The sequence below is a fragment of the Talpa occidentalis genome, unplaced genomic scaffold (genome assembly GCF_014898055.3).
Source record: "Talpa occidentalis isolate TD23 unplaced genomic scaffold, MPIMG_talOcc4v2.1 talOcc4.2, whole genome shotgun sequence".
NCBI lineage: Eukaryota > Metazoa > Chordata > Mammalia > Eulipotyphla > Talpidae > Talpa > Talpa occidentalis.
This window is the reverse complement of record NW_023602073.1, coordinates 69768507-69912685: the sequence shown is the minus strand read 5'-3', so window position 1 is coordinate 69912685 and position 144179 is coordinate 69768507. Positions and strand designations below refer to the sequence as shown.

Here is a 144179-nt window from a genome sequence, read left to right as displayed (position 1 = left end):
GTAATCCTAATCTTTTACTTAGTCCCACCGGAAAGGGGTGGGGGACAGATGTGATGGAGTGAGGAATCATTTCCACTTGACCCATACAAAAAAAAGGATGAGTTAAATAATGTAGAAAGCAGTTGGATCCAGGAAATTAGGAAGACTTGCAGATGGCTCCAATTTTGCTACTAACTAGCACTTTTGCAAGTCACCCAACCTTCGGGTTCTCAGTTTTTTCTTCCGTGAAATGAAAATATTGTACTATTTACTCCCTAAAATCCCTTCTAGTTCTAACAGACCTGGATTCTTTCTAAAGAGCGTAAGTATTCATTTAAGTGGCCAGAGGAAGAATAACTATCAATCAAGTCCTTCATAAACCATCAGTTATCACTTTTAGGCAACATGATTAGTACAACTTGATATGAAGCAACTAGGAAGATCATAAACTCCATAACACTGAGAAAGAAAGAGGAATCAAAATACTCAATTTCTGAAACAAATTGAAAACATGAAGTGTCTACTGCGTAATAAGGTTAAAAACTAAGCCCCCACTCCTGGCCCAGCAGACAAGTTTGGGAGGAATGAATAGATAAGGAAGTGATAAGGTTGCCTTGGAGACTAGGTCACAAGACTGATCACCAAGACCAGAAAAACCAGCCCAGCTCCAGGAATGCAGAAGCAGAGCCCAGGGCATGTTTCTGTGTCAAAAGACAGCACCCAAGACCATACATCCTAGCAAATGTCTGGTGCAAACTGGTGCCCCAAATTAGAAAGCCCATGAAAACCATAAGAGCCTCAAATCCTCTTTTATGCACAGACCTCTCCAGACTCGCCTACTGCTCCCTTGCGGGGTATTCCAGAAAGGTATTTCCTGTTCTCCACTCTGTCTTTGGTGACTCCTTCACCCCAACACCTCTGGCCTCACCCTGATTTTATCCCCATTACAAAAAGGTGCATGTGTGTTTGAAAATGTCTCAAGGGGACCACCAGCTAGTGTTGCTTAACTGGAAAAGATAAATCACTCATCAATTTCAACAGATTTAATCTTGTTGCAACTGGTAATGACATATTTTTCCAAAACCTGTTTAATCTTATTTTCTACTGAATAGAAAGTCATGTCTATAGTTGATCCATTTCGTTTCTATAACTTTTCCTCTCTTTTCCCCTTTTAAAGGAAAACCCCCAAATAGCTATATTTTCTTTCCATTTTCCCCAGGCCCTAACAGGATGTTGAGATCATGTACTAAAGTATTTTAATGCAAATCAAGATTTTTAATGCAAATCAGGACTCTACATAAAAGCAAGAGTGAATGAGCTCAAGTCCTAAATGTTATAAGTGTGTAAACACTCTGTAAACTCTAAGAGGTACCTCATGATTAGGGAGAGAAGAATTTTTGTTCATCATGCCTAGACCTGTTCCATAGATGCAACTAAACAAGTCTGTCTGGCTCTTGCAGACTGGGTCTCACTGGGTGGCCGGATTTGGGGTAGATTCCATGTTTGAGTGCAGTCCATGTGCGTGCAGGTTTAGCAACACTTCACAACTGACACAGGGGAAGCTGGCAGGGCCAAGTCTGAAGGCCCACTCATGAGAGTAAAATTTATTCTTCTCACAGAGCAGCTAAAATACCTTGTCCAAAAGTCAAGACTATTTACTCACATGGACTCAGAATACTAAAGTGCATCAGTTTTCTTAGTAAGCAAAATACAAGGAAAAATTAATAATCTTTAGGGAGATTTCAACAGTAATGATAGCCTAACTCTAATAAGGCTCTTTATTTTTTTAGCAGCAGTGTTTCTCAAGTCTATTTTGTCATGAACTGTTGCGACAAGAAATTTGTTGCTGCTTTGTGGCAGGAACGCAGCAGTCATGTAGCAAGTTTGCAAGTCAAGACTCTGCTATTTGAGCAGAAGTTCTTGTGCCAATTATTGAAATCATATAGGCTAGTGAAGCTGATCATGCGACAATGGTATGAGGAATGAAGTCCAGAGGGTGGGATTGCAATGGGGGACAAAGTTTTACGTGGAACAGAGAAGGGGACATTTGCATCAGCAAAATATTTTATGTTATCACAGGCAGAGTTATCCAGAGGCCACCATGGAGATAGTCACATAATGAGGTCAACAGCGGTCTGGGCATCCCCAGGCCTGTTTCATGACACGGGCTATACTCCATAGATAGTCAAGGAATGCTCTGCTGTGATTTGCAGATAGCAAATAGGTCACAGTTGCCCAAAAGTGGCCAGCTGGTAGCCAGCTCATAGGAACCCACAATGTTCAGGTTCATTAAAATTCTTTTTAAGACCATAGGAAGGATCATGGCAAAATTCTGGTAAAATTAATGTGGCTTGCAAAAGAAGAAAATAAAATAATAAATATATATTAAATATTCAACCTCACCAGTAATCAAAGAAATTCAAATTAAACAAGTTACCAGTTTTTCAGTTAACAAATTGATAAAGATTAAATGGCTATCAATACTGAGTAGTAGCTAAAGTAGAGAAATAAGTATATAAATTGTACAATTTACTCTTTGGAAAAGCTCTTAAGAATATATAACCTTCTACTAATAACCTCATGTCTAGTTAGGTTTTATTTTCGTGGAATTACTGGACAAGTTCACAAGCACATTCATTAAAAATGTGTTCTCACAGCATTTTAATAAAACATTGGAAGCAACCTAAACATTCAACCTATAAAATTATTATTACTGTACATCTGCATAGTGTTATACCCTTAGCAATTAAAATTGTGATCCAAATCTACATTTACTGACATAAAAGGCATAAGATTTAATAGGAATATTGATACTGTAGCATTTTTATGAAAATACATGTTTATATTTTACGTTTTTACATTTCATACTGATAGGATTTGAGAGAAATTAATCTTTCTCCCTTCTTTTTTTTTAACTAGTGGTTTCTAATATTTTTCCATGTCTCATGTGTTACTTGCACATTTTTTTTTATACAGTAGAAAAATTTAAGCCCTTCAAATAAAGAAATCTGGTTTTAGTGCATTCTTTCCCTTGGATGATGAGGATGAAATCACCAGCAGACTTGTTTTCTAATTCTTTCTTTCCTGCAATCATTCATTCAGTCTTTCAGCAAATATTTATTAATTTCCTACGAGTGAGACTTCAGCTAAGGACACTCCCACAATCCCTGCACACTTATAGCTCATGCAATACCCTTATACATTTTAATAACTTTTCTCCCTTTCTCCCATTCCAAAATTAAAAGGCACTTTTTTGCTCATTTCAGTTTAAGGTAACTACAAGTGCCTTGACATGTAGAGATATATTTTAATACCTTCAGTGAGTTGTTACTATAATATATACTAAAATTGATGTATACTAAAATTAACTTATTGAGTTTTGAGTTTTATCACAACTGTTTTTGGGGATGGGTTGAGAAGAAATGGCGGTGTATGTCACTCTATCCTGAATACCTAGAAGAGAAACTAACACAAAATGAGTTCTCAGTAAATATTTGTTGAACGAATCCGATATCTGATACCAAGATTTTAGAAAACACTCAACCCCTCTTAAAGAGGATCTTTTTTTAAACCATTGCTGAAGAAAAAAGTGTTTCTTGATTATAAGGGTTTTGGCTTGTTTTTTGGGGGGGAGGGTGCTTGGTTTTTTTGAATATTGCTTAAAACTCTCAAAGAAAGCAGAAACATGAAAGAGAAGTAAAATTTTAAGAAATGGTTGTTTGCTGTATGTAATGCTGCGCCCTGGTCTGAAGATGGCAGGCGTGCATGCTTTGAGGAGAGGAGTGCATCCTGGAAAAACAAGGTGATCCTTTTCTTTTGGTTTCCTAGGTATAAAGTGGCCATGCAGGCAGCCGCCCTAGGTTCTTCAATCGGAACAGCTATTGTTGGAGGGCTGATCACAGGTCAGGATAAAAAGCAAACATTTCCCTGTGCCATATGTTTTCAATATAATATATGATTAACTTACCTATCAGTAAATTTGAAAGCTATCTAAATATCTGGCAGTAAAGTAGCCAAGTAAACTCAAGAGAATGGCTGTTTATCAATAGTGTTTTAATTACTATGCCAGTAGATTTTTCCTATACAATTTCCTAACCTGCCATTTTCTCCCCACTTTCACAGGTTTAATTCTAAAGATACCCATCTGGGGGCAGCCATCTGACCAGACCTGCTACGATGATTCTGTTTATTGGGAGGTATGGTACCGTGTTCTCGGTAAGGATATGATAGCTTGTGGTAGGAGGCGAAAGCTTTCCTCACCTCCAGCCTGGATGTCTGTGTGGCATCCATTTGATGAAATTGGATGAACCCCTATTTACAGAGAGCTATTAAGACAATGTGTCCAGACAGATAGAATTAGAAACTAGAGGAAGAAAAGACAAAACTTAGCTGACAAATGTCCTTTTACTCCTCTGAGAACAAGAAAAGCTATTCATAAAAATAATAAAAATCTTGGGCAGGAGTGTGAGATCTTAAACCATAAATGTAAGTAGGCCAAATCATGTAGAACATGGAACTTTGAAGAATCTGTGAGTACCTACAAATGGTCCTGTGAATAACAAAGCATCAGTCTCTTTCTCCAGCTTATACCTCTTCATCTATTGAAATTTTCTCCCAAATTATTGCCTGAAAAATCTTTAAGAGTGAGAAGTGCTTGAGTGGTGCAATGGGACTTTCAGGGAGAATCGGTTTGGGAAGGAGAGAATGTAGTCAGGATGAGTTGGGTAAAATTTTTATTCTATTATTTTTCTACAACTCAGACCATTTTTGTTCCCAGTTCTTACCAAGCTTGGATAATAATTCTAGAAAGTACCTTTGTTTCAATACTAGCCTCTAACAGCCCAGTGCAAAGGATCAATAAAAAGCCCTAATCTTGATCTCTTTAAAGGTCCCGGTGCATAGAGAACATGACAGTGACCTCCGTTATTAACACGACAGTCACAACCAGCTGGAACCTGACATCTGAATACCATTCCTGGGCTTCAGCTTCCTTCCCCATTATGTAGAATCAAGTTTAAATAAACAAACAATCAGCATCCAAACAGAATAGGGCCCAGACAAGATCGAGCCTGAGCCCACAACATCCAGTGTGGAATCATCCTTATCTGACTCTTGATATCCAAAGATTGTTCAAATGAAGGACTGTGACTCACAAAATGTGGTAAAATGGATCTATTCAGGATTCCCAGATGATTCTTCTAATGGGTAGGTATATGGGGAATATTTCTTATACATCCTTGTATTTTTTCTCATAAAGACAGTTTTATAAAGAAATCAACATAATCTAATCATGTCAGTTTCTTAATGTGGATACTGCATAAAAGATGATAAAACAGAAGCTAATGAAAGAACAATCTGTAAGAAATCTGTATAAGTAAAATGCAAGAAATGTATGTATGTAAAGCAATAATGTGCTTGTTTTTGTTCATGTTTTTTTTTACTTTGAAAGTGGATATAGTTAGTAATGTTATCTTTGCATGAATATTCTAATGTTTAATTCCTTTTGCATGTTTACTATTTGCAATCAGAGTTGAATGCTATCTGACCAAAGTCTATTTTGTATAAAATTTCAGTGGATTAAATATTATTATAAAACAAAGCATTGGTTGGTTGCTCTCCTTTCTCTGGTGGTTGGAATTGATTTTAGTAACAAGCACACACATTTACACAGTCCCTACATCTAGGTCATACTCAGTCCAGATAAACAATCACAATTTATATGTACTATAAAAATATGAAGCAAATATTTTTATTTTATAGGATAAGTTTAAAAGAAGAGAGTTTTAGAAAAGGTTACAAACATAGTGGTATAAAACTGACGTAGTTGCATTCAAATAATTTTTTCTTCTCTGAAGTTTATTAAGGTTTTTTTCTATTCCTAGAATCCTAAAATATTGCCAGGGTGTGCCTAAGCACATTAGTCCTGCCACAATTAATAGAATTTCAGATCCTGAATGCTAGAATGTAAAAATTACAAGTAACAGAAAATCATATATTTTATATTTATATAATCATATAATAAAATAGTATAATTTATTGATAGATCTTAAATATTCTATCAACTAGATGAGCTCTTTCAAATGCACATCAATTTCTCTTTTAAGTCTGCTCATTTATAAACATATAATCCCTTATTGATCATCGATAAGAGTCATCTTCCCTACCAGAATATCCTGAGACTTCCTAATTCCCTGCTGATTCATAAGGCAAAACTTGGAGGATGCTGAGTAGTCTCAGATGTAAAATAAAGCCTTTAATTTTGTTGTGTTCAGGAACTGGGTTGCAATGGCCAGCAATACCTGCTTCTCTCCTGCTTTCGGTAAGACAGTTCCTAGGAAGAGTAGTCTTACTTTTTTCATTCTGTGTCTGGGCTCTTTTCTTCAAAATAATGTATGTCTCCTTTTTATTTTTTTTTATTTTTTTTTTAATAAAAAGCTACTTTATTTCAGTATATGTTAGTAAAGCAGACAGGAAGCATTTAGAATGTAATATAAGACTTTTTCAACACTCTAATGTACAGTTTAAAGTAATTATAGTCTCAAATATGAATTGTTTAACAGAACTTCAAAAACATAGTTATCAAAGTGTGCATGACATTGCTGTTATTTTTTTTAAATATAAAATTTCTCTTTTATTTTATTTTATTTTTAAATGTCATTCTTTTTTTTTTAAATAATAAATTTTATTTTTGTATTCCCCCATACAATTGCAAAAGCCCCATTCTGACCCCAATCCTTCCCTTCCCGCCCCCCACCCCCCAAAAAGTGTCTCTGGTTCATAGTTTTTTGTTGATTTTGATTTTCACTTTCTTATATTCATTTTCCTGGTCCCTTATTTAAGTTTTCTAGATTCCTGCTATGAGTGAGACCATCCGGTATTTTTCTTTTTCTTTTTGGCTTATTTCACTGAGCATGATCCCTTCCAGCGCCATCCATGTTGCTGCAAATTGCATGTGTTTATCTTTTTTGAATGCTGAGTAATATTCCATGGTATATATGTACCACATCTTCTTGATCCAGTCATCTATTTTTGGGCATTTGGGTTGTTTCCAAAGCTTAGCTATTGTAAACAGTGCTGCTATAAACATAGCGGTGCAGGTGTTCTTTGGAATTGATGTTTCTGTGTCCTTTGGGTAAATACCTAGGAGTGGAATTGCTGGATCATATGGAAGCTCTATGTTTAGTAGGTCCAGAAATCTCCACACAGCTCTCCATAGTGGTTGGACCAGTTTGCACTCCCACCAACAGTGCAGAAGAGTTCCTTTTTCTCCACACCCTCGCCAACATTTGTTGTTGCTAGTTTTTTTAATATGTGCCATTCTCACTGGTGTGAGATGGTATCTCATGGTAGTTTTGATTTGCATTTCCCTGATTACAAGTGATGTTGAACATTTTTTCATATGTCTGTTGGCCATTTGCATTTCCTCTTCAGAGAAGTTTCTTTTTAGCTCTTCTGCCCATTTTTTGACTGGATTATTTTCTTTGTTGTTGCTATGTCTCCTTTTTAAATATCTATCTTGTCTAGAATTTAATGAGGCATTTCAATCTGAAGATTTGATTATTCTTCTGCTCAGATAAACTTCAGTCTATATTTAAGAACTTTCTCTTCTCTTTTTCTCCTTTTGTGCTTCTATTATTCACATGGAAAATCTGCTGACAGATACAAACCTATTTTATCTTTCCCATTTTTTTCAATGTTTTTTGTTTTTTTCCCCAAATTATGTTTTTTGAGGTAAAGTAGGTTTACAAATTTGTATCTGGAGGTTATAGGTCCAAGGCTCTGCAACAGAGATTCTCTCTTTGCTCATTCAATTCATCTATTGATTTGTTTGCAATTATTATTTTATGTTTCATTTTTGTACAGCCAGCAAAGTTGTGTGTGCGTGTGTGTGTGTATGTGTATGCTATACTATTGTTTTTATGATTTTGTTTATTGGGGAAAAGAGTTCTATTTTTAAGTTTAAGTATAAAGTCTAACCCAATTCTGTCAACATTTAAGTGAATATTATTTATGCCTTACCATCTCCAAAAAACATTTAAGTTGTCAAATAATATATGTGTGTGTGTGTGTGTATATATACATATATATACACACACACACACATATATATAACTTGGCTAATTTATATAAATTGGATTATTTTAAGTTGTATTATTTATTTATTTTAAAGTTTTATTTATTTATTTATACAAGAACTGGGATACAGGCCAGATTCTTGGGAGGGTGAGAGGATTCATCTGAGACAGAGCAGGGAACAGAACAGGCAGACTGATGAAATACACTGCTGAGGGGAGTAGTGGCGAGACAGGAGAGGTCTGCGCACCATGTGGGACCCTCGCCGGCCGGCTGGGATCAAACCGGTGCTGCAGAGGCTACGGACAGCTTCACAGCGCTGCGCTCAACCACCTGCGCCACCAGGGGAGGCCCAGTTGTATTATTTAGATTATCAATTTCAGGAAGTTTTTGTTCTAGTCTAAATCTAAAAGACTGGCCTATAATTAACTGCAATTTTATACTGTTTGGTGAAAACTGAGCTACTTTGTAAGAGAGCTCTGCTGATCTGGAGCAGGAGCTGGGGTTGAGGCAGATGGTGGGGGTGGGATGGAAATACTTCTCCAACTGCTCTGTTTTGCTAGAAACCACTTGTTTTGTGTGTTTTCTCAATTCTCTTCACTCTGGATGCTGGGACCTGTTATGTGGGTTGTCTGTTATTAAGTTCCAGCTGCGGAAGTACTTTGGAAGGTAATATTCTTTTACTTGCAACTTTATTGAGATATAATTGGCATATGAAATTGTGTAAGTATACAACATGGTAATATAATACAGGTATATTTTGTGAAATGATTATCACAATAAAATTAGTTAACACATACATCATGTCACATAATTATCTTTTTGTTGTGCTGGTGGTAGTAGTAGTAGTGAGGGCATTTAAATTCTAATTTTTAAGCAACTTTCACTAAATACAGCAAAGCATCATTAAGCATAGTTACCATGCTGTACATCAAACCCTCAGAGCTTTGTTATTTTATAGCTGGCAGTTTACCATTTTATCAACATCTCCTTATTTCCCCTACTCCCTAGTCCCATCAACTATCACCATGCTCTATTTCTATGAATTCGGTTTTTAAGATTCCACGTATAAGTGAACTCATACAGCACTTGTCTTTGTCTGTCTGACTTATTTCACTTAGCATAATGCTCTCAAGAGTCATAAATACTGTTGCAAAAGGCAGGATTTCCTTTCCAATTGTACGTATATACCACAAGTTCCTTATCCATTCATACATCAACTGACATTTGGGTTGTTTCCACATCTTGACTATTGCGAATAATACTATAATAAATATGACAGTGAAGGTGTCACTTCAAGATGTTGATTCCATTTCCTTCATACATATATACATATACATATATACATATAGACTCAGAGACAGACAGACAGACAGGTAGGTAGGCAGATAGATAGATAAATAGATAGACACCCAAAAGTGGCACTGCTAAATCATATGGTAGTTCTACTTTTAATATTTTGGGGAACAGCCCTACTTTTTTCTATGGTGCTAGAACTAATTTACATTACCATAATAGTACACAGAGATATCTTTTCTACACATCCTCACCAGAATTTATCTTTTCTTTTTTTGTTAATAGCTATTTTAGCAACTGTGAAGTTGTGGTTGGATTTTCATTGCCCTGAATGACTAGCAATGTTAGACATCTTGTATTTGTTAGACATTTGGAAAAAATATTTATTCAGTTTCTCAGCTCATGTTCTAATCGTATTTTTTTTCTTGCCATTGAGTTGCATGAGTATCTTATATACTTTGGCTTTTAACCTCAGCAATAGCTGGCAGAATGGGTCAGAGATCTGCTTGATGCTAAAATATAATTCCCCTGGATTTATGACTGAATAAAATCTCTCTTCCTCAGTCTTCTCAGCTGGCAAAACCTAGAATAGAAGCCATAAGGGACTTAATACATACATGGACATATAATACAGCAAAGAAACCTGCTGCCACTCCAGAAACAATCACTTGGGAAGATAAATCACCACCCCTTAGGGATCCACAAATGTCTGTAGATCAATAGTTCCCAGATACTTCCACATGTGTTTCTGTTAACTGCTTCCAAACTCTCCTCCAACACAGAGGATGGATGTTTTTGATCATATTTGCCAGAGTCCAAAGTTCTAATTGACATCCCCCCACCCCTCACCCCCGCCAAGTCCTTGTCATTGCTCATGGGAGTTTTGTAGTTTGATTAGCATTGTGGGGTGTGGTGAGAAGGGACACATCTAAGCTCCCATCTTCCCAATTAAATAGCCAAAAAACTTTTACTCCATGTTTTTACAGCTTAATAATGTTTTCTTTTTGAAGACAAAAAATACGCATGATTGGTTACTGATTCTCTAGAAAGTATTTAAAAAAAGGGGGCCACTGGGGCCTTCCTGGTGGCACAAGGGGTTAAGTCTCACCTCTATGAAGCTAACCTAACTGCAGCCACTAAAGCATGAGTTAGATCCCGGCCAGAGAGCTAACCCACATGGCTCATAGACCTTTCCTGCCTCACTGTCTCTTCCCTTCAGCAGTGCATTTCAGTAGAGCTGTCTGTTCTGCTCCGTACTCTGTTTCTGGTGAATCCTCTCACCACCCCCCAGTTCTTGGATGCATAAATAAATAAATCTTTTAAAAAGGGGAGGAGGCTGACTGATTCATTTTCCCACCTAAAAATCCATAATCATCAATTTTCAAACTTTCTTCACTTGATGATTTCTTAAAATAATTGTTTTTGGCCCAGTCCAAAGATCTTTTTCCCAGATCAAAGGTCTTTGACCCTTTTTAAGGAGGTAAGTGTTGCAATTTCTTAGTAACTTCCCCTGTTCCATTTTAAAAAAGACTTCATGGGGCCTCCCTGGTGGCCCAAAGGGTTAAGACGCAACCCATGAAGTTATCCACAGCCTCTGCAGCACAAGTTCGATCCCCGGGCAGGGAGCTACCCACATGGTGCAGCAGACCTCTCTTGACTTGCCCGCTGCTCCCCTCAGCAGTGTATTTCAGTCAATCTGCCTGTTCTGTTCCCCACTCTGTGTCTGGTGAATCCTCTCACCTCCACACACATACCTCTGGCCTGTACCCCAGTTCTTGTATGCATAATAAAATAAATCTTTAAAAAAAAAGACTTCATGGGTGCCTTTTTTTTCCATAACTGTTTAAACAAGAAATATTAACAATGTACTTTGGGGTTAATAATATACAAAAAGTAAAATTTATTACAACTATAACAAAATGGCCAGGAAAGAAGAACTTGAAGTATGCTCTTGTATGCACACTATAGTATTTAAAAGTTATATAATATTACCAGAAGACATTCTGTGATAAATTCAAAGGGTGAGTATATCTAGAAACACTTGTCAGTTTGTTTTTGGTTATTAGCTATAATCAATTTCCAGATGAAAATCAGAACCAGATGTGTGAATCATCAGTACTGAGAATTATCAATATATCAAAGAGATTAAGAATTTTGGAATCAGGAAAACTTGAATTCTCTCAATTACCATATATGTGACCTTGGGCAGATGAGTTAACTGCTTAAAGCCTCAGTTTCCTCTTTTATAACATTGGGATAATAATAGCATCACTAGGATCTATTGCTTATTATATAAGAATATGAAAAAATTAAATAGAAATCATTTTAATTTCTGACACATCCACATTTGGTCTCATCAGACTAACTTTTTCTCCTCCTCTACCCATTGTTTATGAAAATGATCCTATTTGATGATAATACTGTAAAGTGTGGATGTCATTGAAAAAATGACTCTGAAACAGTCACTTTGCATACCAAGAAATACTGCTCTTTGTTTTATGCCTGCAGCTTAATCTTTTCCACTATTCAAGTGTTCAGAATTTGGCACAAGGTTTTCATTAGTGCCTGCCAATGACTCTAAGCCATGCCAAGAAAAGGAGGCAGGGAGTTGTGTACAAAACATTTAGTATTATGGCATTAAGCCATGTGGTATAAGGAGCGTTGAAGCAGGAACAGACATGAGTACTAAATGCTGCTCTGTCTGAAAGAAGCTGCCTGAACCTACCAAATCTAAACTGTCTAGTCTCAATTTCCTTACCTATAAAATATCAGAATTTGATACCTACAGTAACTTAGTTCTCATAAGTTCCACATTATCATAAAAGGCTCTCCAGAAATAAGATATTCTAAAGACTTAAATCATATATTTACTTGTTCATTTATTTATCAATTTATTTATTAAATCCATGAAGTGGGGCCTCCCCTGGTGGCGCAGGCAGTTGAGCGCAGCGCTGTGAAGCTGTCCGCAGCCTCTACAGCGCCGGTTGGATCCCAGCCGATCTCAGCCTGCCAGCGAGGGTCCCACATGTCGAGCAGACCTCTCCAGTTGCGCCCACTGCTCCCCTCAGCAGTGTATTTCAGTCAGTCTGCCTGTTCTGTTCCCTGCTCTGTCTCTGGTAAATCCTCTCACCCTCCCGCGCCTCTGGCCTGTACCCCAGTTCTTGTATAAATAAAAAAATAAATCTTAAAATAAATCAAATCAATAAATAAATAAATAAATCCATGAAGTGCCAGGCACTGTTTTAGACATTAAGGATTTCACATTGTGGTGCATATGGCTAGGAGCAGATGTGGTGTGGAAACAGAGTCCTTATTTAAAAATTTTAAAATTCATTGGAGAAGATAAATGATAAGCTAAAACATAAAAATATGATATGATAGCATCTAGTATATTCTTAAGGAAAGATTGTTATCAAGATGCCAATATATGTGAGATAGTTTGATTCAAATATCAATATTTCTTTCTTGAGCAAGTCATCTGGAATGAATTATTCTCATACAATGAAACTTGAACATTTTTTTTTAATTTAAATAATAAATTTTATTTTTATATTCCCCCATACAATTGCAAACGCCCCATTCTGACCCCAATCCCTCCCCTCCCGCCCCCACCCCCCCAAAAAGTGTCTCTGGTTCATAGTTTTTTGTTGATTTGATTTTCACTTTCTTATATTCATTTTCCTGGTCCCTTATTTAAGTTTTCTAGATTCCTGCTATGAGTGAGACCATCCGGTATTTTTCTTTTTCTTTTTGGCTTATTTCGCTGAGCATGATCCCTTCCAGTGCCATCCATGTTTCTGCAAATTGCATGTGTTTATCTTTTTTGAATGCTGAGTAATATTCTATCGTGTATATGTACCACATCTTCTTGATCCAGTCATCTATTTTTGGGCATTTGGGCTGTTTCCAAAGCTTAGCTATTGTAAATAGTGCTGCTATAAACATAGGGGTGCAGGTGCTCTTTGGAATTGATGTTTCTGTGTCCTTTGGGTAAATACCTAGGAGTGGAATTGCTGGATCATATGGAAGCTCTATGTTTAGTAGGTCCAGAAATCTCCACACAGCTCTCCATAGTGGTTGGACCAGTTTGCACTCCCACCAACAGTGCAGAAGAGTTCCTTTTTCTCCACACCCTCGCCAACATTTGTTGTTGCTAGTTTTTTTAATATGTGCCATTCTCACTGGTGTAAGATGGTATCTCATGGTAGTTTTGATTTGCATTTCCCTGATTACAAGTGATGTTGAACATTTTTTCATATGTCTGTTGGCCATTTGCATTTCCTCTTCAGAGAAGTTTCTTTTTAGCTCTTCTGCCCATTTTTTGACTGGATTATTTTCTTTGTTGTTGCTGAGTCTCATCAGCTCTTTGCAGATTTTTGTGATCAGTCCTTTATCATTAGTGTTGGGTGCAAAAATGTTCTCCCATTTGGTGGGGTTTCTCTTTGTTTTTGTTATTGTCTCTTTTGCTGTGCAGAAGCTCTTTAATTTGATGTAGTCCCAGCTGTTTATCTTTGCCTTCACTATCACTGCTTTGGGTGATGTGTCTGTAAAGATGTCTTTGATGTGGAGCAAAGACTATGCATTGGAGCAAAGAAAGTTTGTTCAATAAATGGTGCTGGGAAAACTGGGTCGCTACATGAAAAAGAATGAAGCTTGACCACTACCTCACACCATACACAAAAATCAACTCAAAATGGATTAAAGAACTAGACATAAGACCTGAAACCATAAAATACATAGAAGGAAATATAGGCGAAACTTGAACATTTTTTAAGAGAAAAAGAAGTTTAACAACATGAATACATCCTCCATACATATGAAGACTGAGTAACTTATCCACGTGATTCCAATCTCCATCTTAAATAAACTTTATCAAAGATAAGGGACATTGAAGAAAGGAAGAGAAATAGAGGGTTACCAGAAAAGGGACAGTAAACAAAGGAATGGCTGTTACACAGAATTGGAAGAACATTAATATTCTGGTGTGATATTGTTATTTGAAGAACCACACACAGACTATGCTGTACCTTAATAGACAATACAACTGATTGTATTGTGAAAGTGTAGATTTCACATTGATGATTAAACATGGTGTATTTCTCTAGAGTGTTAAGACTAATCCCTGGTTTACATGAAAAAAAAACCCCTCCGTTCCTTATTAGAGGAATAAGACAGATTATACTGAGAAATAAAAAGGAGGAAAGGGGAAAGGAACTTGAATAAGACAAGCATACATATAGGACTTAATTCATTCTAACTATAAATTAGACAGTGGACTATATATAGGTTAAAGCAAAATTATTAACAAGTGCCTTCATGTTTTTGATTTATATTTGAAGCTGCTGATTCTATTTGGTTGTAATCAAATATTTTTATTGCTTTAGAATTACTTCTACAGATGATAATGATGGGTTTTGATTATTTTGTCATACTTTCAATTCTTAGCTTGATTCTTATTTTAATTTTAAATATTAAATTCTTCATGACTAAAGCTCTCAAGCACCACTTTCCTCCAGGACCCAGACCTTTGCCAATCATTGGAAATCTGCACATCCTCAACCTGAAGAGGCCATATCAAACCATGCTAGAGGTAAAAAATAAATTATTATACATTTCATGCCTATTTATAACTAATTCCCTAGATTATGCTTACCTTCATGGGTTAATTAGCATGTATATATTTATAATTGATTCATATCTGTATAATTAGGTAACTACATAGGATTCAAAATTAATAGAGCTGCTTTAAACTCTAAGTTTCTTTCAACCTTGTGTATATATATGTTTTAAATATAATATATCTAAGAATATATATTACCTGGATTATTTATTACCTGTAACCTTTATCTTAACCATTTTGATCTACATATTTCATTTATAACCTACTACAAAGAAAATGAATTTTGATGTTATTCTAGCCTCTTAGTTACCAACTCAAAATTGTACAAAAGGCACAATCAAGAGTATGGCCTAATACATTAAGATGCAGAATTTTAGTTCTTGCTGCCATTAATTTGCTATTAATTTTGTTTATCCTCTTTATTACTTATGACCTAATCTGTGGGGTTTGTGTGCTCTGGGATGATGGAGTGGGTGAGAAGAGAGTGGGTGAGAAGTTGCTAGTGATACACTCAATAGGACATCCCTTAGTGTCCTTCCCATTCTAGACTAAGCCTCACAACAGACCCCAGAGAGGGTGTGCCCTCCCAGAGACACTCAGATGCCTAAATCAGATTCCTTTAATTCTTTTTTTATGGAAATTCCACGAGGGAAGGAAATGGATACTGTTGGGTTCACCGAGGAAAGTGTTCGTAATGTAATAAAACATTCATTGAAAAAAAAATTGTGCAAATTTATGTAAGAACTTAATCTTTGTCTCATCATCTGTAAAATTACAGGACTTAAGTTACCTACTGGACCAATTATCTCCAATTTCTACTTCAAAGATTATATATAATTAGAGAGAGAGAAAGAGGTAGAGAGAGAGAGGTGGAAGAAAAGGAGAAAGAGGGAGGGTGGGAGGAAATGAAGGAAAAAACAAAGAGAAAGAAAGTAAGATGCATCAGATAAGTGATTGAGAGATGGATGGATGGATGGATAAAAATAGATGATGTAATATTCATAATTGGCACCTAACCATAAAGTTCAATCTTCAAGTTTTGAAGGGCAGATATTTAAACTGAGTTTTGTTATATACCTGTAATTTTAAACACTAAAGAAGAATGTAATTTTACCTCAGTGAACAGCATCATAATATCACTGTATATTTTTATTTACAAAGTATTGCAGGATTTCACTTACTCCTCTCAACCACTCTGGGGAAAAAATAGACATGATGCTTTTAATTATAATTTTACAGGTTAGAATGACTCAAGTAGAATGACTTATTAGGTATTGAAAAAATCAGGACTTGAGTTTTCCGATCTTGGTGTCCTGAGTGGGCATTTTCTGTGATCAAACAAAATATAATGGGGAGAAACCATGGGTCAATTTTATGATGTCAGAGCATTATTTCTATGAAATCAAATACAAAATCAAGTTTAAGGACAATCAATTGATAATGATAATAATTATGGCTTAAATTGGTATAGCAATCACAGGAGTATATTTTGTGAATAAAATAATCCTAACATTGTCATTTCATAGGACCATAAAACTAGATTGTTGAAATTAACTAATTACCAAAGATAAGATCAAGTTCACCTTTTATAATAGCATGATGTTTTAGTACCTTCTCTTTTTCTTGTGCACCAAAGCTCTCCCAGAAATATGGCTCCATTTACAGTATCCATTTGGGACCAAGGAAGGTGGTAGTACTCTCTGGATATAAAACAGTAAAAGATGCCTTGGTTAATTATGGTGATAAATTTGGAGAACGACCACAAGTGCCTATATTTGAAAAAATGTTTGAAGGAAGAGGTAATGAATTTCAAACTTTAAACATATACCATGTGGCTAAAATCATTAAATCAGTTGCCCTAAATTCTCTTGCATAGTTCTAGTCATGCCTTAATATTTTCTTCATTAAGATATATTACACAAACTGGATTTACTTAGGAGGAAATGTGTTATCTATGGTTTTATTTTCATTGTACATGATAATCACCTGTATTAAACAATTAATGATTAACCAGCTTCTAGGGGAAAGTAAAATACCAGGGAAATACAAAGATAAAGGAAACTTAAACCACCGGCTTTAAGAGGTCACAGTCTAGTGGCTGACATAGCTCCATCAAACAATACATTGAACATTGTAAGCACACTGAATCACATTTTCTTTTCTTTAAAAAAAAAAAATAAGTTAGTTTATTTTTAAATGAAGTATTTTGTTTTACATCATTCTTAATTTTTGGACAGTATATTGATTTCTCCCATGAGGTATGGTCACCATAGTTGTCCCACCTCCAAAGCACTGATAGACCATTGCCATACTCCCATGTGCTCTTCCCCTTTCTTCCTAGATGCCTCATATCCATGGTCAATTTACAAGGTTTGTCTTTGTCTGACCCTTTGTTTGGTTTCTTTATATTCCACACATAAATAAAACCATCTGATATTTATCTTTTTTCTTCTGACTTATTTCCCTTAGCATAATTCCTTCCAGCTCCATCCATGTTGATGCAAATGGCATGAGTTTATCTTCTTTTATCACTTTTTTACCACCTTTTTATCACTTTTATAATATATATACACATATATATATATACTCTACACTTATATAGTATATATATCACTGAGTATAGTGTGTGTGTATATATACACACATTATACACACACACACACACACACACACTACATCTTCTTGATCAGTCTTCTGTTTTGGGACATTTAGGTTGGATAATATTTTCACCCGGATAAAGTTTTATCTTGTTCATGTGAATTTTTGCTAAATGCCTTGTAAAATCCTAATACTCAACATTTGTGGCAGTTCACTAAACTCTTTAAATTATCACATTAACTCTTTAACACTAATAAAAATCTCTAACTCATTAAGATTAACTTAATAACCTTTCAAAAATGGGAATTGTTTCATCCTGACATTATTTTTAGTAAACTAATATTGACTCCTAGTAAATACAACTTCACCATTTTAATTCTTCACAAACCTTTTTAAAAAGTATTTCCCACATTATTTTCCTCAGACTAATAGTTTCATGAGATGTTGCATGTTTTGTGTGAGAATAACAGTATCAGTGAGTTGAATTTGAGAAATGCTATATATCATAGACCTTTCTTTGGACTTTTGGGGCATCTATTAAGTATACCAAAGCCTTTGAGAAAATCAAGTCTGTTTAATTTAATTTAATCCAATTTTTCCATACCTATTAGTCCTTATTAGGGACATTTCTTTCTCTTAGAATTACCATTAATATTCCATGATGTCAGCACTGAGAAATAAGGGTAATTCAAGTACTCTGATCTGTTGTTTCTTCTTTTATTCTTTCTAGAAATTTGGGATACCTTCTTGTCACTGGCATTTCTGCTCTTTACCACAATATCTCAAAGATTACTGACTGATTTTATAAAATTATTTTAATTTTATTGCTATCAAATCTAATTTTCCCCCATAAGTCATTCATTTTAGAAATCATTTTTTAAGTAACTTAAGTGATCATAAGAATATTATTCGAAGAGGAAAAGGGCAAATTTCACCTCTCCCAGTCTACTAATCCAAAATCATTCAAATATATATGAGCATTATTTAGACTAATTTAGCATAAACAAAATAAAATTTTAATGCTTGATTACCATTACACTATTTTGGAATATTTGTTACTTCACCTTAATAAATTATTTGGTTGCATAACTTGTCCATAAGTCTGTATTTTTCCCTGGTCAGAAAAGACTTTTGTTTCCTATTGTTCAATAATCTCTTCACCAAAACTCAGAAATCCTTTTCCCCATAAAGATAATAAAAAAAATTATTTTCTTATTGAATAACCATTAAGCCTGAATGTGATGCACATTACAGACAATCCTCTAAAAGACTGCAAAGAAAGAAAGAAATCTTACCCTTTCATATAATCAAGTAGATACAACCCATTACAAACATATTCTCAAGATAAGCAATAACTTGTCATCAAGCGAAATAGACAGCATTATTTGTCAGGTATAGTTAGTTTATCTTACATTCACCTAATAATTGGAGTCACCATTGTGTTAACTGGTTTTACATGAAGGAAAATAAACTTTTCATTATATTATGACAGGTGATAGTTTTACAACTTGGAAAACTTTGCAACCCACCAAAATTAAGCTCCAACTTTTCTACAGAAACTGACAGATAGGGACACTCTCTACCTTGATGTTTACATTCCAAAGGTTTGTCTGTTTCCCAGGTTCCTAGGAAAGACATTCCTAGGTCCTAAACCCTATCTAGTTTTCAAAATGATATATACATGATTCAAAAAGAGGAGACAGTACTTATAAAGTTTTCTAAAGTAGATGTTGTATGAAAAAGAGTTTATGTCTCCTCACTTAACTTTCAACAGTGAAAATTATCTCTTTTTACTTTCACTTGTCCTTGCAAATTCAATCTTGAAAGTTTTAATGAAATAATTTTCCTCATTTTAAGGTATTGTCTTCTCTCATGGGGAAACTTGGAAAACTATGAGAAGATTCAGCTTGACCACCTTAAGGGACTTTGGCATGGGCAAATCGGTCATAGAAGACATAATTATCGAGGAATGTCAACATCTTATACAGAACTTTGAGTCTCACAGAGGTGCGTTGAACAAATAAAAACCACATCTTATTTTCTATGATAAAGAAGTTAGAAAAAGGCATACTTATTTATAATTTTTATTGACAACATTGCTGTGTTCAGCTGTGCATCTTAAGTCAATATCTGTATATACTACATTAAGAGTTTACCACTAAAAGTTCAATTTTATCCTTCCCCATAAAATTGACCGCTTTCATATTCCCCCTCCCTTCTGGTGACCACTAATTTGGTCATAAGATATAGTTGTTTATTATTTTGACATTTCAGACTTGTATGAAAATTCCAAGATATACAAATAATCCAAATACACTTTTATTCCTCGCTAAGATTCCCTGATATCAGCATTTTACAGTTGTGTTCTTTCTCTCCTAGAACTGTTTCAGGGTACTTTGCAGACACACTGTCTCATTGCGAAGTAGTCAGAATAATTCCCTGAAACAAAAACAAAAGCATTTTCTTTTGTTGTTTTTTTTTTTTTTTTGGCAAAAGTACAATTTCAAACAATCTAGATATTAACATTGACATGGTTTTAGAACTTATTCTGGTTTTGCTAGTGTATCATTAATATACTAAATAGCAAAATAAAATGTTGAATTATGCATTGCATTTTGTTGTCATGTATAGAAATCTGACTGCAAAATTGAGAATAACAGAGGGGGAAAAGAATGGTAAAGAGCAAAGAGTGGGGGGGAGTGCAATGAACTATAGTGGAGAACTATGGGTGCCTCAGAGGCGGATTTGTTGTGGCAACATACATTTAAAGATGTATGAACTTATATCTCTGAATCATACACAATGTTATAAACTAATGTTACCTCAATAAAAATAAATAAATTAGGGCATTCCCTGGTGGCACAGTGGTTGAGGACTGGGCTGCGAAGTTGCCCGCAGTCTCTGCAGCGCCGGTTCAATCCCCAGCCGCCGGCGAGGGTCCCACATGGCCTGGCAGACCTCTCCTGTCTCACCCTGTGTTTCCCTCAGCAGTGTATTTCATCAGTCTGCCTATTCTGTTCCCCACTCTGGCTCTGGTGAATTCTCTCACCCTCCTGAGCTTCTGACTGTACCCAATGCTCGTATAAATAAATCAATAAATCTTAAAATAAATAAATAAATAAATAAATTAAATATATTGATTATTCCTGAACTAAAAAAAGTAAATAAATGCTTTCCTGCTGATACATGTTTAATAATCTGAGTCATTATCAATGACGTAGTAGCATAAGAGACTGAAACAAAGAATTGTTCTGAAGTTCCTTAAAGTAGAATTGCTTTACATAGATGTCCTATTTTAAACTTTTAAACTTGAGTGTAGCTTACTAAGTTGAAATGATATTTTCCCAGATATTATGCATTAAAACCCCGATACACACACCCACCCACCCACACACACACACACACACACACTGAAATAGCTAAGCTGGCACGTTCAAATTCTAGGTCTTTTTCAGTACCCAGTCTAGTCTCCCCTCCATGGAAGACCTCTAATAATCCCTCTCTTCTATGAAATTCTATCACCATCTGTCCAAATTAGTATATAACTAGTTTAACACTGTACATGTAAATATTCCTAGTGTGATTAATAAATTTCTTGTAGGGAAGCCCTTTGGGATCAACACAGTAATGAATGCTTCTGTTGCTAACGTCATTGTGTCTGTGTTACTTGGAAAACGATTTGACTACCAGGACACCCAGTTTCTGAGACTCTTAAATTTGATTGGTGAAAATGTGAAACTCGTAGGCACTCCTGGAATTCTGGTAACTCTTTCTTATTCACTCAGTTTCTCTAAGATATACTTGATTGTTCAAAAAGGTATGAAAAAGTTTTTATTAAAGAACTGCCACTACAAAACTGTATACTTCATAGAAAATTCTGACAAACCTGCTTAACATGTGTTGTAATTTTCCCATCAAAAAATATTGCATTAAAATGATGCAAGTATTTTGTTAATCACACCAAGAGATCATTTATTATACTACTTCAGCAAAATGTTATAAACTTGGCTATTCATCTTTTACTGATGTCACTAATTATGCATGAAATGTTAGGTAAGTAATGAGTGAAAAAGGAGAAATTAGTAGAATTCATTTGGGAAAGTGAATTTTAACAACAGAGAAGTATCAAAAACCAAAAAAAAAAAAGTAGTTAGTAAAATCTCAATATGTATTAATCATGTAAATTCATAACAGTGCCACAATCTTTTTTTATATATTTGCAGGTGACAAATCGCAATTTTCTAGAATATAAAAAAAAAAGAGTTTTGTCAAATAGTTCTTCTTTTTGAAAACACCACTAACGATCAAACATATTATTTCACTTTACAAGAATTTGGATTCTGACATTATAAATGCAAGTATACTCTAAATACAGATGGATCAGGCAAATATAATGTCTAATTTGGGCATGACGTTTTATCTCTAATATTTATTAAGTCACTTGGAGAATTAGGAACTCCTTTGAGAATTTGAGAAATAAAGGAGAATTTATCTCTCAATAAATGAATACACTGACAAACACACAAATTTAGCAAACTGCGAAATCCTTCCGAAACTCTTTAAGTGTCAAAGAATATTAGATTCAATGATGTTGCTCTATGGGACCCAAAGACAGTAAGCCTATTATAAAATTAAAATATAATTATGCTGCTTCTACAGGAATTATTAGTGGTAAATTTAGTGTGTTACACGAAACTAAAATACTAGGTTGATTACCTGAAGTTATCTGGAATTTTCTGAAAAACATTTAGATTTACAAGCTCTGACCATAAATTTCACATTATTTTCATATCTCATGTAAGTACATCCACTACCAAAAACATAAAACACAAAATGAACTGAATACATAGATCTTACTTTAAGCCACATCAATAGTCTTGTAAGATACTTAATTCCTGTGAGATTTCCTTTTCTAATTTAGTCTGCACTGTTAATTGAGATAAAATTCAAATCTATATCAGATATTATTTCTATAATGTTTTCAAAAATAATGGTGTCATTCTTATAATTCATGCACCGTGTATGTATATTTAATTTACTTTGTTGGTTTTTCATTCTTTCAGTTTTTTAACACATTTCCTGCTTTGGGACTTTTCCTAAAAAGTCTTAAAACAGTACTCAGGAATAGAGATGAATTATTTTCTTTTGTAAGGATGACTTTCTTAGATTATCGTCATAAACTGGACAAAAATGATCCAAGAAGTTTCATTGATGCCTTTTTGGTGAAACAGCTGGAGGTAAGAGTTTTATTTCAGGGTTACTTTAGCCTATTGTTAATTACTTGGTGTAATCAATAGTATCTGATTGAAAATTATTCCTTTCAAAGAAGAAAGCTAGAATCATTTACGTTAATAATATTTATTTGTACACTACAATGATGTTACTTATTATAGTTCGCATTCTCGAGTATTTTCCACCACTTTTAAAATCACTGGGCTTTAGGGGGGAACAAAACATATACAGGATCTCAGATATGTCAGCAGCTTTTACAATTAATACTTCTTGTTTCAATATCAGTCAAAATACCCGAGAATTATTACTTAATCAGAAAAACATCATGTTTGGAATATTCTAGTCAATCTATTAAAAACTAATTCCTAATTTTTCTAAATGGCCAAGAACATTTTCCAGAGTTAAAATTATTTATCATTATTAGCATCTGTGATGTGCTTCACTCTAAAATTCTACACATTTCTCATTTAAAAAAAAATCCACTCCTTTGAGGGAAGAATACAACATTTGTTGTTGTAGTTGTTTTTAATTCATGCTACGTTATTTATTACGGTTGTCCACTATAAAATAATGTCATCACTAATGATATATCTCCCTTTTTTCAGGAGAAAAATACATCTACTAACTATTTCAGTGATGAAAATCTGGTGGCACTGGTTAGCAACCTGTTTGTGGCAGGAACGGAGACCACCGCCTCCACGCTGCGCTGGGCGATCCTGCTCATGATGCGCTATCCTGAGATCCAGAGTGAGTCTCCCAGGATTCAGAACGTCGCCTACAGGGGCGCAGTCACAAATGTCTTGCACTGAATGGTGAAGAATTCCACAGCCATTACTGGATACCTTCTGTTTGCACCCTTGGGGACAGTTTGTACCTTTTGTTTCCTTTCAGGATAAGCCAGTAGATGGTGCCCTCTATGTCTGAGATGATCTGAAAATGTCACTACAAACAGGTCCCAGAGGCGCATTAGGTTGGGTCTAGGGGTGGAAGCAGTGCAGGAAAAGGGTGAGCAGAATTCAGGGAACGCTTAGGTTTGACTTGCACAGGCAAAGAAAATGAGGAAGACTGTTGCCACAACCCCTCCCACCGCATTAACCACTTTAATTCCATTTGATACAGAAAAGGTCCATGATGAGATAAAGTCGGTTGTGGGGTCCGCGCAACCGCGAATCGCACACCGAACTCAACTGCCATACACAGATGCCGTCATTCATGAAGTGCAGAGATTTGCTAACATCCTGCCCACAGGCGTTCCTCATGCAACGACCACGAACGTCTTATTTAAAAATTATTTTATTCCAAAGGTAAGGGTTTAAGATGGGGAGATGTGGAGAGAGGGAAAGAACAGTGATTCAAAATCACAGAAGCATTAAGATAATCTATCACAGGGCCTCCCTGGTGGTGCAAGGGGTTGGGCACCGCACTATGAGGCAATCCGAAGCCTCTGCAGCATGAGTTCGATCCCTCGCCGGCCGGGGAGCAACACACCTGGCACAGAAGACCTCTCCTGTCTCACCCGCTGCTCCCCTCAGCAGTGTATTTCATTCAGTCTGCCTGTTCTGTTCCCCGCTCTGTCTCTGGTGAATCCTCTCATCCCTGCATCTCTGGTCTGTACCCCAGCTCTTGTATGCATAAATAAATACATCTTAAAAAAAAGATAATCTATCACAATCTCGACCTGTCTTTCTTCTCTCTCTCCCTTCCTTACCCCCCTCCCAACTTGTCTTCTCTCTCCCTACCATACAACAAAAGGTCTCTGTAAATGTAAGTAATAGGTGTCACTCAGTGTCCATCTCTGCATATATAAGTAATAGGTGATACTTATTCTGTGCAACTTTTCAAGGCATTATTATTTTTTATTTTATGATTGAAGAAAATGGGGTTCAGAGAGTTTAAACTAGGTTGGTGTATAAGGAAGCCAGGATTCCAGGAAAGGTGTGCCATCTTACACTTTCACCTTCTCCCACGGTACCGCCACACCTCACTCAGTCCTCACACAGAAACCTGCCCCTGGCCCTCTGCCTCCTAATATTAAGACATCTCAGTAAAGCTGATCATGTCCACTGGAAAGCTGAGGACACATGCATAGATCGTTCCTAAAACTGAACTGGAAGGAATTGTCATAAAGTCATGCTCCATTCACAGGTCTCAGCACTCACTCTTTTCCTTGGTAATTAGTTCACTGGTCCTGGACCCATCTCTGTGTGAACCCAGGGAAGCATGAGTTATGTGGACCCCACCCTACACTATCACTTCCTACACTGTGAATAAGCCTCAAAGCAAAGGGGCCACACCCATCTGCAGAGCTTCTGTTCTCAGCACACATTAAGCGCATTATTTGACTTAAGCAAATCTGCAACTGAAATGGAAAAACAAATGCAATCACTGTCAAAAAATAAAAAGGAAGCCAGCAAGGAAGCAATAATAATGGCAAGATTTTATATCCAGTTATAGACGAGGCTGTGAACTATTTTGAGCATTGTAACAGAAAGAACCTTGCAGTTATAGGGGATCTAGTTGACCTACCATGCCACTGGGTGTTAGTTTTTTAACGTCCTTGAATCCCAGCCTTCTCTTTTGTGAAATAAAAATCATGCTGTATGGTTGTTATGAAGAGAAGATTCCTGTAAAATGTACGGGAAACAAATAAACATTAACTGAATAAATAATTGTAAAAAAATACATTAAAGCAGTTGTTTCTTCTCATGACTAGAAAACAACAGATAAGAATAGCTAACTTCAGGGCCTCCCTGGTGGCACAAGGGGTTAAGCACAGCACAGAGTTTGATCCCTGGCTAGCCAGGGAGCTACCCACATGGCGCAGCAGACCTCTCCTGTCTTGCCTGCTGTTCCCTTCAGCAGTGTATTTCAGTGCATCTTCCTGTTCTGCTCCCCACTCTGTCTCTGGTGAATCCCCTCACCTCCCTGCACCTCTAGCCTATACCCCACTTCTTGTATGCATAAATAAATAAATCTTTTAAAAAAAATAGCTAACTTCAATGCTAATATTCCAAAGTTTTCTTCAAGAGGAAGTTGTGATAAACTAAAGTGAAGTGGCGGATATTGTCCTTCATTTAGGGGCAGGCTTTGTTTTATCATTTAATTTTACTCTCAGTATTTAGAATACTGTTTTCTGTATCACAATTAAAAATACTTCCTGGGCCTCCCTGGTGGCCTTGGGGTTAAAGTCTTAGAGCTATCACCATTATGGCCTGAGTTTGATCCCCAGCCAGGGAGCTAACCCACATGGTGCAGCAGATCTCTTCTATCTTGCTCCTCAGCAGAGTATTACAGTAGATCTACCTGTTCTGCTCCCCACTCTGTCTCTGGTGAATCCTTTCACCTCCTATACCTCTGGCCTACACCCCAGTTTGTCTATGCAAACAAATAAATAAAAATAAAAACACTCATTAACAACAACAACAAAATACTCCTTAGATGATCCTAAACTGTTTCTAACTATGTTGAGAGCCATGGAAGTGAATTGCTTGTTTTTGAGACTCTTGCATTGACGGACATGTTATATTTAATTGGTTCACTATCACAGTCCCTGGAGGTAAAAGAACAAACCTTCAATGAGCCACCAAATCTGCAGGGAACTGTGTAGATTGTTTCATACCTAAAGGCTCACTGTATCCAAATAAAGGCTACTTTACATCACACAAATTCGGAAACTGGGATTTATCAAGGTAAATAAAATGCCATTACCACATAGCAAAGGCATGACTAAGTTAGAATTTGTTCCAAGTTCTGGATCCAGTGCTTCTGGTTTTTAGTAGGAACTGAAGGAAAATTTGTTTCAGAAAATAAATATTCCATACTCTGTCTCAATCCCTACCTGCCTCTTTGCCACTCCTTCATGCCCACCTTCTATTTCCTCCTGGAGCATACTGTTTCTCAAAAACTGCTGCCCATGGGAGTCATCCATCTTTAAAGAGTCATATTTTTAGGAAGGAATTTAATCTTAGTCACTTCTAACATTTTTATACCAGGACACCGAAGTCATCACTTTACTGACCTCAGTACTTCGAGATCAAACACAGTGGGAGAAACCAGACACATTCAATCCAGAACATTTCCTCAGCTCTACTGGAAAGTTTATCAAGAAAGAAGCTTTCATGCCCTTTTCAATTGGTAAGATATGTTACTTGAGAAAAATAGTTTGAAAAGTCTGGAGAGAATTGGCCTTGACTTCGGACAGGACTAAGATTTTTATATTTTTCCATGTGACACAAAACTTTAGAAATTTGGAAGAGAGGAAAGATCAGGGATCTATCTTATGCTCTGTTGGCTTTCAATTGGCTGTGAGGCAGTTGGCACTCGAAGCCTGTCTTAAAGGATCCTTAAATAATCCTGTGGCTGAGATCCAGGTAGAGCCTCAGGAACTCCAGACAAAAGTTAAATTTGGGCAGCCTACTTCACTTCAGTAAGAAAAGTGTTGCTTAAATATGTGAAAATACCAGTGTTTTTCTCAGGATTCCTCAGGAAGGAAGTACTGTAATATTTGAAATTCAGGGAACTAAATGAACTGACTCTGTGATTGTCTGAATATCTAAGAACCTGAAATGAATTCTTCTTCATTCCTGGGGAAGAGTCTTAACAAAATTGTGCATTAGCCCCTCCACTTATACAAACAACCACTTAGCTTTAACTTTTGGAACCCCATTCAGAGATAGGGAAACACCAGCCACACTAAAGATTGACACCACTAATAACAGAGATGCACAAACCACATTCATTCTAATTTTTTATATACGCACATAGGATAATTAGAAGAAAATGCTACATGTATTAATAACTCCTATTTTAAAATTTAAAAAAGATTATATCTTGAACCAGAAAAGTTAAAGGAAATAAAACAATCTATATATAATTTGCAGTGTTGTGAAATCAATTTCTCTCAACACTTCCTTAAATTATAATTTTTGAGAGAGGGAGGGAGGGGTGGAGAGAAGGAGGAAGGAAAGGTAGACCAGCTAGAGTAAAATTAATACCTATTTTGGACAAATGTATTTTATAAATAATACTTTAAATTAACATGTAAAGAGGAGAGCTGGAGGGAGGAAGATCATTTTAGAAACTATTATAATCTAGTCTTGGAGTATGGTTATTTTCATTTAGGAATTAAGAGTGGGGAATTAGGAGGCCTCCCTGGTGGCACAAGGGGTTAAGCACCACACTATGAAGCAATCCGCAGCCTCTGCAGCACGAGTTCAATCCCCGGCCAGCCAGGGAGCAACCCACATGGTACAGCAGACCTCTCCTGTCTCGCCTGCTGCTCCCCTCAGCAGTGTATTTCAGTCAATCAGCCTGTTCTGTTCCCCACTCTGTCTCTGGTGAATCCTCTTCACCCCATCCTCTGCACCTCTGACCTACACCCCAGCTCTTGTATGCAAAAATAAATAAATCTTTAAAAAAATTAAAAAATAAAGCAAGAGGTTCCAGAGGCATAGCTGGAAGTGCTGTCCTCCATCAGATCTCTGGCCTGTACCCTAGCTCTTGTATGAATAAATAAATCTTTAAAAAAAATAATACCAACATCTCTCTTAAAAATCTTCAGCACAGTGTCAGTTCGATGGCTCCCTCAGAGTCAGGTCTGAGACTAGCTACCTCATACTCCATGCTCTAGCCAGAATCAAATTTCTTTCAGTCCTCAAATGCATCATAGCCCTTCCACATCTTCCCCCATTTAAGAAGGCTAATTTCTGCTCACACTTTGTACAAGAACATAGATATAAAGTTTTCACACATACAAAAAGCGAGTCCTCCCTGGCTCTTCATAGGTACCTTTCCTATGTGTTCTCATGACACATTTGGCTTTACCTGTCAATATTTTCACATTGAAATGGCAATGTTTAATTGCTTGCCTCCCTTATGGGAGCTTAAAGATAGAACTGACTTATATACTCAGTTTTGTGTTTCCCATACTTAACCTGGGAAACAGAGCCCCTTCAAAAGAGATGAAGTAACCGCTTTTTTTGGTAAGATTTATTTTTAGGGCCTCCCCTGGTGGCGCAGGCGGTTGAGCGCAGCGCTGTGAAGCTGTCCACAGCCTCTGCAGTGCCAGTTTGATCCCTGCCGGACGTGGAGCGACCCACATGAGCGGGCAGACCTCTCTTGTCTCGCCCGCTGCTTCCCTGAGCAGAGTATTTCTGTTGGTCTGCCTGTTCTGTTCCCTGCTCTGTCTCTGGTGAATCCTCTCACCCTCCCGCACATCTGGCCTGTACCCTGGTTCTTGTATAAATAAATAAATCTTTTAAAAAATTATTTTTATTTATTTATGCATACAAGAACTAGGGTGTAGGCCAGAGATGCAGCAAGTGAGAGTGAGGAGCAGAACAGGCAAATCTACTGAAATACACTGCTGAGGGGAACAGCAGGTAAGCCAGGAGAGGTCTGCTGCGCCATGTGGGTAGCTCCTGGAGGAGATCAAACTCATGCTGCAGTGAGTGGCCATAACTTGATAGTGCTGAGTGCTGAGACTTATCTCCTGTACCACCTCCCCAAAGTGACCACTTTTCACACATTCTAAAGTGGGAAAAATCATACCTGGATGGATTTTGTCTTTGTTGTGATTGTTTTTCAGATATGTTTACCTCTCCACCATGTTCACCTCTCCAGGTCGCCGGATGTGTGCTGGCGAGTCACTGGCCAAGATGGAACTTTTCCTTTTCTTCACCAGCCTCATGCAGAAGTTCACCTTTCAGCCATCCCCTGGGATCTCCCATCTGGACCTGGACCTAAGCCCAGACATTGGCTTCACCACTCGACCAATGCCTTACAAGATATGTGCTTTGTTCTAGATGTAGGCTCTGCATGAGAGCTGCAGCCCAGGTTTTTGGTGTTGTCTTGTGGCCCTAAGCATGGACTTTCATTTCTGGATTTCATTGCTCATTATATTCTGCTGAGCATTTCAGCATTATGTTAAGTAGTCAGCCACATATTTGCAGAGGGTTCTCATGGCAGATCACACTGAATCCCTGTGCTAGTCATTATACTAGAAACCTCCTACTGCCATTCCCTAAGACGAAGCAAATGAACAGAAATTTGATAAATAGAACCTTCACTTGGTGCTCTAGAGTTTTGACCCTCAAACTGAAACTATCCTTTTCTTCCAAGGCATATGAGATGGACCTAAGTATCATCCATCAATAGTTCTAATTGGTCAGGTTGGAGTGGAAGGGGGGGCACGTTTAATGTTGTGTCCTAGGATGTCCATGAACATCTTCAAAGCTGCATTGAAAAAAATTCAACACTTAAATAAAGATAACAGTAAATATAAGACTTTTTTTTTTATTCTGGGAATAGATAAAAAAGGATGTTTAATAGTAGATCGTTGCTTGTGAATACAGCTAGGTTACTGAGGTCAACAGTGAAGCTTCCTTCTCCTGACTTAATTGGAATTTGAAGACCTCACATCTGTGTTCAGTGCTCTGAAATACCAGTAAAGGTCTATGCAGGAATTCTGTCAGCAAAATAAAGAAATTGTTGTCAGTTCACCTGAAACTAGAGCATCCTTAGCCTTTATGAAGTAAAATGTATTTCATCATCAATATAAATACTATTCCTTTGCTCTTATCTGAACTTTGTTAAAGCAAAAATTACACTGGATAAAGTTAAACAGTCAAGAAAGACGTTATTTAAGGGTATTGCAACTGGGAAAAAAGGCCAGAATTTAATCTGAACTCAACTCTGTTGAAACAACATGAGGAAGTTTTTCAATGCTGAGGTGAGCTCATGGAAAAGCACTGGAGGATGTTAGCAGTGAGGTTGATCAGTGGCATATGTCCAGCTCTCTGAGTTACTTCTTAATTGTTTTTCCTCTGTGACTAGAGCACTTATCTGTGTTTGCTAATTAGTGTCCATTGCAGTGAGGCTCCATCCTCCCACAGAGACTTGGAGATAGGGGTGCTATCTTCTTTGATGACATTTCAAAAGGATGACTCCCAGGTTCCTGAGAAAGATAATCCTGGATTATAAAATTGATTTTTGTAAAATTGAATTATTGTAAAAGAGATTTTTTAAAAAGATTTACATTCTCAAAGGGTCAGAGAACACTTTATAACTGAAAGTTTTCTCAAGTAATTGCCTAAGGAAAGGGAGGTCATCCCTGGTGGTGCAGGGATTAAGTCTCAGCACTATCAAGCTATCTCCAACCACTGCAGCTTGAGTTTGATCCCTGGCCAGGGCCAGGGAGCTAACCCACATGGCGCAGCAGACCTCGCCTATCTTGCCCGCTGCTCCCCTCAGCAGTGTATTTCAGTAGATCCACCTGTTCTGCTCCCCACTCTGTCTCTGATGAATCCTCTCACTCACCCACCCCACACACGTATGGCCTACACCCTGGTTCTTGTATGCATAACTAAATCTAAGGAACTAGAAAAAGGAAAAGGGAGATCAGAACCTCTAGTAGGGAACAAACCTGTCTATATTTTAGTCAAACTGAGGGGAATCTTAGACCCTCTTGGTCATCCCCAATAAAGCATTTTCCACAAAACCTTTTTAGAACAAGTTAAATGGAGAATAATCAGGTTCCCTGACTATTAGGTTAAACTAAACAAAACCACATATGATAAAGAAATGGGACCTGTTTATTTTTATTTTAACTTACTAAGTGAACACATTCAAGAGGTAATTGTATTTCATGAGTTGCACTTTGTTCATAACTGGTGTTCAACAATATATTAGTTAATTCTAAATCCATGATTAATTAGTGGACTGCTTTCTCTCACACAGGAAATAATACAAACAGCTTTGCTTAGACATCAGGAAATCTGTCTTTTAATTCCAATTCTTCCAGTTCTCCATTTTTATGTCTTTATAGCTACATATTAGCAGTGACATACTTAGTAAATCTGATACCAGAAGCAAGAAATTTTTAATACCAATGTGACTAAATAACATTTGGTAATAGTCATAAGGTAAAACAAATAATAATTTTAATACTTTAGTTAGTTTGATATAATGATAACTTATGTAAGTCATTGTCAAGTAAATAAAAAAATTGTCAAGTAAACAACAAAACTGAAAATTCTATAAATGAAACAGGAAAACTACTAAATTATATTCTACTCTTGTAATGTTTTATTGTCTTGATTCACTCTTTAGTTTTGAAATGGACAATAACTTTCTTGTTAAATAAAATATTCAAATCCAATAAAATAACTCATGTGTAAATTACTTCTCAAACAAAAAATATTACATTTGCTCTTTTCCTATTTTTAAGTTTACACATAGTAAATCTCAGTCAGAAACTGAAGTACCTCAAGCTCTTTTTAAAAAAATCACTGCAAATTAAAAAAACTAGCAACAACAAATGTTGGCGAGGGTGTGGAGAAAAAGGAACTCTTCTGCACTGTTGGTGGGAGTGCAAACTGGTCCAACCACTATGGAGAGCTGTGTGGAGATTTCTTGACCTACTAAACATAGAGCTTCCATATGATCCAGCAATCCCACTCCTAGGTATTTACCCAAAGGACACAGAAACATCAATTCCAAAGAACACCTGCACCCCTATGTTTATAGCAGCACTATTTACAATAGCTAAGCTTTGGAAACAGCCCAAATGCCCAAAAATAGATGACTGGATCAAGAAGATGTGGTACAAATATACCATGGAATATTACTCAGCATTCAAAAAAGATAGACACATGCAATTTGCAGCAACATGGATGGCGCTGGAAGGGATCATGCCCAGCGAAATAAGTCAGAAAGAAAAAGAAAAATACCGGATGGTCTCACTCATAGCAGGAATCTAGAAAACTTAAACAAGGGACCAGGAAAATGAAGAACTATAAGAAAGTGAAAATCAAAATCAACAAAAAACTATGAACCAGAGACACTCTATGGGGGGTAGGGGGTGGGAGGGGAGGGCTTGGGGTCAAAATAAGGGGGTTGCAATTGTATGGGGAATATAAAAATAAAATTTATTATTAAAAATAAAATCACTGCAATTGTTATTATTTATCTTAAATCTACTCTTGAAATATAAAGAGTTTGTAGATATATTCCAAGAGTTTGAAAATATACTCCAAGAGTTTGAAAAATTTTGAATCTTTAGGGATTTAATCTCAAAATGAATGCATGTAACTAATTCTCTGTATGTGCCAATGTCCGTGTGTGAGAGAGAAAATATAGAGGTATTAAAGAAACACTTATTGTTTGTCTAAAGTTTTTAAAAATGACCTTCCACAGAAAATTTTAATGTACTATTTTGAAGGTTACAGATTTATTATTAAATTCAAACTGTAATCAAAATTTTTTTTTGAATTTTGATCAGTAATAGGTTTTGTTTCCAGAGCATGATTTTATCACTAAACAGACGTGATGATAAAAAAGCAGACAAATTTTTAGTTCCACTTTATCATTGTTTTAAAATCTCTAAATACACACTACTTATTGATCATCCCTGGGATGAATTCTGCCTTAGCATAGCACAGAATAGAAATCACAGAATCACCTCTCTTTACTTCAACATTTTGATGATAAGATTTCACTTATAAGTTTGTAGACTTTTTCATCCCGTTATGTTGGGATAGAGAAAAGGTATAGTGTGAAACTGACAACTCCAGTATCTGGGTTAATATTGAAGCTGGCTTGGGACATTTGTAGGCAGCATCCTGGCTTTTCTGAGTCATGGACACCTATTGTCAGAGAATCTTTACAGAATCCTTACAGAAGCAGAGAATCCTTCAAAATCCTCCCTGAAAGTGTTATAGGACAACCCTGATAAGAAATGGGTTGTCTGACTGTGGGCCCTTACCTGTGGCTCTTAAAAAGGACTTATAATAATACTCAACCGTGGGCACATGCAAAAAAATTAATAGAGGGTTTATTTATAAAAGAAGGGGAAATGAAGAAATGAATAACTCAGAGAGAAAAAGAGGGAGATAAATTTGTGAATGAGTCCTACCAGTTCTGCTGAGCTGGAATCCCAAATAGCACGTTGAGAGCTGGTGAAAAACCAAGAGACCCCCAAAGCCCACATGTCTGGTTTTATACCAAGCCTGACTGCTTAACTCTACCCTCAGGTCCCAGCAATCCTTCCTTCAGTGATGATGACATTATGGGATTTGTAGTTCTTGATGTCTTGGATATCTTTGGTCTGGAGTAGGGGTGGAGTTCATAAAACCTATTTGCGGAGTTAATTCAGGACATACTTTCCCTCAAACAAAAGTAGACTTGGTTTGGTAAAAATTATCTGGTGTCCTTATACCTACCTACTATATCTTTCCCAAGTAAGATGGATTCAGGATATTCAAACGTACTAACTTTTCTGTGAACCTAGTCAGCTTTCAAAATAAGCTTGAAGTCACAAGATAGTTCTAGAAGTAGGACATGTGCCTAAATATGATCTAGTAAACACAAGTCAGTTTCAGCACTCAGGGTTTTGAACCTGGGATAAATAGTCTAACAAACCAGTCTTAAGATTAGATTTATGTACCAAAAACTTCAGTAATCACTGGTTTACTGTGCCTAGGAGGACTCTACACTGTTCTATTTACTTTGTTAGGTGGAACCTATTCATTACATAGACTGTTGGTGTTGAAAGTCAGGAATGACCTATAAAGTATATTTCATCCCATAAAGAAACTACTAACAATGCTGTATTCTGTCTATTTCTAAGAAATAAATGTTACGTGATTTTTTTTTCAAAAAAAAAAAAAAAAGCCAACTGTTCCATAACTGGATGTTACAGAATTCTGTTGACTAGGTTATCTAGTTTCTAAGTCAGTCTTCTCAACTGTCCTAAAATTCATTAGAGGCTGAATATATAGATGGCCACTAGCTAGACCATGTGATAACATATGAAATATACATATATATATTTTTATGTCTTAGTAAAAATCACTGGTTTCAGCTTGATATCTGTTGTGTATCTTCTGCTTTTTATTAATGAAAGATTAGACTAAAGTCTGCTAGGATAAAGGGAACCAGACACTACAACACTAATAATAACAGTTAATTTCAAATATTTATTGCATGCCAGGCACTGTTCACAGTATTATTAACTTACTCATAGAAAAAAACCCTATGAAATTAGTACTACTTAGTCAGATTGTAGTAAACTCCGACCTATAATGTTTGGAACAACTAGCTGGGGAAAACAAACCACAGTCTCTGAGGCTGTCAGTCCAGCAAAAATAGGACTTGACCAAGGACTACTACCTTCACCATTTTTCTTTTTGCACCCTTTCAACTCAGGATGCACCAGAGGAAGCCCCAAACTAATTATATAAGTAGCCAATCTATGTAACCCTCCAGAAGCTTCCCCATACTGATTAGCTTCTTATCAGAGCTTACATACAAGAAGCCTTCTTTTTTTCATCAACCCATTTCACATTAGGGTTGCCCTGTAACATAGTTTCAAAGAAAAATTGACTTGACAGACTTAAATAGGCCAAGACTTTTACTAGTACAATAGGGGGAAAGGATTGAACTCAAAATTTTTTTTAAAGATTTATTTATTTATTTATCCAAGAACTGGGGTACAGGCCAGATGCGTGGGAGGGTGAAAGGATTCATCAGAGACAGAGCAGGGAACAGAACAGGCAGACTGACAAAATACACAGCTGAGGGGTGTAGCTGGCGAGACAGGAGAGGTCTGGCGTGCCATGTGGGACCCTCGCCGGCAGGCCGGGATCTAACTGGTGCTGCAGAGGCTGCGGATAGCTTCACAGCGCTGCGCTCAACCACCTGCACTACCATGGGAGGCCCTGATCTCAAATATTTTTAAGCAAAAGGCAAGAAAGGCTTTAAGCACTGGGGTGAGCTAATATAAGAGTACTGGAGGACATTAGCAGGGAGGTTTGGTCAAAATGATCAGGACAATTCTGTTTGCTAATTGACACTGAGATAGGGCCACTGTCTTTCTTAATGATTATATTTCCAAAGGTGGGAGCTTTACATTTCAAAGGGGCAGAGAAATAATATATAAGTTTTCTAAAGTTAAAGCTCTACGAAAAGGGAGGCCAGGAAGAAACCAATCTCAAGTTCAGAGAAGCTGAGGATAATGTTAAGGTCAACTTGGGCACTGTAAACCTTTCCCATTGCTTTGCCTGCTCTTGCTTTTCTACCAGGTACAAGAGATGCTGGCTGACTCCCTTCCTTTACCAAGGAAGGCTATTTTTGGGAAGGCTACAGTCTCGTGAAAGCACTAATTCTGTTTTACACTCAGAAATCTGAGTGTGAATTAATTTTTTCCTTGTTCAATATTTTTATTTATTTTTTTGTCACAGTTCTCAGAGCCTTTATTTATTTATTTATTTTTTTTTTCCTGGTTGCATCTGAATTTAAAGTTAATTCCTTACTTTTGAAAGTAACCACGTCTTATGTTTTGTTGATAACGATTAGCTCAGTAGTACCTAAGAACTTATTATCATTCCTTACTCTTTCCAAAGTAAACTGAACTATTTTTTCCCTTATCTTCATCTACAGAAAATTTACAAAGTTCACCCTCCCTAATTAAGGAGCAAAGTACTGACTTGAGTTGTAAAGATTTAGTGTTCAAGCATCACCACCCTTGTTTTCTTATCTGAATTGGTTGATTAAAATGCAGACTCCACCTTCCCCCACCCCCTCACAGTTCAGCACTAGGAGTAGACAAGTCCTAACTCAGTCTGCAAAGGTGTTACTATTGTGCTTTCTTTAATGACTTCCTGCCCTTCTTCCCTTAAGGGGTTTTAAATACAGATTGTTTCACATTCTTAGATGATAAAAGAATCACTGAATAGTATCTGAATAGTTTCTGAAATAGTTTGAACTCCAATAACCATTCGATATTTCATTAGGAAAAACTTCCGATAAAGCCTTTAAAAAAAAAAACCAAACCCTTTTCACAGATCTCTGCCAAATCACACATTATATCCACCATATTTCATTTTTCAGAATCTCTAAATATTTTCAAATGTCTACAAAATATTATCTCCACGCTATTGCTAACAATTAATCGATAATATAGAAAAAAATCTTTTCAGTTTTTGTAAATGACAAAGTAGGATACAGATCTCAATAAGGTGTATAAGGTCAACACTTCTCAACCTAAAAAGTCAAAATGCAAATTATCAAAAAAAATGCAAATTCTCACTCAGTAAATTCCAGTTGGGGCCTGAGAGACTCCCTATCTAAAACCTTGTAGATGGCTGCTGTTTCGCAAATCACACTTTGAATAACATCAGTAAGAGTTAATTTACATGAAGATGACATTCAGATTTTACACAGGCATGTTTTGCTCAACAACAGACCACATATACAACTGTGGTCCAAAACCCTTTGCCTAGTGAAGACATAGCCATCAAAACATGTGTTTTATAAGGGTTGGTGGGGGGCGGGGTGCTGCATCATACCTCTCACCTTTATCATTTTCATAACAGGATCACCTCCCCTTGTGTTTGATTTAATCTTGTATTTTGTTCATAGTGGCCCCTAAGCATACAAAGTCCACCGCCAATGTGTTCATACAAGGGAAAAATCACCTAACTACACATCTCAGAACTTATTTTGGTTGTTGAGCAGCGTATGACTATGCATAGTTTATGTGCAGAATACAGTATACATATATGTACATACATGCCCCAAAAGAAAAAAAATAAAACCAGACTTGAAACATACCATATATTAAAAGACACTTGGGGTCATAGGTTTTTTCTTTTATTCGGTTTTTCTTTTTCCTCACAAAATAGCATTTCCTCAAATGTGTCTGCAGTGAATGTAACTTTTTTCTTTCCATAGAAAGCCTTTTCTTTATTTCTCCTCCAGTGTCCTCCAAGGACACTGTGAATTGGAAAAAGATTCCCCAGTTTTCTCACACATGGGCTCTGCTTGAATCATAAACCTGTGAAGCAAATTCAACAGCACTTCAACTTATTTTCATACCAGGAGACTCATCTGTTTAAAAGAAATCTGTAAGCATCTTGTAGGCAGTTAATAGGGAGGATGGATACTTTCAAAATATTTTTTTTTTTACTGAAAAGAGATAAAATTAACCCAAAGATGTATTAAACTGACTTCAATACATACATTTTTGACAGGATGGAGATAAATGAAAACTAATAGTACCCCTTCTGCTTTTCTAAGATGACTCTCAGATTTAATATCCTTGAGGGAAAACAAACTAATCTGACAGGTCCTAAAGAAAGTACTCAAAGCTCTTATGTTCCAACATGAGAATTAGCAGTCCGTGGAACATCTTCAAAGACAGTCAAGTGAGGTACATGTTAGGCTTTTGAACCATAGTAAGAATCTTGATCACAATTCGTGGAGGTTATTTCTACGCAATTTAAAGGGTGTATTTACTGATCTATTAAATATTGGAAGATACCAGAAATAAATATTTCAGGAATGCAAAAAAAACGATAATTAAAAACTACTGATTTGGATTCTATAGGATTTGTGTTGTATGCCTTCAGTTGTTTTTTAATAAATTTAAGACTAAAGCCTGGTTAGGATGAAAAGTTAACAAAATAATAACACTAATAATACTAGCTAACTTTGCGCATCTGGTATATGCCAACCATTGTGCTAAGTGTTTTTCTCTTATCTTAATCCTAGGGGGAAAAAAACCCTATGAGGTTGATAGTACATATTATTCTTATTTAACAAAGAGCACAGAAGCATATAAAGATTAAGCGCTTCCTCAAAAGTCACAGAGTGGAGCTGGTTTTGAACCTAGGAGGATGAACTCTAGAGTTGCCTTCACAGACAGGCAACTGAAAGCTACTGATACAGTTAACAAGTTTGTCTTTTCCCCATTTCTTGCAATTCCCCCTTATCTAGCACGAACAGGATTAATAGCTTGTCTTTCCCATTTCTTGCAGCAACCCCCTCCCCTTGAGAAGAAAATCAAGCTGGCGCCCACCGGTTTCCGTGCAGACCCTTCCTCCTCCCCCTAAAGAAAACAAGCTGGGGATCACCTGTCTGTGTGCTGACACCTTCCCCTTCCCTTATGATGAATGAGTTGACACCCATCGGCCTCTGAAGACCCTTTCCCATCTCTTTGTTGACACTTTCCCCCTCCCCTTAATGAAAATCAGCTGGTACCCATCCATCTCCCTGTTGAGTTGGCGCCCACTTGTCTCCATGCGGACCCCTTTCCCCTCCCCTTCGCGAACCCCTGCCCATCTACCCCTAGCATAAATACCCCTGCCCACTGTCAGGACGGTGGTCTTTCGGACAGGAGTCTGCCGCCCTCCTCATTTGTGGACAAATAAAACTGCTTTCCTTTTCCTCAAACTCGGTTTCCTTTTATTGGCTGAGGGAAACGGAGGCGGCATGGCATTCCGTAACACTACAACTGTTTACCAACACTATTAAGTGCTTTTCTTGTTGACTGCATTCAGTGCTCAATCACCTGTGGAATGGGATGGTGCACAACTAAATGTATTGTCAGGTTTGCAACTGTGAAGAAGTTTGACCTCACATAGCAAAGCAAGACTTTTGAAAGAAAATGTAATTTATTTTATGGGGCCTATATTATAATCTTGCCTACCAGTTTTGAACAGAGCCGAGCTAAGGTGCTGAATTTCCTCTCACAGGCTTCAGAACTGCTAGTGGGGATTCTCCTGCCAATGGGCCGAGAAAGACTCAAAAGACATCAAGGTGAGTCTCAACTTTTCATAAACATTAGTTAGAAAACCTGGGATGCCCTCAGTCATCTTTTGATAGCAGAGACTAATTGCTTCTAAAGGTCATTCTTCAGAAGAATGATGATCATATGCCTATCAACTTAGTTACAATGTGCAATTACTACACAAAATGTGCAGTAAGTGGCAAGTATGACCTACATAAGCCACATGGCCTCTAGGCCTAGGTTGGTTTATTTGGAAAACAGGGACATACCTTACCTATCTTGTCTGCTAGGAGGCAAAAAGTGAATCAGAAGGCATTTGAGGGCATTTCAAATCTAACCTGAAAATATGAGGGAAAGAGAGGATAGGGGAGGGAGGGGGCACTTTTCAACAGCTGACTCCTCAGAACCCAGAGTCTCACTTGTTTGACAGTAACCAAATACTCCTTCAGCAGTGGCAGTCAAGTAGTTCACTTCTAGAGGGAGTGCTTTGCTCCAAACCAGGTCATGCTACTAAAGAGTTAATTAAAATGATGTCTAATAAAATAAGAAGAATAAATAAAATGAGTTGTTGAAGAGGGTACCAGATTTTTTTTAACAGGATTAGGAGAGATGTACTTTTATTCCATGCTGATCGCAAGTTTTTAATAAAGAACTGTAGACAAATATAAGATACCCATTATTTTTATGGAAAACTATCCATTTCTATCTATCTTTGGATCAAGACATATATGCAATATTTTAAGCATTAAGATAAACTAAAATTTTATATTAAAAGCTTTTTTATTGTACTAAATTAGATACTTTAGGGTAAAGCTCTTTTAAATCACATTTCACCTTCAAAACTCAGCTTGTTTCTCCTTTTCCTAGTTCCTCTCCTTTCTTCTTAACTCTCATATGGAAAAAGAAAAAATAAGCACATCAACAGAGCAAAAGGATGATACTTTGTTTACTTGCCACTTTATTTCAATAGTCTCCATTTCTTTTTCAGCTTTTAAAACAAGCCTCTCTATGTACACCTACCCCTTTTGCAGAGAGCAGATGTCAAACTTCACTTCTGCTTTCAGGTCTTAAAGAGAAAGGAGAGGCAGAAAAGAGAACACTAGGTATTGCAAAATGAGAATTAACAACAGTTTTCTAATTTCAAAAATTTCGACATTCTGCAATTTGAAAATACCTTTTCTTCTCTTCCTTTGATTTGACACAGGTCCCAGCCCATCACAGTATTAAGTCATAAAGGAGGTATTATGTTGCTTAGAGTTCCTCAGTTTGCATTGGGTACCATCTGCCCCCCAGAAGCACAGCGCCAGTTTCTTTAAAACTTCTTGCTTTTGGTTAATTACAGGTTGGAGTTCCCAGAACATTTTCATTCAGCAGCCTGGAATCTTCCCTCTGCTCCTATTTCTTGTTTAATATCCTCGGGGAATCAATTCCTTGGAGATGGTGAAACGCTTCCCCCTCCGTAGCGTGGAAGCCGAGTGTCACTCAGGGCCCAGAGCCCGGGGTTTTCCAGGGGTCCCCCGCGCCCCACAACCTGCGTCTCTACCTGTTGGTCCGAAAAGTGATGGCGGTCATGCAGCGCTCCTCGGTCCGTGTGGTCATGCGGCTGTTAGTCCACGCGGTCCGAAGCACCTCTTGTGTCACCTGATAATCCACGACCCGCACCAGCACGGACTTGGGTGCGGCTGCGGGGTCCTGCCCCGGGGCGCCAGGGGCAGCACCTCCTGGGCCACCACAAATTGGTTCTCTTCTTGCACAGAGAGGAGACCCGCACTGCGGTTCCCTAGCGTGTCCCTCCAACTGGGTCACGTCCTCCCCGCCGGCCACCTCTTCCCCAGGAGGGCCCGTTTTAGTGCCCAGCCACCTCTCCGGGTGCAGAAGAAAAAGCACTTTGTCTCTGACCCAGGAATCACGGTTCAGCTTCTTTCTGGCTCTGCAGTCGTCGTGGGCGTCACTCCAGCTTCTATCCCCCCTCGCCGCTGAAGAATTAGGGGCGTCTGGGGCCAGCGGAGCCCTGCGCCCCACCTCGCCCCTAAAGGACCGGGAACGCCCTAGGGATCGCCCTGGGCTGCGGGGGTAGTCCGTGAAATGAGCAGCCCGGTGGGCCCCCGGCCCCCCCATCCTGGGAGGAGGGTCATTCATTCGCGGATTCTTGCGTGGGTTCTGGCAGCAAACTCCGGCTGAGCTCGCGAAGCGCGCGCCGGGCGGGCCCGGGGTGTGGTCTCCCCGGCTGTCCCGCGCCGTCCCCGACTTCCCGCTGGCGAGAGCAGGAAACAGGCTCGCACCTGGCCAGGTTGGTGCTGAACCCCGCCTCCTCTCCCTGCGCGCTACTTTCCGCCTAGTCTAAGCCGCGGCTTTCTAGCCTTTTAAAGACAAAACGCCCGACATTTATCCCACCCCCAATCGTTGCTCTGATCCTTACCCCCGACACCAGCCCTCCTGCCTTAGGCGAATTTCTGATTCCTCCTCTTCCCAGCGCTGTTCTAGTTTCCACCCCATCTCCTGTTTTTCTCCAGAGCTCAGCCGCAAGGCTCCTTTGCACTTCGCCCTCGTGAAATAGCCAGGCAAAGTGTGTCTCTCTCCGAGCGCATTCCTCGCAATGGAGGAACAAGGAAGTTTGGTTGCCTTTTATTATTTTTATTATTATTATTTTTGGAGGCGGGGGTTCTTTTTTCAGTTAGCTAATGTAATCAAAATGTTATGAAAAGGGTTTTGTGGCCACTCTAAATTCACCCCCAACTTTGCCAGGGTTATCGAATGCAAGTCAAAGGATTAGATTGTCAATTTAAGTGTGAGAAAATGGTTTAGGCCTGATTGTTCTGCCTTGGAATGCCAGGAATTGTAGGGCCTTGGTGACACCTGTCTTCATTATGCTTATAATCTATGCTCATTCCAGTTTAGAGTTTTGTTTTTGTTTTTGTTTTAATTTAAAACAAGCCGTCCAGGGCCTCCCCTGGTGGCGCAGGCGGTTGAGCACAGTGCTGTGAAGCTGTCCGCAGCCTCTGCAGTGGTGGTGATACCGGAATTGTCAGGCCTAGTCTCCCAGCCAGGAACGGATTCCAGGCTGCAGGGCAGTGCTGAGCCCCAGCCACTAGACCCCCCATGGGTTGGTGTCCACGAAGCCGCAGCAGGAACTTCGCAGACGCTCAGGCAAGCAAGCGAGAAGAGGCAGTTTGTTTAGAAAAAGAAAAAGTTTATTGAGGAGAAAAAGAACAGAAATAAAGTGGGACTCCCAGGCCAGGGAACCAGGCCTGGGAGTGGCAAGGAAGCCAAAGTGGAATTGTGTTTCAGGGACTATATACCTTTTTTCCCTCATTATTCTAAAACTCCACCAGTCTCTCTGTGATTGGTTAGTTCTCGGCTGTCTTACTTAATTTGCTACTGAGTGGGGATCTTCACATTCCTTATCTAACAGCTTTCTCTTTTCCCATTTGTTGCATCTTTAAATTTATGGCCCAGTCTTCTGGATGGGCATCCCTGCATTGAAGTTAAACAGCTGCCCTTCTAATGTGACCATAAATTAAACCACTCTCCATTTCTCCAATCTCTGCCTCCCTTTACCACCTGAAGGAAACCAGGACCAGCATTAACAATGTTGTCCTTGGTCCTGGCATGTTTGTTTTTCCTAATGGAATTGGTTATATTTCTTTGGTTGTCCTTATCTCTGAAGCCTCCCTAAATTCTTCAGAGGTCCCCTCCTGCACTGTCCCTAAAACTGCCTAATAACCCTAGCTTGCCCTGTCTCATTGGTTTGATCCCAGCCGCTGGAGAGGGTCCCACATGGCACAGCAGACCTCTCCTGTCTCGCCCGCTGCTCCCCTCAGCAGTGTATTTCAGTCAGTCTGCCTGTTCTGCTCCCTGCTCTGTCTCTGGTGAATCCTTTCACCCTCCAGTGCATCTGGCCTGTACCCCAGTTCTTGTATAAATAAATAAATAAATAAATAAATAAATAAATAAATAAATAACAATTTTTTTTTAAAAAAAGAAAAAAAATAACAAGACTTCCAAAAACCAAACAAAACCAAACTGCTTAATGAGCTTCTTCAAGATTTAAAATTCTGTTTGTGTTTATAGTATTTAATTTTTTTTTCTTTCTGTTCTCCCTTGCCTCACCCCCGCTTTAACTCTAGAAGTTAAGGAAAATAATGCATCTCTGGGTAGACTCTGAATCTACACATAGCCATGTTCTCTGACACACTAATCTTTGCCTGAGGTTAATGGGAAAATCAGGCTAAAAAGAGGAACTTAGTTTGGGATTTTCAGTCCATCCTAGGAAATTAGTGTTGATGACAGCTTGTTTCCTGTCTGATTTAGAAAAATAGCTGTAATGGTGGAAGTTTCTGCCTGTATAGGAAATATAGTGAAAGAGGAATTTTGGAAAAAGAGGATCTTCTGATGTCTGCCAGGTCATACAACTAAAGAGTAGAAGGAGCGAGGAAACCTGGGTCAGATCTGGCTGATTCGATGCCTGATATTGCACTGGTTATTGCTAAATCACAATTTAACTAAAGTTTTGGAGCGTTTTAGACAAGAATGGTTCCAATTACCCTAGATGTTGAAACATTCATCACAACAAACCAAAGAATTAGTACTACTACTAGCGTCTCCACGGGAATTTTAAAGAACAGGGAGATTAACAGTTTCCCAAAGGTCGAGCACTGCTAAGCAGTGGAGCTGGAATTTTTATATGTTTAAATGCTTGTTCCTGTTTTTACTAAGCTTCCTATTGTAAGTGTGTGACTTCATGTTCCTTTCTGTTATTTTATTTAACCAGTAATTATTGAGTTTGTGCTGTCAACCATTGTTATAGGTGACGGGGACTTAAGAGGGAACATGCCAAAATGTTTGTCAATCTTGACGTTTTCATTCTTTATAGTGTAAGTCCTCACTTAACACTGACCACAGGTTCTTGGAAATTGCTACCATAAGGGGATCACTATATAAGGACAGCAGGTCCTCAACACTTTTTCATCCTTTGTTGGCGGGGACTTTTTTTTTTCCCTCATCAATGTTAAAATGAAGTGGTATTGAACAAAATGTTATACAAGAACTTGATGCATTATACATCAGTGATAAATTTAATGGACATGGAGATCACCTGCAGATGAATGCCATAGTGTGTTGACTATGAATTTTATCAAACCCCTCAGTAATTCTGATGCTAGGGGTTCATGGACAATATGAGAAACATCACCAAAAATATGCCTAGATAAACTCTAGCTCGTTTTTGGCATTCAAGTGGCAGTAAGAACACTACCTTCTTTACAGGAACATTGGGGGAATTCCAATGAAGGTATCTGTGTTCTGAAGGAAGCTTAATATAAACCACAAGATTCATTGCTTTCAAATAGTTTTCTTGCCACTAAGATTTGGGCAAGGAATTAGATGGGGCTGAGGATGGAAAAACTATTTGCTGACAAATGAGACAGTTTCACCCTAACAGAGACCTGAATTTCTAGATGTGAAGAAGTTGTCTATTGTGCATAAAAGAACATTAAGAGGAAACTTAAGTAGATAAAATTTCCAAGAGGTAAAGACTAAAAAGAATATAAACCAAAGAAAGAGATATCTTGCTCCTAGGCTAATGGTGTCTGCTGTGCTTTAATATCTCAAGTTGCCTAAAAGACTGATAAAGTGTCCTCAAGTGAACCCATTTACTTCCTCTCAGAATTGCCTGGTAGAGTTTCAGATATGTAAGCCAATGAAGGGTAGTAAAAAAAAAAAATTATATTTCTGGGGTCTGAAACATGAGGGCAGACACTATGCACTGCTAGGGTCAGCATCCCAGAAACCAAACCTCTCAAATAGTCTATTAGACTCAGAAGTTATTTTAAATACTTATGATTTAGTATCACTCTCAGTTGTTCTAGCACCTCTGCCTTTAGAATACACCTGAATGTAATTTATAACCATAATAATATAGCTTTCTTCTCCTATCAGATCTAGAATTCTTGAGTTGAAAAACTGGTCTGGTAAATAATTTTTTACCTGTGAGAAAGTAAAATATAGCCTCATTGTCAACCAGGCCCATGAATGGTCCCAGCTGAGCATAATCAACACTCACAGAATACAAGCATTGTCCATTCACAGAATATAAACAAGCATTGTCCATGTTTAGCACACAATGATCAGAGGTAAGACAACTTCAGGATCACAGAAAAGCCTAACAGTTTTCCTCAATGGCTAATATATGTGACTACCACTGATTTACTAATGAACCCTCTGTTCCTGTTTTAATTCTCTCATTTTCTAGATAACAATGGCCAAGTTACCCTTTCTCTAATTTGCCCCACTTCTTCACAACATCTAATCCAACAGAAGCTCCTGCTGCCTTAGAATCATCAAGGAACATAAACATTCTGTGGGCAGAAGCTTTAAAAGGTAATTGCCAGCTTGCCTCTGGGCATGATCCAGATAGGGCTGCTATCGCCACTGTGATTGGAGAATGAAGACAATCTGCAGATCTGCAGCAAGTGATTTGTATTCTGGGACAGAAACTTTTTTTATTGTAATTTTGGGGTTGTTTCTTACTGAAGTCTAATCTAGTAAAAAATATTTCTGTTCAACTTTTTATTGGAAATGACTTATGAACTTTCCACAATAACTCTGAACCTTAACTGCCTGAAAGATTAAACTCATTAATTATTTTTTTCAATATCTCCCCGTTCTGTGTGGCTTATTTCAAGATAAACATAATCTCAAGGATTAGCATGACTAGCAAGTGAGTGTGTGTATGTGTGCATGAGTGTGTGCATATATCATTTCCCCCCCTTTCTGCCCTTGCTGATCCCTGCAACTACAAAAATAAAGTCAGACTCATAGACATGGTATAAAGATCTTCAGAATTGTACTCTAGCCTCTCATGGTATATGGTTGGTTGAATGAATAAATAAAGGAACAACTACCTAAATGTACACATAATGCAAATTTGAGAATAAAGTGGGATTATTCTACAGAAACAAGTCCAGCCTGAGTATGAATGGAACTTGACAATTATGAGTCTTTTAAAGGAGATTTTAATCATACTTCCTTTGACAACAAAGGAGAACTCTGACTGTGCAAAGAAAATCAACTCTGGACTGAGTCAGGAGACTTGGATGAGCAATGTTATCTTGGGCAAGTCTCCCTGTGTCTAAACCTATGTTCTCATCTGCAAGGTATAAATAATTCCTGTCCTGCTTGATTCTCAGGGTGGTTGTGTAGCCCAAATGAAACAGTTCTTTGGTAACATTGAGAGTTGGTAAGCCTTCAAAATACTCAAACTCATTTTTGAAAGTTTGTAGTTTGTAACTGAGAACCAAAACATCGCTTTTTAATGAGATCCTCAGGAAAGTAGTCAGAAAACAAGTCCTGGAGTTAGGAAACAAGACCCAAACTCATAATCTTGAGGTAGAAGGGCACAGTTTGTAATTATAAATTGGAGAAGATAGAAGAGAAATGGGAGTATGGCAATTCTGTGACTACCAAGCAGCTTAGCCCAGAGGTCTGAGATAAGATAAATAGGCAATATTTTTAAAAAAGCAATCTTAGTCTTAAATTTTGAGCAACCAATTTATGTGTTCCTGTGAAGGAAAAAAATACCTCGTTTACCTAACATGTGACCCTATGACTAATTTGCTAAACACATATTTTTGAATGAAACATTTTAGTATGTTTCACTCCATTGGAAAGAGTTGGTGACCCTTAAATGAAGCTGGCCAGACACGTTGAATTCTGGGGTTAAAAGACAACCCTAGTTTTGCTACTTAACTGCAATGACTGACTCATGCAGCACTCTGAGTAGTAACTGCTTAAATGAGATTTTAAAAGTATAATTTAGTGCCAGAGATCTGCATTAGCCAAAGTTTTCAGGTATACTCATCATCATCCTCTCTTCTCAGAGATCATGATACAAGACCAGTTCTCTCATTGAGTATGAGTAAGCAACTTATTAAGCAGGAAATTGCATCATTAGTAATTGAGTCAGCATTTAATGAACCAATATTTTCTCCCTTCCACCCATTCTGAACATAAACAAAAACTGACTTGTTCAACAGCAGCATTTAGTGTTACTCCAGAGATAATTTCATCTTTGACTTAATATAAGTGAATTAATACTTATTAAATATCTCAAATAAAATAATCACTTGGATTAGCAAAACAAAGGTCATGAGCTGAATACTAAATCTTGATTAGGTTATGGTAAAAAATATTTAAGAGGGCAAGTATTGGGGGGCACATCTCAGGTGCTTCCCAGGTATAATCTGAAACCTGCCCAATAAACAGAGGTCAGGGAGAAACCAAAGGAAAAGGCAGACAAGTCACTGTCTTGGATGGCTACATGCTGAGTCGTGTTTCACACAGACTGTGTTCAGTCATGCACACTGTCCTGTTAACCTCAACAAAACGCCATACATGGTAACACACCCTCTCAAAGATGTACCCTTGGAGCAACTTCTGGGAACTCACATTCCAGGCAAAGGACATGAGAAGCCTCAGATTGCTGGGGTCAGATTGCTCTCTGGTCGTTCCAGGGGTCTCATTCTTTTGATAGTCCTCCCCAGTAGCAAATCAATTTTTCTTTGCATTACACAATTATATTAATCAATTCACATGTGACCAGGTTAGGGTTATAACAGCTGTGGAAATACTCTAATACTATTTCACATACACAGAACTTTCATTCGGTGAATATCTAGCTGTTATACTATGTTTTATCAACAAAGCAGAGTGGGTGGAAAATATTGAGTATGTTCCATTTAAGCAGGTCTGCAAACAAGTTGATCTGGAGTGTCTGTGAACACAAACTGTTAGGAATAATCCTCTTTATCTCTTATACATATTTCATAATTCACCCCTCAAGGGCAAGACTTAGGCAACATGGTAAATATAGTGAGTTGATTGGTCATGGTAATCTCACTGCCTATCTTCACTCCCTCTTCTTTCACAACACTTAAAACTAAAGTTCAGTCTTAACTATTATCTTATTTTCAACAACATGAATTCATTAAGAAAAACATGGAATTTAGCCTTCCTTGACTTTAATAATTCTGATAGCTCTTCTTTCTTCTGACTATGCTTTGTATCTGTAATTCCTCTTCCTTCTCCTTTTTTTTCTATTTTTTGCCTTTTATACAATTTCTTCTTATTTTCTTTTTTCTAACATTTATTTATTTATGCATACAAGAAGTGGAATAAGGCCAGAAGTGGGGGGGGGAGGTGAAAGGATTCACCAGAGATAAAGTGGGGAACAGAACAGGATTGACTGAAATACACTGCTGAGAGGAACAGCAGGCAAGTCAGGAGAGAGCTGTTGCACCATCAGCTCCCTGGCCAGCTGGGTGTTGAACTCTGGCCATGCTGCAGTGGCTGCAGATAGCTTCATCGTGCTGTGTCTTATTCTCTTGCACCACAAGGGAGGCCCCTCTTTCTTATTTTCTAAAGTGATATGATATGGAATTTTAGAGTAAATAGTGGAATGGAAAGCTGTATGGAGGTTTTTCAAACTACTAAAACTGGAGCTACCATATGACCCAGCAATTCCACTTCTAGAAATCTACCCAAAGGACACAAAACCATTAATTAAAAAAGATACCTGCATCCCTCTGTTTATTGCAGCACTGTTTATAATAGGTGATATGGAAACAGCCCGAATACCCAAAAATAAATGACTGGATCAAGAAGATGTGGTATATATAGACGATGTTGTATATATACACAATGGAATACTATTCAGCAATCAAAAAAGACAAACTCATTCCATTTGCAGCAACATGGAGCTAGAAGAGATCATGCTCAGTGAAATAAGTGAGAAGGAAAAAGAAAAATATAGGATGGTTTCACTTGTAGTAGAAATATAGGGGAACCAAATAAAGAATCAGGAAAAAAAACATTAAAAAAAAAAACAACTAGCAGGCAACCATAAGTTTACTAATTTGAAAAGTGGGACCAAGAATAGTGCCAATCCCACAGCATTGTTGTTGGAATAAATGAGTTAATATAGGTAAAGCCCTTATAATGGTACCTGTCACATAGTAAATGTCATTTCTTCTAGAATGAATGAAAGGAGGAATGTATGTTTTCATTTTTTGTTCACTGCACTCTATTACTGCTATGTCCCTAATTCCTAGAAGAATCTTATACCATTGTTCAATTAAGTGACTTTTTATTTCTACCATATATATCTACTTTTATTTGCAGTCCTGCTTCCTCTTTCTTTTCTTGAGACCTCTTTGTTTCTACTTCTCCATTCCTTGCCTCTCAGGTTTCCACTTCTATTGCTCAACCAAATTGTCTTCTACATCTGGGGTTAAGGCTTTAGAACAGAGGAAAACAGCACAAACACAAAATGCATTAGTAACTATTACTCATGGACTGAGGATGTGGGCCTCTATCCCATCTCTACCCGCCTTTATTGAGGCCACATATCAGGCTGATGGCTTGACAGTCTCAGCTGTCTCCATGGGACCCAGTTCTCCCATTTCGGTATCACTAACAAGAGGGTTTCCACATCATCATGGAGTGATGGAGAGGAACCCTTGTTTATCTATATATAGTTGATCTATTAGTTGTAGATTAAAGGAGAGAGATTTTTAAAAATGTCTCATGTTGCCATGCTACTGACATTGCTAGATATTATTTTTAATCCCACGTTCATATGCTGTTCAAAAGTCAAGTCTATATTAAAGGGATATATTTAGAGAAGTCTTATCCTCATCCTCATGTTCAGTACTTATAGATCACTTAAAGAGTTAAAAATAGTTTTCCTGTGTGTCCGCAAAAATGAGATCTATGCTGACATATACTACTTTTTTCATTGTTTCTTCCATATTTTCGTTTATATAGTTTTTTTTATTTCTTAAAAATATATCATAGATTTTTTTTTTGCATAGAAGAACTGGGGTGTAGGCCAGAAGTTGGTGGGGTGAGAGGGTTCACCAGAGACAGAGTGGGGAGTAGAATGGATATATTTACTGAAATACACAGACAGGAGAGGTCTGCTGCACCATGGGGTTAGCTCCCTGGTGGGGGGTGGAACTCCCCTGGCCACCAGGGAGGCCCTCATGGATATTTCTTCAAACTATATCATAGAGAATATTCTTACTACTATAAGTGCTCCATTGTAAGGAGCACTAGACTCTGAAGGATAGGAAGACTAGACTCTTAAGAATAGGAAGTTAGGTTGTTTCCAGAAAACTTAGGTTATTTCCAAATGTTGCCATTATAATTACTATCAGAATGAATAACACTGTGCAAACATTTGCTTTATACTTATGGAGGGTAGATTCCTATAAGTGTAATTAATTGATGGAATAAATGTACATACATTTTATTAGATATTACTAAAAGCCTCTCACTGGTGTTGAACCATTTCCTAGTCTCACTTTCAATGTATGAGTATGCTTTTTTTTTTACAGTTTTATCAATCTTGTGTTTTTGATATTTTTATTTTTTCCAGCTGTAGAGGTAAGAGATGGGATTTCAAAATAGTTTAGTAGCATTTCTACATTTTGACATTAGGTGTTTAAGGGCCATTTTTGTTTATTTTTCTGTGAACTAACAATGTTTCACAACCATTTTTCTACTGGGTTTGAGTATTTTTTTCTCCTTTCAATTTTAAGACTATACAGAAAATAGTCTTTATCTGTGGATAAATTGCACTGTTTCTTTTAGTTTGTTATTGGTGTCTTGACTCTATTGTTTTGCCACTGAAAAATCACACACAGATGCAGGCATAGATATTTAATTTAACAAAATGAAGTTTTTTTCTTTTATTGCTTCCAAATTTGGAGTTTCTGAATTTGGAAAGATTTTTCTCACATCCAGGTCATAAGGAAATAACCAATGTTTTCTTTCAGTATCTGTTTGTCTTTTTTTTCTTTCCTTTTAAGGTACTCATTTATTTATATCTTGATCAACTTAAACTTTATTCTGGTATCGGGTATAATGTATGAATCCACTTTTATTTTGCCTCTTTCAATTTTCTATCCAGTTGTCTCCTTACCATTTATTAAAAATTCCACCTTTCCTTAGTGGTTTGAAATGCCACTTTGATCTTACTTTAAATTTTTTAGAAACTTGTCATTTCTGAGCTTTTTTATTTCTGGCTCATTTTTCTTCATAATCATGTAACATTACTGCACTTGAAAATTATATAAGCATTATTAGTGAAAACGTCAATATTCATCAGACTAATCTCTCTTTTTTGCCAGTTTTTCCCCAATAATTTTTATGACTATTCTTTCATATTCATTTTCCAACTGACCCCTAGACCAAACTTGTATGGTCCCAGAAATTTGAAAGGAAATAATTAAAAATGTAGTAAACATTTGAATGAAACTACAAGAAACAATTCAAATGCTAGCTGTAGGGAAACGATTTAGAACTAAAATCTGACATCTAGTGTTCGCTGCAGAAACTGCATGGTACTAACTACTAAAAGTATTGATTGTCCTATCATATTAGAAACAATGCCTTTTAATAGTGTTTAAGACTACTTAATAGTGTTTAAGCATATTTGCCTTGGGTAGATGCATATTTGTTAGTATAAGAGAAAAATGCACATGTGTAATTATTAAGAGGAATGCCAGACATTAAAATTCTTATTTTTAATTTTTTTGAATTCCAATAGCAGGAATAAGGGGAATTAAACAGAAATTCATTCAAGGGGAAAAAAAAACAATAATTCAAAAAGTGAACAAAATTGGAACAGGATTGGGGACTTATCTGGTGCCAGCACTGCTGAAGTAGGAGAGAGTCAAGAAAAGAGGAGAGGCTGAAAGTGGCTACTTCCCCTTATTTTATCTCATTCTTTACATATCGTAACAACCCAGATCAGAAAAAGCTAAGGGTTATCAGCAACTGGGTTTTATAGTTGGGGCTAAGATTTCCATCAGATATTAAGACCCTTAGACTACTAGAAACTTGGGAAATGGAAACTGGACTATTAATTCCAGCCGTGTGTGTGTGTGCGTGTGTGTGTGTGTGTGTGTGTGTTTCAAACACACATCTGTTTCAAACTTTCATGAATTTCATTTTCCCCACTGAAATTATTTTAATGCAAACATCCCAGAGAGAAGAAACAGTCTTTAACAGTCTTTGTAATTGGTGTTCTACTAATCTGTCTTCTGTGTTTTACTTTCAGCTTATTTTTCCCTGCTCCTAGTGTTTACTGAGGTAGGGAGAAGGAATACAAAACTTTGTGTTATCATGGACAACTTAAAGAAATTTAACTGATAGGTAGTTCATATTATTCTTCAAAATTCAAATCACAAACAAAAATTAGTGTTTAAAAATGCAAAATGAATAGAATCAAAACATATTATTAGATGGTATATTCTGTTCCAGAGTATGTGTAAATGTCCCCTCCTCCATCCCTAAATTGCACTGTTTTATCTTGCTCCCAACATTTTACAGCAGATTGAATCTCAAATGTTTCCCTATATACTCCTAATGGTTCTTAGAGTGAATACTCATTCTTGCTAATATACACACACTTGCAAAACCTAGTCAACATCCAACCCAGAGCAGACAAGCATGAGACTCAGGAGAGCTGGGCATTTTAATTGTACTGACTCCTTCTATGATCATATGTAGCCATGGAAGACCATGAAATACTTGCTTCTGTTAACCAAAGGCTGCTCTCTTCCCAGTAAAAGTCATAGTCTACTTTCAGAACGGATTTACCTGTCTGTGTACTCCCTTCCTTACCTTCATAGTTGAATTTAAATAGATAATACATATTTTTCTCTTTTTCATTGCTTTGCATGCTTTTTTACTTTGAATTACTTTGCTTTGCTTTTAGTATTATCAAATCCATTTTTTCATGTTAGCAATCAGTTTTCTAGCATTGCATTCAATAGTCATACTATATTTAATCAGTGAGTTAAAAATATTTTTATGTTTACAAATAATGCTGTAATGAACATTCTTTTATATAAGTCTTTGCATATTATTATACCAGTAGGATGAATTTTCAGAGGTGGAATTATTGATTAAAAAGTATGGTTTTTTCTTCTCAAGATTCTCAAGTCTATTTTCTGTTAATGGAAATTTCATGTTGCATTGTGACATACATCAGAAAAGTATATAAATGAATTTTCACAAAATGAATATACCTATATGAGCCACCCAGAACAAGAATCAGGATATTATCAGAAACCAGTAACCACTTTCATATCTTCTTTCACTTACTAAACTTCTGAAGGGTAACTATCTCCTCACTTTTAAAGCTATAGACTTGTTTTGCCTGGTTTTGAACTTTATATAAATGGAATCACAAAGTATGTATTCTTGTTACTGGCTTCTTTTTGGTACATGTACTGAAAATATTTCACAGTGCAATGGAAAATTTTTATTCTTTATGTGTTCTTGACCTCTCAGTAATTTAACACTATTAATAACCCCTCAATCTTAATATTTTCCTCCTTTCTCTTCCATGCTGATCATCTCCCGACTTTCTATCTTCTGACTTCTACTTCTTTTATTCCAAAGTCTTCCTCTTCACTCAATTTTAGATATTTGTTTTTTATTTTATTTTTAAATTTATTTATTTATTTATACAAGCACTGGGTACAGTCAGAAGTGCGGGAGGGTGAGAGAATTCACCAGAGCCACAGCAGGGAGCAGAACAGACAGACTGACGAAATACACTGCTGAGGGGAGCAGCGGGCGGCAGGAGAGGTCTGTGCACCATGTGGGACCCTCACCCAGTGGCTGGGGATAGAACTGGTGCTGCAGAGGCTGCGGGCAGCTTCGCAACCCAGCACTCAACTGCTGTGCCACAGGGGAGGAACAATTTTAGATATTTGGTGTACACAAGGTCCAGTCCCAGGTAATCTCCATCAAATACATGGGTTTTTTGGTTACTACTTACATGCCTATGACTCCTAAATTTATGCTCTGTCTCAGACAACTTCCCTGGCTTAAGTTCCCCAATATCTAACTTGATCTCATTGCTTGCATGTTTCATAACTTAATATCCCCAAATAATTTCCACTGTTCCCAATTTCCCAAGGCTTCATGGTATTCCAATTCTTCCTATCTAATTAAAAACACCACCAGCAACAGATATCACAGCATTGGAAATTAGGAGTCATCCTTGACATTTATTGTTACAACCACTAAATCTTGACATTTGTTTCTAAATAACTCTGGCAATAATTCACTTTCACATCACTATTATTCAAGCTAAATGTGGATCACATCTAACTTAGACTGTTGTAGTAGTCTCCCAGTTGATTTCCAAATAGACAAGTCTCTGCTTAAAACCCTTTTTTTAAAAAAAAAAGATTTATTTATTTTTATAAACAAAGAACTGGGGTACTGGCCAGATGCGGGGGAGGGTGAGAGGATTCACCAGAGACAGAGCCGGGAACAGAACAGGCAAACTGACGAAATACACTGCTGAGGGGAGCAGCGGGTGAGACAGGAGAGGTCTGTTTCACCATGTGGGATTCTCGCCAGCCAGCCGGGATCAAACCTGCGCTGCAGGAACTGCAGACAGCCTCACAGTTCATTGCTCAACTGCCTGGGCCACCAGGGAGCCCTCCGCTTAAAACTCTTCAATGGTTTGTTTATATATTACATTGAAGAATTTTCTGAAATCAGCACTGAGGGCCTACTTACATTTGTTTAGACTTTTCCTACTTGAATCTTTCTCTTCTTGCACTTTTCTCCTTAATCCCAAAATTGTTTCATACTTTCTTAAAAGGCTTAATATGTTTACAGTAAAGATAAAAGTAAAATCATAAAATGATTGATGCAATTTGGTAGACACAAAATCCCCTTCAAAATGTGGAATTCATAATCAACAAACAACTTTGAACCAGCGACACTCTATGGGGGGTGGGGGGTGGGGAGGGGAGGGATTGGGGTCAAAATAAGGGGGTTGCAATTGTATGGAGAATATAAAAATAAAATATATATATAAAATGTGGAATTCATTGTTCAGTTGACAGAGGTGGAAAATTCAGAAAGCAATGAAATAAGGAAATAATTGTCCCCACAGAGTTCTAATATGCTTAAGAAGTCAGATGGCATAAAGACTAACAGTACAGGCTTTAGAATCTGATAAATGCAGGATCCTGATCTAACTTGACCACTAAAAATCTGCATAACATTTGGTGAGTCATAACATCTGAGGCAGAATTTCCAGAGTAAGACAATATCTTATCTTAACCCTTCACAAAGATATAGATATTATTTGGCTCAATTATCAGCACATGGTTAAATAAATAGCAGGCATATTATTGGGGAGAAAATAAGGCTATAATAATATTGTTTTGTACGAGGTAGGAGAAACCCATGCTCAATCAATGCTAAAGATAATGAGCATCCCTGGGGCAGAAACTAGACCACATTATCCCAAGAGGTTTATGGACTCCTGTTACTTGGTGCTCTTCCCTCTGGCACCAAGGACAAGTTTCCAGGTAACCACTGGCTCAGGATGACCTAAGCATATATTCATTCCCAAGGAGTCTTATTTTTTATCAAAATGAAACTCTCCTTCAGACAGCTTAGTTACTTTTCTCAGGATACACTTTCACCTCTATCTTTGTAGTTGGGAATTTGCGTCCTCCACTGGAATAAGAAACCAATATTTTCTACATGGCGAAGTCAACTTTATCTAGACCAGGCAAACCCAACCATTGTGCTTGTGCCTGCTTTTGCTGCAAGTGGAAGAGCAACGTTCGTGATATTTATCTCCTCCTTTACTGTGCTTGAAAGACATACATCCACAACCAATGAAAACACAAATTTTTAAAAAATGAAAAGGATAAAAGACTAGTTAACGTGTCAATTTAATTTTTTAAACATTTAAATATCCTTTACAAAAAAGATTTAGTGAAAAGAATAAATCAAAATATAAATGACAGCATTTTGTCTTAGTCTCTAGCATTGATTATATAATTTCAGAGAAGTCATTTATTTTCCTTGGTCCTCAAAGTCTTCCTACGTAGAGAGAGAATTAACATTTATTATCCTATCAAAATTCTGAGCATATACATATGCAGATAGAACATATGAAAGGAATGAATATATATGTGTTGTATATGTAAGTGTGTTTATATATGCATTTGAACATCCACTTTCACACCTATGTATGTATCCTAGTTTCTTATGAGCGAGAGGATTGCAAACAAAGAGTCTGGAATAGGTGATACATAAGGTCCAGTTCTATCCTCACATCATCTGCTGTTTCTACCATTTAAAATGCCCTTGTCATTCTTCCATCCAAGCAACTGAACAATGTGAACTTGTTAGAAATGCCAATTCTCAGACTCTGTCACAGATTTACTGAATCAGAGACTGCTAGAGAGGCCCAGTGATCTGTGTTGCAACCAGCCCTCGAGGGGATTCTGAAGAAAATCTCTACATTTGAATGTTCCCAAGGAAGAACTATAGCCTCATATAGCATGTAGAAGTGGAGAGCCCATAATTAAAAGGGAAAAAGTAGGATATTCTGCAATGAACTTGGGTCAGAGGCTAGGAAGAGTTTGGTGAAATATAGCAGCAGCGGGCAAAGGGTACTGTTACTTATAGTAGTTGGGAATTGGTGTGGATTTGAGAATGTAAAGTAGAAGTCCAATACTAATTATAAAACAGAAGTGATAATAAAACAGGAGCCACAGGCTTCTGTGTTAAATCATTTGTCGCCAGGTACTCATTTCTGCTATTGTGTTAGCAAGAGCTGATTTCAGAACCTTTTTCCGATGGTAGAACACAAAAGAGGATAAGTATCCTTTATTTTCAGCCATAGTTGTCTCTGACCCTTACAGTTATTTATTGTAGAAATCTGGGACAGAGAGAGCTAAGGCTTCTCTGTTTGTTCCTGCACGTCTTTTCCAGGACCTCATCAACCACCTAAGATTTTCCTGACTCCAATTTTAATTTTCCCCACATAGGCTGCTAAGGGTGTGTGTGTGTGTGGTGTGTGCGTGTGTGTTAAGGGAAAAGAAAACACTTCCTAGTATTTCACTGGGCTAAAAGGTAAGTTTAGCTAGAGAAAGCTGAAGGGGTGAGAATAAGTCTATGAAAACGACAAGGCAAGATCTCAGCATGGACACTCTTCAGGAGGTTTAAGGAGGCCTTATTGTCATCCAGCACGTTGCCCTGAGTGGGGAATCCCCGGCTTTGCAGCTTCTTGGCCAGTGTAAGAGCCACCAGCCGACTATAACCTTTTCTGCGATGCTCAGGTAAGGTGTAGCCATGGCACATGGTAGCAAACTGATCTGTTAAACTCCAGGAGACTGGGTTTCCCTTGTCATCACGGACACACACACTGGGGAAGCTGGAGATGAGGCTGGCAATGTACCGGAGACACTGTTCATTGCCACCTCGAGACCAAGTTCTATTGAGTAGATCAGCATCGGCAACACTCAGGTAGGTTAGTCTTGGAGGAGATGTCATTCTAGAAGAAGATGACATGAAAAGAAGTATGAACTCATGTGATTACAAACAACAGCTTTTTTTTACACTGTTTCAAACTGAAAAACCATCCCAGAAATAGCACTTAGTAAACACCCAAACATCTTCAGTGCATTAGAATCCCTCACTTTCATTTCTGAGAATCATCACATTTCACTTCTGAGAGAACAAAATACACATTATACCAAAGTTAAGTCTTTCCTTTTAGTTTTATGCACATTTATTATTGTCTTCAATGTAGATTTTATTTATTTTTAATTTTTAGATTTATTTTTATTTATTTATACAAGCACTGGATACAGTCAGAAGCGCGGGAGGGTGAGAGAATTCACCAGAGCCAGAGCGGGGAGCAGAGCAGGCAGAAGGACCGAAGCACACTGCTGAGGGGAGCAGCGGGCGGCAGGAGAGGTCTGCGCACCATGCGGGACCTTCCTCCGGTGGCCGGGGAGCAGCCGGGGATCGAACCGGCGCTGCAGAGGCTGTGGGCAGCTTCGCAACCCAGCACTCAACAGCTGCACCACCGGGGAGACCCTTCAATGTAGATTTTAAAAAGCATTCTGTTTTTCTGTGAAACATTTCTCAGATTTGGCTTTTATTAAGTTGATACTCTCTGATGCCTTGAACTAATACAGATTCTACAGCCTTTAGTCTTTTGTTTAGCACAAAAAAATGCTTTAGGGTAGAACTTCTATATTATGCATCTGTGACCAGAGCAGAAATAAGAGTTGCTTAATATTCCAGGGTTATGTAGATGCTCATGAAATTGCAGTGCTTCCAAACCTTAACCTAAAAGATATGGGAAAATATCTAAAAGCCAATGGCTGGGAGATATGGTAAAGAAAAAGACAGGAATTGGTGCAATTTCTAAGAAATGAGATCGATTACTTAGTGGAAGTCCTATGGGCTAGCTGTGTCTCAGAATTAATTTTTATTCCTGAGGTTATCAAATATTATAAGATCATCCCTCGTAACCGTTAAGAGACTGATAATGCCATTCTTGCTTTGATCTTCTTTATAAGGTACAAGTTTTGTTTTGTTTTTTTCATTCATTGTTATGGAGTGTTAGTCCACATTCCGAGCATACTGGGGCTCTCACATTGAATTAATGGCCTAACCACTAAGCAGAGATAAATAAATACAAGCAATGACTGGATAGATGACCTTGTATCAAAAGGTCAGAGTACTCAAAATAGAGTCTACAAAATTTGAGTGGTGACATGTGTTAAAGACAAATCATCTAACTTCCTATGCATAAAAGAGCAATTCAAGTCAAAATTTATTTTTAAAAGACCTGACTGGGGATAAAGAAAACTTTTAGATAACATCTCAGGGATATGACATTAAATAGACTGTGGGAATCTCTAAAATTCTAAAGGACAAATAGCATGCTATCTTCTACAACTGTAATGGAAGAAACAAAAAAGATGAAAAGAGAATCTGTATGTCAAATAAAATTAAGAACAAATGGCAAATAATATTATAATTTGGGAAATGTGGCTACTAACTGGCTAGTTTATCATAAAGAAATAGTTATTGAAATTTTAAGGAGAAAAAAGTTAGCAAAGCAGGCTTGAAGTTGCTTTTCTTTAGAAAAGCTTTCTTGCCAAGTTGGCCTTTGGTGGTTGTCTGGCAACTTGGATTCTGGAACCTCCCTGCCATCCCCAGAGCAGACAGGAGTGGCTTACTGTGCCTAACTGTGTGTACAATTGTGTGCTCCATGCTGAACACCTGCTTTCCCCTGGGAATGCAGGAAGTTGGCATATGCTAGGCAGTGGTTACCTCTAATAAAAATCCTACACGTGTTGTCACAACTCATTGTTGAGGAAATTAAGCATGCCCTGTGTGACTCCACTAGATTAAGCTCCTGGAAACTCGTGTCTGGATTCCTTTGATTTTCACCAATGCTCCTTTTTCCTTTGATGATCTTGCTTTGTATGCTTTCTATATGTTGAGTCCAATGAGTCTTCCTAGGCAACCATTAAGCCTGTGGGTGATCTTGGGAACCCCTGACACAGAAGTGATACTACTATATAGTGTTTTTTAAATTTTATTAAGAATCTGTATCTTTTAGTGATATATATTAAAATAACTAATAGTAGGATAATGCCTGGGCTATTTCCTTCAGAATTATCCAAGGAGTGGAAAGAGTAGATAGAAGAGTGGATGAAATAAGATTAGCCATTGATTGATGGGAGGTTCATTATGCTAGCCTTTCAACCTTTGCAGTCTTTGAAAAGTTTCATAACTGAAAAAAATAAAAAGAGAAAGCTATTATTTTATGTGACTCAACGTGCCTGTTCTTATTTGGACTCAAGTCTTATTTTGCTTATGAAGGAATTGCTTTGTAATATACTCTATGAAAGTGAAGAAAACTAACATTCACTGAGGTGGATACTCTTCAAGTATCATGTTTCATTCAAAAAAGGTGTGAGGAAGATACTATAGAGAAATTTTTGAGAAGATGAAATTGAGGGCCTTGCCGGTGGTGCAGTGGTTGAGCGCTGAGTTGCGAAGCTGCCCGCAGCCTCTGCAGTGCCGGTTCGATCCCCGGCCCACTGGGTGAGGGTCCCACATGGCGCGCAGACCTCTCCTGCCGCCCACTGCTCCCCTCAGCAGTGTACTTCGTCAGTCTGCCTGTTCTACTCTCCGCTGTGGCTCTGGTGAATTCTCTCACCCTCCGGCGCCTCTGACTGTACCCAGTGCTTATATAAATAAATAAATAAATAAATAAATAAATAAATAAATAAATAAATCTTTAAAAAAAAGAAAGAGAAGATGAAATTGAGACTCAAAGTTTAAGCAGAAAAGAAGGTAAATAGTAAATGATGAAGGACTCCAAAGTAAGAAGAAAGTTGGAGAGCAGATATACACTAACAAATGTTTTGAAGACTTGGATTCAGGACCCAGACTTCTTGGGAAGATTTCCTGACTCTACTGTTTTTTCCTGTTACCTCAATTTTGTTCACAAAGTGAGTAGGAATAGCACTACTTTACAGGGTGGTGTAAAGGACTCAAGAGGTAATATATTTAGAACTTTCAGTACCTAGTACATAAAAGCTCAGCACAAGTCAGTTACACACTCTCATCGTTAACTATCTTGAATTCAGATAACAGAGCCTATTAAGAAGGACTACAAATCAGAGACATTCTGCAGGGGAGGGAGAGGGAGAAGGATCAAAATGAGGGTGAAGGGAAGAGCACAAGGGACTATGGTGATGGTTCACAGGTGAATAGGTGGTGGGAATGCTATGGGGACTACACCTGATGTAAAATATATATAAAAAAATTTAAAAATATATACATACTAGAAATGTACATAAAGTTACAATGCAATATTATTTCAATAAAAAATAAATGCTTATTAAAAAAGAATTATTTGAGGGGAAATACCAAGGCATGACTTGTCCATATTTACTGTGAAAATACAGGTCTCCAGAGTTCATTTACTACTATGGACAAAGACAATAATTTGCTTAGCAGGAAATTATGAGCAGTAAAGCAAAACAGAAAGGAAAGGAGTAAATACACCGTTCACCCCTCACCCCCACAAAACACACACACAATTACTCAAACATCCAAATCCAAGTCCTAAATATCCCTACATGATACTAAGTACTTCAGTGACGAATGTTTTTATTTCTATACAATAAGTCCTAATCCCAAATGTAGAAACCTTGTTTACATACAAGGAACTGGTATCTGGTAGAGTTGAAACAGGAGAAAAATGAACTGCCTTGAAAGAAGTTAGCTTTACAGACAACTGTTTTGAGTTGGCAACAGCTTTGGAAACATCACATAACTCACTCTGCAGCCCTGCAAATAGGAAGACATAATGAAAAATGAGGAGACTTTATTTAAAAACACAAAAAATAAATTAGTTGCCGTATTTTTATACTGTACATAATACATCAATTTGCCTCCTTATATTATCTCAATCACTATGTATTTATACAAATGAATTACTGCAATGACTCCCTGTTTGATTCCCAAATTTTTTGTTGGCTTCTGAAAATGTCAGGTTAGTACTCACGTCCACAAGTCCTCTCTCATTGTGCAATCAAAAGAGTCTGACATGTCTGGGGAGCTCTGTATTTTTTTATCTCCTCCTCTTGCATGGCAAACACAAGAGTTTTGTTGCACTGCGAAGATTAGTGCTAGGGTTAACCCTAATTTAGCATGGTTTGTGGATAGATAGCTCTTAGGTTAAAAATGAAAAAGGCATTTCTGTGCAGGGTATGTTGTTGTTCTGAACATTCAGTGCTAAAGTTGTGTCTAAGGCTAAGGCTTGATCTACGCAGGTAGCCCTGCCGGTAGCTCTGACTGGAGCCTGCAATGCGGCAAAAGATAATTAGACTGAGGAATTTTTCACGATTTGAGGATTTTTGGGAAACAGCATCACTTTAAACTCTGATAAAGAATAGTAAAGAGGGCCTCCCTTGTGGCGCAGTGGTTGAGCGCTGGGTTGCGAAGCTGCCCGCGGCCTCTGCAGCGCAGGTTGGATCCCCGGCTGCTCCCCGGCCACCAGAGGGGGGTCCCACATGGCGCGCAGACCTCTCTTGCCGCCCGCTGCTCCCCTCAGCAGTGTACTTCGGTCCTTCTGCCTGCTCTGCTCCCCACTCTGGCTCTGGTGAATTCTCTCACCCTCCCGCACTTCTGACTGTACCCAGTGCTTGTATAAATAAATAAATAAATATTAAAAAAAAAAGAAAAAATGTTTAAAAAAAAAGAATAGTAAAGATACTAATGACTTCTTAGAAGCTATTCAATATTTCAGAGATAACAGTTATTAACAAAAAGTATATAGTCAAGAGACCACATCAGAAGCCAAGAGTTATGCCTGTACTGACTTATATGCTAAATGAGGGGTCTTTACCCAGTCACCAACATTAGGCATTATAGTTTATACCTGTCCCACCAAACCTTCTCGAAGGGAATTTTGGGTCAACCTAAAGGACTATAACTGACTAAACTGTAAACTTAGCTTTCTGAAAAGAATTGTTGCAATGACAGGGAACTTCTTCACATAGTGATATATTCTGGTGATGTGAGGGCAGTAGGTCAATAGGACCAAAATCTATCCAACATCAAGGAAGAGATATTCTCATTTTCACATTAAAGTATATTGTGGGCCTCCCCCGTGGCGCAGCGGTTGAGCGCTGGGTTGCGAAGCTGCCCGCAGCCTCTGCGGCGCCGGTTCGATCCCTGGCTGCTCCCCGGCCACAGGAGGAGGGTCCCACATGGCGCGCAGACCTCTCCTGCCGCCCACTGCTCCCCTCAGCAGTGTACTTCGGTCCTTCTGCCTGCTCTGCTCTCGCCCTCCCGTGCTTCTGACTGTACCCAGTGCATGTATAAACAAACAAACAAAACAAATAAATAAATAAATAAATAAAACATGCCTCTATTAAAAAAAAAAAAAAAAAAAAAAAAAAAAAATTTAAAGTAATATTGGTGAGAAAAATTTAAATTGTTGGTCGAACCATGTTTTACTTCTCAGCTGCATAAGAGGGTTAAATTTCATAAAGGCAAGAGATAGTTTAGAACTTTTTTAAAGATTTATTTATTTATGCACACAAGAATTGGGGTATAGGCCAGAGGTGTGTGTGGGGGTGTGTGTATGAGAGGATTCACCAGAGGCAGAACGAGGAACAGAACAGGCAGATTGACTGAAATACGCTGCTGAGGGGAGCAGGGGGAGAGTCAGGAGAGGTCTGCTGCACCATGTGGGTATCTCCCTGGCTGGGGATTGAACTCGTGCTGCAGTGGCTACAGATAGCTTCATAGGTTGCACCTTAACCCCTTGTGCCACCAGGGAGGCCCTAATTTAGAATTTCTTACATGAGGTCTTTTTAAGAATTTGCAGATGGATTTTACAGAACATTCCAAAACTTTAGTCATTTATGCATTAATTGTTGTAGTTGAGAAACTTTTCTTCAAAAGAGGATTTCAGCTGTCTATGACTAAAAAAATACTACTAGACTTTACTTTTCTAACATGGGAATCCTATCTTCCTGTCAAGTGATTTAAGGACAGGTTTCATTAGAAAAGTTATAAACTGTAAGTTCATTGACTATATCAACTCCCAATCATTTTGAAAAGTTGAAGGAGTAAGTCACATACTGAAGCTGAAACTGTGCATACAAACTATCAGAAATTCTTAATATGCTTCTGTCTTGGCCTCAAGTTCTCCACTAGCACTGAAGGTCATGCAATTATGTCCTTGGAACTCACATATACTCTTTTTTTTTTTTTTAAAGATTTATTTATTTATTTATACAAGATTTATTTATTTACACAAGCACTGGGTACAGTCAGAAGCAAGGGAGGGTGAGAGAATTCACCAGAGCCAGAGCGGAGAGCAGAGCAGGCAGAAGGACCGAAGTACACTGCTGAGGGGAGCAGCGGGCGGCAGGAGAGGTCTGCGTGCCATGTGGGACCCTCCTCTGGTGGCCAGGGAGCAACGGGGATCGAACCTGCGCTGCAGAGGCTGCGGGCAGCTTCGCAACCCAGCGCTCAACCACTGCGCCACCGGGGAGGCCCACATATACTCTTGAGCACTTCTTTCCAGAATTGTTTGCTTCAGAAAGAAGAAAAGGTTTGTCTACTGACTTAGGCTTAAATTACAGTTACTTTAAAAGATTGTGATAGGAAAAATTTAGAAGTAATAAGGCAAAATATGTTGTGATACTGATAACTGTATTATTATAGCAACCATGGAGGAAATATCAATTAAAAGCAGCCCCCATTAAATGGTCTCCACTTACCCCAACAGTGCGCCTCATTAGAAATAAAAAATAAGTGTTCCTACAAAACTGTAATTCATAAATTGTAATTATAAAAAAGTATGTATAGGTATTTATGCTTATATGTGTGTATACACGAAATAAATGCAACATCTACTTTATATATATGACCAAAAAAGAGGGGGGAAATGGCTGCTTAGTATGTCTTGTACCTGACCTTACCCTGTATTTGAAAAACTTGGTCCCAGTTAATAACATCCTTTTCCTCTAACAGCCGTTGGTAGGCTGCCACATCCTTGTAGAACACAGCATAGGCATTAGTATAATGGTCCAGGTTATCTGTCTCAGTCTAGGACAGAAGAAATAATCATAAAAAAATATACCCTCTGGAAAATTCAAATCCTAAATAGATTAGCTACATTAGCTATACATGTCTAGATAATTTCATCAGCAAAATCACCAACTTATGAACAATGGCTAGGTGGAAATGTGGCTAATATATCAGGGAAAGAACAGGATTTGGGAGCTTCTGTTATCAGGTAGGTTTGTAAGATATTTATTTCACAGCTTACTAGGGTTTTACATATATAAAGTTATAAGCAGTGAACCCACCATTAAGAAGCAAATAGAACATTCAAATTTTCCTAATGTGGTCAGGAGAGCACACCTTTGATCACCTGAGCCTCTCTTTAGTCTCAAAAGCATAATGGGGCTGCTTGCCTTTCTTTTTTTTCAATCTTCTTTTATATTTACCCACATGACGTACGTCATCACTTACACGGTATCATTAACCCAATGGAAAAAACCAGCACACACCAGCCTGTATGCTTTATGTTTCTGGAGATCAGCAGACACTAAGGAAACATTTTATTGAACACATTTACACTAGAGGTTTCCCATATTCTGATACTCTAAAGTCAGTCAAATTAGATTTTAATGGTGAAATATGTAGCCAGATAAGCTAAAGCATATGGCTATGATGGTTACAGAATCCCTTTTATTTAATCTTTTTGTTCCAGCTGATGTCGACTCTTTTTTAGTTTTGTTTTTTTTTGTTTTTTTTTTTTCCTTTTCACAACTGTACCTCTTTCTGCCGCCGTGTAATGACAGCTTTGAAGTCTGGCCATGAATCCAATACTACTTCCTTCTGAAAGGGATTCCCACGATTTATGTTCATCACTGCTCCATAAACCTGAGCCAGAGAACCCAGAAAAAAGTTAACCAACCACATTGCTAGCTATTTCAATTGCATGTTACTCTTTATACTTTTTGTTCTGCTGTATAACCATGGCCATGAGTGGAGAAATGATAAATACATATGCACAACTTACACACATACAAACTTCTCTCCTGTTATTTCATTGGCACACATGAAAACTGGTAAAAAGTCTGTGGAAACTCTCCCCAAACTTTGCTTGTAATATTATAACACTAAGAGGTAGCCATCAACTGGCTTACTAGGTGGGTAGCTGGCACATAAATCATTAATAAATACTCGATGAATGGATTGTAATCTGATATATAGATTTAGGGCTCGTATAAATTAAGCAGTTCCAGAGATTATTTTGATGCTCAGCTGCTTTGGAAGTTTATTATACTATCTGAAAACAACCCATGAAATGCTTCAACCCTGAATTTTAATTGAACATCACTTGGGAATGAAATGAACCACCTCCCTCCGGATGAAGTAAGACTTTTTGGTATCTCCTGAGGAGAGTCTTACATCTCCTTCATTATTCTATCCATGGAGTCTTAGATAGATTATCAATTGCTTATTTTTTTATTTTTTTTTTATAGAGGCATGTTTATTTATTTATTTATTTGTTTGTTTGTTTTTGTTTATACAAGCACTGGGTACAGTCAGAAGTGTGGGAGGGTGAGAGAATTCACCAGAGCCAGAGCAGAGAGCAGAGCAGGCAGAAGGACCGAAGTACACTGCTGAGGGGAGCAGCGGGCGGCAGGAGAGGTCTGCGCGCCATGTGGGACCCTCCTCTGGTGGCTGGGGAGCAGCCGGGGATCAAACCGGTGCTGCAGAGGCTGCAGGCAGGTTCGCAACCCAGCGCTCAACCGCTGCGCCACCGGGGAGGCCTATCAATTGCTTATTGATTAAACTATTCTAGTATTACTCCAGAATATTCTGCGGTCTTTCACAATTTTTTTCTCCATGATAATCACTGGTGTCTATCCTACAAAATAACATTCATGTGTTATATGTGTGCTTATAGAAAAGAGAAAGTTGTGGAGGTAACAAGGAGAGCTGAGCTGTAGGCAATGTTCATAGGAGCATTTTCATAATAGACAAAAACTAGAAATAATTTTAATGTTCATCAATAGTGGAATAATTAAATTGTTGCATATTTGTAATCCCTATGAATTACAAAACAGCAACAAAATGTTGGTGAAAGAAAATAGATACAAAAATATTCTTATTGTGTGATCCAATTTATAATATAGTCAAAAACAGACAAAACACAGTTCTGGCTTCAGAAGTCAGGGTAGTGGTAATGTTTGGGGAGCAGGGAAAGGTAAAGTATGGAAAGGAGCATTGGGGAATGGGGAAGACTAGTGTCTGAAGTAATGTTCATTCTTGATTGGAGTGGAGATTACACAGAGATTTGCTTTGTGAAAATACATTGAGCTGCATAATTATACTATATTCACTTTTCAGTATGTGATTGAATTCAATGAAAAAATTAAATTACAATAGAATTGGAACCCACATTTTACCTTCTTTAGTGCTATCTTAATTCAAATTCAATATCTATACCCAGGCATCTGGTAGTTATGTTGCTGTGGGAAAAAACAATAAATATGAAATCAAAAGAATGAGATTTAACCTCACTTCTTTACTTTCTGTATTATCTTCTTTGAGCTTCAATTTATTCATTTATAAAATGGACTAATAAACATCTTATGAAGTTGCTGGAAGGATAAAAATATCCAAACTTTTATTGTAGAGTACTATCCAAATATAATACTTATAATCTAAGGGTCCATCATTTGTGTTTATGAAATAATATCTCTTGTGACCACTTAAAGTCTTTTTAGCTATCTTTGGAAAAAGAGTTAGTCAAAGATGTTGTTGAAGTAAAGTAACCTACCATCTTATTTATTCACCTCAGTGTCAGCATGCAGACTGGGAAAATTTAGGTCTGACTGTCCATCTGGTACTTTTTCTTAGCCATATAGTCACAAATTATCATTCAGATTTTCCCTAAATCATATAGTGTAATCAAAATCAATAAGGCAAGATGACTAGATTTAGTCAACCCAGTACAGTGCATGCAGGACTTTGTCTAGATCACTTTTGCTCACATTTTAGTGTATGTAAGGATTGTGCAGTGTGTTTGTTAAAAATACAGGTCTCTCTCTTGAGAAATTATTATTCATTATATCTTTCTTCTAGCATGCTGTTCATATTTGAAAACCACTGTTGGAGGGCTATCAATTTGCTCAAGAAGCTCAGTCCTCAAAGACAATTTCATTTCATCTTGCATTTTTTTTTCTCTAGGAGATTAAAATATTTCTATTCTTATATTTATCCATAATCTTTGATTAGTGTCATGTTCCACAATAGCTGTGAGTTACCAGCAGGTCTTCCTAGACTAGTAGAAGACTTTAACAGAGAGCGAGGATTGTGCCCAACTAGGCCATTAAATAAACTTCAAAAATAAAGAACTTGAAATAAACAAAATTTTAAAATAATCCCTAAACTTCAGTCCCATTGTGTATACAGATTATGTTCTTATAAGTAAAGCTACATACCCTATACTTCTCTGCTACTTAACAAATTTTAGAACCCAAATTTACCTTAACATTACCTAAATTTTCCCAGGAGTCATCTACAGTGACTGCTAAAAATATAATTATCTGGATCCTATCCACAGTCCATCAAATCAGTCTCTAGAAGAATGGGATTGGGAAGCTGCATGTTAAATAAATGCTCCCAGAAAGCATAATCATCAGAAAATCTTGGGACATAGTCACATGTCTGACATTACTCCACAAATTAATAAAATAAAGATATAAAGTAGAACTCTTAAATTTAAAGTACCTTGAGTGATTCAGGAAAGTGACTCTTCAACATTTTTTCCAGTATCAGTAATTTGGTAGAACAGTTTAGCACCAGCATCTTCTCCAAAGCTCTAGCAATTCCACACCTAATTAAAAACTTGAAAGTATACATTTAATGTCTGCCTGTTAACATTTGAATCTACCAAGGAAAATCCTTGAAGTCCTGCTTTCAATGGGTGTAATTCTGAATGCCATTGCTCCCTCTGAAGGGGGAAGAACATGGGGAGTTTCAGGGCTGGGTAAATCAGAGAATACATGGGCATGGAGGGTTAATGATGGAATCCTGGAAAGATGTGAGCTTCTACACTGTGTGAAGTCTTTCTATTATACATGTTAATTGTAAACTTTCCCATGGGACACTTAAAACTTTATAATGTTACATATGTGTTTTATTTGATTTCAGTGTATCTAAAATGGCCTATGAGTGGCATGAAGGAAGGGCCCACTTCTGTACTGTGCTCCACAGTCTCCCCAGGTCTGAGTCCAGGGTGTGGCACATAGTAATTATCATCTTAAGTAATTGTTGAACAGATGAAGTGAAACTCAAAGTAAGAATCTTACCATTAAGTAGGGAAATTTCCTTTTCACAACGAGGGGCATAAACTAGAGAAATACTTGAGTGAATCATGAATCTAGTGGTTATGAGGAATTATCTGGAGAGGAACATCTGGATTCAAGATGAAGAATTAGATGTAAAAACAAAAGTTGAGGTTCACCTTGTCAGATAAAAGTAAATAATGGAAACGTGTCTATAATGTGGGTAACTTCATTGATTTTTATGCAACTATATTTTCTAGATATGGGGGTCCATATCCCTTGCTTTTTGTTCCCAAGAAAATGTTTTTCCTACCATGCCAATCAGGTCCTGGCTAAATTAAAGAAATGTTTTTCTATATTCAATCTATTAGAGCCTATCCACTTATTTTAGCAACCAGGCACTAGGATGGCAAAGTTAACTTAGCCAGGCAAGAATCTGGTGCTTCTTGGATTATGGTGGATCATTTCTCTACAGCACATTTTCCAGATAGAGACATCTACTTGATTTACCTATGTGGAATCTCTGTGTGATAAGACACTCAGAGTGTTTGATTATGATTTACTTAAAATCCAGGGATAAACTCGATCAGAGTTTTTGTGAGTCTGAATTTCTAAGAAGCATATTTTCTTATGATCAAGTCCTGTGGGCTCTAGTTCACTGTGTTGCATACCTGAAGAATCTGTTTCTCTAGAGGAGCCAGAAAAAATACTAAGGGTTAAGCTAGCATCAGAAAATCAGACTTCTGGATCCTGGCACTCATAGTCTGGGTAAATATGGAACTTTGGAAAGATGAAGTCTCCAAAATTTATGTTAAACAAAGAAAAAAATATAGCCATCATCTCTTCACCACTGTATCTCCTTGACTTTTCACTCATATCAGTGTTCCCTGTAACTTTATTGAATATTACTATCTTGATAATGAGAGTCAACTGTACTTGCAGGAAATGAGTCCCTAAATTATCGGCCAAACTTTCTAGCAGCTAACACAAAGAGAAACAAACTGGATTAGTTGTATGATAGAGTTTGCCCATAACATTATCCTTATATTCCTCACCAAAGCATTTGCTTGACTTTCTACCTGTACCATCTCTAAATGAGATCCAGTTTTCTAACTGCTTAATAATAAAAATTTTCCTTGTTGTGGTTTCTATATGGCCTTCCACATGAAGCAGTTCTTCCAACTCACAGACAAATTACTCAGGATGACCATATTAGAGACATTAAAATCAGAGAGACATTTTCCCATGGGTTCACACAAAAAGCAAACTGTAATTCATAAACAGCATTGGACAATATCCTTTCAGTAAACAGTCATGAATATCATAAGGAGATTACATTTACTATACAAAAGATATTTTTAAGACCACAAAACATAATTTAGAAATTCTCATAGAAGCGGAAACTATTTTTATGCATTTTGAGTCATATTAGAAAGACATATTACTATTAACACTGAAAGCTACAAAAGCAGAATATCATATCCTCATCATTCAATTGTAAATTTTCCATAAATAATATGTTCTAAAATTGTAAGGCAAAGGTTTTTAATTCTTTTAGCCAAACTGCTATCAACAACAGACTCACTAAGGCCTTTATCAAAGAAAATAGCCATACTAAGTTTTAGGGACTGAAGTTTCTTTTGTGTATTCTTTGGTCCATCAGTGCACAAGCAAACACCTAAAATGTTTTGTTGATTAATATTAATCCTATAATGAAAGTCTGATACTCTCCTGGGAGACTTTTAATTCTTATAATAAATAAAACAGGGGCCTCCCTGGTGGTGCAAGGGGTTAAGACACAACCTATGAAGCTATCTGCAGCCACTGCAGCATGAATTCAATCCCTGGCCAAGGAGCTACCCACATGGCGCAGCAGACCTCTCCTCACTCACCTGCTGCTCCCCTCAGCAGTGTATTTCAGTCAGTCTGCCTGCTCTGTTCCCCACTCTGTCTCTGGTGAATTCTCTCACCCTCCTGTGCCTCTGGCCTGTACCCCAGTTCTTGCATAAATAAATCTTTAAAATAAATAAATAAATAAAACATAAGATCCTCTGTTTCTATGGCATAAAACACCATTTACAATACAATGATGGGTATTTTGTTAGTGAGAAAAGAAAGAGGTTTTATTTTCTTTTAAGGCAACTGTAATCTGATTCTAGTAACTTTTTTCCAGATAAATGATTTTCTGTTTAGAGCTATTCCTCTCATCTGTTTCTCCAGTTGTACCCATATCACAATGCAAATGATTTTATATTTCACACTGATCATTTCTCTCATCACAATTTAAAGGCATAAATATATAGGTATAATCTTTTCATCCAAGCTTAATTATAATTTAATCTTTCTATACAACGATGAACTTAATCCCTCTTTTTTTCTATTTCCCCTATTTCTTCGTTCAGTTGTAAGCAGTGATTAGAAATGTATTATTTTAATGAATAAATGCTTACTACAACAAGCTAAATGTTTACCTGTGAAACTGAGGTCCTTTACTGTGTGTCAGTGCAGTAGCTCCTTCTCTGTGAATTTATTCTTCTAGACTACTTCTCTAATTAGTCCTTAGTGAAAAGAGAAGGGAGAGGGAAAGAAAAAGTATCCACACTTGCAGAAAGGGCGGAGTTTATGACATCAGCTAGGTGAAAATCATCTCATGTGCTGCACGAGTATTTTCACTCTATTTTTTCCTTTCTATTGCAATTTGCTCTTATGGTATAAAAACCAACAAATACTAAATTAATCTAGATAGAGATGGACAGTTTTTAGACATAAAACCTATTTATCCACAAGGATCTGATGGAAAGAAATAAAAAGGAATGGGATATAGGTGATAGGCATACAATGAGAAAATAATATCAAGGTATTGATGCCTTATATATATATTTAAAGATTTATTTATTTACTTATTTATACAAGCACTGGGTACAGTCAGAAGCTCGGGGAGGGTGAGAGAATTCACCAGAGCCAGAGCGGAGAGCAGAACAGGCAGACTGACCAAATACACAGGCAGAAGGATCAAAGTACTGCTGAGGGGAGCAGAGGGTGAGACAGGAGAGATCTGCCGCCCCAGGTGGGACCCTCGCTGGCCCGCCGGGATCGAACCAGGCTGCAGAAGCTGTGGACAGCTTCACAGCACGGCGCTCAACTGTCTGTACCACCAGGGGAAGCCCTATCTATTTATTTTAAGGATGTTACTTAGGGCAACATACAACTGTGGCTCTAAGAATTGTCCATAAATCTATTCTTTTCTAAATATCATCTAAGGGAAATTGATTTTAAAAATAGAAAGAAGCTGTTATTTGTAGAATAGACACTGTTTTAGATTTGAAATACATCATCAGAGAAAACCTAAAAAAGTTAAGGATCAAGTTATTTATGAGCTCTGGGAGACATGTAAATATCTTCTGAGATTCACCTTACATCCTATTCCTAAGTGCATCCAAAGCAATACTTCTATACTTTTTTTCAAAGTTCTCTGCTCTCTATAAAACATCACAGTTAAGTAGAATATCTGCTTTTTTTTTTTTTTTTTGCCATAAGGACAAATAAACCAAAAGACAAAGCACATTACTTTCCAAGAAAAATTGCATTAGTTATAGGTAATTAAATTTGGAATGTATCCATCAAGCTAAGCTGAACTTTTCTCTGGGTTTAAAAGGAAAAAGAAAAAAATAAAAGAGGTGTGGGGAGGATGGATACTACTAATGTGAGATAAATTTAAAGAGCTTTGTTGTATAAATATAAGCGAACAAATTGATACCTAGAGAAATAGATGCATTTATACATTATTACAAGATTTACTCATAAGCTTCATGGCTCTTTCTATTTATAGCATATCAGAAAATTCCTACAAAGTCAAATTACAATTTTTTTCACTTCCTAGTTCAATCATTTATTGTTTAAGTAATTTTAAGACTGGAACTTAGTCTCTCTGTGCCTCAGATATACAGGATGGGAAAATAGTGACTATTCTAGGATTTACTCCTCATAGGGTTGTTAATTACAATTAAACATTAATATGAATGCATATATACATGTAATGGGCTTAAAATAGTGACTGGCATATAGAACAGATCAATAAAAACCATTTTTTTATCACTGTTGTACCATTTGAAAAGCTATACTAATTTTGAGGACCTCCTTGGGGGTGAAATTGGCTAAGGCGCATTAGTTTCTATTACTTAAAAAAATAATTTCATTTTTCAAAAGAACTCTAAAGTAGTTTTATTATTGAATTTGGAAAATGTCCCTCCTTCATCTTTCTCTTTTTTGTTTTAATAACTACAAACAAGTTTTGAATATGGTTGGTACAGTAACTTCATCGCCTTGATAATAATAGAGGTCATTAAAAGGAGAGTAAACTTACCTAAGACAAGAGAAAGTGGTTTTATGGCAGTTTAGTAGCGAAGAAATACATTCAACGGCAGGAACTCTTGTCAAGAAAAGCTAGTTAGAACACAAAAAATATTCAGTCATTTTAGACATGATAAAGCGCAAATGGCAAGTTTGAATATTTGTTTTTGCTTCCCTCCTTTCCTCTTTCTCTTCCTCAAAGCTGAATATTTCTTGACAATAAATGAAACATGAGAGGATTTAGGGGACTCTAGTTTGGAAATGAAGCCAACCTGAACTATTCACCTACTAATTATGACAGGTGCACTTGTATTTATTTTTGGTAAGCAGAGAATGCCAGGATATTCTATCCAACCAAAAGAAAAGAAAGCTAATCCCTTAATCTTAGGTTCCAATGCAGGTGTCTCATATTTAAACAAAAACTGTTTGTTGAATATATGCCCAACTGAGAGTTGGGGAAACCGGAAGGGCTTACGTAAAATAATTTTATTTTTTTAATTTATTTTTTAATTAATTAATTTATTTATACAAGCACTGGGTACAGTCAGAAGCGTGGGAGGGTGAGAGAATTCACCAGAGCCAGAGCAGGGAACAGAACAGGCAGATGGACGAAATACACTGCTGAGGGGAGCAGCGTGCGGCAGGAGAGGTCTGCGCGCCATGTGGGACCCTCACCGGCAGCCGGGAATTGAACCGGCGCTGCAGAGGCTGCGGGCAGCTTCGCAACCCAGCGCTTAACCGCTGCGCCACCGGGGAGGCCTATGTAAAATAATTTTAAATGATTGACAGAACAATAAGTTTCTGCAACGGATCAGAACATGTTGTTCTTGCCCTTCTCCCCCAAAATTACACCAGCTTAGCTTTCTTCAGTGGCATTATTGGGGATTGATTCCCCTGTGTGTTCAACAGCTTTCTCTTTTGGTCTTTTTCAATCTTTTTCAAGATGGTGTGTGAAAATATTTGATTGATTTACTTTTAAAGATCATCCTTTTTTGTTTGTTTCTGGGGTAACATTGGTTTGCAGCACTGTATATGATTCAGAGGAATAGCTTCACATCTCTTCAGATGTACATCACTCCCCACTCCCCACCAGAGAACCCATATCCCTTTACCATATGCCATTGGACCCTCCCTAATTCATTTTGTCCCCACCACCCCACCCCCCACCAGTAGGCTCAATTCTGCAGTAAAGTTTTTAGGTTTTGTTTTGGTTGAATTTTTGTCATTTCAGTTCTTTTTTTTCTTTCTCTATATTCCACATCGGAATGAAATCATCTGGTATTTGTCTTTCTCCCTCTGGCTTATTTTATTTAGCACAATCCTCTCTAGTTCTATCTATGTTGTTGTCAATGGCAAGAGTTCAATAGCTGGGTAGTATTCCAGCACATACACATGTTACACCTTAATCCAATCATCTGTTCTTGGACACTAGAATTGTTTCCATAACTTGGTTACTGTGAGTGGTGCTGCCATAAATGCCGGGGACCAGCCTCTGCAAACTGTCGTGTCAGGGGTTCCTGAAGGGTGGGATGGCGCCGGCGCAATTGTGGAAATGAGGAGTGGGGGGGGTGGAGTGAGGAGACGCAAACACTTGATCAGGGAGCAGACATCATCCAGCGGAGGGTCTCAGCAGCCCTTTATTTATACATTTCAAGCAGGAAGATGGGCCTCCCCGGTGGCGCAGTGGTTGAGCGCTGGGTTGCTGAAGCTGCCCGCAGCCTCTGCAGTGCTGGTTCCATCCCCGGCTGCTCCCCGGCCACCAGAGGAGGGTCCCACATGGCGCGCAGACCTCTCCTGCCGCCCGCTGCTCCCCTCAGCAGTGTACTTCGGTCCTTCTGCCTGCTCTGCTCCCCGCTCTGGCTCTGGTGAATTCTCTCACCCACCCACACTTCTGACTGTACCCAGTGCTTGTATAAATAAATAAATCTTTCAAAAAAAAAAAAAAAAAAAGGCAGGGAGATAACAATCAACACATCTTTCACAAGAACAGCTAAGGATATATTTGCCCTCCTGCAGAGGTCATGACATTTATTATTCTTTGATTTAAAGAAGGCACAGTGCTAAACAAAAGTGTTCTTAGAATAGTCATTTACCTTAAACAGTCATTTTATCACTAGCAAAAAGCTTATGTGACTGAAACTAACATTTCTATGTTTGCCATAGTGAACGATTAAGGGCTAGGGGAAGCAAAGCACAGGAAGTTACCTGGGGGAAGGGAGATAAAGGGATTTTTTTCTAACTAACCTATAAAGTTTAGACTAACATATAACCATATGATTAAAGCAAAAAACAGAAGGCTTTCATATAAAAATCATCATCTAATAATGTATTGTTTTAATAAGATAATTGATTTAATATTAAGGAACCAAGGGGCTGAAGGGCATCAGTGCTGGGCAGGCTGCATAGACTTTTCCCTAGCCCCAAGCCTTTAATTAAGGGAGGAATTTTCCTAATCTAACAAAAGTTTTTTTTTTTTTTTTTTTTTTTTTTACCTATTACTCCTCTACTTATCTAGTCAGCCTAGTTTCTGTATCTAACTTTAAGATCAAGGGGAAATTCCTTTTTCTGTAAGATTGCTGATTGTTGTTTCAAGGAACTACAAATATTTCATTGGAGGCATACTCTAACAGCTACCATACCAACTGTCACCTCCAGGGGAGTCAGCCTAAACAAACAGGAAGAATTTAGCAGGAGTTTGCTATGGTGCCTCCTTGCTTATTAGGAATTTTCTTAGACTTGGAGCGTGGCTCGCGTCTGCCACCCACTGCCATCTTTATTTATTTATTTATTTTTTAAATATATGAATTTTTTTTTAAAGATTTATTTATTTATTTATTTATACAAGCACTGGGTACAGTCAGAAGAGTGGGAGGGTGAGAGAATTCACCAGAGCCAGAGCAGGGAGCAGAGCAGGCAGCAGAGCAGGCAGAAGGACCTAAGTACACTGCTGAAGAATTTCCTTCTCCATTTAGCCCTTGCCTCAAAAGACCACATATCCACATTAAAGACTTGGCCAAGGGATGTTTACAGCCTTTTGTTCCCAGAAGTTTTTTCACTTGTTAATGTAAGGCCGAATGTTGAATTACTGCCTTTTGGCAGAGAATTACTAATTTTATAAAAAAATGTAATATTTGTATCACGCAGTGCCATTTGCCATCAAATTGTTTTTTCAGTAATTGATCAAACAGCATTTGCAGTTTTGCCTTTAAATGCATATTTTAACAATGGTAGAAACTAGCCATAAACAAATGAGGAGAATCTAGCAGGAGTCAGCTAGAGATTCCTGACTTTTCAGGAATCTGCCCCATGCCTGGGGACCACCCTGTTACAAGGCAACATGAGTAGCGTGGCTCCCAGCACATAAACATACTGCGGCATGTATCCCTCAGAATTAGTGGATAATACCAAATAGTGGAATTTGGATAACACCAAGTAGTGGAATTGTTAGATCAATTTTTTTTTTTTTTTTTTTTAATATTTCGAGACTCCTCTATATTACTTACCAGAGGGACTGGACCAGTCTATATTTCTACCAATAAAGAACTTTTTTATCTCTACACCCTTTGTTAATAGTTACAGATTTTGATCCTTCATTTGGATTTTGTGTGTGTGCGTGTGTGTGTGTGTGATGTCTTCCCGTGTACTTATCTTTGTCATATAATAGCCATCCCTGTCTTTAGTTGCCTTTATTAGGTGGAAATTTATCTGACATAGGTTTGGCTGTCACAACCCTTCTTTGTGTCCCATTTGCTTACAGGATTGTTTTCCGTCCATTCACCATGAGCCTCAGTTTCTTTAGAACTTGCATGGATTTCTTGGAGATAACAGAAAGTTGCAAATTTCAATGTGTCTTGGTGTAATTTCATTAAATTTAGGTAACCAGCTATTTTTTTAGCTTCATGATTTACATATTTAATTCCTTCTCTGGGTGAGGGAAGTTTTCCTCTATCATTTCTTTGTATAGACTCTCTGCCTTCTCTGCTATTATCTCTACTGAGAACCCAATCTGTGTGAACCATTGGGCTCCTCTACAAGTCATTCCCCTCCTTCAAGGGTGTAAGCACTACACAACCTTTGATACCACCCCACCCCACCCCCACCTTCCCTCCAGATGCCCTGGCTGAATCAACAGTTCTGTCACCAACATCCTCTACTCCAAACCACAACCTCCGAGTTCCTCTTGATCACTTCTTCGATGTAGAATGATGAATCTCCTCAGTATTAAAGTCTGCACCGGTCTCTTGGAGGATAAAGGTTAATCAATTCCACTCCTATCCATGCAACTGAGTCTCAAACCTGTGTCCCTCTGGTTTGCTGCTCCAAGAGCCACTGTCAGTGGGGAGCCAGGCCTTGTCATTGGCTCTTATAACTGGCAGTTGGTGGTCAGGAGTGACTGGGCTTCTGCCTCTGATGGCTGGGTTCCATTCCATTGTTTTAATTTGCACTTAAGTGATTATTATAAGGTTGAACCGCTTTCAAATAATTACTGACCATTTATGTATCTTCCCTTGATAACTGCCCATCTTCCTTTTGGTATTAGGTATTTCAGAGCTTTTCATAAGAGGTTATACATATAAACACAGAAATTGTTTTATGTATTTTGTAGTTGTGTTTCAGTCTGTGCAATCTTCAGCTTGATTTTTTTTTTTTCTTAAAAAGTCTGAAGTTTAATGATCAACCTTTTTCCCTTGTTTATTTTTGCTTACATGTATGATAAGGCTTTTGATACATTAACATCAGTTATCCATTTATAATTTCTTTGTGGTTTCTAGGTTTACACTTTATTTATTTTGAATATATTCTAGCATAAAGTAGAACTATTAACCACTGCCCTCTGCTCTCATCTTTGGTGTGATGAGCTAGTCTTCTCAAGACCATTTACGGGATAATGTATTTTTTCTGCACTTTATTTAAAATGCTATCATCAGATGCTACATTTTATCTTATATATTGCCATTTCAAAATACTCATTTTTTTATTAAAGGTTTTATTAAAGGAACAGTCACTAGAGAGGTGTCGTATCATGGCTTGTGCATGTGAGAACTTATATAGGTAAGGCTATTACATAGGATGGTCATAGAATTATTGGGGCATATACAGTTGAATTTTCATTTTATTTGGGCCTATGATCATGTTTTCAATTTTCACAAAGACTATACCAAAGTTCAGCCTTTGAAAAATGTGTGTTTTTGATTGTCTGCCACCTGCCAGAGCTTTCTGTAGATCTTCTAGAATTAAATCACAGATTTTAAACCTCAAAGAGGGTATACCAGTTCAAGACTAATGAAGAACTACCCCTTAGCAATAATGGTTAAGTAAAATTTCTGTTGACTTTTAATATCTTGACTTTCAAAAGATGTTTTGAGAGGAACACAAACATTAACTACAACTCCTCCCCCCTCACCAAAAGCTACTGTACACATTTCTACTGATGACAGAAATCAGTGAGGTAGGAGCTCTATGACTCTAAGAACATTAAGTATTAAGTTTCCATGTGAAGAGTTTTTAAGTTCTAAGACATTTCAAAATCTACATTTAGTTGTTTTGCCTATCTGTCATGTAATAGGCAGTGCAAAGTATAGATAATGTTTTTACTTTAAATTAAATGTGTGCACTATAGATTTCATTTCTTCAAGACTTTCTTTCCATCAAAAATTTATCAGCCTTCTTTTACCATTATTTCCTAAAAGAATACTGCTTTTGACCAATTTACTGAGCCGCCCCAGGGTTTCCCATCCCATAATGTGTGATCTTCTTCACTTCAATAAGCATTAAACTCAACTTTGTTTAATTAAAGTTGTGTTCTAGTAGTCATTATCTGGAGGGCATTAGCAGAGTCACCTTCTGATAACTGACTAAATATTCTAGGTTAGACAGAAAAATAGCAGTTATTTTCTTTTATAAATAGACAAAAGCAACTCAGACAATAAACTACAGTTGGTTGAAAATGACTTTTAATATACTTAAGTAATAATGCATTCACATGTATATACATTCAGGAAGGTTTAGAAAAAAGGGTTTTATTTTTGACTTTTAAGGGAATAAATGTGCTTAGATTCCTTTTTAATAAAGATATGCTTTGACGGCAATGGAAAACAGTCAGCATCTATTCATCATTTCCCAACCAAAGCAATAAAATGTCTATGCCAACTCCAATAATGAAGACACCAGGGATATTTTAATAATGCCACAAAAAGTCTATGGAGTTATATAAAAAAGAAAAGGTATTTGGGGATTTTTCATATTCTACATCACCAGACAGAAAATGCAAATCTTCAGCTAAAGAATGATAGTAAATAGTTATCATTTTTATGTACTAGGTACTACATATACTTTACATATCGTCAGTATCATTTTTCCATTAATAAGTGCTCTATTCAGTCATCATATGCCATGAGATTGTGGCTTTCATTATTTATGGTTTCAGGCAGATAATTGTAAGTAGAGCAAGACAAATGTGAGATCCTAGACTTGGAAATTGTTAAAAATAATTTTCAGGATGTCATCAGATGCTAACGGTAGATCTATAGTGGCCAATTTTAAAGTGCATATTAGGATACAAAAAATCCTGAGGAAGGCTCGGTTTATCATATCACTGGTTAGCAGTTTTACAAATTCATAAAAATTAAGTTACTATCTCATCCAATCTCTTATAGGTTTCTTCGAAGAAAATGAACATGTTCTTCATCTGGGATGAATTGTGGAGAACATCCAAGTCGTTCAGAAGAGCATTCTTGTTTGGAATTAATGCCAAAATTTCTTCCTATGGGCATGATAGTACAATTATCTTTAAACATTTTATTATGAAAAATGTCAAAAGTATGTTATTTAGAGAGCTGGTATAATAAACTTCATGACCTATTACCCAACTTCAATAATCATCAATTCATTGACATTCTTCTTGCAAATTTATAATATTCTGTTTTCTCTCAGATTATTCCTGCTCCTCTCATCCTATTATTTCCTATTATAGCTAGGAAAGCTTTAATTTTTAAGTAGACATGAAGACTTCTACCACATAACGATTTTACAGTATCCCAGTAGACCCTTTGAAGAAAGATAAATTTTCGGGATACAGTTTACTACAAATAAGACATAGTACTATTTTATGAAGCCATTGTCATAAGAATAAACAAAAAAAAAGTTAAAATTTACATACAGAAATAGAAATCTATTCTACAGTATAACTACACAAATATGTAAGTATATATGTACAGAAATGTAGCCAGAATGGTCTGTAATAAAAATAGTTTTTCTATCAGTAATTCACAAATTACATTATGGGACATCAATATAATAGATTATTACATAGCTATTGACAAGAATGAGGCAGATCTACATGAACTGACAAGAAAAGATATTCAAAGTAGACTGTCAAACAAGAAAAATAATTCTGCCAGTTTCTATCATGGATTCTATTTGTTTAAAAAAAAAAACAAAAAGAGTAAGATAAACATGTACATTTTTTGGTACACAGTCAGTATTGCAAATTGGGACTTACCTGAAGTGTGGGTGCTTTGAGACTCTTTTGAGAAAGTTCTGGAAGAGAGAGTTCCCCTTTGCTATCTATTTGAAGCACCTAAAGTAGAAAAAGTAAACTATGGATCATTTTAGTATATTTAATTTCTATCTCCTTAGTACACTCAAAAGTTTTCTTGGTAGATATTAAACATTGAAAATTATACCCAGATCTAAAAATATATTTTTTAGCAATTACCTGCTTCAGTTTCTCCTCCTCTTCTTCTACCTGACTTGTCAGAATTTCAATTTTGTTCTTTAGGCTCTCAATACTTCCAGTCATTGACTCTATGGTCTCCACTATTTTATCTATTTCTTCCTGAGGCAGAAAGAGAAAGTTAATATCTTATGTTAATTATTAATATTTATTATTGATTTGTTTTAATACCTCTATTATTATATGTAACCCAAACATTCATATATATCTTTTTTTTAAAAGTTTTTTTTTAAATTAATTTATTTATACAAGCACTGGGTACAGTCAGAAGCACGGGAGGGTGAGAGAATTCACCAGAGCCAGAGCAGGGAACAGAACAGGCAGACTGACGAAATACACTTCTGAGGGGAGCAGTGGGTGCGGCAGGAGAGGTCTGTGCGCCATGTGGGACCCTCTCCAGTAGCCGGGGATCGAACCGGCACTGCAGAGGCTGCGGACAGCTTCGCAGCCCAGAGCTCAACTGCTGCGCCACCAGGGGAGGCTCCATATATATCTTTAAAACATTTTTTTACATATTTTTAAACACCTTATATCGAAAAACTTCCAAAGCTGCTAAAGAGAGCCTGGAAGACCCATGTAGATTTAGATGAACCTCAGGACTGATGGTAGCACATACAACAGATTCCTTTTTATAATTTAGAAATATTTGAATGCTGATATTTTCATTTGCCAAAATAAAGCAATACTGGGTATTAGGGCAGAAATAGTAATAGAAAATGAGTGGCAATTTCTCCCACAAGAGATGTAATTTATGGAAGAAAGAAAATAAGAAATGAATGAAATGAGTGCAGGAAATCAGGAATGTGCTGGTTGTAAGTCAAGTACAGAATTAGCCAGTTTCCAGGTTTTGGGTAATAAGTATGGAATTGCTTCCAAATCTCATCCTAGGAATAATCAGTGACAGAAAACGTGCTTGAGAATATGGGAACAAGTGAATAAGCTGCACAGAAGTCTTAAATCCTGCTAAGCTATAGTATCAATACTATATCTACAGTTTTCTCCAAAACTGGAAGCAGAATTGTTACTGGCAACTACAGTAATTTTCCTCAACAAATGATTTCTATTGATCATTAAAAACAAAGAAACAAGCAAACAAAAGAGGTACATTTTAAAGTTAAAATGTAAAACAAAAGCACAACAAAAAATTTTGCAACAGAAACCACATATAGTCCATAAAGTAAAATATTTGTGATCTGACTGTTTACATGAAGATTATGCTGAAAGCTGAGAACCTAAGGCTTTGGGACTGTGAGCCTCACTTAATAGGATGTAAACTCCAGGGAGGCAGAGGTTTTAATTTTTTATTATACTTTCAGTATTCTGGATTTTTGGCTATTCTAATAAGTGAGCATTAAGTTATTTTTTCATTTATGGTTTCCCACTCTTTTTTTTTCTTTTAGTTCCTTTTACTTTTGCAGGAAACTAGGTAGTTTGCTCTGTCAAATTTTCCACATCTAGAATTTTACCAAATGCATTTGTTGATCAAGAATAACCTATTTCTCAGACCTTTATTTCCTGAATTGGTTGTTGGATTTAGAGTGCTGTCCAATACAAAAATAATGTGAACCACATGTATTAATTTTCTGTGCCTACTAAACAAATTACCACAAACTTGGTGGCTTAAAACAACCAAATTTATTCTCTCACAGTTCTGGGGGGCAGTTGTTCTAAAGGCAAGGAGATGCTCTCTCTGTAGGCTCTAGGAAAGAAACCTGTCTTGCCCCCGCCAGCTTCTAATAACTGAGAATTGCTTATGGCTGCATCAATCTAATTTCTGCATGTCTTCCTCCTGGTCTTCTCCTTGTCTCTGTGTCTTGCACAAGGTCGTTTGTCATTGGATTTAGGGGCCTACCCACTTAGGATGGTCTCATCTCAAAATCTTTCACTTAATTAGATCTAGAAAAATTGTCTTGAATATAGTCACATTCAATTTCCAGGGATTAAGACTGAGACGTATCTTTTGAGAGAGCACATTTCAATGCACTACAAAAGGAAATGAAGTAAAATGAAATTAATACACTAAAGGCTAAAATGTTTCATTATAAATTAAAGAAATTTATTTTGTTCCATTACTTTCATTATCTTCTTTAGGTACTCCTACTATACCTGTGTCATATCTTATTTGCCATATTTTTAATTTTTTTTAAGATTTATTTATTTATTTATACAAGAACCGGGGTACCGGCCAGATGCACGGGAAGGTGAGAGGATTCACCAGAGAAAGAGTGGGTAACATAACAGGCAGACTGATGAAATACACTGCTGAGGGGAGCAGCGAGTGAGACAGGAGAGGTCTGCCGCGCCATGTGGGACCCTCACTGGCCGGCCGGGATTGAACTGGTGCTGTAGAGGCTGCGGACAGCTTCACAGTGCAGCGTTCAACCACCTGCGCCACCAGGGGAGGCCCTTATTTGCCATATTTTTATATTGGTCACTTTTTCTCAATACTTTTAAAATTATCTTTTAGATTCTTACACATTTTCATTTTTTATTTACTGTAAGCATTATCTGTTGTTTACTTGCTTTAGTGTGCTAATTTAGTGTGCCTAAAAGTTAAAATTAAAAAATTTTCTTGAATTCTTTATTTTTTAGTATTTCTAATACTAATTTATGATTATTTACCTATCTCTTACTCTTTTTTTAAATCCAGTTCACTTGAGAAATTAGTGTTCATCTGTATCGTCATTTATTTTTGGCATGATTTATTGCATATGGGAGTACTACTTTATGTCTGGTGAAAATTTATAAAGGATATCTTAGAGTGGGACAGGCTTGTAGAGGGTATTCTTATGTTCTATCACACATCCTCAATTACACCAAACAGAAGAAGTCAATTAAATGTCAGTTATGTTCCCCAGTAAGAAGGAAGATTGCCTTCTAACCCAGCAACAAGTTCAGTAAACAAGAAGTCATTGTTACCTGAACTTTATTTTATGATTCATGAACCAAGCAGCACCTCATATGGCAAGCAGAAAGAAACTTCAAGAGGTTATACAACATGGAAAACACTTTGAGAGACAGGAGGATAGGACAGGAACTCATGAGAAAGAGAAAAATGAAAGTTTATCAGATAGCAAGAGTTCAGGTGACAGTGCCTTCTCATTGGCTGAGCTGCAGTGTTTCCATTGGCTGGGCTTATATCTGGGCAAGGACATTTTCTTGTTGTGTCTGTGATGAGGGTTAACTGATTGATGTTCAATTGGCATATCTTTCAGTTTGGGGTAGCTGATGGGTAGTAGAGTGAGAGCTCCCTCTATAGGTCTTACCAAATTAAATTTCTGTTGAGATTTCCTATATTAACTTCCACAATAATAAATGGCAATAGTAAGTACAGTGCTTTCCTGAGTTCTGTGAGTTTCTCTCTCAAATTATGAAGCCCAAAGAGACCTGAGAAACCCCAATTTATACTTGGTTAGAAGTACATGAGGTTTGGATTTGAAGTCTGGAAGTGTAATATCTCTGGTTCTAACTCTTTTTTTTAATCAGGATTGCTTTAACTATTTGGGGTCTTTTGTGGTTCCATATAAATTCTAGTAGTGTTGTATTTCTTTTAAGAATGCCATTGAAACTTTGATAGGAAGTATACTGAATCTGTATATTCCTTTGAATAAGATGTCCATTTAACAATGTTAATTCTTCCAATCCATGAGCAGGGAAGATCTTTCCCTTTCTTTGGGACTTCTATTTATTTTAACAATGTCTTATAGTTTTCATTGTATATGTCTTTTGTTAAGTTTATTCCTAGTCATTTAATACTTTTTGATGTTATACTAAAGGGGATTATTTTCTTGATTACTTTCTCTTCTAGTTCTTTGCATATAAGAACACAAGTGATTTGTGTAGACTGATCTTGTAACTCATCTCTACTATACTGGTTTATTGTTTCTAACAATTTTTTTAGCAGAGTCCTTATTAGGGTTTTCCATGTATATTATCATGTCAAAAAGTAATATTTTTACTTCTTTCACAATTTGGATTTATATCTTTCTCAAATACTTTAAAATTTTATTTATAAGTTATATCTTAATCATATTAAAATAAGCTCTCTTAATGTCATCCCAAACTGTTCTTTCTACGGTAAAGTTAGTAAAGAAGTAAGGTTGGATGAAAACTAAATATCATCTCACACTATGAAGAAAGTGAGGCAACCACTAAAAAACACTCCTCCATTAATTTATATGTGAATTTGTTGTTCAGAAATTAATCCTACCAATGTAATTCAAATCATTAATAAAACTGAAATGAATTATTTGTGAATTTTAAATTGCTAGAATTTCCTGGGGATGCATTCCTTGATAAACTACCTTGCATTTACAGAATGCTTAACAAAAACCTAAGTACCACATCTACAAAGTACTTTGAAATGGATAAGGAATATACAGTCCAATTAGTTTTAGTTTTTTTGATTATTTACTAAGTCCCTAATAGTTGCTTTTCTTAATAATTCAAGTACCCTAAAATTAAAACTCTACAGATAATCATGGCAGCTAATGTTATCATGTTGTCCCTCATCACCTTATACAAAACAATGATTAATAACCATGTCCTGAAGTGAGGCTAACTACATTTGCATCTCAGTTTTAAGCAGTTCATTTAAAATTCAATTAGAAATGTTAGCGAGTCTCTTTTTCACAATTGTAAAGTGAGGTTAATATAGTACAGACCTTTATAAGTCATTGTGAGGTTTAAAGAATATATATATATATATAAAGTGCTCAGAATGTCTAGAACATAGAAAATACTTATTACGTGTTAGCTATAATGATAACAACAATGTCAATTGTGTAGTTCTTACCAATTAAGTACCATCTGCAGAATGGAAAGGCTAATAGGCTTTGAAATTCCATAGCATTTAATGACTAATTAATGTAATATGATAATCAAAAATGCTAACTTCAGTTATAGCTATACTCTAATGAGAAAAATAGGACAGAAAATTAATTAACATATTTGAAATACTTTTAACTATAATGGCCCAAAGTTCATGCAACATTTTGGCTTTGATTTAAAATAAAACAAAAAAAAAAAATAAAAAACCTGGTCTAACATCTAAAATAACTAGGAGAACATCTTGGGGCCTCCTTGGTGGTGCAGGGGTTAAAGACAGTGCTATCAAGCTGTTACCAGCCACTGCAGCACAAGTTCAATCCCTGGTCAGCCAGGAAGCTAACCCAAATGGTGCAGCAGAACTCTTCTGTCTCACCTGCTGCTCTCTTCAGCAGTGTATTTTAGTAGATGCCTGTTCTGCTCCTTACTCTCTTTGGTGAATCCTCTCACCCCCCACACCTCTAGCTTACAACCCAGTTCTTGTATGCATAAACAAATAAATCTTTAAAAAAATTAAAAATTAAAACAAACAAATAAACAAACAAAAACCTCTTGACTTCTTCCCTTTCCCCTCTCTAATTATGGACTACCTGTTCAAATTTCATACCTGCAACAATGCCAGACCTTCTTCATTAGCTTTGTGCTGTGTTCTTTCCATTTTCAGTAGATTTGACACATTAGTTAAATCTTTTACCTTTTGGGGAGGGACTTGCAGGGTTTCACACAGTTGGAGCAATCTTCAGGACAGAACAAAAAAAAATATTTGTTTAACTTTTAGTACCATTATTATTATTTTGTTTTGCTTTGAAATGCTGTTGTCATCTTTTTTTCTGCCCTCTTATACCCAAAGGCTATGCTATTCTTTTATTATCAGTAGCTAACCTTAGCACTGAGTCTCCCCAAAATAGTACTGACAGATATCATTTAACCTATTAATTTATTAAGATTTGCCTCAAATCATGGGACACTTAGATTGCTTTATAAAAATTTTAATTGTATATATTTACTAGACTAACACAGCACATCCATGTATCATTTACTATGAATTACTGAATAAGAGATGGAATACTACTCTATTAAAAGTCTTAACTGTGACCTCGTTTTAGAGAATGTAATCAATAACTGAGAATTTCTGTATCAGTTGCTCTACCTTAATGTTTTCCAAAAAAAAAAAAGTCACATAGTTTAAGGCAAATAAAACATTAAGATTAAAGTGCTCTGTTCTAAAGTGCTATCAACACAAAGAGTACTCAAGTTTAAAAAACTTCCTTCAAATTTGGATCAATTAAATCAACAAAAACTGACCTATTCACACGCTATATAACTGACAAGGGGTTAATGTCCAAAATATACAAACACCTCATACAATTCAATAATAGAAAAACAAACTACCCAGTTAATAAAAGAGTGGTAGACAGAAACAATTTACCAAAAAGGATATCCAAAAGGCCTATAAGACATGGTAAAAAGTTCAATATTGCTTCCAATTAGAGATGCACGCTGAAAATACAATGTGCTATCATACCCATCATAAAGAGGAATCCTAGTACCTATTGGTGGGAATATAAACTGGTGCAGCCATTATCAAAGTGATCTCAATTTATCTGAAACACAAAGCAAAACTGGAAATACCAACTGATTCAGCTACCCCACTGTTGGGTACTACCCAAAAAGCATAAACCATCAATGCAAAAAACTATATGATCTACAATGTTTAATGTAGTACTATTTATAACAGCTAAGATATGGAAGCAACTTATATCCATCAATCGATGACTGGATCAAGAATAGGCATATATAACCAAATTACAAAATACTACTCAGCTATAAGGAAAGATGAAATACAGCTATTTATGGCAAAATGGAGGGAGGTTGAGGGTATTATGTGTAGCAAAACAAGTCAGAATTACAAAGACAAATACAAGACATTTATATAGTGGATTATTTGACAAAATATTCACAAAAACTAGTAAACATTAATAAACATGGTAAAGGTTCTGAGGTTAAAGGGAAGGAAAAGAGAGAAAAGGAAAAAAGGATATGAAGGATCCTGGTGGAGAAAAAAATGAAAAAACAAAACAAAGACAAAGGTTGAACTGTTAATCTATGGTACTTGCAAACCAGGGGAGCCACTCAGCAATTAAAAAAAAAAAAAAAAGTACTACCAACACGAACAGTATTCAATATCAAAGTTAAACAATCATCTTAAAATTTAGGTTGATTGTATCAATAGGCACTGACCTATCACTGTCCTCACTTCTAGCAGAGACTAACCTATTTTCCCAGATTTGAGTTTTGAATTTGATGAGGCAGAAATAGAGGAGGAAAATCTATATTTGATTTCTTCCACTTAAACCATTTTTTTGGGTTCTAAGAAGTTCTAATATTTGGGATTTGTAGGCAATTTGAACACTACTGGAACCCAAGACTTATTTTTGTGGGATCTTATTCAAAATATTAATTTTTGTAAAGAAAAAGCAGACATTATAAATCCCACAAATTACAGTTTTCATGAAACTTTTGAGATAAACTTCAGTTATTCAGAAAATCATTACTAGGCCATCATAATGAAACATAAAAACCTGTGTGTATAAGTCTTCCCAAGAGGGATAAGGTTTTGATTTCTTAACTAAAATAAATGTTCCATTTATGAACAGTTTCTTCTAAAAACATATTAAAAGTCAATACTGTGGGTCATTCATATTCCACATGTTTTCAACAGTGGTCAGATTTTCAGAATTCTTAAAAAATCTTATTAAAGAAAAAGTGTGATATGTATACATGTTACTGTATCAACAACATCTAAATGACACATTGGTTGCTATAGGACAGAATTCCCAAAGTAGTTCCTCTGAAACTGTAGTCTTTTTTTATTTAACTAACAGTCCTATTTGTCTGATCATGGGGCTATGCATATGTTCCAGTTTAGCTCAAACATTACAGCTTTGCCAAAAAATCAGCTCAAAGATAGGCAAGCACATCACCTAATTTGGGTCAATCAAAGATCATCTCCCAGAATTTCAAAATGATGCTAAAAGGACAAGATTTTTCTTTCTCTTCTTTCTTTACAAGGCTGAAAAGAGAAACAGGGAGAGGGCTATGCCTACAGATCTAATGCAATGGGACAACTTGTCTAAAAGAATGAAGTTAAATGCAGACAGAAGCAGGGATGAGACTAATATATGAATATATGAAATAGAGAATCACTGTAGTAAATATCAATTTGAGATGCTAGGTTAAACAAAATAGATTTATTTACTCAGGACTTTAATAGGCTCATGTGTCCAAGCATAATTCATTATACATCACTTCTATTCAGAGAGTAACTATAAGAACAACTGTTCCAAATATACTTTGAGAGATGCAGTTATAGGAAAACTTATTCAGGGTTCCAATTAGCATCAGTTGTATTCTGCTATATCAAGAAAAAAGGAAATATCTTGGTATTGTTACTTTGGGAACATGAGAGTTTTGAAAGCAAAAATGAGAAGACAACATTTAGGTCTTCAAGTATATATCTCCATTGCTGCTACATGAACAAGAGACAGCATATATACTGATTAGAATTTGATCTTTCCTTCTCTCCTGATCACAGTGGGTGATCACTGTGAAGAATAGCTATTACAGATTGTAAAATTCTTACTCATAAACATGACTATTTATCCTGTATTAAAAAGAACTCTAAATAGCCATATTTTCATCACATTAGCTTATCAATTTTTTAGTGTTCCTTTTCCTCTACTATTAGGCTGTCATTCCCTTAAGTATTTTACAAATCTACTTCTAGCAGTCTTTCTTTAATCTCTCAACCTCTCTCTACAAACTCATATACCCCACACCTCTATGCCATGCCATCCCACTTTTTTCTATACTGCTGCTATGATGAGAATAGAATTATACTCAAAGAAAATGTAATAAGAATTTATTCCTAGACTTCTCTTCTTAGGCTTCTGAAGAATAACAGACTAGGTCATAAATATATCCAGAATGTTCTTAATATTCAGAACATTTTTCCATTAAGAAGACAAAGTTGTGCCAATATTAGAGAACAGCTGTCACTGAAAATCACTGGCAGTGGAGTGAATTTTAAGAGCACTTGAAAAGAAAGTTCCATTTGTGACTTGTTATAGATCTTGGGAAATCATACTTGTTATTTATGCAAACAATGTAATACAATATGAACAAAAGCAATAGGGTAGGGGTGATAAGCTGTCAACTTCAAATTATTCAAAATGAAGTTGAAGAGAGTTAAAGTTGAAATCCTTTTCAAATTTCAGTATGGAAGTCAACTATGGAAGTGTTTGTGATTTTCAGTTTCTTTATAAACTTAACTTACTTCATAATTGCACACAGCAGAAGTTTGGAATATGTATTTCCAAATTGTACATCATCTTTTTTTTTTTTTTTTAATTGAAGCAACATTGGTTTACATTGTTGGTATTTTGGAAGTACAGGATTCACTCCTCAGGTATCTATAGTAGTGCACCCTCCACTAAATCACCCATAATATACCACTTTAAAATAATAACAATGAAAAACCAAAACCCCAAAATTTATCTTCTACAAATGTATGTCCTGGCAATGTGTTAGAATTTCACAAATTATGTTTTAATTATTTTCTATTGATAATATGATTTACCTTGTCTTCAGGCAGTTAAGATGATAGTGAATTTGGTCATGTGTTTTACTATGGGTACTCAAAATTTCTCTAGATGTGAAAAAAAAAAAGGATTGAATAATTGTTAGTTTGAAACACAAATAATGTAACCTATTTTTTTCTCTGATTTTTTTTTAGGAGTTACTCCTTACTAACCCGGTAGATTTTTTCTTTTATGTTAAACACATTTTAAGTAGCGGTATAATGAAAGATTTAAATGCTCAACTTTCGCAATGGATTTCACTGTTTTTTTTTTTAAATTTTCTAGAGGCATGTCTTATTTATTTATTTATTATTTGTTTGTTTGTTTTTGGTTTATACATGCACTGGGTACAGTCAGAAGCGCGGGAGGGTGAGAGAACTCACCAGAGCCAGAGCAGGGAGCAGAGCAGGCAGAAGGACCGAAGTACACTGCTGAGGGGAGCAGCGGGCGGCAGGAGAGGTCTGCTCGCCATGTGGGACCCTCCTCCGGTGGCCAGGGAGCAGCCGGGGATGGAACCGGCGCCGCAGAGGCCGTGGGTAGCTTCGCAACCCAGCGCTCAACCGCTGCGCCACCGGGGAGGCCCGGATTTCACTGTTGATAACATAATTCTGTCTTATTTTCTTTGTAACCCTTCTTACATGTAGCTTCCATATTAAGTGTCAATTTGAATTCAGCATCTTCCTAAAGTATCCCCAGTGACAAAACAAGCTCAAATTTTAGAGAGCAGATCAAGCCTGAGATTTAAATTTTTATTTCACTGAGACTATGAAGTCTATCAGATGTTAATAAGGACATTTTTGCTGAAGGTGAATGCCATCAAAAGGCAATAATCTGAAATAACAAAACACGCTATCATAAAATAGGCAACATTTAAAAGGATAGATTCCTTGGGATGCCCTGGTGTCCTGGAGGGTGAGTCACAGGGCTGTCACTGCTGTGGCCTGGGGTTGATCCCCGGCCAGGGAGCTAATCCACATATGGTGCAGCAGAACCTCTCCTCTCTTTTCTGCTGCTCCCCTTGGCAGTATGTTTTGGTAGATCAACTGTTCTACTCCCCACTCTGTCTCTGGTGAGTCCTCTCACCCCCGCCCCTCTATGGTTCTACACAAAAATAAGTTAAAAAATAAATAAAAGGATAGATTCCATACTCACATAATTACTGGTTCCATCATGGTTTGCAAATGCTCTCTAGTACTCTTTGGAAAAGGCTGCCAGGTTTTTCTCCTGTTAGGTGCTATCTTTACCTGTTTTAGATTAGTATGGTCTGTCTGTCCTGTTTCTGGTGATTGAAAAAAGACTCCAGTCAATTTAGAAGTTTGTTTTCACTTTTAAAAGTAATTCAAATATATTTATCTAAAACAGCTAAGATTATGAGGACCAAAATATTATAAAGATGATAAACTGTTTAATTTCTTTTATTGCCTAGCTATAACATAACAGGTATTGCATATGGAAAGACCATCTAATATAGTGAAACATGACTAAAATATAGCTGATGTTGCAGATACAAACCCAAGACATTTAGATATTTCCTTTTTAAAAGTGAATCTGACCAATGGCTATAAATAAGGAATCAAGAGTAGAGGTAGAGTGAAGTTTAAGGAGAGATCATTTGCTAAAAGAGGGAAATTTGGTTAAAATGACGTCTTTCCAGGAGCTGGTATCCCATGCAGTCACAAGACTGAGTTAGTTTCCCAATACCAGCAAGCTGGAAGCTGGCAGTCTTCCATCACAGGTAAAAATTATCAATCACTGATTACTGAATATTGATTACTTAATCACATAATCTACCACTAAAGGTTTACTGAGTATGTATGTGTGGAACTTAATCAAATGGCCAAAGAAGCATAAAAATACAGAGTAGAAATTAAAGGTATGGGCTTTGGAGGATGAGAACTCAGGGTTTGCATCCCAGCTCTGCCACTCACCAGCTGTGTGACCTTGGACATGTGGTTTAACATCTCTGAACCTCAAGTCTCTCATAAGCAGCAATGGGTATACAATCATGCATCGGCTCAGCAAAGTAGCTGATATCAGGTAACCACTAAGTAAATGGCAGTTAATTTTATCATTCTTATGTTTTTTAAATTTTTTAAAAACTATGATTATCATGTACATTTCTAGTACTGATGTGTTTGCCCCTTTTGGCCTCCTTTCTCCCAATTCTCCCTCCCTCTTCTGATAACCATAAATCTGATCTCTTTTTCCAAGAGTGTGTTTCTAAGATTTTACATCTAAGATTATACAGTATTTGTCTTTCTCTGACTTATTTCATTGAGTATAATACCCTCAAATTCCATTCATGTTGTTTCAAATGGGAGGGTGTCCTTTTTTTATGGTGGACTACTTTATTGTGTGAATATGCGTGCGTGTGGGGGGGGTGTGTAATTTCTATTTTTATATATATATAAACATGCATATGTTATGTTCTGGCTACTATAAACAATTCTGCTATGACCATGGGGATGCAGATTCCTTTTTGAGTTAGTGTCTTCATTTACTATGGCTATATTCTCAGAAGTGGAATTGCTGAATCATATGGTAGTTCTAGTTTTAATTTTTTGAAGCTCCGCCATACTGTTTTCCATACTACAGCAGCAGTACCAATTTACAGTCCCACCAACAGTACATAAAGTTCCTCTTTTCTCCACAACCTTGCCAACATTTGTTGGCAAGATTTAATTTTAAGAGAAGAATCAAACTATATTAGGATTCTACAAATAAAGTTTGGTTCTCAGAAATGATCTGGATTAAAGAGCTTTGTTGAGAAGACTAGAAAACCACTTCTACCAAATGTGGGATGGCAAATGCAACAAAACAGATTAACTAAACTATAAATAAATATTCAGAATCTGCTAGGTTGCTACTGTTCTACTCACAAGGAATAAAGAAAGGACATATACTAATGAATGGCTCAGTAAAGATTAGTTTTGGAGAGAATGGAGATAAATTACAAGTTTATAAAACATTACAAAGGTATTAAGCAATATGAAAATAATAAACCAGGGAACCTAACTGATTTTGAGTGAGGGGCAGTAAGGAATCCACCCATGAAAAAGGTGATGTTTAAATAAAAAGTAAACAAATTTAGTCAAAACAAAATTAGATAGGGGTTCCATACTAATGTATACATTAATGGTAGAACATGTCTTTTGCCTTAAAGAGAAATCTGTTTAGTTGTCTATCATAGATCAGTAACAATTCAAAGTGTGGAACACACTAATTTTCTCTAGTTCTTATCAACTGACACACCAATACTACTTATTCTAGCATTGCAGTGAGATATGTGGATGTTTATTACTCTACCCTTTACTTTTGCAGAACTCAAAAACAAGATGCTGAGAATTTTTTTCATGAATATAGATAGCTTGGGAAAGACAGGTTAAACAAGATATACAAAAGAAATACCTTCAGAAGACAGATGCTTTTTATTTCTTTTCTTTGTGTTTCTAACCTGGAGGGAAAAATACATGTGCATGCACATAAAATTAAACATAAAAAGATATTGCTTTTGCAACAGTTGTAATACATGTTGAAGAATAGTTACAGACCTTCTAGTTAGATGGGAAAAAAGTATACTTTTTTCTTCTATAGAAAAAGGGTGTGCATTTATCACCAGGAGGGGATTTACTAAAGTAATTCCTGGATAATGGTTATAATGTATGACAGAATTTCATGTGGTGTCAAGAATGTTTTAAATAAATCATTATTTATTTTGCCGGTGAAATAATTCACCGGCAAAACAAATACAGACAATGCCAAAACACACAAAAAGGTTTTGATTAATTCATTTATTCTTTTATAAGAGGGGCAAAATTATGGCAGGAAGATGGTAATTCCTCCCAAACTATTTTTTTCTCCGAGTTAACAAATAGTCTATCTACCAATAGATGTCTTGTCTTTTAACTCATAAAAGTCATAAGCATTTATACTCTATTTCTAGACTTCCTGTTAAACAACTTAGCAACATTCCATGATTCCCACCTGCCCAAAGAGTTCTATGACCAGTCTTAGAAACTGAAGAAAACATGTTATTGAGAACTTTTACAAATCATGTTGCAACACTCCATAGAACAATATGAATTATTATAAATTGAGGGGAAATTGACCCATAGTTTTCATATACTCCTTTAACAAAAAACAGATGAAATTTCTAATCAGAGTTTTGAATGAATTTAAGTTTCATTACCTCTTTCTCTAAGAAATCCATTTCTTCATCATGAGTTTTCCGTTTTACATTTTTTTTTAACTGTTGAGATTTTTTCTTGGAAGTATTTGCTTTGCCAGGCATCTTGATGAAAACAAAACAATTATAACAGTGCCTCCAAAAAAAAATCTATAAAGATGAAAATGACACAAAAAATGTTAAGAAGTTGCAAAATATTTTATTAAAAAGACACCTATAAATGTTCCAAATTTGTTTCTAAAAAATCATAATAAAGTTTTTGAGATAGAGTGTTCTTTTAAATAGACATTTAAAAACAAGTAACTTTGGTTATAAGTAAATAAGGACGTCTAATTTGATTTCATTCCTAGAAATTTCTTTCTTTTGTATGGCTTTTAAAAAATCATGAAATCTTTTTCCCCCTACTGAAGCGCTGCCCGGCCTGCACTGCTCTGGCAAATCGCGGACAACTAGTGTTTGCGCCATAAAATGGGGTTTGTAAAAGTTGTCAAGAATAAGGCCTACTTCAAGAGATATCAAGTGAAATTTAGAAGGCCAGAGGGCAAAAGTGATTACTATGCTTGAAAACGCTTGGTAATCCAGGATAAAAATAAGTACAACACACCCAAATACAGGATGATAGTTCGGGTAACCAACAGAGATATCATTTGTCAGATTGCTTATGCCCGTATAGAAGGAGATAGGATAGTTTGTGCAGCTTATGCTCATGAACTCCCCAAGTATGGTGTGAAGGTTGGCCTGACAAATTATGCTGCAGCATATTGTACTGGCCTGCTGCTGGCCCGCAGGCGTCTCAATAGGTTTGGCATGGACAAGATCTATGAAGGCCAAGTAGAGGTGACTGGAGATGAATACAATGTGGAAAGCATCGATGGTCAGCCAGCCAGGTGCCTTTACTTGCTTTTTGGATGCTGGACTTGCCAGAACTACTACAGGGAATAAAGTTTTTGGGGCCCTGAAGGGAGCTGTGGATGGAGGCTTGTCTATTCCTCATAGTATCAAACGATTCCCTGGTTATGATTCAGAAAGCAAGAAATTCCATGCTGAAGTACATCATGGGAAGCACATCATGGGCCAGAATGTTGCAGATTACATGCGTTACTTAATGGAGGAAGATGAAGATGCTTATCAGAAACAATTCTCTCAGTACATAAAGAACAACGTTAATGCCAGACATGATGGAGGAGATGTATAAGAAAGCTCATGCTGCTATATGAGAGAATCGAGTCTATGAAAAGAAGCCGAAGAAAGAAGTTAAGAAGAGGTGGAACCATCCCAAGATGTCTCTTGCCCAGAAGAAAGATGGGGTAGCTCAGAAGGCAAGCTTCCTCAGAGCTCAGGAGCTGGCTGCTCAGAGCTAATAAGCCGAACCATTTTTTAATGGAGATTTTTTAAGACAATACAATAATAAAATTATTGACCCAGCAATGAAAAAAAAATCATGTAAAAATGCTTTTACATTTCTTACTTTATACGCCTCACACAATAGTATCTTCACATTTTATATTCAAGACAAAAGAAATATAAAGTGCTAAATTGTCTTATTGTTCATAGATAATGTTAATTTTATTAGCAATACTGAGTTTTTCTTATGTTAAGCCTAATGCATCTAACATTCAATTTATGCCTAAGGGGGAAGGAGGTGACTTTTAGGATTATGTATTTATGCTGATTAATTCAGGTAACAGTCTGACACTCAAAAGGATTTAGATGTAACTCTGGCTATGTGCATTGTGATAAGAGTTCCCACAAATTACAAAACAGACACAGAGGTGGGGATGGGAGAATGTCACTGACAAAATTTAGATGAATTTCCTTTCCCTATGAAGTCTCCTTTATGACCAAACTCATTTCTGATAAAAAGAACAGAGGAATAGGTTACATATTCTTGCATTAGACCAGGAGACAGTTTAGAAGTTAGGTACTGAATACAGCAGACACATATGTACACACACATCTGTGGTATGTACATTTTTTTCAGGCACATACAAAAATATTAACAGGTGATTAGTCACTGTTCTTTTTTAAAAATTTAAGTTAATTGTGTTAATATAGTTTAAATATATTTGCAGATTGAGAGTCAGACAATAAATGGGTTTCTTTGGGGGCAATGTTTTCATTGATACCTTGAGTTGAAGCAAGAAACCACAGTGCAGTTTCTCAATCTCAACGCTTAATATTTTGGATGGGTAACTCTTTGTTGAAGAAGGCTGTCCTGTGCACTGTAGGATGTTCAGCAGCATTCCTGGCCTCTACCCACTAGATGCCAGTACCTCTCCATTACTGCTCCACCTCCCCAAATTGTGACAACCCATATTGTCTCCATATGTTATCAAATGTCTCCTTATGTCAAATGGCCCGAGATTGAGAACCACTGCCAGGAGTGGGTCAGGGATGAGAATAAATTTCCCATGTTCCAAATCCTGGCTCTGCCATTTAAGTAGCTATATAGCCTTGCTGAAAGTTAATTTGCTCACTTTCCCCAGTGGTAAATGGACTAATAAAAGTACCAACACCAAGACTTTTGTAAAATTTTGTACAGAACACATCAAGTGTCTGGAATAATACTTGAACCACAGTAATAAATTAATAAATAGAAGCCATAATTTTCTATCACAATTGGGCTAGTGATATTTTGCCTTGTTATAGATCTTAAAGATCTATAGGAAATCAGAGCCCAGTTGTGAGTAGACACATATGAAAACAATTACTATATACAATATGATAAATACTATGAGACAAATGAGTAAATGTCTCAAGTCGTTGCTTTGGCGTAGAACTATACAATATTCAGAGAAAAAAGTAATTATCTGAACTACATTTTTAATTGTTTAGCCAGAAGGAAGGGGAATGAAATATTCGAGAGAAAACAACAAAGGCCTGATGGCAGCACAGCTTGAAATAAACCGATGTGAGGAGGAACAGTGAAGTTTAGCGAGATTCTTTACTGTAAGGGAGGAATGGAAAGAAGACAGACTGGAATAATTTGCAGCAAACAATATATCGCAGGTAGGAAACAGGGAAGTATCCCAGGCTGTTTTGTTTGCCGAAAGTGATGGAAAGAAGGATCTTAATCTAAAATTCATGAGGGCGAACAAGTGATACACAACGTTTGACAAAACACAAATACACACTATTTAAGCTTAGACAACTGACGCCGCCTCTGGAGAGCGACGATGCTGACCGCTGCAACCTAAAATCCAAAGTCACGAACCTCTAAAAATGCACTTCACCTTCGACTAGCTGCAGAAGAGATAAAGAAAGGAGGGTGAAGAGAACTAGGAAGGCGGTTAGAACCATGCGTGGATTCACGCCTTCTCCGCCTTTTTTTTTTTTTTAAAGATTTATTTATTCATGCATACAAGAACTGGGGTACAGGCCAGAAGTGTGGGGGGATGAGAGGATTTACCAGAGACATAGTGGGGAACAGAATAGGCAGAATGACCGAAATACACTGCTGAGGGAAGTGGGCGAGTTAGGAGGGGTCTGCTGCGCTATGTTGGTAGCTCCCTGGCCGGGGATGGCACTCGTGCTGCAGAGGCTGCGGACAGCTTCACAGTGCTGTGCTTAGCCCCTTGCGCCACGGGAGAGGCGGTTCCCCGCATCTTAAATAACTTCTGCCTGTGGTCCCAAAGAGCAGGGCTGTCCTGATTTCCCTCCCATCACGCTCCTCAAACACAAATCGCGGGGCGCGTACAAAATCCACCCCCCAAGCTGCCCCACAGGGCGGGGGGTTATGCGTTCTCTTTACTCACTTATAAATCATACAGCATCCTCCGGACCTCCGCGCTCAGAGCAATTCGCGCCCAAACATTCGAAAGCCGAGCAGACCCGGAAGAGGGCGGCTAGGGACCGGAAGCACTTGTGGCGAGCGGCGGAAAGCAAACAGGTGTTGACGTCATCAGGAGCGCGTCCCCTAGAGAGCCTGGGGATTGGCTGGCGCGAGGGCGGTGTCGGCCTACGCCTCCAGACTGGCTCGGCTGACTTTGGCGCTTGCCTGGTGGGACGTCCAGGTGTGTGGGCTTCTGACTTTGAGGGCTTGGGGTATCGAAATCCCGCCTTCTCCTGCCACAGCGGAGGCCCGACGACAGCCGGCTGGTGAGTAGGACTGTGGACGTGGAGGCACGTCGGCGTTTCAGGTTCCTCCTTTCCACTAGGTCCTCTCTTCACAGGCCCCTACTCTTGTCCTCCGAATCTCTGTCCTTTCCCTCCTGTCAACTTTCTCCTTTTTCACCTTCCTTACGGTGGCGGCTTCCCGTCCTTCTCTACCTTCCTTAGGTTTAGATTCTCCACCGACCTGTCACTTAAAGTGATGTTCTTGGGAATTGGGTAATAGGAGAGAAGTTGCTTGTAATGTCTCAGGGGCCATTTTGCCGTGTTTCCTGGCCACCCAAGCACCCGATGTTCTTCTAAGGCAGAGGTCACTTCTTGTAGGGTTCCAAAGGGGTGCTCTTGACGCCATAGCTGTTAGGCCTGGGCTACTGTTACTCTGAGGGTTTTCTAAAAGACGTGACGGGACTCAAAGTGATTTTCTGTATAAAAGTGGAGGTAAGGGTGAGAGGTGGAATAGGAAAGAAAGTTATAAATTGACATAAAACTATAAGTTACTTACTTGTTCTAAGTTTTATCTAGAAAGAGAGCACTCTTACAGAAACTTGAAACCCTGGATAATATATGTATGCAAAGTTTTAAATCACTTGACCATTTAAAAAAATTGTGCTTATGTTTATTTATGCTAATATTTAATTTGCATGCTCTATGTTGTCATCTCCAACTCAGATTGGCTGAATGTTAGAAGTGACTAGCCTTTCTTGAAGTATGACCACATGTAAGCAGTCAAAATATGATAGTGGCCTCCCTGATGGCGCAAGGGGTTAAACACAACCTATGAAGCTGTCCGCAGCCACTGCAGCACTAGTTCGATCCCCAGCCAGGGATTTACCCACATGGCACAGCAGACCTCTCCTGACTTGCCTGCTGCTCCCCTCAGCAGTGTATTTCAGTCAATCTGCCTGTTCTGTTTCCCACTGTATCTCTGGCGAATCCTCTCACCTCCCACACCTCTGGCCTGTACCCCAGGGCATGTGGGATGTGGGGGTGGAGTTCACTGCTCTTTAACACATTCTGATCTTCAATAACTTACTATCATTTCTTTGCATGTTGCTTTTTTGAGTGCTTGAAACCTCGCTTGATTCATTTTTCTGAAAAATTCAGAAATCCTGTTACCATAAACAGTAGTTGTGTTCTCATCTAAAAATGACATCTATTTCCAGTCTTGGGCCTCCCCGGTGGTGCAGCGGTTGAGCGCTGGGTTGCGAAGCTGCCCGCGGCCTCTACGACGCCGGTTCGATCCCCGGCTACTCCCCAGCTACTGGAGGAGGGTCCCACATGGCGCGCAGACCTCTCCTGCCACCCGCTGCTCCCCTCAGCAGTGTACTTCGGTCCTTCTGCCTGCTCTGCTCCCCGCTCTGGCTGTGGTGAATTCTCTCACCCTCCCGTGCTTCTGACTGTACCCAGTGCATGTATAAACAAGCAAAACAAACAAACAAACAAACAAATAAATAAATAAACATGCCTCTACTAAAAAAAATAAAAAAATAAAAAATAAAAAAAAAAATATTTCCAGTCTTTGCCAATTTGCCATGTGATTTGCAGAAGTCTTTTATATGTAGGGCTCTTTCCTATAATTTTTCCAGGTTTAGGAAAGCCCCACGAGTATTTTGTGTGAGGCGTGATCTTTCCTATCAACAATCTAGTCACAGGAAGTTTTCAAATTATCTTTTATATCATTACAACCCTAATGGTTCAATTATAACTTAATTATTTTCTCACCCAACTTTCAAGCTAGTGCATGTATTATATGGCTTACAAGAGGATAGATGACAAAAATCATAATAGTTTTTTTGAAAGTGGAAATTGTTTTTGTTGTATTTCTGTTTAGACTCTTAATGCACTTCTTAACTTAGTTGAACATACATTTGTGATTTTTTGTCCTCTTTCAATTTTTTTTTCTTTTTTTTTAAAGATTTATTTATTTATTTATACAAGCACTGGGTACAGTCAGAAGCACAGGAGAGTGAGAGAATTCACCAGAGCCAGAGCGGGGAGCAGAGCAGGCAGAAGGACCGAAGTACACTGCTGAGGGGAGCAGTGGGCGGCAGGAGAGGTCTGTGAGCCATGTGGGACCTTCTTCCGGTGGCCAGGGAGCAGCTGGGGATCGAACTGGAGCTGCAGAGGCTGCTGGCAGCTTCGCAACCCAGCGCTCAACCGCTGCGCCACTGGGGAGGCCCTTTCAATGTTTTAAGCCTGTCTCTTTTTTAAAGAAACTCCATAACATATTTAAAATTTTCACTCATGTATAGTGTACTCAGATAAATGCACACATCAAAATTGCAAATTTCGACAGATTTCCACAAACTGAACATATCTATAGGATCAGCATTTCTATGTCACCCCAAAACTCCTCCCTTGTTGCTTTTCTGTACTAAGTTTTTTCATTACAAATAAAATGATAGGAAACGTGGACTTTATGTAATCACTATCCAAGGAGTGATGTTCCTCCATTGAATGACATAATCATTTCTGAAACTTTTGTACATATTGCCAATTTGCTTTCTGAAGTAGTTTAAATAGTTTGTACTCCTGCCAGTGGTTTATGTCTTATTTCCAAACTGCCTAACAAATGATGAGTGTTATTATTTTCTTCATTGAATTGATAGGTAAGATAGTATGGAGAATTGAATGTTAAGCTCACTTGTTGTTTTATCTATTATAAAACAATATAGCATGATGAATATATTAATGAAATTAGCATATTAAAAATACTACCTTATATGTTGACTAACAAGTATTTGGTAATTCAAGTGAATACTTTACTGCTTTGTTGTATGGAATTTTGATCAAGCTACTTTATTTCTCTGCTTCTTAATTTCTATATCTCTAAAATCATTTAATTAAACTGTGTCACCTAGTATAAGACTCTGTCAGTTATCAGAAATAGACAACTCTAATGTTGGAACACTTTATAGACTAGCTGAAAAGAAATGCACATATTTGTGTACTCACACATACACACGTATATATGTATATAATTTTATATATATGGGCCCCCCTGGTGGCACAAGGGGTTAAAATGCAACCTATGAAGCTTGCCGCAGCCACTGCAGCAAGAGTTCCATCCCCAGCCAGGGAGCTACCCACATGGCGCAGTAGACCTCTCCTCTCTCTCCCGCTGCTTCCCTCAGCAGTGTATTTTAGTCGATCTGCCTGTTCTGTTTCCCACTCTGCCTCTGGTGAATCTTCTCACCCCCCCCAACTCTGGCCTGTACCCCAGTTCTTGTATGTTTAGATAAATAAATCTTAAAAAAATAATTTTATATATAGGTATTTTATGTAAACATAAAATATGAATGCAAACATAAAATATGGATGCATGTATTTTATGCTAAACATCAAAAATAGTCTTCTGTATGTTGTCATGTAGGAAATGATAGATGATAGATGTTTAAACAGGGACACAGAGTGTTGTAGATTACAGAAGAGGTCATTAGCCCAGCTTGTGGCTTCAAGGAGAGACTGTGAGTATATTAGTTAAACATAAGAACTTTGAAACCTGGCTCTCAGGTTCAAAACTGCCTCTTCTCTGCTTTGGTTTCCTCATAGGTAAAATGGGGATAATAGTATCTATCTCTTGGTGTTGTGAGGAATAAAATTACTATTATATGTAAAGTTCTTAGAACAATGCCTGTCACATAGAAAATGCTGTAGACTGAGGATGATGTCTTAGCCTAATTAAACAAAGAAAATCATAGGGAGATGGAAGAGCAAGTCATATAGCTTTCACATATGTAAATAACTGTAGTTAATCTGAAACAGGGCTCCTCAGAGGAGGCCAAAGCCAAACCAAGGGGTATAACTACTATAGAGCACCAAATGTTTAGAATACAAAGACAGAAATGAGTCTAAGAGGTAAGGAGGAATCAGGTCATTGAGGTCTTGAATACCAATTTGTCTTGTGATCACTTTTTTCCCCAGCATGCACACAGTCCTGTTATAAAGTAGGTATTAAAAACCTTCTGAATGAAAAAAATCAATGAGTAGGATGCTATATCTTCTGTATGAATGAGAACCTTTGAAAAATCAGAACTAAAACAACATGATAGTTTTCTTTGGTATGATTGTGTAAAGTGGTTATGGGGAGCCAAGAATGGTCAGTGTAACCAGCTAAGAGGTGTTGAAGACTACAATTAGAACAGTGATACTAGTTGTGGAGAAGTTGGGCTAATATTATGAACTATCAGGAACAGGAAACAGGAAAGAAGAGGTGAAATCACACTAATATCTTCTTTCTTCTTTTTTCCCCTTTTCACCAATAGCTCCCATTTTCTTCTCTTATAAATACATACGCACTGTGCTTTTTCCCTAGGTCAATTCTTGTTCCTGTTGGGTATTTTCCATGCTCCATCATGTTGAGGGCTAAGACTCGGCTTTTTTTGCTTTCACCTCATCACCTGAAGCAGCTGAAAGAATCATCCAGCTCCAGGCTTATATGGCAGCGACTTCTACACCAGCAACAACCTCTTCATCCAGAATGGGCTGCCCTTGCTAAAAAGCAGCTGAAAGGCAAAAACCCAGAAGACCTAATATGGCACACTCCAGAGGGAATCTCCATAAAGCCTTTATATTCCAGCAGAGATACCAAGGATTTACCTGAAGAACTTCCAGGGGTGAAGCCGTTCACACGTGGACCGTATCCCACCATGTATACCTTTAGGCCCTGGACCATCCGCCAGTATGCTGGATTTAGTACTGTGGAAGAGAGCAATAAATTCTATAAGGACAATATTAAGGGTGAGATTTTAATATGAGATATAATATTTATGAGTAAATATATATTTCCTAATCATAGGTTTTTTTTGAAGGGAAGCTGGCTAATCTTTGTAAAGATAATATATAGTTACTTAATAATTCAGTAGACTATCCTGTGAAAAATGAATTTTTCAACTTCCGTGATCAAAAAAATAGTGAGCCAGATTAAAACACCAAAATCTTGAGAGAAAACAATACTTACATGCACATTGTATAAAAGGAAATAGGTGAAGAGTCATTGACTTTGCCTCTGAAAAAATTTAATTAACATTAAATTAACTCTAACATGTTAGAGTAAGCATTGGAGGGAGAAATGGTTTACATGGTCCCAAAGAAAGTTATAAGTAGTAATATGCTACAGAAATATTCAGTGCAACAAGCAAACAGTCTCTGAAAATCATTTTAACTATAATCTTTTTCAGATCTGTAATAAAACCATATTGTTTGAATCCTAACTTTGAGGATCTCTATATTTGGATTGCCCATAGAGGACTGGTATTGTATTTAGTTTTTGGCAGTTTTCACAATTCTATTTCCAGAATATTTGAGTAGCCCAAGCATCTAGTTATGACCATAGTAAATAAAGAACAAAAATAAATAAGCAAATTTAATGCAAGTATTATATTGACTTGCATATATATAAATAGCCAGATCTTTTATGAATCTTAAAAATATTCCTATCAAAAGCTGTGAAGATAAAAAAAATCTTTGGATAAACCTGAGATAACTGAGGTGTTTTGGTCCTTTAATTCTTTCTTATAGGAAGGTCTGGAACTCCATTTGTGCATTTTTAGCACATGGGAAATAACTGACCCTCTTAGGAAATGAAGTATCTTTAGTTTATTTTGACATGTGTCATTTTAAAATGTTATAAAAAGACACAATGGTGGGATGAATCAACACTTTTAGTAGTTTAAAGGCAAAAAGGTAGGTCAGTTTACTTTGATGCCAAACTAATCCTATGTCATTTTTTTACATATTTAGCTGGTCAGCAGGGATTATCAGTTGCTTTTGATCTTGCAACACATCGTGGCTATGATTCAGACAACCCTCGAGTTCGTGGTGATGTTGGAATGGCTGGAGTTGCTATTGACACTGTGGAAGATACCAAAATTCTTTTTGATGGAATTCCTTTAGAAAAAATGTCAGTTTCTATGACCATGAATGGAGCAGTTATTCCAGTTCTTGCAACTTTTATAGTAACTGGAGAAGAGCAAGGTGTACCTAAAGAGAAACTTACTGGTACAATCCAAAATGATATATTAAAGGAGTTTATGGTCAGAAATACTTATATTTTTCCTCCAGAACCATCTATGAAAATTATTGCTGACATCTTCCAATATACAGCAAAGGTATCCTCTGTGGTTATTATAGGTTTTTCTATATTTCTTTAAATGTAGGGTTTTTGTAATATACCCTAACCTAATTTGAATTTGATGATTGAATCTGAGTATGGATCTGTATGTGTGTGGCTTTATTATTTTGCTTTTTAATTTCATTAAATTAAAATGAAAGGACTGTAGGACTCAGGGCATTAGATGTTTATTATATTTTATTATTGAAATTTTTTTCTTGATAATCTTTAGAATTGGGGAGTGATCACAATTTATACTTCTTTAGTCTCTCTGGGGTTCAGATTCAGTTTTGAAGTAGACACTGGCGTAAGACAGATGAGGAGCAAAATGTCAGCTTTATTTCTGCTAAATACTGAATTAAAAACATCACATATATCTGCAATCAAAATGCAAGTTCCTAATATTTAATCCCTGAATTAGGTTCATCTTTCTGTGTCCAAGTGGTGGAAAAAGTTTCTTACAATGTTTTTATATTTAGTAGCAGTCCTTCCATGGGGAAATAGAAAGTTTATTCATTTTCCTCTAAGTAATTTATATGTATTTCCCCTATCATTTACACTGCTTCTTGCTGGCAGTGCTCTCCATCTCTTTATATACCTTAAAATTATCTACCATCATAGGCATTGCCTTCTCTCCTCATTTGATACTTAGTCTTTATAATTTGCAACTTTATTTCTTTTCACTGATTTTATCTACCCTCGTGAATTGTATTATATAGAATTGTATATTCATCACCTTTCAATTTCAAGAACATATAAATAGATAGGTTACATTTAGCTAGCAACATGTGACACATAAACAGACACACACAAATATGTACAAATACAGCTTCAACTAAATAGGAGTCAGTTCTTTTTCATTTATAATATGTTGGCAAGGAGGCCATCAGGGTTTTGGTTGTATCAAACTTCCATGGACCTTAGTCCAGGCTCCTCTTGTTAGTGTGCCACTTTATGGCACTTTATGGGCCAGGTGTGTTTCATGGAGAGACAACCCTGCTCTTCTTACTTTTAAGGTGAACTTCTAGAAGGAACAAATCAAACTTCTGTTTATATCGTGGACACATATAATAGTGGGAGTAGATTAGAAATGTAAGTCCTTACACATTGGCACTTTGAATTTATGTTTCATATATTACAGGATAAGTGTGGAGAATGGCTAGCCAATTTCAAAGTTTAAACTTTTACTATTGTAAAATTTACTTTTTTTTTATTTCATATAGCACATGCCAAAATTTAATTCAATTTCAATTAGTGGATACCATATGCAGGAAGCAGGAGCTGATGCCATTCTAGAACTGGCCTATACTATAGCAGATGGATTGGAGTACTGTAGAACTGGACTCCAAGCTGGTCTGACAATTGATGAATTTGCACCCAGGTGAGTAAATTAAACTCATGTACTGTCTCAACATCAAGAAAATTCATAGGACCATTGTATGAGTGTACAGAAAAATATTTGATACAATAAATTTGTACATATAAATGTCATATTAGATTCTCATATTGTATCTGAGTGACAATGATAGAATACGCCAAAACTATTTGGAATGAAAAACCAGGTATTAAATTTGATCATACTTATTAGTAAATTAGAGGAATCTTATTCCTATTTATTCAGAGAACACAACTGGCATATTTTGACAAATCTTAAATATAAATAAGGTTCAAGACAGATTTGCTTTTTTCCATTTTAAACAGAAGTCATCCAGTTTTCTTATCACTTCTGTAATATAAATGTTTTGGAATGCACAGTACTATTGAAAACATTACTATTTTAAAACAACTTGTTAATAATGTTGTATAAAAATGTAGAAACAACTAAAAAAAGGAATATATGGAAGAACTTAACTGAATTTTTTGAAGTATTTAAGTGAGTCAGATGATTAGTTAATTGCTCAACCTTGCTCTGGGCCAAACACTAACTTTTTTTTGCTGTGAATGAAACATGTGACAAACATGGTTTTCACTTTCGGAATTTATATATAGACTAGTGACTGTTTCTTTATACCAGTGGTTGTTGCATACTTACCATGACAGTAGTTCTGAAAGTGTGATTCAAGACCCCTGGAGGTTACTGAAACCCTTCCTGGGGTCTTTGAGGTCAGAATTCTTTTCATGATTATGTTAAGATTTTATTTGTCTTGTTTACTTTCATTCTCTCAAAAACATACAGTGGTGTTTTCTAGCATATCTGCAACATGATGAATGCAGAAGCAGATATGAGACTCCAACTCTCTTCTACTAAGCTACATATTATAAAGAGATTTGTAAAAATGTAAAATAATGATTTTTTGTTACATTTTTTGTTTTAACAAGTTCTATTTTTTTTAATAAAAATAGCATATTAACATATTGTCAGTTTATTTTTATTTCTAAATGAATTGATATATAAATTATCCAAATAGAGAAACATTTTGGGGATCTTTAGTAATTTTTAAGTGTGGAAAAAAAATCCTGAGATAAGTTTTTTAACTACATCTTGCATGTGTATATAAAACTAAATAATAAACCTAGGGTTAGTTTCTTTAATAAACCTAGGGTTTAGTTTTTTCCCTAAAGGTGAGCCTTTTTTAATACAAGGGATTTTAATCTTTGTATCTTTGGATGCAGGCAGGTAAACTAAATATATAAATTAGCTACAGTTAAGATAAAAGGGATGGTGTAAGATGAGAATGGCACATATTAAAAAAAACTAGCAACAACAAATGTTGTCGAGGTTGTGGAGAAAAAGGAACTCTCCTGCATTGCTGGTGGGAGTGTAAAATGGTTCAACCACTATGGAGAGCTGTGTGGAGATTTCGTGACCTACTAAACATAGAGCTTCCGTATGATCCAGCATTTCCACTGCTAGGTATTTACCCAAATAACACAGAAATATTAATTCCAAAGGGCACCTGCACCCCTATGTTTATAGCAGCACTATTTACAATAGCTAAGCTATGGAAACAACGCAAATGCCCAAAAATAGATTACTAGATCAAGAAGATGTGCATATACACAATGGAATATTACTCAGCAATCAAAAAAGATAAACACATGCAGTTTGCAGCAACATGGATGGAGCTAGAAAGGATCAGGCTCAGCGAAATAGGTCAGAAAGAAAAAGAAAAATACTGGATGGTCTCACTCATAGCAGGAATTTAGAAAACCTAAATAAGGGACCAGGAAAAAGACTAATTACTACAAAGTAAAAATCAAAATCAACAAGCAACTATAAACCAGAGACATACTACGGGGGGGAGGGATGTGGAGAGGAAGGATTAGGGTCAAATAAGGGGGGGTGCAATTGTATGGGGACTATAACCAAAATGAAAATGCATACATTGTGCAAAAATGAAAAATGATGTAAGAATTATATAAAATAAAATATTTAAAAAAAAGATAAAAGGGATTACTAGGATTAGGGACAATTGGCAAAATATACCTATAGCAAATGCACATTCTTTGAAAGTTTTCTTGCTATCCAAATCAAGGGAATTTGTGGTTTAATTCCTTTTATATTATAAATCCTACATTATGTATTGGGTATTCTTGATTTTTTATATATGTATATATATAAAATATACATATATTTATTTATATATATTTATATTTTATATATATATATATATTTAGAAAGTGTAATTAAGGATATAAGAGGAGTTTCTTTCCTAACAAAAATTTACTATAAAGTGAATGATCACAGTTATTTACAGTAATTTACTTATTATAAAGCAAATAATCTCAGTGATATCTTCTCTATGCATAAAACTGTACTTTTGTCTGTTAGGTTAAAAGTTACTTTATACTTTTATTTTAATTCAAGTTAAATTGTTTGCAAATAAAATATGCACATTGATTTTGGTATATTTTTAGTATGTTTATGTGTAGTATGTTTTAGTATGTTGTATAATTTTATTTTCTGTTTCATATTGTATATAATCAAATTCTGGGCTTAATATTACTATTTTAGGTTGTCTTTCTTCTGGGGAATTGGGATGAACTTCTATATGGAAATAGCAAAAATGCGAGCTGGGCGACGACTCTGGGCCCACTTAATAGAGAAAATGTTTCATCCCAAAGACTCTAAATCTCTTCTTCTAAGAGCGCATTGTCAGACATCGGGATGGTCACTTACTGAGCAGGTATATGTATATATATAATTTAAAGTGTAGAATTTTAATAAAGTCATATAATTTACTCTGAGCAACATCACACAGTCCGGAAATGTATTTAATAACCTACCTGCTAGTATTTTAAAATCATAATTATTGTAAAGCATAATGTCCACTTAAATTTGTTTTTATACATATAATAATAAACAAATGAAATTGGCTCCCTCTAGTGGTTAGCAATGTGAAATCACTTTAAATCAGCTTACTTGTAATGCGCATGTACTTTTTGAAAGAAAAAAATGTGATGATGAGAGGAGATACAAATCACAATTTAATTAATATTGTCAAATTATTTTAAAATTTAAAATTCTTAACATGAAGCTGGCAAATTAAAATTCAGATTTATACATATTTATTTTATAGTCTGCAAACAGACTAAGGACAGTTATCACTTAGGTAATTTATTTTAACTGAATTTCATTTTATTAAAAATTGTGTACTGTAATATTTTTTACATGTGTTTATATATTAAACTATTTTGATTTAAAAATAACTTAAAAGAGTTACATTGCTTTTATACTCTTAAAAAATGAAAACTGATATACTCCATATTAAATATAGTTTCATGTCCTCATAAATGGAGAAATATAGATTTCAGGGTGAGAAGGAACTATAATAATCATTTTTGTCTTATCCTCCTCATTTTTACAGTGAAGGAAACTGAAGTTCATAAAGGTCCAGTGTCTTTCCCAAATCACAGTGAGAAATGGAATGAACTAGTACCGATATTTCTAATCTCACAGTCCATTCTTCATCTGTTCTATAAATTATTTATTGAGTGCCTGTTTTATGCATATCATTGTAATAGATACTTTGAGGTATACAAAGTAACTAGTACATGTTGGCTTTAGTAAGGTACATATTCATGATACACTTACAAAAGCATATTTAGCCAATACAAAAATAAAAGCAACAGATATTTAATATTTCAAAGATTTATAAGAGAATGTTTTAGTGCCTAAACACAGGTTAGACACTTTGACTCTTAAGGCTAGCTCATTACTTCTTTGTCTACATTTATTGGATAGTCTGAAGCCATATATAGATATTACCAAAAAAAGCATGCAGACACTTTTTAATCATCATCTTTTCTAGATGAGCAATATGTATAAACTGACTTGTTTTTTGTTTTTTTATTAAATGTTTTAGGATCCTTATAATAATATTATTCGTACTGCAGTAGAAGCAATGGCAGCAGTGTTTGGAGGGACTCAGTCTTTGCACACAAATTCTTTTGATGAAGCCTTGGGTTTGCCAACTGTGAAAAGTGCTCGAATTGCCAGGAACACACAAATCATCATTCAGGAAGAATCTGGGATTCCCAAAGTGGCTGATCCTTGGGGAGGTTCATATATGATGGAATCGCTCACAAATGATGTTTATAATGCTGCCTTGAAGGTTACTTTCTGTTCTTTGAAACTTTGCTTTTAGGATTTACAGATAAATAGAGATTAATAAACCATTGATAGGTTTTATCAAAACTTATAAAATGGGACAAAAAGGGAAATTGTTACTTGACTTTAAAGTTTCAAGACTGAAACTTAATTTAAAAATACATTTGTATTTGTGTATATTCAAAGAGTTGAAAAAACAGCTATTACTAAGACACTTACAAATTAAAAGGCTGGTTATTTGTCCTCTGCTTTCTTTTTTCCTGCTTCCTTGAGTCAGTATATCTTTTTGTTTTTTTCAGAATATACTTGTTAATTTTTCTGTTGTTTTTCAGGTAACTTAAAACTCTTTGTTAACCTAATTCCTTTATTATGATAAATTTACTACTAGGAGTTTATGATTTATTAATATTAGCAGCTATTTAACTTAACAAATTTATATAAGTTTCTAAAAACATATTCATATCCTCTTTGAGTTTTATTAATCTGTTTTTTTTACTAGCTTATTAATGAAATTGAAGAGATGGGTGGAATGGCCAAAGCTGTAGCAGAGGGGATACCTAAACTTCGAATTGAAGAATGTGCTGCCCGAAGGCAAGCTAGAATTGATTCTGGTAAGATAAGGTGGAAAAGTTTATATATGAAATCCATATTTTCAAAGAAATATTAATTTCAGTTTGAAGATAACATATTGTCAATTATACAAAAACAATGGGAAAATGAAGTGGATAAAATACTTTTGTCCATATCTGTCTTTCTGTTTCTGTATTGCATGCATGGATGCAATGGGGAGCATATGCTCAAAGTATGTGTGGAGTCATGTTCACTCTGTGTGTATGTGTGTGTGTGTATCTTCAGATTTTTGAAGATGACATTATTGGTTTTTGTGTTCCTCTTTGGTGTATTCATTTATTCACTCAGTCAACACTAGTATTTTTATTTAGAGTAGTATTTGAGGCACTGTGTTATGTCTGGGTATAGAACTGTGAACAGGACAGACTTGATTCATGCATCTGTAGAGCTTATATTTTAGTGAGAGAAAATGAACCAGTAAACAAATAAAATCATTATAGATTATAATAAGTTCCATAAATGAAATAAGAAGGACTATAACATGGTCCAAGTGTGATAGAATATCTTTAGAGTAACTCTGCTAGGTTAAGCCAAAGTAGGTTCTTAATCATGTTAAGAAAGTGTAATCTGATTTATTGCTTATAATAAAGGTATTTTAAAGGGTCTTTTGTTTGTTTAAAAGTGACTGGCAATAAGAGAATTCAAGAAAATATTAGAAAAGCTACTGGATGTTAACCTTCTACCTTTCAAATGTTAGGTAATAGCTGTTAATACTATTTGAATTTTGTAGTGTTAAAGTTTGCTAGAAACTCTGGAAAAATATGTAGTTTGGGAGAATAATAGAAGTTCTCCCTTACAGAGATTCTGATGTATTTGCTAATCTATACTGAAGATTCCTTAAGAATTAAGAGTACTACTTAAAAATATTAAATTTATAAGAAAAATAGGTGGTAATTCAAAAAATAGGTAGTAATTCAATACTGTTAGACAATAATTTGTGAATAGAATCTATATGTTATTTTCCTCCGGGAAACTAACAGGTTCTGAAGTAATTGTTGGAGTAAATAAGTACCAATTGGAACAAGAAGAATCTGTGGATGTTCTGGCAATTGATAATACTTCAGTGCGTAATAAGCAGATTGAGAAGCTTAAGAAGGTAATGATAGCTATTATTCACTGAGTGCTTTCTTTGTTCTGAGCATTAGTTAAGCCCTCATTATCTTGCTTAATCCTTAGGACACATGAGGTAGATATTATTTCCCAATATTTTAAAGATAAGGAGACTAAAGAGACATTGAGATACTTGTCCTAGATAAATAATTGACCAGCTAAGCTCAAATCTACATTTTTTGACACCCAAAACTCATTCTTTAAATCATGTTATCTGCTTCTGTGAAACTTAGATGTTATATAAACCACACTGTACTAGGGACTCCCCTGGTGGTGCAGCAGTTGAGCTCTGGGCTGTGAAGTTGCCCACAGCCTCTGCAGTGCCGGTTCAATCCCCAGCCACCAGTGAGGGTCATACATGGTGCACAGACCTCTCCTGCCGTGCCCACTGCTCCCCTCAGCAGTGTATTTCATCGGTCTGCCTGTTGTGTTCCCTGCTCTGGCTCTGGTGAATTCTCTCACCCTCCCGAGCTTCTGACTGTACCCAGTGCTTGTATAAATAAATAAATAAATCTTTAAAAAAATAACAACACACTGTACTAATTATAGTTCCCATAATTTATAGATTGGTTCTAAAACATAGTAATTATGTAACTCATTTAAAATTAAAAGCAAAATAAACTTCACAATCAGTATTTGAACTCAGGTCTTCTCACTGTAGTTTATTTCCATTAGACTGTAGTTTCTGTTACTACTATGAAAGTTATTTCCGTTCTGCTTATTTTTTTACTTAAGTATATTTGGTAGTATATAGTAAACTACTATTTATAATGAACTATATTTATTTTGATTGAAACGAGTACTGTTTCTCCAATTTCCAATTTCTCACTGAGATGATCCAAAGCTTATGAAATAAATCATTAATTCTTTCTTTTGTAATCTATGTGTATGAAACTACTTTGGTCTCTTAACTTCTGACTTTTGTAAGATAGGAAAATTGAAATCCCTTAATGTTTTTTCTTTGTTCACTTTGGCTGTGATTGTTTAAGGAATGATTTTATTTCCTCTCAGTTCAAATGTTCTTTAAGAATCTGATAGACTTTGTCCAGTTAGATTTAATACATAGTTAATACCTTTTTCCCCCCATTAGAGTTAATTGTACTTGTTAAATGATATTATTTCCTCTTCATTTTCAGTGAAGAGATAATGGCTCCTCTCGAATTTTGCAGTTTTTTTAAAAGGTCCTATTTATGGTGTAGCATTTTATTTTCAGTGATCACAAAAGTCTCAGTATTTATTTTATATCAAAAACTCCTTTTCTCTTATACTGTAGACTTTTAGTAACTCTATACTCATAGATTGAGTCTTTTTTTTTTTTTTTTTGTATTCGTACTGGGTACAGTCAGAAGTGCGGGAGGGTGAGAGAATTCACCAGAACCAGAACGGGGAACAGAACAGGCAGACCGACGAAATACACTGCTGAGGGGAGCAGTGGGCACGGCAGGAGAGGTCTGTCGCACCATGTGGGACCCTCACCGGGGGCCGGGGATCAAACCGGCGCTGCAGAGGCTGCGGGCAGCTTCGCAGCCCAGAGCTTAACCGCTGCCCCACCAGGAGAGGCCCACTATACTCATAGATTGAATGGTTCCATTTACCATAAGTATTGCTAACGTTTTAGGGACAAGAGAGAAATTCAGTAGTGATAATTGAGTTGGATTTTTCCATACCCTTAGTATAAATTTTCTGTTCCACCTCTGCTTTATAGAGACTATGTGATTTTCTATGGCAACTTGAGCAGTCTCATAGTTTAGATTCTTTTTTTTTTTTAAAGATTTATTTTTTTAATTATTTATATAAGCACTGGGTACAGTCAGAAGTGCGGGAGGGTGAGAGAATTCACCAGAGCCAGAGTGGGTTGCAGAACAGGCAGAAGGACCGAAGCACACTGCTGAGGGGAGCAGCGGATGGCAGGAGAGGTCTGCGCGCCATGTGGGGCCCTCCTCCAGTGGCCAGGGAGCAGCTGGGGATCGTATCGGCGCTGTAGAGGCTGCGGGCAGCTTCGCAACCCAGCGCTCAACCGCTGCACCACCGGGGAGGCCCCCATAGTTTAGATTCTCATAGGTAGTGAAAGCTTAGAAGATAATTGCATTTTAAGTTGGAACTTTGTTTAGGAAGGTTGTTGGCAGAGCAAAACTAGAACCTGAGGAAAAAAACTATGATGATGCTTTTCGTTGTCGATCTCAGTATTTCTCATTATCTCTGTCTCATTTACACTCTCAGCATCATTTTTAAATATACACAGTAGCAGTGTACATACATATTATTACTAATATATTTTTAATTGACAAAGGAACACCTAAAATGTAACTAAAATATTTTCTAAGTTCCAATCTGTTCTTTTTTCTTGTCACTATTTTTGTGTTCCTTTAAATATCTTCATATACAAGATCCACTTGTCTTCAATGTTTTGTTATGTTTGAAAAGCTTAAGTAGCAAGTACTAATAGGGATGTTAGCACCATTGTTTATTACCTTGTTTGTTTCTGATTTTTCAGGCTTATACAGAGTGTAGTATTATTTTGGACAGTGCTTAAATGCTTATTTATTAAATGAGTTATTTAATAATAAGAATGAAATTCAGAGATAGGATACATATTGTATTTTTGATGTTAGGATTGAACAGTTTCCATTATGATGTTTATAAGTTTAATCTCATCTCTGTTTTATTTACTCACATAAATTGCCCTTTTCCATAAGGTCAAATCCAGCAGGGATCAAGCTTTGGCTGAACGTTGTCTTACTGCACTGACTGAATGTGCTGCCAGTGGAGATGGAAACATTCTGTCTCTTGCTGTGGATGCAGCTCGTGCAAGGTGAGGATGTATAAGTTTGGAGGTTTCCAAATACAAAAAGTTGGCCAGTTTAGTTTTTCAGAGTGTATTTAAATAAAAGGTTGATCCTATGAACCATGTGAGACTAAAAGAAAATATTAGAAACCAACATAAATTTGTTTTTCTGAAACATCTGTGCATTTAAACATTCATGTTTTGAGTGCTTGTATCCTTCCCTGTGGCTCAGATGTTTGAAGCTATGTAATGAAACCATTTCAAAGATTTGCAGGTTGATGTTTGATGTACTTTCAAATATAGGGAGATATTGTATTGGACAGTAAGCATATCTATACATTGTCCAAAAGTAGACAATACATCTTTTTTCCTTGGCTATACAGACTTCTTTGAAAAGATAGTCCAGAATAAGGAGTACTTCTTTGTGTCATCAGACATGCAGAAAAGTGAGCAACCCATGAAAATTTTTTTCCCTAGTTTATAATAATGTCACTAATTAAATTATTCTTGTTTTTATTATTTATTGTTTAATATAATGAACTTTTCTGCCATGTGTGTTGAACTGCTTAAGGCATAGAGAAATCATTTAGGTGGGTTTTTTTTTTCAGTTTTAATTTCTTGAAGGAAATTAGATGAATTTTTTTACTTAAAATATTCCAATGCTGTCCCATTTCTTTTAAATTTAAACCTAATTTTATGGCTTGCAGGATTGTGTTAGATGTGACTTTTGCCTACCTCTGTGATGTTATATCCTCACTATGCTCACTATGCCAATTAAAGGCCTTTTTATTTTTAGGATACAAAACATGTTTTCCTACTTCTCGGAGTCTTTACATTTAGTGTTTCCTTTATCAAACACTGTTCTCTGCCTCTCCCATTTTTCCTTGGGTTTCTTCTTTTCATCAGTAGGTCTTAATTTATTTATTTAGTTAGTTAGTTATTGAAGATTTATTTATTTATTTATACAAGCACTGGGTACAGTCAGATATGCAGGAGGTGAGAGAATTCACCAGAGCCAGAGAGGGGAGCAGAACAGGCAGAAGGACCGAAGTACACTGCTGAGGGCAGCAGCGGGCGGCAGGAGAGGTCTGCGCGCCATGTGGGACCCTCGCCCGGTGGCAGGGGATCGAACCAGCGCTGCAGAGGCTGCGGGCAGCTTCGCAGCCCAGTGCTCAACTGCTGCGCCACCAGGGAGACCCCATTAGGTCTTAATTTAAAAGTTATATCTCCAATATCTTTTGTCCCGTCATCCCATTCCATTTTGCCTATATTAGGGTATTCATAGTACTTATTGCCATATCAAATTATGTTACTATTGATTAATTTATTTGTCTGTATCCCTACTACATGATAAGCTCTAAAGAGCAGGTACTTCATTTTTGTCCTAGTTATCATTGTATGTCTGGTACTTGTCAGGGTCAGGCACTAATTAAGCACTCAGTGCATGTCAAATGAGTTAATAAACAAATAGATGAAATATGCTGTAAAAGATTTACTTTTTTTTTTATAGAGGCATGTTTTATTTATTTATTGTTTGTTTGTTTGCTTGTTTGTTTATACATGCACTGGGTACAGTCAGAAGCGCGGGAGGGTGAGAGAATTCACCAGAGCCAGAGCGGGGAGCAGAGCAGGCAGAAGGACCAAAGTGCACTGCTGAGGGGAGCAGCGGGTGGCAGGAGAGGTCTGCACGCCATGTGGGACCCTCCTCCGGTGGCCGGGAAGCAGCCGGGGATCGAACCGGCGCCGCAGAGGCTGCAGGCAGCTTCCCAACCCAGCGCTCAACCGCTGCGCCACTGGGGAGGCCCAAAAGATTTACTTTTTATCAGAAAGTATCTGTGGGAATCTTCTTTATCCATTTTCAGATGCTTATCTTTTTATAATTTTAGGTAATTTAATCATTTTTTTTTGGTTGACAAATATTAAAAGGATTACTGTGTATGAAGGCTTACTTATAAGTATCCTGAGTAAAGATGTGTTTATGAATACAGAAAAAAGCAGCCTCATTTAGATTTTTGACAGCCCTTTTTTCAGGTGATAAAATATGTCTAATTATGCTGAATATCAATGTAAATATTTTTATTTCAAGTAATGATGTTAGTAGAACCTCCACTTAATATTTTAGATGTACAGTTGGAGAAATCACAGATGCCATGAAAAAGGTATTTGGTGAACATAAAGCTAATGATCGCATGGTGAGTGGAGCCTATCGTCAGGAATTTGGAGAAAGTAAAGAGATATCATCTGCTATCAAGAGGTATTATGTGAAGTATCTTAAAACAGAATTTTGTCTTTTAACTTAATCTTCATGAACTTAATGGGTGTTTAATTTTCTTATGTACCGCTTGGAAAATACTTAAGTTGACTTTCCTCTTAGTCTGTAAATATTTTTAACTTTAACCGTAGTCCATTTTAGGAGTTTTTCATCTCAAACAAATGTTTAACATTGATACTGCTTCATATCTTCCAGGTGTGTACATTTTAATCTTAGTGTGGTTAGACTTTAATATTTTTTTCTTTATTTGTATTATGTAATTGCTGAAATAATCCTAAGATGTTATTTTTCCTATGTAAAATTAAATATTGGGTTGCCATCTATGCATAAATTAAAGTCAGTCTTCATTGAACTGACAGTAAATAACAGTGCCACAACAAGATTTAGAAATATAAATTGTCATGACCTTGTGGTCACTTTTCTCATCATACTTTACTGTAATATTCTCCATTTTATGGGCTTGCAAACTGTGTAATCATTCATACTTTCCTCCAAGGGGAGGGAGGAGGTAAATATTTTCATTTGATGGAGTTATTTATGTGAAATAGAGATATTAACAAAATATGATTAAACATTTAATGCAAATAAGTGATAGTTTTTATATCTTACCTTTGGACAATTAATATATAATTATTCTCGTATTTTAAAATGTTTCTTAGGGTTCAGAATTTCATGGAACATGAAGGTCGTAGACCTCGTCTTCTTGTGGCAAAAATGGGACAAGATGGACATGACAGAGGAGCAAAAGTTATTGCTACAGGATTTGCTGATCTTGGTTTTGATGTAGACATAGGTCCTCTATTTCAGGTACTAAAATTTTTTGGAGAAAGAAGTCACAATTAGAAAAAATGTTAAATGATATGTCAAGTTAATGTTTATAAAATTGTAAAAGAAAAGCATACTGAACAAATTTCCTAATTCATTTTGAAAGCATGTATCCATTAATTATAGCAGCTATAAGAATAAAATATAATTCATGTTAATGTACTTTTTACTCAGACTCTGTAAAAGTAAAATGTGAGTTCAGAGCTAAAACTTTTCTTAGGCTGCTGAAACTATTAAATCACTTTCAAAGATGATGATGTTCTATCTGTTGACATGTGGCTAATATTTTGTGGGAAAGATAACCCACATTGGATAGATGAAGAGTTTTGAAAAGGAAATCAAGCATCAGAATGGGCTCAACTTATAATTAAATATTCTTTCTTTTGTACTGTCTAGTAGTATTTATTCATAGAATATTAGGCCTAAATAAGAAAATAATTTGTTGGTAATACATGAGGCTGGAATCTCTATAGAGAAATAAAACAATAGTCTTTCACTTCAAAAATATCTTTTGCTGAAAAATACATTGTAATAACTTTTATATTGCATATTTATTGATCATCTACCATATGCCAGGTTCTGAGTTGAATAAGATACGATTTTTTTCTCAGGGAGATTATTGAGTCCTAAGAGAGAGATTTATTTGACAGTAATCACAGCAGAATAATAATTATCATAATTAAAGTTTGAATAAGGTGAGCACTTCACTTATCTGGGAACTTAAAGCTTGAACTGTGTCTTTCAGAACCCTGGAGTGCAAGACAGGGAAGGGCATACTAAGAATTACAGAGCTAAACAGTGTAAGGAGGCATAGTGCCTTAAAGTAACTGCAAGAAGTTTAATGAGATGAGAATACAGTGCTTGGTGTAGATTATGAGTAGCTTTATATGACTTTCTAAGGAGTTTGGACTTCATCCCACCGGTGTTTAGGAAGAGTGGCACAATCAAATTTATACTTTAGAAAGTTTACTTCTAAGTAAAATCACTTACTAAAGTGTATTGAGGGCCTCCCCGGTGGCGCAGTGGTTGAGCGCTGGGTTGCGAAGCTGTCCGCAGCCTCTGCAGCACCAGTTTGATCCCCGGCTGCTCCCTGGCCACCGGAGGAGGGTCCCACATGGCGCGTAGCCCTCTCCGGCTGCCCACTGCTTCCCTCAGCAGTGTACTTCGGTCCTTCTGCCTGCTCTGCTTCTCGCTCTGGCTCTGGTGAATTCTTGCGCCCTCCTGTGCTTCTGACTGTACCCAGTGCTTGTATAAATAAATAAATAAATCTTTAAAAAAATTAAAAAAAATTATGATGAAGAAAGATAATATATTTTACCTATTTTCCTTCTTTGTCTTGAAGATTTTGGAGGAAACTATACTTTGGTGTAACTTAAATCTAATTTAAATATAATACTGTAAGAAGCAAATGAAGCACTAGTATTTATTGTATCAATTGGACTAGTGGCATTTATGATTTGAGAATAATATATGAAAAGCTATATTCATTTTAAGATTTTTAATGCAGAATATTATTAAAGATGTAGTTGATGTACATAGTAAATACTTTTAAAACATTTTTCAGAGTAAATAACGATTTGTCTCTTTACTTCCTGTTTAGACTCCCCGTGAAGTAGCCCAGCAGGCAGTGGATGCAGATGTGCATGCTGTGGGTGTGAGCACACTTGCTGCTGGTCATAAAACCTTAGTTCCTGAGCTCATCAAGGAACTTAATTCCCTTGGGCGGCCAGATATTCTTGTCATGTGTGGAGGGGTGATACCACCACAGGTATTTTTCATCTATATTTTTTAATACATTGATGGGATTCTTGAGTAACCATAGCTTATATGAAGTTTTTAATTTACTGTACATTTTTACTAAAGTTAAATTTATTGTAGGTTTAGAGTCAAATTATTTTGTAGTGATTTTATGAAGTAAATTCTATATAAATGGAAAATGTTGCTTTCTCTTCTGGCTGTATATAATTATTATAAATAATTAAATAGTTTACAAAGCTTCTATGAGAGAATATCTCCCTGCAATGAGAGAATACCTCCCTAGATAGAGATTTACCTTTTTTCCTAGTCAATAAACATTGGTGGAGAAGGAATAGGATATTTATATACTATTTTTTCTGAGATTGTTCTAAGTAAATGATATATAGATGCTACCAAGGCTCATCAAAGGAATCTATTCATGAAATATAACATTGTGTCCATGTATACATTTTTTCCTCTCCATTATAACTCAACATGAAATACTGAATTTATAATCTACTTATGAAATGAGAAAATACATAACTATGAGTTGATATTGGTGATAATGTGGTACTGGCAAACTAACTACTATTTATTCTTTCTAACCATACAGTACTAAATGAGATACAGTCAACACAAAACTGCTTTTGTTAAATACATGCCTATTATTACTATTTGGGAATATGACTTGCTTTATTCTTTATTGCTATCTGTGAATAACTTCTATCTGTATTGCAGTTTTAGTCTATAATACCAAAGCCCTTGGGCATGATATTAAAATTTAAGAACCAAATTAACTAGGCAGTTCAAAATATTAAAATTGCAATGTAAGTTGAGAAAAAAATGCAGGACTCATATATAAGTGAGCTGATATTTGTAAGAAGTGTATCTTATATAAGTTGTTTTAGTGCTCTGGATATTTGAATTACTTAGAGCATTAATAGCTTGCCATACTCCCCCTCCCCACCACCATGAGTTTATAGACTAAGAAACATTTTCTGTAATGATACACTATATGTTAAAATGGGTATCCTTTATAATTATAGTAGTCAACACCCATGTATTTCTCTCATTATTTGTTTTCAGTGAATGTATAAAATGTTATTTAACTGAAAGTTGCTTAGATTTCAAATTAGAAAGCTAGTGTATGGTGGTTAATCAGACAGATTTTGCCATGCCATTATGGAGCTTATAGTTTCTGTAGCCCCATTAAGTAAGCATAGTCTTTCCTTATTAGAATATGTCACTACAATTGGGATCTTTGAACTCTTTTACCAGTAGTGCCTTCCAAGAATTTTAGACAAGGTTAGAGCCTTATGATGCCTGCTGCCATCAAACAGGGTGATGCAATGTCCCTGACACAGCTCAGTGGTGAGGACATTTCACAATGATAACTTTTTCTTGGAAATAATTTCAAACAAACATAAGGTGCAAAAATGAAAATAGTACAAAAATCACTTTATACCCTTTATTCAGATTCACTTATTTCTAATATTTTACCCATTTACTATAGTGAATGTTATAACACCTGTATAAGATTTAGGTAATTCAGGAACCCTTTCTCTAGTTGCAACATTTTATACTCCTCTCCCAGTTGAGTCTTCCATTCCAAATCCACAACTCAGATGTCAGAACAAATGGTACACATAATTACTAGGAAAGACAGAAAGGATATAGCCTATCAGTTTGACCATCTCCAACTGGACATAAATGTTATTTCTTCAACTTTTTTTGTAAACTGTGAAGTCTATAGCAGCTGCCCGACAACAATGACGTTTTGAATGTCTTTATGTATCAAGTGCTGAGAACACAAAGTTGATTAGACATGATCTCTGCCTTTAGAAATTCACATGCTACAAATGAAAAGCTTAAGAAAATGTGTTAAGTACCATTGCAGTAATAATACTAGAAAAATATTACAAGGCAATAATAGAGACAAAAAAGTAATGGTTGGAGGACAATTAGCATGCCCATATAATTTATCATCCTAATGTGATCACTTTTGAGGATGAAAATGAGTGCTATTGCAAAGGGAGCTACAATAAGTACAAAGCACACTCTTCTGAAATTGCACTAACACATAAGGATTATGGCTTTAGAACATGTCCTAAAGTCAGTTATAACTTCAAGTGTTCTGATGATAAAATAGCCGAAAGCCTAGAGAATATTTGTGTGCTTGGAATCTTTTCACTCATACTTTGACTGTGAAAGCTAGTCTTCGCTTACAGAAATTCTAATTGCATCGTGAAGTCAAATTCAAAGTACCACCATTCACTATTTACAGACAGAATCCTAGGAAAAAATATTAGCCTTACAAACTCAAAACTAATATACTAAATTTAAAACAAAAAATGACAAGTAGTAAAAATTTAGGTGAGACAGAATTATTAAGGTTTTGGGCTTAGAAGTTCATAGTCAGTGGGTCATACTATTTCTCATCCTGACAACACAAGGGGGTATTTGGGAAGCGGGCAGTGTGTGTTTGTTCTTTTAATGACTCTGAATGTACATGTGGTGCTAGTGGCTGTTGGTAGTAGCTCCATTCAAGGAGGAGTTTTTTACCTCAGATCCAAATGGTGTGCTCATTGAGAAAGTTGCATTGAGGAAGTTTTGGCTTGAGGGAACAAAGAAGAAAGAACAGGATTTTCTGTCTTTTTGTTTCATTTCTTTGAAATTGGAAATATTGTGTCTTTTATTAATGAAACAAATTCTTTCAACAGGATTATGAATTTCTGTTTGAAGTTGGTGTTTCCAATGTATTTGGTCCTGGTACTCGAATTCCAAGGGCTGCCATCCAAGTGCTTGATGATATTGAGAAGTGTTTGGAAAAGAAGCAGCAATCTATGTAAAATCTTGTTTTTGTTTTAGCTTTTTTCTAAAATTGAATCTCTCAATTATAATGTTGAGAAGAGAGCAAAGCCATGTCTACAGTTTATTTCAACATCTGATACATACTTTCCAAAAAGCTTTACGTTCAATAGCTTACTTTTAAGAATGCTGTCATGCTCCAAGTGTGATTTACAGTTTCACTTTAAAATATTAAAAAATTTATCCTTCAAAACTCTATAAGACATGTTCAATACTTTGTCAGAAACTCTAGACAAATGTATTATTTTTAAAAATAGTAATACTTATTAGAAATGTTTCTTAAGAATCTATTTATTTTCTTTTTAAATAAACTTTACCTAAAAAAAGGCTGACTAATCCTAATCAGTTTAGCATTGCATTGACTTGAGCACCAGAAATTAAAATTCAAAAGTGAATAAAATAATTGAACCTATTTATGTGGCAATGAATTGTGACTTAGGTCCTTAGCCAAAGTTACCAGAATTACTGCTATCAGAGTGTTACCTCCATAACAGTATTCAGTCAGACTCAAAATTAAAACAGGGGAAATGACAGACTATTTCTTAAGGTCTGATTTATTTTGTTCCTGGTCATGAACATATGACCTTCTTGCTGGACTTGGCTCAAGATCCAGGAGAGTAGATGTATATTATGACTATTCCCTAAAATGAAAGTGTTTAGTTATCAACGTGGTTTCCTCCAGAATGGTGATGTAAGCTGAGAGTGTAGGACTATGATATAGCAGGAACTGAGCTTTTCAGATCCTGAAAAATGCTACTATACATAGATTTTCCCAATAAGTTACGATATAAAAAAAGTACAGAGTACACCTGTAATTTCCTCATGAAAAGATTTGCTCATTAAAGAAAAAGTTACCTTTTATTTTTAACATAATCCTTACATGAGTGATTCTTTTGTAATGAGTTTCTATTGTATCTTATTAGGTCAAAGAGCAATCTTATAGAAGTCATTATATTTATATATTACTGTAGAGTTTATAAACTGCATTCAACATAACTTATTTAATTCACAGAACATGACTATTAAAAAATGTATTGTCTTGATTATTGTTCCCATTTTATAGATGAGTAATCTGACTTCTAAACCCAGAGATATCTTCACTCTGCTTTTTATTTACTTTTCCTTGTAAAGAAATGCATATCAATTCAATAAATATTTGGTTTCTGTGACATTTGTGTGCTGGGTGAATTATGTGAAAGAAACTCATCCTTGAAGAATTTATTATTCTTGACATTTGGTATCTTTAGATTAGGCCATTTTGGGAAGAATGGCAGCTGCCTGCTATCAAATTTCATATCCATTCTTTATTTTTCACTTGAAAACACAAGTATGGACTCCACTGGCCTTACTGCTTGAAAATCTGCTTGCTGAAATAATACCAAGTGACATGGTCTTTCGACATTAAATGTAAATCTTTTTGATTGCTGCATAGTATTCCTGTGTGCATCTCACATCTTCTTGATCCGGTCATCTATTTTTGAGCATTTGGGTCGTTTCCATCTTTTGCCTATTATAAACATAGGGGTGCAAGTATCCAAGAAAAGAAAGCTAACATTGTAGAAAAAGAAAAAGAGCAAGGGAGGGAGGGAGAGAGGGAGGGAGGAGGAAGGGAGGGAGGGAGGGAGGGAGGGAGGGAGGAAGGAGGGAGGGAGGAGAAGGAAGGAAGGAAGGAAGGAAGGAAGGAAGGAAGGAAGGAAGGAAGGAAGGAAGGAAGGAAGGAAGGAAGGAAGGAAGGAAGGAAGGAAGGAAGGAAGGAAGGAAGGAAGGAAGGAAGGAAGGAAGGAAGGAAGGAAGGAAACTGTGTGTGTGTGTGTGTGTGTGTGTGTGTGTGTGTGTGTGTGAAATCAGTCTGAGTCTGAAGGCCAGAGAACCAGAGGATTTAATGGGATAAATCATAGTAAAGTGTGGGGCAAGACATCTCTCAGCTACTGAGATGTACTCAGCTCAAGCAGTGAGGGCACGAGAAGGTGAATTTCTCCTTCCTCTGCCATTTGTTCTACCTAGGCCCTCAGCAAATTTTATGATGCCCTCCCATATTGGAGATGGCCATCTGATAACAAATACTAATCCACTGACTAAGAGTCCACTGATAACAAATACTAATCTGGAGCCATCTTCACAGACACACCAAAAGTAATGCTTAATCTGGATGCCCTGTGGCTACTTAAATTGACAAAATTTGCTATCTCAGAGCCATTGCACATTGCTGGTGATAATGTATAATGATGAAGTAACAGCTATGGAAAATGATACAGTAGTTTCTTAAAAAACTAAACAGAATTACATCATCCAGCAATTCCTCTTGGTATATTTCCACAAGTATTGAAAGCAGGATTCAAAATTTTTTATGCTCATTTTCATAGCAGCATTATTCACATTACCCAAAAATCAGAAGCCACACCAGTGTCTACTGACAGATGAATGGACAAACAAAAACTACATAATAGTAATGGACCATTATTCAATGTTTTGTTTTTTTTTTTTTAAAGATTTATTTATTTATTTATACAAGCACTGGGTACAGTCAGAAGCACGGGAGGGTGAGAGAATTTACCAGAGCCAGAGCCGGGAATAGAACAGGCAGACTGACGATACACTGCTGAGGGGAGCAGCGGATAGCAGGAGAGGTCTGCGCGCCATGTGGGACCGGCGCTGCAGAGGCTGCAGGCAGCTTCGCAGCCCAGCGCTCAACCGCTGCGCCACGAGGGGAGGCCCCATTATTCAGTCCTAAAAAAGGAACTTCAACACATTTACAATAACACAGATGAATTTTAGGGATAATATGCTCAGTGAAGTAAGCCAGCCACAAAAGGACAATCATTATATGATTCCATTTATGTGAGGCTCCTAGAACAGTCAAATTCAAAGAGACAAAGTTGAATGGTGATTGTCAGGGCATGTGGAGAGGAGGGAATGGGAAATGAGTGTGCAAGTAAGGGAAAGATAAAGTTCCAGGCATGGACATCAGCAATAGTTGTTTTTAAAACTATGAATTACATTTAAAAATGGTTAGTAATTTTTATGTCGTGCATGTTGTCATAATTTATAAAGTGATGTAAGACAACTCTTACATTTGGTTCATGTTTTATGTTTTATGAATGTTAGTCATTAGCATTGTTACTGTATTGCTACCGTTACTACAATTATCTTTAGAAAAAGAATGAGGGCCTCCTCTGGTGGCGCAGCGGTTGAGCGCTGGGCTGTGAAGCTGCCCTCAGCCTCTGCAGCGCTGGTTCGATCCCTGGACACTGGGCGAGGGTCCCACGTGGCGCGCAGACCTGCTGCTCCCCCCAGCAGTGTACTTCGGTCCTTCTGCCTGCTCTGCTTCCTGCTCTGGCTCCGGTGAATTCTCTCACCCTCCCGCGCTTCTGACTGTACCCAGTGCTTGTATAAATAAATAAATAAATCTTAAAAAAAAAAAAAAAAAGAATGAGTGGTGAGGTATGAAACTGGGAAGGTTGGCACAGGCCAAATCTTGTATAGAGGCTTGTATACAAGTAAGGGATTTGGATTTTATCCTGAGGATAACGATATAGAATCATAAGGGTTTTAACCAGTGTAATAATCTGCTAAGATTTATGTTTAGCACAACAGCTGGGTGGAAGATGCCTTTTAATGGGGGCAAGAATGTCACAGTGATGTTACAGTGGGCAAGACTGTTACAGTGATGTGCAGAGAAGTTCAGTATCTGAGCTTATCTGCTTAAGTGCTGTTCAGCGATGGCAATGATGGACAAGATGCAGTTTTATTTTGGAAAACTGAATTGACAGAATCTGACTTTTGTCTTAGAAAAAAAAAAAAAAAAACAGACTCTTGTTCCTTAGGTGTTTTCTGTGTGTAATCTGCTTCGTCTCCTGGTTTACTTTGGTTATTTTTCTGTGGGCCATTTTTAATGTGTAGTGATTTCATGATGATCCATTAGCATAGTGTCAAAATCAGGAAAAGGTAATATTATGGAATTTGTTTTTCAGTCATCTTTTTGTCAGTGTTAGAGCTTTGACATTGTTAGAGCACATTATAATTATGTCTTTAGGGTGTTCTGAAGATATAAAATTCTTTCCCTACAAATTAATACAAATTTAAGTGTTAATATTATAACAGCAGAATAGGAAGTGAAAGAGAGACTTGGAGATGCATCCTTTCTAAGTGAAACTGGAGGGAAAGTAGGAGAGATAAAGTAACAAAACGTTTCTTTCCTTTGCTTGCCACACCACGGGGGTGGGGTGGGGTGGGGTGGGGTGGGGTGGGGTAATGGATTTATGTAAGCAAGTAAAGAGGTGAGAGGTGGGGTGTTAGCTTTCTGCTTATCTATCCACTGAGAACATTGTGTCATGTCACCAGAACCTCTCAAATATTCTTAAATGCTTATCCACTTCATACTAATCAAAAATATTTTTAAAAGGAATCTAGTAATATCTATATTGAATCAGAAATGTCTGCTAATGTAGACTGCTTATTCTACAGGAGATATTTTGATCTTAAATGAGAAAAAACATGGAAGTGATGAATATCTAAATTTACTTGTTGCTCTTCGGTAAACAAAAAAATGATGATGAGGATCACAATGACATGATGATGATGATGGTGAAGATTATGATAAATAATATTTATTTCTACAGAGAAAATAGTGATTCATTTCCAAAGAATTGTGGATCATTCTTTAACCATTAGACAAGCTTGATTTTAAAAGTAGCCTAAAATTGAGAGAGAAAATTAAGTATATATTCACATATATTTGCTATTAAGTTAGTTTTGTCTAATTTATTATTATGAAAATTGCTCTCAGCATGCAAACTTTTTTAAAGAAAAGTTAATTTGGTTTTTCTGATTAAGTATACTATTTTCTTGCAGAGCCTTCATTTATTTTTACTGCTGTCCTGTAGGTGTCTCCCTAAGATCAGTATTATTCTAATTCTCTGCACCATACTTGAAGTGAAGCCCAACCTAGAAACCCACTATAAACACTCCCAGGAAAAGCATGTCTGCTTAATAATCTGCTTCGATATGCCTAATTAATCTATCGTGATTGATAGAACTAAATGTTGATAATTGTTTATGAACTGTGATACATTTTTGCCAAAATGATTAGTTCATTAGCAGTGAAGCTAGAATATGACCTTGGATATAAGATTATTACTGAATTCTACTCAATAAAGCTATCGTTAATTCATATTGACTCATTAAAATTACTAAGAATTTATGGCCTATTTCCTCTCACTGCATTTAAACTTATTTTTTACTGATACCCTCTTACCATTTACCTTGAGAGAACAGGGCCTGATGTTCAGGATATCTATACACAAAAAACCCAGCACACAAACTCCCCTGAAGTTCTTAAAGAAAGAGAAATGCAGGGCCTCCCTGGTGGTGCAGCAGTTGAGTGTGGGCTGCGAAGCTACCCGCAGCCTCTGCAGTGCCGGTTCAATCCCCAGCCGCCAGCGAGGGTCCCACATGGCGCACAGTCCTTTTCTGCCGTGCCTGCTGCCCCCCTCAGCAGTGTATTTTGTCAGTCTGCCTGTTCTGCTCCTGCTCTGTCTCCGGTGAATCCTCTCACCCTTTCACGCTTCTGACTGTACCCAGTGCTTGTATAAATAAATAAATAAATCTTAAAAAAAAAAAAAGAAATGCAGAATTTAGTGATTTTTTTGTAACACCATTCTAATTCTGAGATCATGGGCAAAATATTGGTTAAGATACATGCCATGAATTCATGATAATACATATTTTTATTGGTCATGATAACCTTGTTAAATATTAATATAAAAAATTAAAAATACAAGATTTTATTGTTTTTGCAATGGGTTCTGCATGGTCAATAAGCATGATACATGTGTAAATCAGAAACAGTTTTGTTGTTTAGTTCCGTAAATGGAAAGCTTAGCCTAGAGTTTGCTTAGGATAGAGGTAGGAGAGCAGAGTAACCGTGATGTTCTTAGGCTTTTGAAACTATTTTTACATGGCTTCAAGCAACCTGGCCTTTTTCACCTTTGGTTTCTTATTAGACCATATGGCCTTCATAGCAATGTCAGTGACAATTTTTTTGTCAGACCAAACATGATGATTAGAAGATTTGGACACTGGGCAGATGGATCTCTTTGCCTCTAACCTGTTCTTTTTGATTTAAGGCATCAAGGTTTCTAAAAAATATTCTCTAAAATTGAAATCCAACCATAAAAGAAGATGCAGTCTTGCTATTCCTGACAAAATGGATGGAACTGAAGGGGGTTAAATTAAGTGAAATAAGTCAGAATGATAAATACAAATGGATAAATACCAGATGATTTCACTCATATATGGAATATAGAGAAACAGAACAAAACAAAACAAAAATAAACCTTAGAAATATGACTGTGGAATTGAAAAGGGGAGGGGCCAATAGTCTAAGGTAAAGGGATAGGAGTGCTGTGGGGGTGGGGTTGGCATGGAGACACATTTGAGAAGGTATGAACTTAGTCCCCTCGATCATATACAGTGTTGTAAACCAATGTAGACTTAGTAAGAAAAATTTAGAAAGTCTTGCTTGTGATAAACTCTAGTGTCATAAATAGCAAAAATTTCAAAAATACTTAAAACAAAGTTCTAAAATTACAAATTCATCTAAAAAAAGAATATTAAGCTGGACATTTTAATTTCTTCCTAAAAACTTTGATTGAGAGGTCATGCTAATTGCACAAGGATTGAGCTCCACCCAACTCCAGAAAAGCCATCTACTCTGTCGTGTGTACTGTTGTGGTCCTACACACTTAATGCTACAATTTTCTGTCTTAAAACAAGGATAATGATAGAGCTCAGGTCAAATGTTTAAAGGTTAAATAAGATAATGCATGGAATTTGTTTTGAATTGTGTGGCATACAATGAAAGAAAAATAAATTTCTGCTATAGTAACAATAATAATTTGTCTATTATTATTATTATTTAAGCCAGTCTTATTCCAGCCATTGCAAATAAGTGAAAAATACCCATGACGTGGTTCTTCTCAAGCTGATGGTGAAGCTGCAGAATATAAACTTATAAAGACTGTATGTTGTTAAGGGGATCTCCAAATAGTTATGTGAAAACATGAAAGGATTTGATAATTTTCTCCTGTGAGAGAGAAATTAAAGCTTCAAGAAGAAGACATCTGGAAACTAAACAATGAGAGCAATTAAGTGGAGAGAAGACTGCATTTATTAGAGGTATGAAAACTGCATATTCAAGAAAATGGGAACAATTGATAGAGTTGAAGCATGAAATTTATAAAAAGGTTGAAATGTAGGGTAGGGGGGGGGGCGCCTCCCTGATTGTGCAGGCAGTTGAGTGCTGCACTGTGAGGCTGTCTGCAGCCTAAGCAGCTCGGGGTCGGTCCTGGCTGGCCAGCAAGAATCCCACATGGCGCAGCAGACCTCTCCTGTCTCGCCTGCTGCTCCTCTCAGCAGTGTATTTCAGTCAATCTGCCTGTTCTGTTCCCCACTCTGTCTCTGGTGAATCCTCTCACCCTCCCGCGCATCTGGTCTGTACCCCGGTTCTTGTATAAATAAATAAATCTTAAAAAAAAAAAGAAATGTAGGGTAAGGATTTTAATAACATCTTACCATGAATTCCTTTTTAAAAATTAATTTCCTGAGGAAGTTAATATTACATGGCTGCATTATTCAAGTAGCCAAATAATTCTATATTTTATAATATCTAAGGCCTTTGTGATAGATAATACCTTTTTCTGATGCCCATGAATAGGAGGCAGGGAGACATTTTGCATTTTCTTTTTGCCTAGAAATTGGTCAAAGCCTCTGTGATAAAGAAGCTATTTCTCAAATTGTGGCACATGATCCACTTAGCTTAGAAGAGATGCCCTCAGTTTCCATCCACTTTGCAAGTTCCACACTCATTTATTGTTCACAATATTGTTCATAGGCAAACCATTCCACTCTTTGGGGAAAAAAAAGACTTTTCATATGTACCTTAGATCTTCATGTATTGGTCATATAAAATGGTTTGGGGTGGTGTCTGCAGTTGGCCAAAAAATTAAGATAACCTATGGGATTGCCTTTTACCTAAGAGAAGTTAATCACTTCCCATTTTGACTTGCCCATACAAAGAGATAATTCCCCCCTCAAACTAAACTTTTTGATTAGAGGAGTTATTTAAATTTTCAAAGACTCAGGAGCAGAAAGAGGTTTATTTTTTTTTATCTCTCTCAAGATTAAAAGTATCCTTCAAAATGCCACACCTCATTACAGAGGACATTTGAGATAATTATAGATTTCCATTTCCTAAGATTCCAGCTAAGGATTATTTTGACATCCAATTGTTAGTTAACCTGTGAGTATGAATCACTCTTCAGTTGAGTAAAAATGATTTTATGAAATACCTTTCCTCCATCCTTTTTCTGAGGATGTAACTAATTAGAGCACCATGGTATACTTGCTAGAAATATACTCATACAAAATTTTTGATTCTCATCAGAGTCACTATTTGTTTGGACAATAAAATTGCAGACTAAGAGAATAAACAGCATGATTTCAAACATTCTGTCCAAAAATATACTTTCCTGCATGCTTAGTTGTGCTAGCAATTCCTTTAACTGTAGACTGCATATTTAATTTCAGTTAGAACTGAGAATAAACTGTAACCAGTTCTGGAAGAGGTGTTGACAATCCATACTACATCTTTTTACACCCAAGCATTCTGATTTGGGAGAGATTATAAAGCAGTTGAAGGAGTGAAAGTGTGTTTATATGAATAATAGAACTGGGGAAGGAGCAGAGAAGAAAATCAGGTGGAAGCACTTTTTTGCAAAGGCTTTTCCTGAACAATTTGAAATTGGCAGCAGTTTTGTCAGTGCCCTGTGCACAACTTACGCTCTTCTCTACACTACCAACCCATCTTTTATTCCTGATGAAAATAGAGCTTAATTGAGGCCAAATTCAGTTCAGGAGCCAGGAGAACCCAGCATATGTGTGACAGAACATTTCCTAAGAAAAATCTCTGTAAGAACTATACGCACTCCATAGGGAACCGAGAATGAAAAAAAATAGTGTGCTAAGGAAGGCTGCATATAAAGCACCTCTATACACATCTCCTCTCTCAATTTTTAAAATTTTCTTTAAATAGTTAGAGTATCTTAACAGGTGTATATGTGTATGTATGTGTCTGTGTGTCTATGAGTGTGTATGTATAGGACTCAAAGAAAGCATTTTACTACATGTCTTTATTAAGTGATAGCGCAGATACACTAGGAAAGTGAAAGCAACCTCATTATGGGCTTTGGTGGGTATAATCTTTCCTATTTCTAAGATTCTAATCCCAATTTGGAAATAAATTTCCCTTTCCTGCTCTGTCCCATGGAACAAGTTTCTTCTCTAGACTTTTATGGCTGTGCACCCAGGGCAGAGCTGCTCAGCTGAATCTCAGCAAACCACAGAGCTGTGCAAAGAGTCTGGACATGGACCTCAGATCGATCCAGGTTCCAGTTCTAGTTCAGTTGCCTACCAGATGTTGGATTCTGGCAAGTTATCTACTTATCCTACTGTGTCTGTGTTTTCTGAACACTTTAGTATTCTCCTTGAATTTTTTAATGTGAACGTTTAAACACTGGAGAATGTTAGTTTTACTTCCCACATAGAAAAAGAAAACAAAACAAAAATGAGGTTATCCAATGAGATAATGGGCAAAATAGTTCACTCAGCACGTTAAGATAGGAAGTAAAAAATCAGATTCTATTTTCTGTGACTGCTAAAGATATGCGGACACTAGTACATATGGTATGATATTTATTTAGTCTGTTTCTAAGGTTTACATTTGTGATATATAGAAATCTACAGCAGCACATCTAAAATAAGTTCTGCAAATGGATTTGATTTGAGTCACCTTGTCAGTTTAGAAACAATATCATAAATATAAATGACAAAGTCCCAAGGAAAGGCAACAGACATGCCAGCTTTCACAAAACCTAATTTTCCATGCAATCTCTAGAGCATTAAAAAAATGAAATGTAACATCAGTGTTGAAGGGTGTCTCCAGATGGCCTTTTATTAGTTACTGAGGAGGCTGCTTCTATTCGCTATCAACAGTGCACAAGGCAGCAACAATTTTCACCTTTCTACATGGGAAGCTATCATTGTTGCATAAGATACTAAATGACATTTGGAGGACTAGTTGCTAGATTTTCTGAAACGCCACATGCATGATAGAGTTCACATGACCACATATCCGGTTTGCTCTATTTACTTGAAGGTCAGACAAAGTCAGTGAGTCCCTTTTTTGTTTATTTTCTGGGTTTTTTTTTTCATTGTTTCTCCATTTGACCTCTCTTATGAACGTTCCATTGAGTGGAATATATATCCCAGAAGAATTTTAAGTTGGAAAAAGTAAATTAATGTCTGAGAGTTTATTCAGCTGAGCACATCCCAACTGTTCAAGAGTAGACAGGTCTTGTAATGGCAGGTCAAGTTAATTGTATTATGAACACTGAGGGTGGGAAAACTTACTGCCACTTTCCATCAGCTTACAGAAAAGCTTTGTCTACGTACCACGAGCATCCCTGCCATGTTGCAGGGCAAGTAAAATATGAGTATTTCTTAATATTACCTTGAGTTTGAATGAAAAGAATTTGTTTCGGAAATACACTTTTGATCTTCTAGTTGGCTGATAATTTCTACAACTTTTCTCCCTGCAGCAAAGCAAGAAGACTCACAAAAGAAAAGAGTCATTCTAGATATTCAGTCAAGAATTTCCCCAAAAATGCTAAGACGATTTATTTGTGATGTTTTGAGCTTGTGCTGAAGTGTTCATTTAATGAGAAAGAGCAAAGCTCTGAAGTCAGAGACATCATACCTCTGATGGGGGTAGACTCAGGGAAAGAGTCTCATTGTGTATGTGGAATGTCAGAATTCCAAGAAGCTGATTGCAGCCCAACAGAGTTCCCTCCTTGGTATCAGGTCTCTGAGGCCCCAGTTAAGCATATTTAGATGCCCATTTTTGTTTGTCTGCCTTTTTGGTGTATTTCCCTTCATGAAATTGTTGCTTTAGAGGGCTGGGCTGGATATCTAAGTTAATTTCAATAATATTGTTAACTGTTGTTTATGACACACACAGGATGTCATTCTGAAGCTTTCCCTCTATTGTTTGCTACCTACCCACACTCCACCTGCTCTACTAGATTCCCTTCTGTTTTCCATGTACTCCAGCCTATTTTTATCTCTTTGCTAATGAACATTGTTTCTACCTATAGTTAACTTTCCTCTGATGTCTATACTTTCTTCAATGTCAAACAAAGATGCTGCCTCCTTTCTCACATCTGCTGACAGCCTTTCATTTTTCTCTATGTATTCATGGAATATTGAGCTTCATATTTCTGTTAGAGCGCTCACTAGTTGATGTTATATTAGACTTTGCTCTTAGAGGATGGACTCAATTTAATTCACATTGATTTTCTTCATAGTCTAAACTGCGCAGACTAATTTGCCTAATAAAATCTGTGAGACAGATTTTGTCAGGAGATCTTCCATTAATGGTTCCTGTCTTAGAATTTACCCTTTATTTGTGCTAATTTTTCTTGTTTGCTAATTTCCTCTTCTCCTAACTACAAGCTGTTTTTGGGTAGCGATCTGGCTATGTGGCACCTGGCTTCCTTGACTCAGTCTCCACTCTTCCTCTCTCAGTCTAGTTCTAATTTAAGTTGTATACTACTAGACTAGAAAGTTGAAGTTGGCTTAATATGTGCTATAGTGCAAGTCTTGTCCCATCCCGAGATTCCCTTTCCTCATTAAAAATATAAACAAGGGCCTCCCCTGGAGGCGCAGGTGGTTGAGTGCCGCACTGTGAAGCTGTCTGCAGCCTCTGCAGTGTGGGTTCGATCCAGGCCGGCCGGTGAGAATCCCACACGGCCCGGCAGACCTCTCCTGTCTCTCCCGCTGCCCCCCTCAGCAGTGTATTTCGTCAGTCTGTCTGTTCTGTTCCCCGCTCTGTCTCTGGTGAATCCTCTCAGCCTCCCTCGCATTTGGCCTGTACCCCGGTGTAGGGTAAGGAAAAATGTCAGGCTTTTCTGCCCTCCCGCCATCAGGATAGATGATGGATCCTTGCGGTCCTGAATGCATGCCTGATGGTGGGCACCTGGAATAGGGTGTGGGCCTAGGTAGATAGGATTCACCTGGGCTAAGACTGGGCTTTTAAGGGCAGTGTCAGGGGGACACCAGTAGAAGCCGAGAGAAAGGCAAGAGAAGCAGAAGCTGAGAGAAGGCCGGAGAGCCCAGAGTGAAGACTTGCTGGGGTCTGGGAGGCCTGCCAGCCTACTGGCCCCCCAGTGTCCCTGCCTGCCGTGTACCTGGTAATCCCAATAAAAGACCTGCAAAAACCACTGAGGACTCTGACTCCTCCTTTACCCAGTCTGCGGGATCATAGAAAACCTGCTCCTTGACCATTCCTGCCCTTACACCCGGTTCTTGTATAAATAAATCTTTAAAAAAATATAAACAAGCAATTAAATCTACTTTCCAATGGAATGTGAAGATTAATGGAGGCAATTTATATGAAAGTGCTTTGTGAACCCTCAATCATCATACAAAATGATGCTAACATTAATAGTTAATTGTAGGCTCTTTGAGAGTAAAACGAGCCTTCTATTTATGGCAGACTGTTTCTTCATCCACCCGCAATCTCTGTCTGCACTCTGCCTCCTCTTTCATATTTCTTTCCCAGCAAAATCGTAGTTCAGCTTCAAAGGCTGAAAATGCCTAAATTCTCTCTTTGTTAAATCTCTGGAAGATAGGGCTTGGGCAGTGGCTCCAAATCTGGCCAAAAATCCTGAATGAAAACCAGTTCCGTGGATTTGGGGAAACATTTACTTCTTGATTTTAAAAAATGCATGAAAATAAAATCATGTATTTTCTGCTTCATGTTGATGACTTGAGCTGTGATGGTGATCTTGCCACCCTAAGGAGAAAAGCCAATAATAAGAGTCAGTAACCAAGAGAAGCAGGGTAGAAATCTGTAAGGAATATGGGTCTCATTCTACTGTTGAGTGACTCTGAAACTGTCTTGCCTTCATAACTTTTGCTATAGGGGAAAAATAACTGCACTAATGAAACCACTTTTTGTTGGTTATTCTGTTCCTTGCATCCAAAGCACTCTAGTGCATACTTTTGTATACTTCAGTGTTCCTTCAGAGTGTCAAGAACAAGATTAGGTTTTTAAATACTCCAAGTCTGACTATACTTATATTTATCTTCATGGCATGTTTACATGAAATGGCTACTCATGTTATTAGACTCCTTGCAAAGTCTAAGAAAAACAAAGTCTCCAGCAAAACAAAGATAGTTTTTAGATTATATGACCAAGTTATTAAGCAGGATCCACAGGTCGAGGGCCGGAAATAAACTGTACTATATTGAGATTAGACTTGCTGTTGGCAGGATAAAAAGAGGCAGTAAAAGAGAAAACTCTGATGGAGGACAGCACTTCCAGCTATGGCTCTGGAACCTCTTGCTTTATTTTTAAATTTTTTTAAAGATTTATTTATTTTTGCATACAAGAGCTGGGGTATAGGTCAGAGGTTCAGGGAGTGGGGGTGAGAGGATTCACCAGAGACAGAATGGGGAGCAGAACAGGAAGATCTACTGAAATACACTGCTGAGGAGAGCGGTGGGCGAGCCAGGAGAGGTCTGCTGTGCCATGTGGGTAGCTCCCTGGCTGGGGCTCGAACTTGTGCTGCAGTGGCTGCCAGTAGCTTCACAGTGCTGAGACTTGACCCCTGTGCCACCAGGGAGGCCCCAAGGAGCCTCTTGCTTTAATGGCTCCCACACTTGCTTTGTTATGGTAACTGCTCCCTTCTCTCTTTCATTCTCATTCCTGGGGTCAGTGTATCAAATTTATGTAATTTAATGGACTATATAATAACTTAAATGCAAAAAAGACTGGCCACAAATTTGCTCACCAACACTCAAATTCGTGTGTGTCTTTTCTAAGGGAACTGCCCTGAGCAAATCGTAAAGCTTTTATTGAAAACCTGTCACTTATAATAATCCACTCAAAACTGTTTATCAGTTTATATTATAGACATAATATAAGTTACATCAAATACCAGTTGGATCATCTTCATCGTTAAAGCTTTGATATCTAATTCTAATTCTTAGCCAGCAATGAACCTCAGCATGGAGAGTAAATGACTTGCGTGACAGACAAATGCCTTTAACAGGTGATTGTACTGGGCTGGTTGCTCTGCTGGCAGGATAGCTGGCTCATCATTAGTGGCTACAGCAGTTTTATGACCCATGAAATTGCTTTGTAGTGAGTGATTATCTATAAGAACTGACCAAAATAAAGGCTCTGTTTTCAGCCAAAGTGGGGAACCTCTGAAGACTCCTTTCAGATATTAGAATATGAAGAACGCTTCCACTGATCACTCCCAAAAGGGACAGAGGGAATTTCAGGTGTCTGAGGGCCCAGTCTTCCTTCTTTAATGTTAGATTGCTGCAAAATTGAGAAGCTTTATTGTTTTTTTAAAGTTTTATTTATTTATGCATACAAGAACTGGGGTACAGGGCCTCCCCGGTGGCGCAGCAGTTGAGCGCTGGGTTGTGAAGCTGCCCGCGGCCTCTGCGGCGCCGGTTCGATCCCCGGCTGCTCCCCGGCCACGGGAGGAGGGTCCCACATGGCGCGCAGACCTCTCCTGCTGCCCGCTGCTCCCCTCAGCAGTGTCCTTCGGTCCTTCTGCCTGCTCTGCTCCCTGCTCTGGCTCTGGTGAATTCTCTCACTCTCCCGTGCTTCTGACTGTACCCAGTGCATGTATAAACAAAACAAACAAACAAATAAATAAATAAAAACATGCCTCTATAAAAAAAAAATAAAATAAAATAAAAAAAAGAACTGGGGTACAGGCCAGAGGTGTGGGGGGTGAGAGGATTCACCAGAGACAGAGTGGGGAACAGAACAAGCAGACTGACTGAAATACACTGCTGAGGGGAGCAGCGGGCAAGTCAGGAGAGGTCTGCTGCACCATGTGGGTAGCTCCCTGGCAGAGGCTCAAACTCGAACTCAGTGACTGCAGATATATTCATAGTGCTGAGACTTAGCCCCTTGTGCCACCCGGGATGCCCTGAGTAGCTCTATCATTTAATGTGGAAACCAAATCTTAAAAAAGTTGCTTGAGTCTGAAAGTGTCCACAACAGAGAATATCCGGGGCTGAGGGCTAGAGCTCCTAGAGTGCCCACCCATTATGAACTTGGGTTTGATAATGGTAGACTGACATGAAAGAGACTTAGGATTATTGGCAGTGGGTCCCAAGCAGTGTCATCCTTGCAGGGCACACTGGCCATTTCAGCTCATCTCTAACTATCAACAGGTTTGACAACTGCCTCAATATAGCACCTGGTTGGAAGAGTTTCTATACTAGAAATGACCAGGAGAGGGCAGCATTCAGGAGGCTATGGAAGGCTGCTGTAGGGTAAGGTAAAAAGTATCAGGCTTTTCTGCCCTCCCACCTTCAGGATAGATGACAGAAACCTGCGGTCCTGAATGCATGCCTGATGGCGGGCACCTGGAATAGGGTGTGGGCATAGGTAGATGGGATTCACCTGGGCTAAGACTGGGCTTTTAAGGGCGGCGTCACGGGGACACCAGCAGAAGCAGAACGAAAGAAGAACCATGAGTAGAAGCAGAGAGCAGAGAAGCAGAGACCACCAGAGAAGGCCGGAGAGCCCAGAAAGAGTGAAGACTTGCTGGAGGGCAGGGAGGCCTGCAAGCCTTCTGGCCCCCGAGCACCCCTGCCTGCTGTGTACCAGGTAAATCCCAATAAAAGCCTGCAAAAGCCACTGAGGGCTCCAGGACTCCTCCTTCACCGGTCTGCTGCAATCATAGAAAATCTGCTCCGTGTCCTTCCTGCCCTTTACAGATGCACACAGGTTTCCTTTATATCTGAAAGTAGAGCATAATAATGAAACATTTCATGTCCAAAATGGCACGAAATGAAGAAGCAATTACCATTAATTTAAATGGAAAATTTTGGAGCATCTCCAGACCCCCAAATTAATCTACCATATCATACCACTAAATAAAACATACAACCGAAAATAACACCAGTAAATAGTAAAAGCAGGACTGAAATGATAAATACACAACTTGTATAATGTAGTTTCCAGGGAAGGAGCTTGATGACACCGCTATTCATGCTCCAGGCATTCATTCTGCCCCTTTAACAACTGCTGTAAGACCCTTCTTCCTTTTTGCCTATTGTTGTAAAGTGAAATCCTCTTTGGATTTCTTTCCATTAGTCAACGCAGATACTAACATAGGTCTTTTGTGAAGTGGGGTGTAGGGTAAGTGATTATCAGGCTTTTCTGCCCTCCCACCATTAGCATTAATGATGGATCCCTGCGGTGCCTGATGGCTGGCACCTGGAGTAGGGTGTGGGCATGCATAGGTGGGCACACCTGGGCTGAGACTGGGCTTATAAGGGCGGGGTCACAGGGACGCCAGCAAAGAAAGTCGAGAAAAAGAGAAGAGAGCAACAGGAAGAGAACAGAAAGAAAGGGTAGCAGTGGTGGAAGCAGCAGAGAAGCAGAGACAGCGGGGACTCCCCAAGAGAACAGCAGAGAGCCCAGAAAGAGTGAGGACTCATGGGGGTTGGGAGGACCTGCCAGGCTCCTGGCCCCCGGCACCCCTTCCTGCTGTGTACCTGGTAAAAGCTCAACAAAAGCCTGAGAAAGCCATTGAGGGCTCCAGGACTCTCCCTTACCCATGGATCATAGAAAACCTGGATCATAGAAAACCTGCTTGGATCATAGAAAACCTGCTCTGTGTCCTGCTGGCACTGCATGGGGTAACATGAACTTCTGAAAACAGCAAAGATGGCCGTATTTGGGAAAGTGACAGGAATCTCTGATCCCCTCTGGCCCTTGAGCACACACCATCGCTTTCTGGTGAGTACGGTGTGGTAGGACAGTCACAGTACAGGCCTTTTCTTCAAAAAAGTGTCACTTGTTTTTTTCCACTTGCCTATCTCCTACTGCACCTACTTTTCCTCAGATTTTATACTGGTTTCCTTCTTTATCTTTCTGTTTTTAATGTTAAGGGCTTTGTTTCTATACACACACATGACACACACATAAATCTATATGTTTGCACACAACCTAGCCCAATTGGATTAGTTTTTGACAACATCTATCCTGAATTTTCCAACTAATACTACAATATTTTGTCCTGTCTGTTACTAAATACTTTTGGCAAACATAAGAGCTAACGACTCCTTCTAGTTACATGCAATTTATGGACTAGTCTTTTATTATTTTTTTAAAGATTATTTATGCATGCAAGAACTGGGGTACAGGCCAGAGGTGTGGGGGAATGAGAGGATTCACCAGAGACAGAGTGGGGAGCAGAAAAGGCAGATTGACTGAAACATTGTAATGGCAGGACAGGACACAGTGCAGGTTTTCTGATCCAGCAGACCGGGTAAAGGAGGAGTCAGAGCCCTCAGGGGTTTTGCAGTTCTTTTATTGGGATTACCAGGTACACGGCCGGCAGGGGTGCTGGGGGGCCGGGAGGCTGGCAGGCCTCCCAGCCCCCAGCAAATCCTCACTCTATCTGGGCTCTCCGGTGATCTCTGCTTCTGCTTCGGGCTTCTTCTTTTTCGGCTTCTCTTTGGCGTCCCCATGACGCCGCCCTTAAAAGCACAGTCTTAGCCATGGTGTATCCACTTCAGGTGCCCGCCATCAGGCATGCATTCAGGATCACAGGGTTCCCTCATCTATCCTGATGGTGGGAGGGCAGAAAAGCCTGATTTTTTACCTTACCCTACAAACATGCTGCTGAGGGGAGCAGTGGGCAAGACAGGAGAGGTCTGCTGCACTATGTGGGTTGCTCCTTGGCTGGCCAGGGATCAAACTTGTGCTGCAGAGGCTGCGGATTGCTTCATAGAGCTTAACCCCTTGAGCCACCAGGGAGGCCCTTGCCCTTTATTGTTGACCTTTGTGTTGTGCAGTGTGGGGTATAGGATAAGTGAAAATTATCAGGATTTTCTGCCCTCCTGCCATTAGTATTAATGATGGACACCTCTGGGCTTGTACGTGTCCTGACGGCAGCACCTGGAGTAGGGTGCGGGTGTGTGTAAGTGGGCACACCTGGGTGAGAGACTGGGCGGATAAGGGTGGCACATGGAGTTGCCAGCAGTGGTAGAAGCAGTAAGAGAAAAACAGAGATCCCAGAAAGAGTGAAGATTTGCCAGGGCCCGGGAGGCCTGCCAGCTGCCTAACACCCCGGATCCCCTTTCCTGCCGTGTTGCCACACTACAAAGATGTAAACAGCTAATAAAAGCCTGAAAAAGCCATTGAGGGCTCCAGGACTCTCCCTTACCTGTCTGCCCGGATCATAAAGAAACTTTTTGGTGCCTTTCTGGCACTACAGGGGTCTGCTTGACCTCCATGCCACCCTGTTTAGGGACAGGCAAGCTAGCCTGCTTGGTATATTTTGAGGACAGAAAATCAAAGAAGCAACTTAATATAATAAAAATTGCCTGGCATCTGTGCTCAGCAGATCTGGATCCTTTTATAGCCTACCCTATCCTATATAATTGGAAAACTTTTAACTTCAGTTTTCTCATATACAAAATATAATAATAGATGCCTTGTAAGGTTATTTGTGTTAAGTTATAAGCTTGTTATGGAAAACAAAGACACTTAGGAAATACTTAAATATATTTTAGGAATTATTAAAACTTTTTCTAAGCTTAATTATTAGAAGAGGATGAAAATTAAATAGCAACACCTGCACCAATCAGGATTTTGTTTACAAGAAATAGAAACCAACTTTAACTTCAACTAAATGAAATTTATCGAGAGGAAATATTTGACTCTCTGAATTTAAGGGAGGATTGAGAAAATAGAATCAGAGAATTAACATTGTCAAGTTCCATCCTGCAAAGAGTTTACTGATGATACCCCATGCTCAGTGGTCACTGGATACTGTCCCTGTTGCCTTCAGTATCTTTATCCTTAGACACTTTGTTATTGCATGATTCCCAAATCCAGAGTTGCTCTGAAAAAACACTAATTCTTCCATTTTATATTTCTGTTGAATTTATTCTTAAGCATTTTATTTTTATGATGCTTTTGTAAATGATTTATTTTCTTAAGTTCATTTTCAGATTGTTCATTGCTAGTATAAAGAAATACAATTTTTTTTTGCATATTGATCTTATGCCTCATAACTTTGCCAAGTGCACTTATGAGTTTTCATATTTGTGGTGTTTTCCTTAGGATTATCTATATGCAAGTACATCTTGTCTGAAAATGGAGATAGTATTATTTTTTCATGTCCAGTCTGATTGCTTATTATTTCATTTCCTGCCTAATTACCCTGCCTAGAACCTTCAATATAATATTGAATAGGGACCTTCCTGGTGGTACAAGGGGTTTAGCACAGCACTGTGAAACTATCCACAGCCTCTGCAGCATGGTTTATATCCCCAGCCTGCCAGGGAGGTACCCACATGACACAGCAGACCTCTCCTGTCTCTGATGCTGCTCCCCTCAGCAGTGTATTTCCATCAGTTTGACTGTTCTGTTCTCTGTTTTGTCTCTGGTGAATCCTCTCACCCCCAACATCTTTGGCCTGTACCCCAGTTCTTGTATTCAAAAATAAATCTTTAAAAATATAATACTGAATAGAAGTGGCAAGAGTGAACTCATTCATTTTGTCCATAATCTTAGGAGAAAGTATCAAGTCTTTCACTGTTATGTATAATATTAAGTGAGTTTTCCCATAGATGCCATTCATCAGCTTGAGATTTCCTCCCATTCCTGCACCTGTGGAGTTGATCTTGTGGTTTTTGTCCTTTATTTTGCTGATATTGTGCATTATGTTAATTACTGGATGTCAAACTACTCAGTCATGGTGTATAATTCTCTTTGTATGTTGTGGATTCTGCTTGCTAATATTTTTTTTATCCTAAGTTTCTCTGAAATTTTTGTATTACTGTCTCAAATTTGAAAGCCTCAAATTCCCAGTGGGGACATCTGTTGGCTGATGTTATGCCTGACACCTGTGTTCTGACTGCCAGGATCTGGGATAGACAGTGTTTTCTTTCTTATTTTAGTAATTGATAGATTCCCACCTCTACTCTAAGATTCCCCTTAAATAGAAAGAATGTTTGCATATTTGACATCTAAAATAATGACAAATGTTTATTATAACATTCATACATCCACATTTTAGAAGTTATTGTGTGTTAAATATTCATGTACATATTTAAATTTATAAGCACAGAGTACAATACCATGAAAGGAGCAGGTGTTCACAATTTTCATAAGGTGAATTGAGCCATACCCTGTTTAGCATTTTCATTTTTGTGTGCATCTTTTTTGGTGCTTCTAGGCTGACAATGAAGACATGGGGGAAGGTTTACTCCCTAAATTATTGGTGGCATGAATATATTTCAAATGTAATGAGCTAGCTCTACTTTGCTTTCTTAAAGCTATTGTCTGCTGCTGGGTAAACATGGAAGTAACACATCTCAGGAAGATCAAAGGTTTTCTTTTACATCTACTGTGTCCCTATGCTTCTGTATTAAATATTCCTGTTTACAGTCTTCCGTTCTCAACATACATACCCTAGTGTGGCCATACAAGACCCTCACCAGCCATGGCATTGGATTTGAAAGATGAGGTAGAGGGAGGTCAGTGTCAAACCTGAACTCTTCTAGCACAGTGAGGAACCAGCAATCAAGGGGCTCAAGTCGTGCTTGTGAATTGATTATCTTAATCTCTGTGATTTAACACAGGGCTGCCTTCCAAGAGCAAGGGCGTGAAGGCAGGAGATCTCATATTGTGCTGAACAGAATTAGCTTTTGAGCTGCGGTCACAAAACCACCAGGTCTGGAACTGAAGGACTCTCCTCCGCTACCCTTCGGTTTACACGCTACTGAGGGCAAGACATCTCTGGTAATTGGACACATTAATCTTTTGGTGACAGGATGATGTTGCTTAATATCCAGTCTGTCTCCTGGTGTGTGAATGAGCTCATTCTCTGATTATAGGGGAATGCAGGATAGATGTGTTCTCACTTTTAAAATTAAATATTGCATTTTTTCTTGGAAATTAATTTAAAATATCAGATACATGCTTATTTGACAGAGGAAATGCTTCTGAGTCTTGCCAGAGGGATATCAGATGAAGATTCCATCATCAAGATGGAACAGGGGAGCTGGGTTCATGACGGGGTAAGGAACTGTTACTGGCAGCTAGATGTTGATCAAAGCATTTACCCTCTGGGGACAAATGGTGGGATTTATGGACATTATCACATTTTGAAGTGAAGAAAATGGAAGTGGGAGACTGAAAACCCTTTTAG

At 37.1% G+C, this 144179-nt stretch overlaps 6 protein-coding genes and 1 pseudogene across 6 annotated transcripts in view; 4 read left to right on the top strand and 3 right to left on the bottom strand.

Annotated features, from left to right (window-relative positions):
* Positions 1-5234, top strand: part of RHAG (Rh associated glycoprotein) — a 28220-nt gene extending 22986 nt beyond the window's left edge. The window contains exons 8-10 of the mRNA XM_037518725.2: positions 3808-3881; positions 4102-4175; positions 4868-5234. Of these exons, the coding sequence (XP_037374622.2) occupies positions 3808-3881; positions 4102-4175; positions 4868-4909 (190 nt within the window). The 3' untranslated portion in view covers positions 4910-5234. The remainder of the gene's footprint in view (positions 1-3807; positions 3882-4101; positions 4176-4867) is intronic.
* Positions 5235-14830: 9596 nt separating this feature from the next.
* Positions 14831-29601, top strand: LOC119251434 (cytochrome P450 2K6-like). The gene is made up of 9 exons (XM_037518724.1): positions 14831-14938; positions 16605-16767; positions 19424-19573; positions 21168-21328; positions 22630-22803; positions 23404-23545; positions 23918-24102; positions 26791-26932; positions 29420-29601. The coding sequence occupies exons 1-9, from the start codon at positions 14831-14833 to the stop codon at positions 29599-29601; spliced, it is 1407 nt and encodes a 468-aa protein (XP_037374621.1).
* A 513-nt stretch (positions 29602-30114) lies between these two features.
* CUNH6orf141 (chromosome unknown C6orf141 homolog) lies at positions 30115-41504 on the bottom strand. The gene is made up of 4 exons (XM_037518723.2): positions 40386-41504; positions 37409-37631; positions 30490-30752; positions 30115-30263 (listed from the first exon to the last, which is right to left on the bottom strand). Exon 1 carries the CDS (start codon positions 41502-41504, stop codon positions 40905-40907), a length of 600 nt encoding a protein of 199 aa, XP_037374620.1. The 3' UTR covers positions 30115-30263; positions 30490-30752; positions 37409-37631; positions 40386-40904.
* Positions 41505-57338: 15834 nt separating this feature from the next.
* GLYATL3 (glycine-N-acyltransferase like 3) lies at positions 57339-68642 on the bottom strand. Its single transcript, XM_037518722.1, has 5 exons — positions 68565-68642; positions 65595-65702; positions 64733-64859; positions 61457-61583; positions 57339-57753 (listed from the first exon to the last, which is right to left on the bottom strand). Exons 1-5 carry the CDS (start codon positions 68640-68642, stop codon positions 57339-57341), a joined length of 855 nt encoding a protein of 284 aa, XP_037374619.1.
* A 10771-nt stretch (positions 68643-79413) lies between these two features.
* CENPQ (centromere protein Q) lies at positions 79414-98704 on the bottom strand. The gene is made up of 9 exons (XM_054698856.1): positions 98615-98704; positions 94863-95009; positions 94082-94127; positions 91826-91952; positions 90673-90741; positions 86641-86770; positions 81189-81308; positions 80973-81050; positions 79414-80234 (listed from the first exon to the last, which is right to left on the bottom strand). The coding sequence occupies exons 2-9, from the start codon at positions 94962-94964 to the stop codon at positions 80097-80099; spliced, it is 810 nt and encodes a 269-aa protein (XP_054554831.1). The 5' UTR covers positions 94965-95009; positions 98615-98704; the 3' UTR covers positions 79414-80096.
* On the top strand, positions 95325-96220 carry LOC119252549 (60S ribosomal protein L5-like; annotated as a pseudogene).
* A 78-nt stretch (positions 98705-98782) lies between the features above and the next one.
* Positions 98783-123023, top strand: MMUT (methylmalonyl-CoA mutase). Its single transcript, XM_037519853.2, has 13 exons — positions 98783-98957; positions 103285-103709; positions 104712-105079; positions 106305-106462; positions 109037-109208; positions 110388-110636; positions 111132-111243; positions 112243-112358; positions 115069-115184; positions 117280-117411; positions 118089-118236; positions 119855-120022; positions 122712-123023. Exons 2-13 carry the CDS (start codon positions 103325-103327, stop codon positions 122838-122840), a joined length of 2253 nt encoding a protein of 750 aa, XP_037375750.1. The 5' UTR covers positions 98783-98957; positions 103285-103324; the 3' UTR covers positions 122841-123023.
* Positions 123024-144179: the final 21156 nt, after the last annotated feature.

Excerpts from the sequence above, each read along its gene's own strand:
- CUNH6orf141 (XM_037518723.2), bottom strand. The coding sequence starts at position 41,504 with ATGAATGACCCTCCTCCCAGGATGGGGGGGCCGGGGGCCCACCGGGCT.
- LOC119251434 (XM_037518724.1), top strand. The coding sequence starts at position 14,831 with ATGACTAAAGCTCTCAAGCACCACTTTCCTCCAGGACCCAGACCTTTG. Across the intron at positions 21,329-22,629 it reads TAGGCACTCCTGGAATTCTG|TTTTTTAACACATTTCCTGC; the intron begins GTAACTCTTTCT and ends TCATTCTTTCAG. Across the intron at positions 22,804-23,403 it reads TTTTGGTGAAACAGCTGGAG|GAGAAAAATACATCTACTAA; the intron begins GTAAGAGTTTTA and ends CCCTTTTTTCAG.
- MMUT (XM_037519853.2), top strand. The coding sequence starts at position 103,325 with ATGTTGAGGGCTAAGACTCGGCTTTTTTTGCTTTCACCTCATCACCTG. Across the intron at positions 110,637-111,131 it reads TTTATAATGCTGCCTTGAAG|CTTATTAATGAAATTGAAGA; the intron begins GTTACTTTCTGT and ends TTTTTTTACTAG. Across the intron at positions 120,023-122,711 it reads GAGGGGTGATACCACCACAG|GATTATGAATTTCTGTTTGA; the intron begins GTATTTTTCATC and ends TTCTTTCAACAG.
- GLYATL3 (XM_037518722.1), bottom strand. The coding sequence starts at position 68,642 with ATGCTGGTGCTAAACTGTTCTACCAAATTACTGATACTGGAAAAAATG. Across the intron at positions 64,860-65,594 it reads TTACACGGCGGCAGAAAGAG|ACTGAGACAGATAACCTGGA; the intron begins GTACAGTTGTGA and ends CTTCTGTCCTAG. Across the intron at positions 61,584-64,732 it reads CCAAGTTTTTCAAATACAGG|GGCTGCAGAGTGAGTTATGT; the intron begins GTAAGGTCAGGT and ends TCCTATTTGCAG.
- CENPQ (XM_054698856.1), bottom strand. The coding sequence starts at position 94,964 with ATGCCTGGCAAAGCAAATACTTCCAAGAAAAAATCTCAACAGTTAAAA. Across the intron at positions 86,771-90,672 it reads CTTAACTGCCTGAAGACAAG|ATTGCTCCAACTGTGTGAAA; the intron begins GTAAATCATATT and ends TCTGTCCTGAAG. Across the intron at positions 81,309-86,640 it reads AAGGTCTGGCATTGTTGCAG|GAAGAAATAGATAAAATAGT; the intron begins GTATGAAATTTG and ends TTTCTGCCTCAG.